Source organism: Melanerpes formicivorus, unplaced genomic scaffold (assembly GCF_026170545.1).
Source record: "Melanerpes formicivorus ecotype bairdi unplaced genomic scaffold, bMelFor1.0.p_v2 SCAF_37, whole genome shotgun sequence".
NCBI lineage: Eukaryota > Metazoa > Chordata > Aves > Piciformes > Picidae > Melanerpes > Melanerpes formicivorus.
In genome coordinates, this window is record NW_027142389.1 from 4,444,430 (window position 1) to 4,559,757 (window position 115,328).

At 45.4% G+C, this 115,328-nt stretch overlaps 2 protein-coding genes and 1 long non-coding RNA gene across 8 annotated transcripts; 2 read left to right on the forward strand and 1 right to left on the reverse strand.

Moving 5' to 3' along the window:
- The first annotated feature begins 7,312 nt into the window (after positions 1-7,312).
- On the forward strand, positions 7,313-9,536 carry POU3F4 (POU class 3 homeobox 4). Its single transcript, XM_068157649.1, has one exon. The coding sequence runs from the start codon at positions 7,373-7,375 to the stop codon at positions 8,477-8,479; it is 1,107 nt and encodes a 368-aa protein (XP_068013750.1). The 5' UTR covers positions 7,313-7,372; the 3' UTR covers positions 8,480-9,536.
- Positions 9,537-34,030: 24,494 nt separating this feature from the next.
- RPS6KA6 (ribosomal protein S6 kinase A6) lies at positions 34,031-91,979 on the reverse strand. Of its 6 annotated transcripts, XR_010989629.1 has the most exons (24): positions 91,701-91,979; positions 81,969-82,028; positions 77,905-78,021; positions 73,966-74,047; positions 73,062-73,142; positions 72,461-72,540; positions 68,257-68,363; positions 67,933-67,970; positions 66,217-66,359; positions 65,409-65,479; positions 63,674-63,762; positions 63,200-63,264; positions 61,182-61,284; positions 60,412-60,536; positions 59,985-60,110; positions 58,753-58,842; positions 57,922-58,080; positions 56,788-56,949; positions 56,318-56,394; positions 54,757-54,874; positions 53,403-53,543; positions 42,043-46,280; positions 39,442-39,556; positions 34,031-34,098 (listed from the first exon to the last, which is right to left on the reverse strand). XR_010989629.1 is itself a non-coding variant. In XM_068157650.1 (22 exons), the coding sequence occupies exons 1-22, from the start codon at positions 91,779-91,781 to the stop codon at positions 52,208-52,210; spliced, it is 2,241 nt and encodes a 746-aa protein (XP_068013751.1). In that variant the 5' UTR covers positions 91,782-91,979; the 3' UTR covers positions 47,114-52,207. The 6 variants fall into 6 exon arrangements, 5 of the variants coding, with proteins under 5 accessions (XP_068013751.1, XP_068013754.1, XP_068013753.1 ...); XM_068157650.1 differs by lacking the exons at positions 34,031-34,098; positions 39,442-39,556; positions 42,043-46,280 and adding an exon at positions 47,114-52,333; XM_068157653.1 differs by lacking the exons at positions 34,031-34,098; positions 39,442-39,556; positions 42,043-46,280; positions 91,701-91,979 and adding exons at positions 47,114-52,333; positions 87,935-88,234.
- Positions 91,980-92,104: 125 nt separating this feature from the next.
- On the forward strand, positions 92,105-109,870 carry LOC137450767 (uncharacterized). Its single transcript, XR_010989630.1, has 3 exons — positions 92,105-92,237; positions 92,450-93,010; positions 105,959-109,870. It is a non-coding gene; the product is annotated as an uncharacterized lncRNA (long non-coding RNA).
- Positions 109,871-115,328: the final 5,458 nt, after the last annotated feature.

The following is a 115,328-nucleotide window of genomic DNA, read 5'->3' on the forward strand; positions in this document are numbered from 1 at the left end:
TCTCTACATCCCACCAAAACAAAGTATTTTTACCCAATTTATCCTTTCCAAGCATCATCTTTCGCTGTGACGTAAGGGAAACACGCAGCTGTATGACAGCCTGATGCAGAGGCATACACCTGCGTGAGGCTGTCCCTCCTTTGTGGAGGTAATTCGCAGTGTCACTGGATTATCCTCTCGGGTGTTGGTTACCTACAGCTAAACAAAAGCTTCGAGGTGAAGGTGATGACTCCGTGCCGGAGCGGGGACCACCCTGATCTCCCCCGAAACGGGCGTGGGAAGTGCCTGTGATAGCGTCATGGGCGTGGGGTGGCCCAGGAAGAGCCACGCCTGGGAGGGAGAGGGGCTCTTAATGAAATCACAACATCCAACCGGTTTCCTATTAAATCCTGCTAATTTCCTAGGTGAAGACTGTGAAGTGAATGTGAGGAAGCATTAAAAGGGAATTGAATTTGCATTCCTTATGCTACAGGCACATGTTTACATGACCTTTAAAACAGAATTAAAGCTGTATCATCAGCAGCTGTAGGCAATTCACATTACTAAGGCAATCAAATCAGAAGGCTAAACTAACTATAAAACATAAATTAAACTGATAGAGAATCATCCTAATTCACTAGGTTTACTTGCAATTTACTTATCCACTACTAGTAATTTCTAAACAGTTTGGAGAAGAAGCAAATAGGAAACACTTGAAGGTAGCACTTGGAAAAGGTGTTGTCCGAAGACCAGAGCTGCCTTTCCCAGGAGTTCTTCATTAGCGAATGGAGTAACAGCCTGGGCACGCTCTCCCCTAGGCGTTCCCCGAGCTTCAATAAGGGCCTACAAACTGGTACCTGCAACCCATATATCACTAAACCCCCGAATTTACTGAGTTAGCTCAAGCCCCTCGGAGTGCCTTTGCTCTCAGGGGCACCCTCCTGAAAGCCGTTTATACTCTAAAATATGAAATATCTCCATGCCAAATAGATCTCGCGGTACAAGGCTCCCTTCCTCCCCCATCCCCAAAAGGGACACTTTACAATGTCTGAAGCACGGTAAAAAAAAACCAAAATCGATACCGCCGGTGATTTCATTGAAAGTTTGTGGTGCGCGTTTCCCCGGCCCTGCTCCAGGGCGGAGCGGGGCCGGCACCGGGCAGCCCCTGCCCCGTTGCCCTGGCAAGGCCCGGCCTCAGCCTCCGAGCACCCCCCGGCTTTGATTTACTCCTATTTATTTCTTGCAGCCCAGAGGCTGCCTCTCCCCCTTTGATGGCGAATCTCCCTGTGCGCTTCCATTTATCCTGGGGACTGCTCTGATTTATTGCCTGCCCGCCTCCCGATGAACTTCTCCCCCGGGAATCCCCCGGGAAGGCAGAGGGGAAGGTGCGGGGAAGGGCTAGTGCAACCTCCAGCAGTTTTAACCAAGCTTCTCCTGGGGAGAAAAAGTGCCAGGAGATGCGAAGGAACCTCGTACGCTGGGCAAGAAGAGGCTGGAAAGGGCTCAGCCCCAGCAGCTTCTGGGAGTACTGTTGCGAGGAATCACAACAGTGAAGCCGAGACAGATGGAAGTGCAGAGCGGCGACAACTATTGGGGGGTCCCCCGCTCCAGCATCCCCTGGCCTCCCGGGGTGGCCCGGGACCGGGCAGCGCCGCACTTCTGTGGCCCCCGGAGCCTGTCCCGGCTCGGTGGAGGCGAGGTGCGGGAAGCATCACCAGCCTGCGAGGCTCGGGCTTCCCGGAGAAGGTCCATGGCAAAGCCTTTGTCTGCTGTACTGACCCTGCACCCAGCCAGGCGCAAGTTCCTCCACCCACGGCCAGCAAAGGGGCTGGCGCGAAGCATCACCTGCGTGGGCATGGTCCCGTGTGACCAAGAGAAACCTCAAATGCCTTATGTCCCTTCACACTTTCTTGCACCGCCCAAACGCGATTCAGGGAGGAAACAGCTTTTAGCAACGCAGCCTGGCCTGAAAGTTGATGTTTTTACCACAGCTTTGATTGGCGCGACCTGAATGAAATGGGGAGTAAACTTTCCACCACGCTGTAAATATTCCGTCTCTGAGGAAACCAAGAATTAGCAGTAACATTCATAAAATTAAATCTAGGAATGACGAGGCTCCTAGAAATGCAGATGTTTAGATCCTTCTGCAGGATCAGGAGCATCGCTGGGTGCTTTGCACTCTGGATGTTACAGCTGGAAAAACGTATAGTGTAAAAAAAACCCAAAGGACAAAACCCCTCAACCATCAAAAAACAACAACAACAAAACTGAAATTGTTCAGTAGGCAAGCAAACAACAATGCAGGTATTTGTCATCCAAGGAATAGAGCTATTTGTCTTCAATGTCTCATTAGCCCACAAAGGTTAAACAGCCACTTAGTGCGCTTCCCAATCCTACCCACTTTCCTTTAAATACGTCTGAGCAGAGATCTGTCCGTTCAGGAATGGGATTTGAATTGTTTCTAAAACTCCGAGGCAGGATGGCCTCTGATTTGGGAAGGCAGCCGGAGCCCGTCCCCTCCCTCGCTCCACCGGCCCTGTTTGCTGGGAGATTCTGGGAGGAGTGGGTGAGCATCCTTCGCAACACAAATTAAAAATAAATAAAAAAAAAAAAACAGCGGGATTTCGGTGCGGGATGGAACAAACGCATTCTTGTCATCACCGTTTGAATGGCACGGTGAGTAAAGTGCCTACGTAGAAGGGAAGTGATCCGCGTTGTTCCGCAGCTCCGTTAACTCCTAACGTGACCTTAGGAGCAAGAGACCGCCCGGGCAAGGGAGCAGCTGCCGCGGGGACCCGGCGCCCAGCCCCGGTTCCCACTCACCACCCCCATTTATCCATTAAGCACAACAAAACCCGGCGTTTCATTACGTGGATTTAACAAACCGCTCCCACGGTAAAACTGCGCACTTTGGAGAGACTTCCCGGAATTTTTTTTTTAATTATTAATTTTATTACTTTTTTTTTTTAACTCTCAACTGCAAATCACCCAAATGTTCGAGGCAAAACCTGCTAGAAACCAACCCAGCTGAAAAACAGCAGTGACCTGAACAGGACGTGCTAGTGCACAAATGAACGACATTTTTTTTTCCCCCTCAGCGAGTACATTTTTCAAACATTAACAACGTGGGGGAAAAAAATAGTAATAATAATAGTAATAATAATAGGCGATTCGAGTAGAGGAGTCTCCCCAAACGCTTTGGAAACCGCAGCAGTTAGAATACAAATGTCATTTACCTTGTGATTTTCTCTGCCCAGGACTGGCTTTATTGTCCCTGCCTAGCCTTTCTCCGGGCGCAGGACCAGCCCAGCCGCAGCAACGCTCCCTCCGTGCCGGGCTTATTACTAACGGGCTGGTGCTCGGAGAGATTTGGGGGATGGGGGGGTAGGGAGGGGAGTTGCATTCAATTCATTCTTACATTAGGACTATTTGAATTTGCAATCTGTCAGTCCAGCTCCTGGCTGTGGCTGTGAGATGGCAGCGTGGCTGTGGCTCTCCCTCCTCTCTCCCTGCACAGCATTTACTCACGTTCAAGAGCAGCCAACAGAGACCAAGGCGGAGGGGGGGAGAGGGGGGGGAAGAGAAGGAACTAATTGAGCTTGTGTCGGTATTGGCTAATTTCTGCTAATACTCTGTAAATTCCTTTTCCTCCTAACCTTCCCCCCATGCAGGTTAGGCTTTCACAAAGCATCTCCGGCGATCCAGGAGCTGGTTTCCCAGCCCTGCTCACTGAGCTGCTGGGTGCCTGAGCTTCAGCCTTAGTCCCAGCCCCTGGATGTACACAATGAAAACCTTAACTCCTGGCTTCAGAAACGGTTCAATTGCCCTTTCCCAACCCCCACCCCCGTTCTGATTGACTCTGGTTTTAAATTTGCACTTGTTCCCACCAAGCGCAATCTAACTCGTCCTGTCTCCAAAGTGAACTTGTGTTGAAGGTGAAGTTTTCAATATAGAGGTCATGACACCGAGCCACAGCTTACCGCTCCGAGCTTCATGCTGTATTAAACACAATCAAAACGAACCCCTTTTAGACCTTCTCTCTCCTTTTTTTTATTTCTTCCCCCCCCCCCCCCCTTTTCCCCTCCCGCAGATGAACAATGAAGAAAAAAAATCTCCAAAATACAATAAAATCATCTCTGCCACCATAATAAACCCGTTCCTCCCGCGCTAGGCTCTCTCTCCCCGAGGTCCCTACCTATAGAGGCGCCTATAGAGCCTCTTAGAAACACAAACACACACGCAGACACGCACCCCGCGTTTTAGTTGTAGCTCTTAAAGGGGAATCTGTGGGTTTGGAGCCGGGGAGAACCAGCCCTGCCCCGCCGGAGATGCGCCCGCCGCTCCCCGCCTGGGTACCGCCGCCGCTCCCGCTGCCCACTGAGGGGAAGGGACGAACGATCCACGCACCCGGGTTACCCCCAGAAACTGGGGGTCCCGCCGGGCCAGTGGGACTCGACACAATTACAGCTCCTCCACTTCAAAGCGGGTTTTTTTCTCTATAGCGACTTCTAGCTGCCCCAAGACGGTAGGCTGCCTTCGGCTATTGTGCGATCTTTTTCATGCCAAAGATTTAGCAGGGGAGAAAAAGAAAAAGAAAAGAAAAGAGAAAAAAAAAAAAAGAAAAAGAAAAAAGAAAAAAGAAAAAGAAAGAAAGAAAAAAGAAAAGAAAAGGGGGGGGGGGGGTAAGAAAAAAAAATATATTAAAGCGAGTTATTTGCTGGTGAAAACGTGGGTGTCTCCCCCAGTGTGGACGCAGCCAGAGCCAGAGGGCTGGAGCGCATCGTCCAAACCCCAAAACTTTGGGTTTTTTAAACTTTAAGGGGTTTCAGTCTATGAAAAATAAGTTACAAATTCTTGCAACAGTAGCTTTGCATGTACTTATTTTTCTCCCATGTCCAGACGGGGTCGTCTATTGAATAAGGCTCTTTTATTCTGCATGGGGCAGGGGATTTGTGGCCATGGTCCCCCTTTTATTCCTCTCTCTATGGAAACCCAGATCATGGGGAGAAATATGCGAGGCTGAATAAAGAAAAGCAGCAGAAAGGACCGCTTGAGAGCGGCATCTGTTACACTTGGGAAGTTAGACTGACAGGAAAGAGCTAAAGAAACCCTCTCCAGCAGATTAGTTAGAACAGCAAGAAGATTTAACTATATGCAGATAAAAACACTTTAAAATACAGCAATACTCTCCTCTAGGCGAGCGGAGGGTCTGCTCCGCCAGGCGCGGAGTGCCGCGGAGCCGGGCTTTGCTTTAGATACATTTACAACAAATATTAAAATGGGACGTTCGGGGGTTTTATTTCCCTGCTTGAGACTCTGCCTTAATTAAACGGCGGCTCCGAACATCTATTTTCACGGGCAATGGGATTTGAAAAATCGTTTCGGAAGTTAAAGTGCAAATTAATTTTAAATAATTTAGTTACGTTTTTATACAGCGCGGCTTTTTATTATTTTTTTTCTCCCCTTCCGCGGGCTCCGGTGATATTTATTTCGAGAAGCTCGTGAAGGCAGAGAGAGGGGAGGAAAAAAAAAGAGAAAAGAAAGGGGAAAAAAAAAGAAAAAGAAAAAGAGGGGGCAAACATCCTGCTGATATAACTCGGTCCCTGCCCTCCACGCCTTCCCCCGGGCCCGGCCACGGGGCTACTGCCGCCCCTCCGTCAGCAACCCCCGCTGCCAACACCGGGGCTCTCCCGGAGAGGTTCTCCATGCCCTGACCCCCCCTTCCTCGCCTGTCGCGCATACCCACCTCCCCCACTACCCTCAAACTTTATTTTTTTAGTTATTTTCCAAGTTGCCCCACAACCCCACCCATTCCGGCGGCGGCAGCAGGCGCGGAGCGGGCGCGGATGCGCAGAGCAGCGAGGACCTACAGCATTCCCGATATATCGCGATTTAGCCCCCAGCCACGCACCCGCTCTGCTCTACAAGGGCCAGCCGTGCCTTTGCCCCCTCTCGCAGGCTGCGAGAAATTATTGTGATGATTCTGATTATAATGAGGACGGTGCCCGGCTATAAAGGAATCAGAGGAGCGCTCACCTTATTTATATCTATTTTCTCATTTTCTTGAATTTTCTTCAGATCTGTCTTCTCAGAGAAACTAATGCCTTAATGACTTTCTGGTAGCTGCAAGCCTTCTTTTATTTCTGCTAAATATATGAAAATGTATGCAAATTTAAATCAAGCTTAACCTAGGAGCTCTTGCAATATATTTAATGGAATTTCAAACCAATAAGGGAACTCTGATGCAGTCTTCTGTAAGTGCAAATATAATTACGCAGCTAGGTTACCTCCAAAATTATGCAGGGAAAGGTCATTTTTTAACTCGGGAGCAGTTCGGAGGTACAAGGGGCTTGGCTCTCCCCGCCGCCACCGCCGAGGGGCCCCGCTGCTGCCCCGCCGGGGATCCGCGGGTGCGGGGCTCTGCCCGCCGGGCCCCAGCGAGCCGGGGGGCACGGAGCTCCCCATGACACCACGACCCCCCCCCGATGAGGCCTGAGGACCTCACGCACCTTTTCCCCCTGGATTATTCCTTTTCCCCCTTGACTTTGTCTTTTTCCCCTGGACTTGTCCTTTCTCCCGTTTTATTTCCTCCCTGCAGACCGCACTCCCTACACGCACCGGCTGCGCACCGCGCCCATGCGTTTCGTATCGCAAACTTTGAGGAGGCACCACCGGGATTTACCGACGGGGAGGCCATAAAACGCTCTGGGGTTTTTTTTTATTATTATTATTATTATGTGGGGCTGTTCATAGTTTCGCTGTTCAGCGAGTGCCGTGGGAGCGCACGGCCCGCCGCTGGCGGGGACTGTGCGGGTCGGGGCAGCAGCAGCAGAGCAGTGGTATCCAAGCAGAGTGGACCCTGCACACAGGGCAGCGGCGGAGACCGGCCAGACTAACGGCCCAGGAACGGCGAGGGCCGCGGGGGCGCGCCGGAGGCCGGGCCAGGCTGCGCCGGGGTGGTCCCTCCGGGCTGCCGCCGGGGCGCCGCCGTTTAACCTCTGCCGCACAGTTCCCCCGGCGCTAATCGCTCCCCATTTAAGCCGTGCCCCGCGTCCTCCCCTCCCTCCTCGCCCGGCGCGGAGAGCGGCGCGGAAGGAGTTAAGCGGCGGGGCCGCGTCGCGCCCGGCCCCCGGTGCCGGCGGAGTGATTCACTTCCTGCCTCGGGCCCGCGCGGCGCCCCGGCACTAGCCGCCCCGCCCCTCACGGCCGCGGCCCGGCCTCCTTCTTCCTTCTATTGGTCCGCGCGGCTCAGCCCTGCCGGCGACGAGCTCCCATTGGGCTGTGCGGCTGCCAGTCGGCGTTCGGCTGCTGCCCGGGCCGCCGTGCCGGTGGATGTCAAAGGCTGAAGCGGCGGCGTCGCCACAGTATAACTCGTGGGGGCTGCGCGGCGGCCATGGCCACAGCCGCCTCCAACCCCTACAGCCTTCTCGGCTCCGGCTCGCTCGCCCATGCGGACGGCGCGGGCATGCAGCAGGGGAGCCCCTTCCGCAACCCGCAGAAGCTGCTGCAGAGCGAGTACCTGCAGGGCGTCCCCGGCAATGGGCACCCGCTGGGGCACCACTGGGTGACCAGCCTGAGCGACGGCGGGCCCTGGCCCTCGGCACTGGCCGGTGGCCCGCTGGAGCAACCCGACGTCAAGCCGGGCCGTGAGGACCTGCAGCTGGGCGCCATCATCCACCACCGCTCGCCCCACGTCTCCCACCACTCGCCCCACGCCAACCACCCCAGCGCCTGGGGGGCCAGCCCGGCCCACAGCGCCTCGCTGGCTCCCCCCGCCGCCGCCGCCACTGGGCAGCCCCTCAACGTCTACTCTCAGGCGGGTTTCGCGGTGGGCGGCATGTTGGAGCACGGCGGGCTGACCCCACCACCCTCCGCCGCCGCCGCGCAAGGCTTGCACCCAGGGCTGCGGGGCGAAGGCGGTGGGGAGCACGGCGAGCTGGGCGGGCACCACTGCCAGGACCACTCGGATGAGGAGACGCCGACCTCGGACGAGCTGGAGCAGTTCGCCAAGCAGTTCAAGCAGCGGCGCATCAAGCTGGGCTTCACCCAGGCCGACGTAGGCTTGGCCCTGGGGACCCTCTATGGCAACGTCTTCTCGCAGACCACCATCTGCCGCTTCGAGGCCCTGCAGCTCAGCTTCAAGAACATGTGCAAGCTGAAGCCCCTGCTGAACAAGTGGCTGGAGGAGGCCGACTCTTCCACCGGCAGCCCCACCAGCATCGATAAGATCGCGGCGCAGGGGAGGAAGAGGAAGAAGCGGACCTCCATCGAGGTGAGTGTCAAGGGCGTGCTGGAAACGCACTTTCTCAAGTGTCCCAAGCCGGCCGCCCAGGAGATCTCCTCGCTGGCAGACAGCCTGCAGCTGGAGAAGGAGGTGGTGCGGGTCTGGTTCTGCAACCGGCGGCAGAAGGAGAAGCGAATGACCCCGCCGGGCGAGCAGCCGCAACACGAGGTGTATTCCCACGGCGTGAAAACGGACACGGCCTGCCACGACCTCTGACCGGGGGCTGCGGGGCAGGCAGGACTGCGGGCGGCGCGGATTCTCCGCCGGGGCTTTAAGTTATGCGTTCCGAGAGGCGGGAGACGTGGAGCGAGGGCTCCCCGCTCCCTGCCTGGGCAATATTTTTTTTCTCTCTCCGACCTTTTCCGCTGATCAGTACACGGTGTTTACTCGCAGACAAGGTTTGTTTTCGGTCTCCGCTAGGACGAAGGAAAAAAAAAAATAAACAAATTGGGGGGAAAAAAAGAAAGAAAGAAAGAAAACCCACGGGAAAAAAACAAAACAAAACAAAAACAAAACCACGACAGAAAAGGAAAGACAGATGTGTGCCTATGAATAACCTTCCAGCGCCTTGGTTATATCAGCTGTATTTCAGGTGAATCTGTTTTACAATAGACTAGTTTTGCATTTTTAAAAACTTATATAGCGTTTTTAAATGTCTGAGGTGTTTTACTACAAACTGTACACAATATTTGTGACCTAATTTGTATCGAATTGATCAGGCAAAACCGTTTCTCCCTTCCCCACGCACCGGCAATGTCAGCCAGCGGGGACGGGGCAGGGCGGCCGCGGCCCTTCCTCCTGCCCCCTCCTCCCCGCCCCCTCCTAGGAGATGGGGGTCCCTTCCGTGCCCGCGGAGCCCTGCGCACCCGGCTGCTTCATGCAGGGTTGTGAAGAACAGGTTTATTTGTTGCAGCTTTTCCTCTTCCAGAACTTCCCAACGTTGTAGAATGGTCGGGTTACAATCCTGACCTCCCCACTCTTCTCCCAAGGCAAAAAAAAAACAAAACCAACCAAAACAAAACCCAACCCAGAAATCAATAAAACCAATTATTTCTAAGGTATTTATCTGAAATTAAGCATCACAAACAAAAACGGTGGCTTCGGCCAGTGTTTTTTTCTTTCCGAAGATGAGTTGGGCTTTTTGATCAGCGCCAGACTGAGAGGTCTGTAGTAAAACACCTTTATACTTCTGCGCTTTGGCTTCGGAAATCAGTTTCTCTGTATTTTGTTTCGATAGTGAAGAGGAATGAGGTGTCTCATGAATTTCGGGGAGGGGGGGGGGGCGGGCGGGGGGAGGAGGGAAGGGAACAGAAAATGCCTGCATTTGGTTCATGCTGAGCTTATTTCCGCGTCACAGGGAGATGCTGGATTTGTTGAAGAGCTTATATATATATATATATATATACACGTATATACATACACGCTTATATATATATATATAAAATCAACAAAACCAAAACAAATAGGGAGAAAAACAAACAAAGGGAAAGTCACTAAAATGCTAGAACCATAACCATTTTTGCGGCACAGGGAAGTGCTGAGCTGTGACCACCCGTCTGTGGATGTGTGGTACCCAAGGATGGGGTGTGCGGTGCTCACGCACCCCTTCACCGAGGGCAGTTGGTGTGGGTGCACGGCCAAGTTCACTCGCTGCCCCCGCGGCCGGGCTGGCTCGGGGCCGCCGGGCAGGGCCGGGCCGGGCCGGGCCGGGCACCCCCGCACCCAGGGACCTCGGCTCGGGGCCGGGCTGGGCGCTCTCCTCACCCAGGGGCCCTCCCCGGTCCTGCTCCGCGGCTCCCCGCGAAGCCCCTTTCCCCCGCCTCGGCGTTCAGATTTTTTCCTTTCGACATTTATATTTTTCAAGTATTTTTCAGTAAGCGCTACGGAAAAAACAAACAAACAAAAAAAAAAGACAAAAAAAGGACAAAAAAAGACAAAAAAAAAAGATAAAAAATAATAAACTCGACACTGAGGACCTGCCTATTTCTGCCAACTTTATAACTGTACAGTTTTGTATATTAAACGTTTTTTGGAAGTTATTAATTTAAAGAAAGATCATTTAGTTTATTCATTTAGTAACTGATGTATAATAAACGCTATTTTCATTAAAGGTTGCTTTTTTCAACTATTTTATCCAAAATTGCCTATTGCAGTTGCCAACAATTATTTATTTTCAATAAATTCCGCATTATGTTTAAAAAAAAAAAAAAAAGAAAGAAAGAAAAAAAAGAGAGAAAAAAAAACGTTTTAGAAAGAGGAAAAAAAAACAAACCACAAACCACCTTAAAAGGGTGTTGGAAAAATAATAGTAACGAAATACGAATGGCTGTAACGTTTGGTTGTCGAGCAGTTTTAGTCAAGGGGTTTATATCGACGCAATATTTTATTGTTGTAAAAGGAAAACAAATTTTAAAACGTTTAAATAAACATTTTTACAAAAAAAAGAAAAAATAAGAAGGGAAAAAAATTAGAAGGAGGAAAAAAGAAAAAAAAAGGTTAAAAACAATCCCGTTGCGTTGTCTCTGCGCTGGCCGAGGAGGGGGTGCGGGCAGCGGGGGCTCTACGGTGAGGGGGCGGCGGGGACCGCCTGGGCCTCGCCCCCCTCCTCGCTTCGCCGCACCGAGCTCCCCCTTCCCGGGAAAGGCTGGTACCCTTCTGGGGGGGCTGGGTTGCACCTGCCGCGAAAGAGGCACTCTTGGGGTGGCAAAGGGGGGTTGCGGCGTGTTCGGGGGTGACGGGGCCGTAGGAGCGGGCAGGACGCTCTTGGCGTGTGTATAGAGTATAGCTAAACATTGCTGGGTGCGCGCACATCTGTCTGTATATAGAGATATATAATGTCAGCGGGTGGAGGCTGCGGGCAGCACCAGCGCTGCCTCCTCGCCTCGCCCCCGGCGCTCCGCGGCTCTGCGCACCCGCGCTGCAGTCGCCTCCCTCCCACCCGCCGATGCTATCGGCGTCCCCGCAGCCGATGGGGACCCGGCTGACTGTTCCCCCCACCTCCTCTCCCCCAGCAGCGAAAATCGGGACACGAAGGAAGTTTCTTTTGTTCTGTCCTTTCCTCCGCCCTCCCCGTCCCCGGGCCACTGGTACTGAGAGCAGAGGTGGGACCGTGGGGGCCGGGCCACGGCTCTTGCGCCCCGACCCCCCGCCCCCCCACCCCCTCGTCGTCCTGGGCAGCCCCTTGCTCCCCCTGGGCGGGAAGTGGCGTGTTCGGGAGGAACAATAACAGTTAATCACACCTAATGGGGTGAAACGGGGAAGCTCTAGCCCCAGCAGCCGGCGAAGGGAGGAGGATGGATGCTGGGGGGAAAGCAGGAAAGCAGCAAACTTCACCGCATCACCGGCGAAATGGCCTTTGGTGTTTCGTTTGGGTTTGGTTTTTCTGTTGTTGTTGTTGTTTTTTAAATTTCCTTTCTTCTGAAACTGAACCTTGGAGAAATCAATAACCAACCCTTCTGCAAATACTTTAGGGAGGGGGAAATTACCTTTTGGAGACCTAAGAAGCCACCAGAGTGAGGAGCCAGCTCTTGGCAGTAGCAGGAGCACGAGTGGACAGGCATCTTCCCACAGTGGTTCCAGCAACCACACCAGCCTGTTAGTGAGAGGGATGTGGGGTGTTAAGAGCAGGAGATGCTTTGTTTCCTCATCATAAATCTGATTTATTTCTTTGTAAGTCTTTGCAAGCTGCAGCACAGTGCAGCCGTGGGGACAACTGGCCTGTGCTGGCAGCAGGACCTCTGCCTGCAAGTGTTTCAGAAAGGATTACAGCAGGAGAAGGAAACAGAGCCCCCAAAATTGCATTTCTCAGCCAACTTTGTAAACAAATGTGTACCAAGCAGTGTGGGTACCAAACCAGGAGTAAACAGCTGTGGTTTGTAAACAGCCCCAACTAAGGACATGGAGGAAAAGCTTCACATTAAAATATCTCTTGTGTGGTCGTGGTGGTTCTTAACATTCGGAGTCCTGAGAGGTAAAGCTCTTAAGCTAGCCCTGGTTTGGAGGATGGACAGAAGGTATTTCACTGAAACGAGCCTGGTTGAGAGCCCTTTGGCTGTTCTGTAAATACAGCTACAGCAAGGGCTGGGTTATTTTAAAGCAAATTATGGTAAGAGACAAAAGAGATGCAATGAAAGATGAGATCGTGTAAGTTTATAAACAGATGTACTTCAAAGATTTCTTGAAAGCTGAAAAAAAAACCCAGAGAAGGAGAATTTAAAGAAAAGAAAATCTCTGTTTGTTCCTGCCCATGTATTTCAGCATTCCTGAGAGCAAAAGGAAACTCTTTTGTGCCACCTAATGTTAAGCACAGATCACTGTTGTCTTCTTTGCTGCCCATCACGCATCATGTGTGTGGGGAGGCCTTCAGGTGCTGAGCACAGTTGGGTGGAGTGGGTTGGCTGGGGATGCTAAGCCTCCAAAAGTGCCACCAAACCAAGGGCAGGAAGAGAAACTTCAGCTTGACAGCCATGGATCAGGTTACCTTCTGCGTTTAGGGAATTATTTTTAAAAGAACTCACGAGGGGGTGGAAAGCAGCACGGGGTATAATCATAAGAACAAGAGACTCCAAATTTGGCCTTTGTTATAATAAAGTAACTCCAGAAGAAGCATATCCAAGCTTTATATAAGCTGCCCACCACCAAGCATCCATCTCATCAGCCTCTGCAAACCTCTGGGCTTACCAGCAGCTTCTCCCTACACTCTCCATTGAGGTCTGAAGGGGCCTTGCCTCTGCTGGCTTTGCACACGCGTCTCCTAGTATGCAGAATTTATGGTGTGCACTTAGCAGCCATATCAGCTACTGGAAAATCTTAATTTAGTAGTGAAATATCTCATGACTCCTTGAAAGAAAGGATTGGGAGAAAGCATTTCTCTGGTGACACTGAGTTACACCACTGGCGAGTTTAATGGAGAACGTTAAATACTTTGAACAATTTTTGAGGCTACTTCTGAATCTCCTTTGATTTTTATGTTCTATGTTGTTCTCCTCTTTACAGAGGGCCAGGACCGAAGGAGGGGCTTCACTTGAAAGCAGAAATAACCACAAGTAAGCAAAGATGCTGCCTCATTTCAGAGTGGTCTTTATAGATCACTCAGAATATGGACCAGTCAGTCCAAACCCAGACTACAAGTGACCAAGACCTTTTAAAATGCCTCAAAATCAAGTATTTTTGGATTTTCTTTCTTTGTTTTTAGGCAGCAGTTCCACAGGTTTGGGCAGAGCCGAGTAGATCCCCTACTGGGCCTGCATCGATGGTTTAGCAACAGACTTGTTAGAAGTAGCTAGTGACTGGACTCCAGGATCTAAAGGTCTTTTCCAGACCAAGTGATACTATGATTCTGTGATGTAGCAACAGCATCACTGATTCTTAAGGTAGATCCATGTGACTGAAGTGTTAAGTCCTTTCCACAGGAGCCAGGGGACATGCAGGGCTTGGGGTGAAGCCCTTCAGCCAAGGGTGTGATCCAAAAACCCAACTACAATTCATCATTTTCCTTACCAGAGCAGTTTCTGCTTCCTCCAGCGAGCTCCTCCATGCAAGTGATATTATTCGTTTCCCCGTATCAGCTCATTCAAGGCTCCATCCTAGAAGAAATCCACAAAGAAGGTTTTAGGCAGGTGCCCAGCCCCGCTGAGCATCCCCAGAAGTACTCACAGAGATCAGGGCCAATGTTTGTACTCGCTTTCCCCTTTTCCTAGCATCCTGTAACCAACAGACTGGAAAGGCTCCACAGCAATTACATATCTCGGATATGTGATAGCTGCAGTTAAGATCTTTACGACTGATTGCAGGATAAAATTTACTTCAAATGTGCAAGAGCCCATTTTTAAACCCCAGTCTTTCAGCTGCTTTCCATTATACATATTCTGAGGAATCAAAAGCAATTAGAGCATACGAGGACTAAATGGTAAATAATTTCCAAATCAAAACCTTTATTAAAGCAATAAGCATCTATTTTTGTTAACACTGGAAGATACAGAAAGGGCCAAACCAAACAACTTTTGTTTGAAGGCACTGCAAAGAAAGGCAGACTTCTAAGCTGAGGAAATCTCACCCCAAGTGGATTTTTGGTTAAGTTTTTCCGATTTGGTAGGCAAGAGGATGCTGGTCACCGTTTGGTGCGGTGGTGATGGTGAACGGTGCCGTGGTTTGCACAGGCTTGTGACAGGATTCGCGCTGGGAGCTGTGACCGGCTGATTCCCAGCGAGCTCCTGGATATTTGTAGGATCATGTCCTTAATTAGAGTGGTAAACCAGTATTGAATCTTGGGAGGGGGTAGAAAGAGGAGAGTGAGGAAGAGCTGTCATTAGTCAGAGCCTGTCAATAAGCAGTTGCAAAGCTCATGGTAAATATAATTTCTGCTGGCTCTGGTCTTGCAGTGCCGTCGATGGCTGGGTCCTGGCTCGACAGCTCTGGGCAGCTCCTGGTCCGTGTTCTGCCAGCGCAGAGCAGCTCTGGAACAACACCAAGGGCTGTTCTGCTGCAAAAAATGTGTTTCAAAAATGTGAATATTTCAAGCAGTGGCTGTGAGAAGCTGGGCAGCAGCCTTTCTCACCCCTGGTACCATTAAGGAACCAAAAATGCTGCTCCATTATTCTGCCAATGGATTTTATTTCAGTTTTCAAAAGATGCCAGTCCTTGATTTCTGCACTTCAAGTACAAATAATATTTACCCAGCCTAGAAACGCCATTTCTGAACCAAAGTTGTTTTCCTTGTTGGCCAAAGCATGAAGCTTTGTTTTGCATATTTATCTTCAGACTTCAGGAAGGGAAAATGAAGTAAAATAAAATAACCCACAGATTTTACTCACCAGAAAGTGGCTTGGGAGGGGGGGGAATGGTGAGGTCTGAACTCCTCCTGCCATGTCAGCTGGAGTGCAAATGGAGGTAACACGAGCTGCTCCCCATCCAGGGCTTGTACTTCTGTCTAGATTATGGGATTAATCTCTCTTACATCTATCTACAGCCAGGAATTTGTGATCCAGTTAAAGCAGCTTGAAAGGCGCCCAGCAGGTGCTGGGGGTCTGACTCTGCAGCACAAATTCTGTGCAGTTACTGGGGAAAAGCAGGGGCTGACCTTGCATGGAGCTTTCCAAGGCTCCAGACTGGAGAGGTGGGAAAGGGGAAAAAAAAAATCAAAGTCCTGCCAGAAAAGACTTGCAGACAAGGAAAGTTAGCCCCAGCCATTTTTCTTTTCTAGATCCTGAAAATGGAGCTGCTAATGCATAAACACAACACTGTCACACATGAGGTGGTGACACTTTGCTGCTCTTGCTTCATGCACACTGCATGCACACAGTGGATCTCTTAGACCTAATTCAGTGCTGGAATTCTGAGTTTGCAGGAACTGTCCTGTAAATGCCACAGGGAATTACTAAACCTACAGAAAGATCATAGCTTTGCAGATGTTTAGACTAATCAGTTAAAAGTTTGTTACCTTTGATAGAGATTCTCCATGAAGAAAACAGCAGTGGGAATTCTGCCCACCTAAAGCTTTTGCAGGGCCGAATCCTTCTGCTCAAACCTGCTTTTGAGCAAATCTCTCTGTAGGTGATGCCACAGAAACCAAACAGGATTGCAGGAATGACATGGCAGCTCATAAACACAAAACTCTGCCCTGCTTAGCCAAAATTTGTCATAACTGCAGCAGAGAGAGGATGCAGCACACCCAACATTATACAGCCATGATAACATTTTAATGGGAAGAGTAATAACATAGGTTTTGCTATCTTATGTTCTTCATAGTGTAGTAAAGCTGTAGTACAGCCTAAGAAAAGCTGCCTTTGTAACAAGATCTGTATAGAAATGAACACATGGTAACGTGGCTGGCAAGGGTTTTCTCAGAAAAAACATGCAGTTGCAGGGTAAGACACTTGTAACAGGATTAGATCGCAACTCTGAAGCTGAAATTCTAAGGCTTTTCAGGATGGTGTACAAGAAAATGCCAAACTAGTATTTTTGAGCTTTCATTTCTCCATGGTGGAGAACCTTCAGGACTAAGCATCATTTGGGCTTGGTGCAGCTGGACCTGGGAAAACTGTGACCCCTATTCTGCTGCAGCTGCCCCAGGACAACACACTGGCTCAGTTCCTGAGTTCCCCTCCCTGCAGCCTGCATTCTCCTGCATTTAACTCCATGGAGCTGGTCCCTGGGGTCACAGCACTTCACTCCGGAAGTGATACTGGCTCTCAACCCTCTGCCCCTTCCAAGGTAAGCCATAGCCATTCTAGCATCCTGTGATTCTATGGAGGCTGGGACAAGCTGGGAGATGTGGCAAGAGGAAGGCAGACACCCAGCGTGGCCGTCGGAGGGTTAAAAGGGGTGAGTTCAATGGGTGCTTGTTTCCATCCCCATTACAACAGCTGTCTTCAGAAGAGATTTATGTCATGCCATTTCTTCCTCTTGCCCCAACCTACGCCACAAAAATGCCGTCTCAGGCTTGTAACGCCTCATATATTCCAAGGGAGATGATAGTAAACTCTGCTGGGCTGACCTTTCAGGGACTTCTGCTGTTTGATTCACTCGCCGCAGCCATCCCTCGTGTTCGCAGCGGTAACCCGTGGGGAGGCAGTGCAGCAGGGGCCAATCCAGCTACAGCATATTGAAAAGGTTAAAGTCTGTGTTTATGAGTCTATTAAATGTTTATAGTCTTTCACAGGCTATACCAGGCATTAAAATTATGATATCTCATTCTCATAACAAACACTGTAACGAGAACAGAAAATGGCAAAGCACAGCTCTGTTCTGAAGGCAGCCTTTGTAAGGAGAGTACAAAACCAGCACAGTATCAATTCACTCCTTTGAAACAGTCAAAAAGGAAGAGATGATGCCATGAACTTAGACCACACCTAGCACAGTGAGAGATAACCCAAACAGAAAGTTCCAGCACCCAGCAGGTACCAGTCTTTGTTATTCCTAAGTGATGCTACATGGGAATTGATGCAGCGTGACTTATTTATTAGCTTTCCAGTCCCACATCCCAGAGTCTCGGTCCAGGCAATGCAATAGGCACCAGTTGTACTGTCCCAGCAGCTTAGACCTCACCAATGTTCCTCAAGTACCAGAAGGGAGAAATTTAAAGAGAAATTTGGAGTTTATGCTACTTACAGTGATGGGGAATCACCGTGAGGGGCAACACAGGAGAAAGTAATGGAGAACAAAGTGACTCTGAATTCCAACAAATGGAGATATCAAACCATGAACGGGCAGACAGGCATACATAAACACAGGGAGGATCAAAGGACCCAGCCTAAGTGCAAGCAGTGAGTTCACAACTGGGAAGGCCTTGGAGGATGCCCAGCCAGGGCTCACAGTGGCTCAAAGGTCTCCCTAGAAGTGGGAAAGCCGCAGGCTTCAGCTGAATGCACCTCACAAATTACCAGGTCTTGGTGGCCAGGGAATAGCCAGAAACCTTAGCACAGACAGAAAGAAATTCTTTCTGCTCTGTTAGTGGGGTCTACCTGTCAACATTTCTCTCAGCAGAAGAAAGGCAAGAAGGGCTACTGAGAAACACCAGTGGGTATTAGAGAATCAGGATTGTTTGGGTTGGATCATTAAGACCAGCTGCTACCTTACCACTGCCAGGTCACCTCTAAACCATGTCCTTCAGCACCACATTTGCCATTAATGCAGAGTCCCTCAAACCAGTGAAAGCCACAAACCTTGTGGCTGCTGGGGATGCTGTGGACAGCCCATTCTTCCCCCAAAAGTCTGCAGGGTGGTATGATCAGCTATGAACACAGAGACCACCTTCCCCAGTACCCCACATGTACCCATGATGCCTTTAACACCACTACTCATTTGGGGAACTATCCTCATTGGGCACACAAAGCTGACTACAAAATGACTCCATTCTGATGACCCTGCTACTACCAACTTGTATTTTCAAACAACTGCAAGACACACTGGCTTTGCCTGGAAGCCCCTAGTGTTTGCAGGGTTGATGTTGCATCAAGAGATAAGACGACTGGGGATCATCTCATCATAGAATCATAGAATAGTTTGGGTTGGAAGGGGACCTCCCCAAAGTTCATCTATTCCAACCCCCTCTGCAGTCAGCAGGGACATCCTCATCTAGATCAGGTTGCCCAGAGCCTTGTCAAGCCTCACCTTGAATACCTCCAGGGATGGAGCCCCAACCACCTCCCTGGGCAACCTGTTCCAGTATTCCACCACCCTCATGGTAAAGAACCTGTTCCTAACATCCAATCTAAATCTTCTGTTCTCTAGTTTGAAGCCATTGCTCCTCATCCTACCACTGCAGGCCTTTGCTGGGACCAGGAAAGTTGGTGGAAACTGAGTAAAAACAGATCAGCTGCAGGCTTTCTCAAAGGAAAAAAACAATTGGCTAATAAGTTCCAAGAAAACAACTTTAGAATGGGCCCCAAAAGGAGAATCAGCAGAATTCCACCACTGTATTATTGCTACATTTACACACAAGTTCTCCTGGCTCTATCTGTTGGCTGTAAGTGCTGAAGATACCCAGTCCAGAAAGTAAATCCTCCCCAGCAAACAGCAGCTTTGTGCTCTCACAAGCTCCTCCAAGGCTGAACTTGAAGCAACTTCTGTTTAAACAGAGCTGTGAAAATAAAACATGCAAAATCAGTGAATGGTTTCTATCCCCCCACCCCCTCTTACTACTTCCTCAAACAAATTACCTGAGAAAATGATGCTGGTTTTTCATTTTAAAATCATTTCTGACCTGATAGCTGGTAATGAAAATAATAGGTCATTAAAATGGCAGTTATTACAAGTGCATGAAAAGTAAAAGCCAGGCTTCAGACCTAATGATGTCATTGGTATTTATTTTACTTTCTGCTATATCACTAACGTGCTTTTTTTATTTGTTTTGTAATGGAGTATTAAAAATCTATCTACATAACATATTACATGTTTGCAAAGGATTAAAAACCTAGCATAGGCACCAAACCAGGATTAGCAGCACTTAAATAGGGATACACGATCCAGCTCCTGCACGGTACCCAGGAGGGACTGAGATACCTCGACAGGAGGCACTGGGCTGTTGGGTGAGGAAAGGCACTCAGCAAAGCTGCCCGTTGCAAAGCTCACATCCTGAATGCTTTATGAGAAACCAGACACTGGCAGCCCCACAAGGGCTCACAGCCACTTAAACCTGGCCACAGGAACCCAACGTCCTTTCTCTGCCCATGGCTGTCATTTACCCCAGGGCTGGGTGTCCCCAGGGCAGTTCTGTATGTGGCACCCCAGCCCTGCAATGGCAAGTCCCCTTTGTCCTCCCAGGCAGACAAGTTCCTTCTGCTCTGCAAAATCAAGGAAGGAGGAAGAGGGGAATGAGAGACATGGAAATAGAAGATCCCAAAATGACCACCAGGAGATGGGAGGATTTCAGCCTGCCCTGAGTCCAGCTGGGTGGGCTTCTGTGCAGATCACTCTGTGGGAGGAAAACAAAATAAATGGGAAAACCTTAACTGGGGCTTGTGCTGAAGTGTGGTGAGATGCTCTGCTGCAGGTGGCAGTGCTGGATTTAGACAACAACTTTGAGGGGCTGTAACTGATCTGCAGGCTGGTCCTGAGCTTCTGTGAGGCTAATGCCGGTCTTTGGGCTCCAGCACCACCCATGTGTACTGTGTGAGTACTTTGAGGAGTAATTTGTATTACATATACTGGTAGAGGCTAGAAGGGACCTCCAGAGATCATTATGTCCAAGCCCCCTGCCAAAGCAGGATCCCCTAGGGCAGGTCACACAGGAGCACATCCAGGTGGGTTTTGAAGATCTCTGGAGAAGGAGACTCCACAATCTCTCTGGGCAGCCTGCTCCAGGGCTCTATCACCCTCACAGTAGAAAAGTTTTTTCTCATGCTGAGGTGGAACTTCTTGTGATTGAGTTTACACCCATTGCCCCTCGTCCTACCATAAACCCAGCCTTTGCAAATCCAATTCATTCTAAAAAATAAAATCAAATCCCAAAGTAGAATGGTTTTGCCCCCAAATCCCCATCACACCTTCCCACATCCGAGGCAGAAAGCTTGGTCTTAATTCTGGACCACAAATATTTTTCTCAGTATTTTTTTTTTGGATGGGGAGGATCTCTCTGAGCTCTTCTCCAGAGGCATGGAGAAATGCAGCCTGACCACTGATTTTTGCCATCCTGCTTGAACATGGAAACATTCATGTGATGTATTCCCATGGCAAATCAGTAGACATAATGGCAGGACTCAAGGCGTGAAGAGCATCCAGCGAGGCACTGAAGGTGTAGGGTTGTTGAGCTGAGCTTATGACCGGACAAAAATTGTACTTCCCTAACTGCCTAAGTTCTGTGTGATGTATGTGAGCCATGCATTGTGCAAACAGCTGATGTTCCAGCAGTGAGAGGGCCCATGTGGATGGCTGATCAAATACAGGAGGTTCAGCGCTCTGCTGGTGAAGGCGCAGCCTCCCCCTCGCTCTGGCTGCTGATCTATTGATTTTGAACCACCCCAATTCCCCCTGCATCCAGATGCAGAAGAGATGAAGCAACTGGGAAATCAGCGAAGCAGCAAGCTGAGCAGTACAAATTGGTAAAACTTATTTAATACTGGGAAGCTGATGTAGTCACCCCCTGGTAATACTGTCAATTAAGTGTACAGAATTAATATTAATTATCAGCAATGGATTGTTTGTAAGGGTAACAATGAAGGAAGAAAACAAGAAGAAACACAGTGCACTTGTGATGCAAGAAAAAATGTTGGCTGTCCCTGAATATTTCCTCTGAAATCTGCTTTGGGTCCATTAAGAAGGACATTCATAAATATATTTTCTTAGTATTTGAGTTGCAAATCAGCCCAGACAGCTGAGGAGGTGCCACGCAGCATATGTACACACTGAAACTCTGCCTGGGCCAAGAATTTGTTGGGTTCTTTTTTTAAAGCACACCAGAAAACCCCTCACACTGATGCTCAGCAAGGGCAGCTATCATTGGGAAAGAGGAAACCAGCAGCTCTGGGAAATATTTTCACATGAGAAGCACACAGAGTATCCCTCCTGTGCTGATGCCTATCGACAGGTTGCAATCACTTTCTCCTCATGTAGGGGAGAGAAAAAAATAGATAAAAGCCTGAAGGAAATGGTAAACCTATTCTGTAAGCAAAGAAATCTTAATCTCTGCTGTAGGATTTGTAGTTAGTTTTAACTAATGATATTTGCCCATTTCTGGATTAGAAGTGCACTTCATTCTGCACCTACAAGGAAGATATGCCAGCAGAAAAAGCTGCTGGAAAAAGAAAGGCACAAACTGGGGGGTGGGAGGCGCTGAGCTTCCTGAGCCCAAGAAAGGATGAGCTGGTGGCAAACTCTGGCTTCATCTGCTTCTCCTCTGATCTACTTTTTCTTCCATTCCAGTAGTTACTCCCATTTGCTAGCTCTGTGTCTAAAATATGCCAGTAAAGGTGAGCTCCTGGAAAGCAGCTCTGCAGAGAAGGACCTGGGAGTGCTGGTGGATAAGTTCACCATGAGCCAGCAACATGCTCTTGTGGCCACGAAGGCCAGTAGTCTGGAGTGCATTAAGAAGAGTGTGGCCAGCAGGTTGGTGAAAGCTCTCCTCTCTCTCTGCTCTGTCCTAGCATGGCCATATCTGGAGTTCTGATTCTAGTTCTGGGCTCCCCAATTCATGAGAGACAAGATATTACTGGAAAGAATCTGGTAGATGATGAGGGAATGGAGCATCTCTCTGATGAGGAAACACTGAAACACCTTGGGCTGTTCAGCCTGGAGAGGAGCAAACTGAGGGGATCTTCTCAATGCTCATCCACATCTAAAGAACAAGGATCAAGAGAGTAGGACCAAACTCTTCACAGTGGTGCCCAGCAGCAAGACAAGGGGCAATGGGCACAAACCAGCACCCAGGATGTTCCACCTAAACATAGGGAAAATTCTTCTTTTCTGTGAAAGTGCTGGAACCCTGGAACAGGCTGCCCAGAGAGGCTGTAAAGTTTCCTTCTCTGGACAGATTCCAGTTCTGCCTGGATGAGATCCTAGACAACCTGATGTGAGCAACCCTACTTTAGCAGGGGGGTTGGACTAGATGATCTCCAGAGGTCCCTTCCAATCCCCACCATTTTGGGAGTCTGATTATTTGTTGTGTCACACTGAGACTTGATCAAAATAAATCTTTAGAGAAATATTTTCCTCTAGGACTGCCTTCCTCCACCTCCAAAAGCTTTCAAAACACTCCCACCTGACAGATGGTGCCAGTCTAGTCAAGTCCAAAGGCACGGTAACTGTTCATCACCAATCATATTGGGGGGGTTAAACTTATTTATATGAGCAGAAATTAAACTTTCCCTACTTGGGATCATTTTCCAGTGTTTATTTACCTAAATAGAAGGTGGCAGTAGTTCATGTGTTAGTATTTGGTAGAGGAATTCTAGCTAAGATGTAAGGGTTTCCCTAGGCTGGGCTCTAGGGCAGCCCAGGACATAGGAGGCACATAGGAGGGAACAGCAGTGAGGACAGCACTGGAACAAGGGATGCAAGGGGCTGGCCTCCCCAGCTGGCTGAGTTTTCAAATCTATGTGCAATAAGCAAGATTTCCCCCGTGGTGTTTGCCACCAGGTAGGAGAAACTGAAAGGCTTAATTCTCTGTGGAGAGGGAGGGGAGTCTCTGCTGGAACAGCTGAGTCCCTGAGCATAGGCAGCCTTTGGAAGTCAGGGAACAAAGCAGCTCATGACTCTAAACCAAACCCAGCCCTGGGTTCAAAGCACCTATTTAGGAACATCAGATAGTTAATGCTCAATTCCTAATTGCAGAATCTATACTCAGAGCAAGGAAAACTAAGGTGCAAATGTTGGCAGAGCTCACTTCATACCAAACATCTACGTTTGCTTTCCCCACAGAAGCCATGCGGAGATGGGACTGGACTGTGCAGCATGTCCAAGGAAGCCATATCCTTTGGCCAGCTCTGACTGATGCCACAAGAGCTTTTGGCACCACAGCTGATGCAGAGCTCAGGAACACATGGAGGAGGTGAGCAAAAAGCCATTGCCTACCATCAAAATCGAGTTTGTACAAACAGGTGGGCACTGTCTCGAAGGACCTGCGCACTAACCAGAGAGCTGATGAACTTCAGAACCCTTTGCTATCATAAGCTGTATTAATCCCTCTGTAGGGCCATGTATAAAATGATGGATCAGTTATGCTGCTGGAGGGGCATAGATATCAGTTATAAAGACAATCAGGGTTACTTCCCTGCAATTATTTTTTAATAGAAACATGAATCTCAGTTAGAGCCAGATTTATGCTCGCCCTCACCTAACCCAGTGCCAGGATCTTTTGTCTCAAATTATTTAGGAAGCAGAGAATTCTCTCCTGCATGGGACATTTCTTCTTGAAATGTGCAATAAGTAGCAAAAAAAGAGCAAGACCTTGAGGGGTTAAAGCTTTTGGCATCCTCAATGCATATCACAGACTTAGTAGAGCCATGAATTTACACTTCATAGTTGGCACACGGTTGCCATGTCTGTCCTGTCTCCCCACCCCATCTTGCAGCATCACGAGGTTCCCACCTGCTTCTGCTCTAATTAGAAATGATTTCCAGGTTAAGCTTGTCAAAATGTGCACCAGCACATGCATGTGGGGTGTGGGAAAGGCCATGACCTGCCAGCCACGGGGCTTTGGTCAGGCAGCCTGAGCCCAGTGAGGTGGAGCAGGGACCCTAAGCCTGCTCCCAGCATCCTTCCAGCTTCTTCTGCAGTCACAAAGGTTGTGTTTAGCAACAACAACAAAATAATCTGACTCACTCTCGCCATAAACATCAAAAAGGCAAGTGAGTATTAAAATTGAAGCTGCTAAGAAGAAGGAGAGTTTTAATTTGGACAGGAAATATAAGAGATAAACTGTTGAGGATACAGCTTCCTCCAAATGGATGTATGTGCCACTTCACACTGAACAGGCTTCAGGAACCAGCCAGTTTGCACATTAAAAGCAGCTTCAGACCTTTGAAATTTATGGGAGACTGAGAAAAAACAAATCTGACTAATACAAGTCCTTTGACATTAATTTCAAGTTATTTCTTTCTTAAATGAGCTGAGTGCAACTCTGTTTCTAATCCCAAGCCTTCTGCATCCCACATCCCTGCTCAAGGCAGGGAGGCAAGACAACCTTCAGCTGGTGTGAACCGATGGAGCTGGCATGTAAAGGAACTGGGAGCATTTATGCTTGGTAAAGGTCTGCTCTGGAGTCACACTCAGGATTCTATGAATCCCTCCTTCTCTTTCAGGAGAAGGGCTGTCTGAACGTCACTCACACTGCCCTTTATTTTCATCCATTAGACAAAAAAAATGAATGATCACATTTATGCCACAGACAGAAAGCAGACCCCACAGGCTATATGTTGTGAAAAGAACTCTTTCTGCCGAGCAAGATAATGCTTGAAAAGGTGAATGAAAAGATTTCAGCAAAGAGGAAAATGTCCCTGTAGGACCCTTTCCTAATTCTGAGCTCTCCGCTAACGTCAGCCTCGCTAATCCACACCTAGCTGTGAGTTCAAATGAGAAATTCATTAACTTTGTGTCCCTTTAATTTATTAGGTGTAGCAACACTCCTCATCAGGGGAAGGGCTGAAAGGAGGGGACAATCAGGGCGCTTTTCTCCTTTCAGCAGATCTCCAGGCTCACAAAGGGAGAGGACCAGTTTGGGAGAAATTACGCTCGCCTAATTAGGAGAGCTGCTGTTTGCTCTCACAGGCGCGCCGACCGAAAGAGAAACGTGAAACCTGCCATCAAAGACCTGAAATGGCCATGGCTAAAACCATGCCAGGACCAGACAGCGGCAGAGGCACCTCAGTGACCATTTCATCCTACAGTGGTACATGAAAAGGGAAGGCGTGAGGAACGAGCATAACCAAAGTCTTTTATACAGTGAATTAAAAGTGAGATCTGGACTGCCTACGCTGCAGCAGGGCTCGATGCTGCTTTGTATCCACTGCTAGGTACCTCTCAGACTTGTGCTATGGCACGTGGTAGAGCTTTTCCCAGCCAACTACCTAGAAAAGCTGAGTTTGGAACCAAGAGGAGGAAACATGAAGGATTTTTTTTCTCCGAAGGCTGTCTGACTCCAGGAGCTCAGAGACTCCATCACAACCCCTTTCTGCTCAGCTGAACCTGGGGATAACAAACCCCTCGCTGCTTGCTCATCAGGCTGATAAAAGGATCCAGTTTTATTCACAGTAACACAATATTTTGTCCTTACATGACCCTACATGTCCTTTCCCTCCCTCTTTGGAAAGGAATAAATAATTATCCTTATTTTCTGCCAGGAAACACAGATAGCAAGTGGGGTGAGATGGCCTGCAGCCAGGGCAGAGCCAGCAGCAGAGCTCTGTCTCCAGCCTGCCAGTCCCAGGACCTATTAACGTTAATGCTTAATTAGTGTTTACATTTTCCAGGCAAAATGTAAACACGTATCTGCAGCAGCCAATACCAGCTGTGACGGAAGGGTGATGATATCCAAGAGCAATTTCCTTTCCTTTCAAAGGGGCATCTCCAGTAGGTAGGACCATAAAGCAGCATCTGAATCCTGACACCTCACATTGTGCATTTCTAAAGCACAGCAGCAGGGTCCTACCACCAGTTATGAGACAAGAGCAGCCACTGCCTAGAGTGACTAAAAGGGCTAAGTGAAGTGGTAGGAAAACAATAATAGAAATAAACACGTTTTTTAAAGCCCACCAGACCCCCCTAGCCCTTTAAGGATGCTGCAGCAGTCATATATGATCTCACTCATGGCAATCCAAGCTGTTTTGATAGCCATATAGGCAGACTCTTTGAAGCAGCAAATTATTGATACCAAAATTAATTGTTCTGTGGAACAGCAGAAAACTCTGAACAGCTGTAAAAAAAATGTTCACAATGAAATCTGAGCCTAGTGGAGGTTAATCTGGGTTCAAATTTCTATACAGATAATAAAATGAAGTGCAGCTGAGCCATAAGTTCAACTTGCTTCTCATGCCCATGTCTTGCTTGCAGGAAAAGTACAGGTGCTCTGGCTGTTGGCCCTTCTCCCCCCTAAACTGATGCTCTGTTTACCCAAACACATAGCACATCCCTCTGTCTCCAGCAGTACCTGCCTGAGGCTGGCTGGCCAAGCATCTTCTTCCATGTGGTCCAAGTTCTCCCACTCCAGGGATCACATAGACAAACAGCCAGAGAAGAAAGTCACACAGCTGAGGATTTTCTCCTGTGATTACTGAAAAAAATCTGCAAATATTCTGTGTCACTGATAGCTCCAAAACCTCTGCCACGGGAGTGTTAGGATAGCAATGGATCGTGGGGCCATGGGGAATGGATACGGTAGGGGGAAAAGAGCTTATGTCTATTTATCACCAAGTGCTTTTTCAACTAATGGAAGTCAGGGAAGTGCTACATCACCTCCTGTACACCCCAAAAGTCAAAGACAAAGCAATTTGGTCTCCTTCTCCCCAGGACACTGATGCAAGGAAGCCTGCAAGGGTCTGTAGAAGGTGAGCAAGTTTCTTGAGCAGCAGAGCTGAAGCAGAACAATTTTTCTGGAGGAGGGGCACACCATCACTTCTTTCTTACTAGCCACATGCCATGCTGAAAATCAAATGTAAATGTTGATTTTGCAGCCATAAGCTGAATCCCTCTGGGGGGTGGAAAACAGAAATTCAGAACAGTCAGAGCTGCTGCTGCTGCAAAAAATCCCCCAAAACATTAACTACACACAAAAGACCACCAGTGCTTACATCCAACATCTACAGAAGGACAGGGGAGATGTAGAAGGTTCTAATGCACTTACAGGAGGCAGACAAAAAAAGACGTGCATGATATGGAATCATCTCTGAGGCTGAAGACAACTATCCCAGTGCTACCTAAATGCTCCACAAACTAAAGCAGTAAGAAACCTTCTGGTTACCTGGCAAGAGCAAGTTGTCTTCCAGGCTCAGGTGAGCAGCACAGGGAAAGAGCTGGCAAGACAGTACAAGCTGTATTAAGTATGAGTAGTAAATAACATAGCAATACCTTTATTCTGTCTTACCTTATGGTGTTCAAATCTGGGTGCTGTGACAGGGAACCATCTGAAAGGAAAGACACCTGGGAATACAGAGATTGTCACCATGGCTCAGATGTAGTGACTTGTCCTATCATCCATATATATGTTCCTCATGCAATTGTGAACATGTTCATGACCTCTGAGTCCCCAGAGCAGCCTGTGATCCTCAAAAGCAGGACAGGGGAGAGAATGAGGGTCCTAGGCTGTCCTCCAGCAAGTGAGGTCAGTGCTGTCACAGACATGTGTGGGTACAGGCTGTGGTTCTCAGTAAAGCATAAATCACAGGAATTGCCATGCAAATATACTGTGTGTGATTGTTTGCAGCAGCAGCTTTACTCTGCTTGAAAAGCTTAAATTGGAATACAGGTTTGTGATCACCCTCTGCACAAAGATGGCTTCAGCACAGACAGGGCTCTGATCATCACCAGGTTAACCACAAGTCATAGAATCATAGAATCAAAAAGGTTGGAAAAGACCTCAAAGTCATCAAGTCCAACCTGTCACCCAAGACCTCCTGACTACTAAACCATGGCACCAAGTGCCACATCCAATCCCCTCTTGAACACCTCCAGGGACGGTGACTCCACCACCTCCCTGGGCAGCACATTCCAATGGCTAACAACTCTCTCTGGGAAGAACTTTCTCCTCCCCTCGAGCCTAAACTTCCTCTAGCACAGCTTGAGACTGTGTTCTCTTGTCACACAGAGAATGTTGCAAAGAGTGCCTTGGTGAAGTGCAAAAAAAGCTAACAAGCTGGGAGAGCAAAACAACAGACAAATGTTGTCACCTTGCACTGGTGAGGACAGCTTCTGAAAACACATCTAACTGGAATGATGGTTTCTGGAGGCTCTCTGCTGCTTGCAGATACAGAATTAACCACGTTGGAAAAGACCTTTGAGATCACTGAGTCCAACCTATCTCTCAACACCATTAATCAACTAAGCCATGGCACTAAGTGCCGCATCCAGTCTCTTTTTAAACACCTCCAGTGATGGTGACTCCACCACCTCCCTGGGCAGCACATTCCAATGGCCAATCTCTCTGGGAAGAACTTCTTCCTAACATCCATCCTAAACCTCCCTTGGCACAGCTTGAGACTGTGTCCTCTTGTTCTGTTGGTGGTTGCTTGAGAGGAGAGACCAACCCCCACCAGGCTACAGCCTCCCTTCAGGTAATTGTAGATGGCAAGAAGGTCTCCCCTGAGCCTCCTCTTCTCCAGGCTAAGCAACCCCAGCTCCCTCAACTGCTCACCAGAGGTTTGTGGGTGTGATGCTACTTTTGCCTCAAGAGTTTTGCTCTCCTGCCTGACTTTCTCAAATGTAATTTATTTTGTAGCATCCCACAGCCCTGAAAGTAGGCAGTGAGTGAATTTCACAAGGCAGGTCTCACCTAGAGAAGTTGCAGACCACACTGCTTGCAGATGGCACCCACAGAAGCAGCTCAGTAACTCGAGTATTGTCGCTCTTAATCCTTTGGAAACAACAGCTTCAAGTCACAGCAGGGTGGAATGATGTGAAGCATTTATTTGCATGCCACATCAGGCTAGAAAGGTAGATTCTGAGTATTGGAGGGCAGAAAGGTTGAAAATGAGTTATTATGAAGCCTAACTTTGCAAAGGCTTAGCTAGAGACCTTTGATGTTTCTGAAGAGCAGCATCTGAGCTCATTTTAGCAATAAAGTAGTTAGCTCAATGATATCTTCATTTCTTGAAGACAGTTGTTCAGTCTCTTTTCTATACTGTATGTTCCACATTAAGTCATTATCTATGCTGTTCACTCCATTAATTCTGCTAGTTTTATTAGCAAAGTTCTGCTGCCTGGTCCTGTAGCAGTGACAAGCATTTCTAAAAGCTAATCTGACAGATAATGACTCCATTAAGTGTTGAATACTAATTGGTTTACATCAGGGGCCTGAAATTAATTGATGTAAATAAATTAGCACCTGAGCATGCATCACCCCAGCTTTGGATTTTCCTAAATACCAATGATTTTTAAAGCTTGTATCCTCAGCAAAATGCAATGGAATATAAACAGACAGGATGAGTAATTAAAATGTGGCAACAAAATAAGACTATCAAGATGAGCTTAACAAAGATTGTTTACCTATTGATGGAAAGGGTAGTGCCTGCCTGTACAGGCTGTTTACACTGCTCTGACTTGCACAAAAGATACTTTCCTGACAGCTTCCCCCAAAGATATAATTATCATTACTATTAATAGCAGTGAAGTTGACCCCCACACCATCACCACAATTTAGTAAAGTTGTGTGATAAGCAGGGAGTGGCTGCTGTTAATCACAACAAACACCTGCCCCCTCCCCCTTAAGAGTCAAGCCTTCTATTACTAACTCAAGGAATTAATAACAGTTACTCTCTGTTAAAGGGATAAAATCTCATTGTAGTGGAGATTTGTCATTGGAATGACACAAATAATGACTAACTTATAAAGCCTGGGAGAGTGAGAGCATGCTTGTGCAGTTTGGGCATGTCAAGAGCAGTCAGTAGGTTAGCAGGCACCACCAAATACACTCTGTTCTTATATACAGATTTACTACTCTCACCTGTATGAGGAAAATAAAATCTAATATAAAGTAATAAACCCCCACCATGGGCAGGGGCACCTTCCACTAGACCAGGTTGCACAAAGCTCTGTCCAACCTGGGCTTGAATATTTCCCGGGATGGCACATCCACAGCCCCCCAGGGAAACCTGTTCCAGTGTCTCCCCACTCTCATAGAGGCAAATCTTCTCCTTATACCTAATCTAAATCTATCCTCTTTCAGTCTAAAGCTATCACCCCTTGTCCTATCTCTACACACCCCTGTAAAAAGTCCTTTCATGTAGGCTCCTTTCAAATAATGGAAGGCTGTTATAAAGTATAATATAACACAGAGTTCCATGGTAAACGTGGAAGATGCTTTTAGGGGTGCATGGAGAGCCAGGGCCCTTGTCTCCCCTCCTGGCAGAAACCTGCACCTTGCGACCTCTAGCACTGATGTTGAAGCAAAAACTCAGTGCCTGCATGCTTGAACTGCTCCTCCACAAGAGCTGTTTCATCTTTCCTGCTGTGCTCCTTCCATGCTCCTCTTTGATCTAGTGCCAAAGTGCCAAGTCATCACAAACAAGCGGCCGGAGCTCCGCGCTGCGGCCATAAATAACAACACAAAGTGTTCCTCATCTCACCCCTCTCTCCTTTTGGGGCTGGGATCTCAAGGGATGGTTCATCCCACAGTCCAGAAGAGTTGTAACTCCTGGACAGCGCATTTGTTACCACTTCAACTCTGATTTCAAGTTTAGCAGCAGTTTTCCAGCCCTCAAACCACCTCTGATTTATTTCAATTAGCCCGGATCCCATTCCTGCATGGAGAAACCTCTGCCCAGTCTCTGAGCCCAGGACCTCTCCTACACTAATGAACCATTTCTGGTAGTTACATCGTCAAGACATCATGAACTGAGGATTTCACTGAGGCTGGCATCACCCACAGAGCTGCTGACAAACAAAAGCCTCCCATACTTTCCTCGGGCTCTATCAAAGCTCAGCTGTGAGAAACAGCCAGAAAAAGTCACCTGGGAAGTAGCTGCAATAGAACCAGCCATTTCTCAACTTTAACTCCTCAAGAGATGCCTCATTTCAGAGCTATTAGCCATTTTTAGAAATAAAGGTAAAAGATGGAAGTATTAATAACTGAGAAGAGATACAGGAATAAATAACCCCTTTGCCACTTAGAGTAATGCAGCTAAAATACAGCTCCGAGTGATTAGGCAGCTTTTAAACGCTGCCTCAAGCTAAATAAGATCAGAAGCAGTTAGTAACATCATGTTTCTTGACACGAGCCTTCACCTAAGAGTGGTGAAAAGATGTGACAAGCATTACCTCACGGACAACAGTAGACAACTTCCATCACCATTCAGGTCCTGGGCCCAAAGAAGCTGGCACCACTTCAATGGCCAGCAGGCTTTTCTTCCCCTTATAACAAAGCAGCAGAGCCTCTCGACCCTGCAGCAGTATCCTCAAGGTGGGAAGAAGGCTGCTGCTGGAGGGAGGTTTAGTTGTGGTCCATCCTCTTCTCCATCTTCAGCTCACTTTTACAGCAGCTTCTTTCTAAACTCATCACTGCAATGATTTTGGCTCAGCCACCACCAGTACAACACTGAGCCATAGGAAGTTCCATGTAAATATGAGGAAAAAAAAGGTCACTGTGAGGGTGACAGAAGACCAGAACAGGCTGCCCAGGGTGGTTGTGGAGTCTCCTTCTCTGAAGATATTCAAGATCCACCTGGATGCATTCCTGTGTGATCTGGTACAGGTGATCCTGCTGTGGCGGGGGGGGAGGGGGTGGGACTGGATGATCTTTCGAGGTCCCTTCCAGCCCCTGAAATTCTGTGAACACTGCAAACTCATCAGGAGTTGAGGAGTGGAAATTAATTACAGGAATAAAACTTCCCTGAGCTTCTCTTCTTGTCAGTGTTTAAGTATAATGGGTATTTATTAGTCAGTGTAATGGACAACAGAGCTGAAAGGGTGCAGTTTTCTGGTCCTCACCATACATATGCTTAATGAGAATTCAAAAGACATAATGAATTAGGATTCCCCTGTTGGGCACTGAGTATTTCTTCATTAAATTCTAATGAACTGGGAAGAGTATCAGGTTTGCTCATGCAGTGTATTTTCCCCCTTTTTTTCATGGTTCTGTTTAGATGCCTTCAGACAATCCTCCTCATCCTTAAAGAAGTGCTGAAAAAGAATTGTTTGTTACAAACAGGAGGAATATAAACATGTAAAGACAGAAAAGTCAGCAGCACAAATTACTTGAAATAGTAGCCAAAGAGTTTTGCTGTACCATAGACTCCACAGCACCCAAACTAGCCAGTTGTTCCTCTCCCCAGAAATAACAGGATGAGATGAAATCTCATTTAGCAATAAGGTTATAGCAAATGATAATGTGAGCTTTAGAAAAGAAAAGGGAAACTCCAGAAAACAGAGCCAGCAGCCCCTCCCCATCCCTGGATGAGAGGGGTTGAGGCAAATTCACCCAAATTACTCATCAGAACCAACAGCAAGTGTGCAATACTGCCAAAGAAACCACAGGACAAACATCCATCTCATTGAGTAATTATTTCAAGTGCAACCGTGATGCCCCCCGAGTAGTGTCCTGGAACAGAAGTGGCTGTGCTGTGCATACCTGCCCTAGGCAGCCCCACTTAAAGAACCGCCAGGAATGATGGGGTATCAATGGGGTATCTCTTTGTTTTGGGGCTCTTCTAAAGGACATCAAGCAGCAGAGAGGAAAAGGAGCTCCTTTGGGTCTGGGAATTGGTACTCCCAGAGCTCAGGTTACTGTAAGTAATCTTTTCTATTACAAAAAGAGTAAGTAAGCATTAAAAAATATATATAAATATATATATATATAATATATATATATGTGTGTGCTGGCACTAAGTATTTTTGGAAGGGCAGTAAGAGGGTGAGAGGGTTTGAAAGGCAGCATGAAATAGACCCAAGACTTCTCCACACTTCCTCCAGAGCTATGGCAGGGCAGGAATTCATTTGCAAGCCCTTTGTGGTCACTCCCTCTGCGCTTCAGGCCAAGCCACCGCCTCACCGGTTTCCCCTCACAAACACCACAGAGCTGCCCCAGCCACGCTCCTCCCTGCTGGCAGCCATCCAAAGGCCAGGAGGCCACCTCGCCGGGGACCAGGCCACTTCCCGGCCTGGAAGCACTGCCCACGCAGACCAAGGCACCCCAGCCTGTCCCCTTCATGCCTCCCACATGGAAATCCAGGGGATTATAACACTTCATCTTCTTGCTGGCTGTTGGCAAGACAAGCAAAGCAATTAGGCTGTTATGGCAATTTTATGGTGCTTATAAAATTCATTAGTGGCCTATTAATTACATTTTGTCATTAATATTATTATTATTATTATTATCTTTTCTTCTAATTTGTTCTCTGCTCAGGGTCTGCTTGCTGGCCCTCCCTTTTTTTGTTTTCCTTCCTGCTCTTGCTTTGCCTTTCTTTGCTTCCTGAGATAGACACAGCCCAGCTTTGCTCTTCAGCCATGTGGAGGTCTTGGAGGGGGGGAGCTGGGTTTCCCAGCTCAGTTTTGCTGTTCAGAATGAGCCCAGAGCAGCAAAGAGATGCTCCAATGGGGCCCTGAGATGGCTGAAGGAGCAGAGCTGGTCTGGAGAGCAGGCACAGCCTAGGCAGGACTTCCCAGGGGAAGCCTTCCCACAAATTGGTGATTTTGGTCAAGGGACAAGTTCTCTTTTTTTCAGGGACTTGTGATGCCTCGAGCTTTCTTAAACAGAGGATGCAGCCAAAGCCTGGGGATGTGGGACCTTCCTGAAGAGGTGATTTCTTGAAGATCTTGTCCCTCAGAGGCAGGGCAGCAGAGCACTTGCTCTTTCTGGGCACAATCCAGGGGCTTTTGGTTTTTTGTTTGCTTGCCTGTTTTTTAGCTCCATGTTAGGAATAATCTCCAAGAGACAGCTTCATAATATTTTACATGAATTTAAGACCAAACTGTATTTTATTTGTACACTTGCCAGGATTTTGAAGTCTCCCTCCCAGGCTCCTGTCTTCTTTTAAAACGTCTCCGGAGACTCCTTTGATGCTCCTAGCATGAGAGATCCCACCACCCCACAACGAAGAGACTGTCTGAGTTGGAAACTTTCCCAGAACAAGTTTGCTGGTTAAAGGGCTGTATCTGTGATGAAATATAGCTTAGTCTACAGGGTCTTACCTTCAGTGCTCTCAAGCTGTTGTCTCAGGCGATGTGAAGCAGCGCCGCAGTTGACATGTTCCTCTCTCCTGCAAGAGACACCAAAAGGCTTTGTTATTGTCAATAAAATTCCTGCTGGGGCTCAGTGTAGCTTTGCCTGTTTTGTCCTGGATTTTCACTGAGTTTTACAGCCCCATATTTATTTAAGGCCAGCCATGGGCATATCCTGCATGAATATGAACCAAACACCTGGCGATGCACTGCACGGATCTGGGACATCTCCTGTCATTTGGGTCCTGCCCAGCACCAGACAGGAGAGGACACAGACTCCAAGGCAAGCAGCACCATCACACCTATGCTGTGGATAAAATACTTGAGCATGGAGTTGCACCAGGACTTCTCCTCCACCACACTGTACTACCAATGAGAACAATGCTGCCTTCTTGGAGCTCAGGATCACCGTTGTGCCTGGACCAGGGTGAACGCCCAAACCCTTACAGGCTCCTGTGCTCCCCACCCAGCAGCAGCCACACCACAGCGTGAGAGACAGAGCCTATCCTCATCTCTACAAGCAGTTCGAGGTGGAGCTCTCTGTGAGCCACCAGCCACGGCAGGAGCAGGCAGTGGGGCACATCAGCAGTGCTGGGGCGCACAGTGTGGAGACGCAGAGCGCGGAGGGGCGCCGGCAGTGCTGGGCGGCGCTGGCGATGCTGGGGGGCGCTGGCGGCGGCGGGACTCAGCAGCCCAGCGCAGCGCCGGTGGAGCATTGCCATCTACAGCACTGCGAGCGGCACTGCACGGCGGCGGGCAGCAGATCGCTCCCTCCACGCCGTGATTGACTCCATTCCCGGCCAAAGGTAGCAAAACAACCGTTCTAAATCTGTTTAGGGCAGGCGTGGGGATGGCACACACAAACTCTGAGTCAGGTCGTCAGCTGGGAGTTGGACTAGATGACCTTCAAAAGTCCATTCCAGCCCAAACCATTCCGTGATTCAGCTGCACCTAACATCACAGGATCACAGAACCGCTAGATGACCTCCAAAGGTCATCCAGTCCAACCCCCCTGCAGTAAGCAGGGACATCCTTAACGAGATCAGCTTGCCCAGAGCCCTGTACATCCTCACCTTGAATATCCCCAGGGATGGGGCCCCAACCACCTATCTGTGGTTGAGTTTTGAGCTTTGTAATTCACTAGAAAATTTTCAACCACCTTGCAAGTTCAGCGTACTTCTTTGGAGATAAATAATCAGATGTGTTTGAACTCTTCAGGCAGGCCTCTTGCTACCACACAGGGCTATAAATTCAGACCTCAGCCCTGCTTTCTGAGGTTTGCTGCTTGCTGCAGTGAGGTGCAGAGCAGCACAGAAACCTGCTGGGGTCTTGCCCAGGCTGCAGAAACCTCTAGACTAACTTTCCTGCAAGCCCTTATCACCAAACAAAGCCAAATATCAGTTGTTTTGGGAAGTGTATTCACAGGATCTGAGGTGCCAAACGTCACCTGTGCTGCAGCCATCACATCACTGGACCTGATGAACCCAGAGTGGCTTCATATTGTGGTAGGGAAAAAGCAGAAATTCACACATCAAAACACAGCAGCTGGCACAATCATGTTGAAATTGTACTATAATCCAATATTTTTGCTGATAACCTCTGATCAATGACTGCTATACCTCACCTGAAGGGTGAGCAAAGGGACCAGGAGGCTCTGAAAGCTTTAAAGCACCTCAGTGCTGCTGCTGAACAGCAAAATCCTCCTTTTGAATGAAGTCATTCTGACAGTGCATTGTTAACCTGAAAAATCATTTGTCTTTGCAAGTGATGACCTTTCTTTTCTATTAAAGGCTTTATTGTTTCCAACTTTCTTTCTTCAAGATTAAAGCCTTGTTGTACTTAAATCATACAGAAAACCTGTGCAAAGGTTATTGCCTTCACATTTGGCTCTCTTAGGTGACTAATAACATTTCTACCTCCTGCTCACACACACATTAGGACTTTACTTACATTACCTGAGACATAAAATTGTAGGAGCCTAAAGGGTTCTGCTAGCTTTCCCCTGTGCTGGTGCTGTCAGTCAGCAGCCAAGCACCCCAGGAAGTTTAGTGATGGAATGTCTGGTGGCAGCCCCGGTGCCGCCACCCCATAACCTGCACCAGGGACCCATCCAAGCCAGGCTTACTTCGACTTATCCAGTCACAATCATCCTCATCCTTCATTTTGCAGTGCTGAATTGCACCAGAGGCAGTAATACAATAAGCCTTCACTGTTAGAGCAGAAAAATTAAATTTGCCATTATTATGCCTTCACACAAATCCTCATGGAAGAGTTAGCTCCTATTTGCATTAAGCAACTGTATTTCTCATTGCATTGGTTAATACCAGTGTCTTTAGAGGTCATCAAACCCAACAGTTAAAAAAATTAATCTGAGAATTTACAGCAGTTAAATACAGCTAAATAATTAATGATGAGGAAATTGAACTTCCCATTGAGATTGGATTAGGAGCCAATGTGGGACACCAGTGCTGTAGAGCATGTCTCCCTGGGGAACCTCCCAGCAAAAATCAGCCTCTTTATTGCTTTCCATATCACTAATAAAATATGAAAGCAGAGAATACAATAATATTTTCATATCATATTAATGACCTTCAGAATGCAATCAGACTAGCAGCTCTCACTGAGCAATTTGCTAACATAATACAAAACTGTTAAGATGATATGAAGGTCACTAAGACAGTCTGAAAATTAGTGTTAACTACAGCAAATAACCAGGGCCTTTCAGCAACAAGAACAATTAACTTGTAACTTCATTTGTGCAGCCCCTACCTGATAGGCACGTCAGGCACATGGCTGAGGAATCACACAGAGTTGTTCATCTCAGAGGACTTCATTTCTACATACTTTGTGCTCTCTTTAGCCTTGGTGGTTGAAAAATGGGGTAGGAAGAGGCACCTCAACCTGGGCATTTGCTCACTTGGTGTTTGGGGTAAAGACAAAGTGAAAGAGGAGAAGCAAGTACAACAGCTGAGACAATAGTTTAAAAGACACAACAGACAAAAAGGGAAAGGGAAAGATCAGAGAATGGTGGGGGTTGGAAGTGACCTCTGGAGATCCTCCAGTCCAACCCCCCTGCTAATGCAGGGTCACCCACAGCAGCCTGCCCAAGACCACGTCCAGGTGGCTTGAACTTCATGAGATTCACCTCTGCCCAACTCTTCAGCCTGCCCAGGTCTCACAGAACAGCACCAGAGCATGAGGAGGTGTCAGCCACTCCTCCCAGTTTGTATCCTCAGCAAAGTGGCCAAGGGTACACAATGTCCCTTCATGCAGATCATTGTTGAAGATGCTGAACAAGACAGGACCCAAGACTGACCCCTGGGCAACACCATGAGCTAGGGGCCTCCGACTAGACTCTGCACTGCTGATCACAGCCCTCAGAGCTCTGTCCTTCAGTCAGCTCTCAACCTGCTTCACTGTCCACTTGTCTAACTCATGCTTGCTAAGCTTACCTATGAGGACGTTACAGAAGTCAGTGTCAAAAGCCCTGCTGAAGTCAAGGTAGACAGCATCCACTGCTCTCATTGAAGAAGGAATATGAAGAAGGGCAAAAAGTACCTTCAGAGCTAGCTAGAAAACCCATCAAGCTGGGAAGCAGGCTGACACATTGGAGTTTTGTCCAATTACCCATATCAGCAGAACAAAGTGAGGATCTGATTGAAATCCATAAAGAACTCTGTGGAATCTCTCCTGAACAGCAGGAACAGGGCAGGCCACGGCTTTGTTTCCACAAACAGAGCTTTTACACAGGACCTGTAGTATTCTGAGTAGCAAATACAGGGGAGAAAAGCACGTGGGAAGTCATTCTTCAGTTGCAGTGTGCACGAGGGGTATCTCCTCCTGGAGACTCATTTTACTGCCTGAGTCAAAGCCCCTTTATATGTATTTTATACAGGAATTGATTGGTATTTAATTAACCTACACTTTATACCATAGTCAATCTTTAATTAAATGCATCCTTAAGCATAGAATTTAGAGCGTTTCCAGAACGACTTTAAGTGCAGAGAGTGGTTTTATGTGTCCCTCATAAACAAGAAACATGGAATGAAGTAAATAGCTGCTCGAAAGAAGGAATCTCCTCATCTGAACACAAAATTGTTTGTAGGGAGCCATCCACATGCAGAAGGAGGCAGTCAAACACGTCCCATTGGAACAGGGATTTATGGAGGGTGAACCTAAGGCAGTAGCAAGGCTTTGAAGAAAGGAGACCTTTTAGCTCCCATGAGCTCTTTGAAGCCTCAAAGCCTTTGAAAAACAAACTCCAGAAACAAGTTAAAAAAGGAAAAGGTATTACAACAAACTTCCTCATGTAAACTGCAGTGATTAATATTAATATCTTAAGAAGCTAAATACTGTTTAACTAAGAACACCCTAGCAGTGGAAAGAACACCTTCATTATTTCATGATTTGCCACACAAGCCTCTTTCTTGCATCTGCCTTCTCGGCAGAATTCTGAGCCTTCTTAAACAAAAATGCTGAGCGTGACAAAGTCAACTTCTTTTCCATTGCCTTGTAATCCTCACCCTCCCCTGTTTACCTTAACTTTACTCCTTTCATACATGCAAGCACCACAGTGCTAAAACAGTAAAAAAGAGATAATTTCTTCAGTAAACCTGTGCCTCAATCACATCAAGCCACACTGCAGCAAACCCAAAACTCTCTCCTGCCTAAAACAACCTTCCTGAGTGGGTGTCTGTCTCTGCTCACGTTATAGAATCAGAGAATTGTCAGGGTTGGAAGGGACCTCAAGGATCATCCAGTTCCAACCTCCCTGCCATGGGCAGGGACACCTCACACTAGATCAGGTTGCCCAGAGCCACATCCAGCCTGGCCTTAAAAACCTCCAGGGATAAGGCTTCTACCACACCCCTGGGCATCCTGTGCCAGTGTCTCACCTCTCTCATGGTGAAGAATTTCTTCCTAACATCCAATCTGAAACTACCCATTTCTACCTTTTTCCATTCCCCCAGTCCTATCACTCCCTGACACCCTAGGAAGTCTGTCCCCAACTTTCTTGTAGACCCCCTGCAGATACTGGAAGGCCACAATAAGGTCTCCTCAGAACCTTCTCTTCTGCAGACTGAATAGCCCCAACTCTCACAATCCTCATGGGGAAGAATTTCTTCCTAATATCCAATCTGAATCTACCCACTTCTAGTTGGTTTTTTCCATTCCCCCTAGTCCTATCACTACCTGACACCCTAAAAAGTCCTCAGTCTCTGGAAAAGTTCTGTCTCTACAAGACCCTCCGTGATTTGCTTTGTTTTCAGGATATTTGGGATGAAGTTATTACATTTCCAGATATTTCCCCAGAGGCTTTTTCTTGCATAGCTGACACTGAAGCAGTGATAATGCTTTGGCTGGGCCAGCTGATTGCTCACCTTGTTTCTTTGCACCAGGGTAGGTCTGCAAATTAGATCTCTCTTCTCCCAAGTTTTCCTGGATGAGTGGTTTCATTAACACGAAACAGAAATCGATTCAAGCATCCAGAAGGCTCTGAATTAAAAATAAAAATTAAAAAAAAATCATTTTAAAGCAAAAAGAATTTCAGAATTTTCAGTGTCCTGTGGGGGAAATCCTAGTTTAGAAAAAAAAAATGAGGGGAAAAAATGCAGCAGGCTAAAGAAACTTGCTCAGAAATGCAAAGTTTCACTGTTAGACACACAGATTTTCCAGCTTTTTTCCCCCCCTGATGATGCTTTTTAATCCTTTTCTCCTCTAAGACATAAGGAAATGTTCTGTGATGCTTCATTTCAAAGTTCCATTCTGGGCTCATCAGTACCAAAAACTGCATTTGGCTTTCTGTCTTTGCACTCTAATGCTTCTCTCCTCTCTACAGCCCCCTCTTCTCCCAAGTAACAAGTGATGGGGCAAGAGGAAACAGCCTCAAGTCATGCCAGGGAAGGTTTAGGTTGGGCATGAGGGACAACTTCTTCCCCAAAAGGGTTGTCAAGTCCTCAAAAAAGCTGCCTAAGACAGTGGTGGAGTCACCATCCCTGAGGAGATTTAAAAGCCATGCAGGTGGGGTGCTGAGGGACATGGTTTAGTGGTGACCTGGTGGTGCTGAGTCAGTGGTTGGAGCTGATGATCTTAAAGGTCTCTTCCAACTAAAAAGATTGTGTGATGCTCACACCTTTGGAAAACAGTTAATGTGGACTCCTTTGACAGACCTCCTGCCTTGCTGAGCAGCTACATTTCTGGTTCTCAAAGGGTTTGCATCTTCTGCTGAGGGGGAACAGTGGCTGTAAGTTGTAAAAGCACCCCCTGTTAAGAGGTAGCTCCTTGGAGGTGAGATGCTGGGATAGACAATACCCATATGTGCATCACTGCATACTCAAGCAAGGAAAACTGGGGAGGAATTTGTGTTTTATTGACCCAATCGACAAGCAGGACCTTCCTCTAACAAGATCTGCAAGCAAAGACTTTTGCTGAATCGTCTGCAAAGTGTCACTGGCAGCAAATCATCCTATTCTTAGCCCCATATAATTTGTAAGGACATTTGAAGGCATGTGCTGGGGCATAAATCATTTCCAGTACACAATTGATTCATGTGAAATTTGAGTTAGTTCACTCTGAACTCCAAACAATTACCGCTGCAGTGATTGAGTAAAATGTCTCTTCCCTTGGGAAAAAAGCATCTAAATCAGGCTCAGTTCCAAGCCACAACAATTCATGATAGGTATTCTCACCCCAACCTGCAGGGAGCTGTGCACATAAATCCCCACATCGAGATGAGGCTCTCATCATTTTAAGCATTGCACAAGCCCCTGATTCAAACTTTAAATTAAAAGCTCACCTGAACCAGGCAAAGCTTTTCATTCTCACAGTTATTGTTTTCACTTAAAAAACCAACACAACCACAGCATCCCCAAACTCATTAAAATAGTCAAGAAAATAGGGGCTGACAAAATCATGCAGCCTTGATGCTGTATTGCTCCAGGAAAAGTTTAGTTATACCAGTTTGAAAGGTGGTAAGCTGCTGGTGCTCCAGCTGGCTGTGGGTCAGTCAGACTACATCCTTTTCTCTGTCATCACCTTATCTGAAGGACATGGCAAATGGGTTGGGGACTCAGAAAAGAAAATAGCACCAGAAAAACGGTCACACAAGGCCAGAATGATGGAGGGGTGGGGGTTGGAAGGACCTCCAGAGCTGTCTCATCCAGTCTCCCTACTAGAGCAGGCTCCTCTGGAGCAGGCTGACTGGGATTGCAATGCCCAGGTGGGAAGGTGACTCCACAACTGCTCTCTGGGCAGCCTGCTCCAGTGCTCCATCACACTCATAGTAAAGGAAGTGTTCCCTCATGTTCAGATGGAACATGTTTGCCAGTTTCATTTTTACCCTGACTGACTTCAGAAGCTCAAAAAAAAAGAAGTTCATCATTCAAATATGTCTAGAAAGAAGCATCACAAGCACAGTGTTCCAGGGGCCAGCAGGAAGCTTGCTTGGACTGAGTCAAAACAAAGTACAGGCAGAGTCATCCCTGAGGTATGAGATATCCTATAGCACAGCTTTCTCAATGGCATCTCAAGGAAAGGATGCAGAGGGAGCTCTGTTCATTGAAATCAAGACAGTGAGAGTTATCTTTGTGTTGTAGGAAATGCTTTGCCAAATGCTAGCAGGCTCAGGAGCAGCCCAGATCCAGCCAAACACTGGGAACTCTCTCAGGGAACTACTTCAGAGCAAGTGCTGCTAACTAAACCCAACCTGACCACTCTCAGTCCCAAATGATCCCCTGGGACAAGGCGACCTGCAAAAAGCAGAAGCAGATCAGGCAGCAAATACTGGTACAAGTCACCCAAAATGCACCTGAGTTAGAGGTCATGCATTTTAGTGGTGCAGTTGGGCATCCAATACCTCATAACTCACTCCCTCAACTTCTCTTAGTGCTTCTCTGTGTTGTCACAGTTATCTTCCCTGCATCTGTGAACAACCAGTCCCATTCAACTCAGATCAGTCTTCAAATCATGGCTCTTTTACCCACCCTGCATCAGCTGCCCATCCAGACGTCTCCTCCAGAAGGAATTCCTTTTCCTGCCTTTTGGGAAACAAAAGGATGCTTAGGGTCCCTTTTGAACTCTGCTGTTCAGTCTCACCACTGGCATCATTTGAGTCACTCTCTCTGCAACAGTGCTGAGCTGGGGCCAGATGCAGGGGATGCAGGAAATAATACTCTTGAAGCAGGAGGGTTTAGCCCCACACAGCACCGGGAGCCGGTGCCTCCCCACCCCAGCTGTGCCACAGCAAAGGCAAAACCATTTGTCATTTAGGATGCTAATCAAAACTCCAATTGATCCACTTTGCATTTTCTTTCTCTTTACTTTCCAACAATTTAGGGCAATTTTTTTTCATTACACACAAAGGCCCTTCCACTTTTCAGAGAATTAATCACTTTTGGCATTTATTAGCGATTCCTTTCTGTTTAAAACCTGGTTCATAATTCATTAAAAGCACCTCAAAAAAAGAAAAAATTAAATTCTTAACAGCCCTAGGCCCAAAATATATTTAAGTAAGAAAATTAAGCACAGTAATAAATAGCAAGGAATTGTGAAATATTAATTCAGCCTGTAGCATTCCAAGTGTTTATTTGCACTAATTAATTTGAAACCGACTTTGCATTGCCTTTGTCTGCAGTTTGCTGGGAACTTGCAGCTACGTTACTAATTTCCTCAAATTTGCCCTCCTGGTGGCATATTCCATCACTGACAGCCCCTGCCAGTGCCTTCAAATTAATTCTTTCAGCTGTGTTTGAGTTTGCTCATTTTCCAGGAGGCACAGGAAAATTAGCAAGGCCGCTACAGGATACGTTCCCGGTCTGGCAAGGGGGGAATTGCTCACTGCAGCTGATTATTAATGCTGGGTCCGTTTGCTCTTCCCCCATCCCACCTCACAGCCTGAGCAGCGTGATGAAAGCTCTCATTTGAAGTGATAATGTATTTGGTGTCAGAAGTAAATGCCCATGCCCCACACAGAGGCAGCCTCAGATATAAATAAGTATAAATTAAGATATAAGGTGATCGAAGTCTCAAGCAGTGAGTTCTGACACTTCTTCCCTCCCTCCCCATAAACATAGTGCAGCCCTTAGAGGACACAGTGATGTCCTTTCAGCCCTCACCCTTCAGCAAAGCAGATAAAGTGCTTTTCTAACTTGGTATGCTGAGCTCTTAAATAATTTCTACTCCTAAACTGTTGTCTTTCTGGCAGGATTTAATAAGAGCTTTTCTATTGTAGAATTTACTTGAGGTGCTTACCCCTGGAGTATCATCAAATAGAATCATGGAGTGGTTTGGGGTGGAAGGGATCTTTAAAGGAGATCTAGTTTTACCAGGGGCAGGGATATCTTCCACTAGATCAGGTTGTTCAGAGCCTTGTCCAACCTGACTTTGACATTGCAATAAATGCCCTAATGAGAATAGTACACCAGCTCTCAGTTGTATATGCAATCATACAGGTGTCTAAGTCACTTTTGCTAAAGAAGGGTTCAACAGCTTGGAAAAAAATCACTGGAAATACTGATCTTCTCTCTATCTTGATCTCAAAACATCTCTACTATATCAAAAGTCTGTACTTGGTGGATTTTGAGGTTTTTCCTCTAGATCAGTAGTTGCCTCTTGCTACTGTTTCCAGACAAGAAGCTTCTGTACTTGGCTGCACTCATTTCTGTGGTAAATGATGAAGCATTAGGAAAAATGAGTTCCATATCCAGGTATTGCCAACACTCTTCTACACAAGGTGTGCACCTCGGGTCCTGTACCTTCCTCATGCTGCTCGTGGGCTCTGCTGCCATCCCAGCCCCACCACACTTCATTCTTCTGCTCCTCATTTCTCAACATTGCTAATATGCAATAAACCTTGCTGGGGGGACTGATGGCCTGTGTGTTCTGGAGATGCTCCTGAGCTGGTCCCTGCATGGTGTCCCAGCTCCATCCAGAGCTCTCCACCACAGGCTGGCTGGTCATGCAGCTGCCCCTGCCAGCTCTTCCTCTCTTCAGCCACGAGCAGCAGCGTTACTCATGAGACAGCAGAGCCAAAAGCTATTTCAGGATGTTTCTGGGATATGAATGCCTTAGCCATCCCACAACCAGGAGAGCATCAGATTAATCTCAACAACAAAATAATCCGTACTGGGTGCAGATGTTGTGACAGGACAAGGGGTGATGGTTTGAAACTAAAAGAGGGAGACGTTTCTGCTGACTGCAGGGCCGTTGACTAGATGACCTCTAAACATCGCTTTCCACCCAAACCATTCCCTGACTCCACGACAAAATCCTTACGGGCAAGTTTCCAGCAGGTCCCCCCCGCCTCACCTGGGCCGTGTGCGCCGCGGGACGCTGCCGCCATCTGGTGGGCGCGGCGGGGAAAGCAGCAGCGGAGGGGACAGCGGCTGCAGCGGGCTGGACCAAACCGTGAGCTGCGGGGACAGCAAACGGCAGTGCTGCAGCCCCGCCGCCACCCCCAGCAGCTCGTCCGTACCAGTGCGAGGCTCCAGCGAGCGAATACCATGTTAGAACACCCTGAGCCCCCTCACAGGCAGACAGAAGCTGAACTTGCCACTCGGGGTGGTGAATGGGGCTGCTCTGTGCGTAAGGGGCTAGAATCAGTACTCATGAGCCATGGAAAAAGTCACATCCTTTGTGCAGCAGTTTCCACACTGTGCTTCACCCTTGCTACTTTCTTACCTGTGAAACTACTAAATTCAAGCAAGAGAACCACAAAATAGTATATTGTCTGTTTCTCACACCACGCTGCAACAATCAACATCCAGTTTAAGCACAAAGACCTCCCAACCTTAAGAATTTCAGTACCCAGCAGGGTGACTACAGAGGTAAAATTGTTGCCAGGAGGAATGTGGGGACCCAGAGTCCCCCATAAACATGAAGCTGTCCAAGCATCGAGTTGCAGCAAGTGCCTGAACCTGGCACTAGTACTGGAGCAGAGGATACCTGTGTGTAGCAGGTCAATGCTGGCAGGTCACAGCCGGAAAACTTAGAAAGGTTGAGGACTTGATGATCCTTGAGGTCTTTTCCAACCCTATTGATTCTATGATTCTCTGAGTATCAGGGAGTGTGTGGGAGAAATAGCATGGTAGAGCAAAAGGCAGCAGAGATTCCTCAAGAAGCAGAGGACCCCCTCCCCACCTACCACCAGGGAGCAGGAGACACCAGGCAGAGGAGAATCCCTACACAGCCTCCCTCACCTTCTTAGCTGCCTTTACAGAACAGGTGTGGGGCTCAGGAACTGGAGAGTAAGGCTAATGAAGGAATTAGATGAAAGTCCATCCAGAGGGGTACCTGGGGTGACTCAGCCAGCCCCACTGCTTGTGTTAACAAAAAAGGAGAGTGAGTGATTCCCTTCTGAGGGGAACAGAGGGCCCTATACGCTGATCAGATCCATCCCACAGGGAAGGCAGCTGCCTCCCTGGGGCCTGGGTCAGAGATGTTACTGGGAAACTCCCCAGGCTGGTAGGACCCTCTGGTTATTACCCATTACTGGTCATACAGGCTGGAACTGAGGAGCTTGAGTACAGAATTGCAAAAGCAATTAGAAAGGACTTCAAGGCAGTGGGACAACTGCTTGAAAGAGTAGGAGCACAGGTGGTGTTTTCTTCAACCCCTTCAGTGGCAGGGAAGATTGAGCTGAACACTGAAAGGCATAAGAAAGCACAACTGATTAACATGTGGCCCAAAGAAATTTTGTGCCACAAAGGAGATTTTGACACTGTGACACTGGGCCTGCTGGGGACAAAGAGCTCAGCTGCCTCAAAAGAGAAGGATTCTCTCACCTGAGTTGGCAAGGGCTTTACACGAGGTTAGGAAGGAGTAGGGCAGTGAATAGCTTCAGAAGGGAGAGGCAGGGTGCACTAATTCAGGCCAACTGGCCTCACAAGGAAGGAAAGGGAGTAATGGGGGAGGAGGAACAGGGCTATCCCCCTCCCCAGGAGCGGGAAGCAAGCTGGATTGTAAATTCTATGCCCTGGTGACACTGTGCTCACTGTGACAGGAAAGGGGGGCGCTGGGATTTACAGAACTTGCAATATATTCTGGAGTTTGTAAAGGTTTGTGTGTCTTCCCCCGTTCCCAGGCTGGGGTTCGGCCCCTTCTGGTCCAGTTCCGGTTTGCACACAGCCGCCTCCATCCTTCGTGGTTCCAGTTGCTAGAGATGCTGCTACCTTTCCTCCTGGATTTTCTGTTGGTTGTTTCCCCTTGCTGTAGTCTGGTATCCCTGCAATAGAGCAGTAAATTGTCCTTATCTCAACTGACCTTTTGGCTTGGGTGGCTCCTGTCCTCCTTGCCCACCCAAAGGGGAGTAGAGAAGGAGAAAATGCCTCTGTTGTAACTGGACTGCTGGGACTCAGCTGACAGCTGAGTTAAAACCAAGACACCAGTGCTGCAGGTCACTGGTTTTACCCTCACCACTAATCCAAAAGCACCTCTCTTTTCAAAGGATCAGATCTCTGCGGGAAAATTCTTCCTTCTTAGTATCTGAAGTCAAATCTGGATACCTGAAAGCCAGACAGAGCTGGATCATCACACCCTGAAGTAATACATCAATCCTATCAGTGAATGGATGTTTTATTCCATGTGTGGCATGAAACACTGGACTGGGAGGATAAATCTGCAGACAGCTTGTGATGCAGGGGAGATTTTGGGAAGTTTCCCCTACGATGCAAAAGTGCACAGCACATTTAATTTAGGACTAAAAAGCCAATGAGCAAACATGGCAATTTAACAAAGAGGAGGAGGTGGAGAACTTCCAGATCAGGAACGATGGAATTTGGTCAACTATAAAATATTATGAATTTGCAACTTCTTCTTTTTATTATTCTGGTACTCCAGGAACTGGCAGCTATTTAAAACTGTACCTTTATCATTATTCTCTCTCTCTCTCACACACACACAAAAAGAGAGTTTAACAAAAATAAATACAATCTCCAGGTTGTCTTTGGCATGTGGTCATTCAAGGCAATAGTATCTTTTAGCAGCACAGTGCAAAGAAACACAACATACCATACAATGCACTACCAGATTCAGCCTTACAAGGAGGAGAGGACGTAGTACAATGCAAACTTTAATGTCAATATATACAGAGCTTTAAAGAAAACATTTTTTTTGTTGTTGTTTGTTTCTTTGTTGGTTTTTCTTTTAAAATTAAATGAAATAAATACAGTATGATACAAAAAAAAAAAATCCACAATATGCTTAAGAGAAAGAAATGACAGTTACAATATCTGGGAACGGGGACCTTGTGGTATACTTTCACCTTTGAAGTACCTCAGAGCATGGAATTCATTGCACAGAGTTTTCAACTAATGCCCTTTCGTAGGTCGAGATTTACAGCCGGTCACGTGCCAGAAGAGGTTTAGCTCTACCCAGAGTATCAGTGCAAGATGCCAAAGTGCTTGGGATATTAGGACAACACAATTACTGCCTGTAAGCCTAATGCAAACCACACAGAATAGGAACACTCTGTCCTGCAAAGGAGATCCACCTCCAGCATCTTTTCAGTCCTCACATTAAAGCCCCGAGATAGGGTTTAATGTTATTCAAACTCACTGTTGGTAAGAAGCTATGGCCCAAATCTTCATTATTAAAAGAGAGTATCAACTAAATATCTTTTAAAGCTTTCAAAGAAAGGTTGGTTTTGTCACATAGGAAAAAATCTCAAGAAAATCTGATTATTTGGGGGGGATATTTAATCACTTAAGTTATTATAATACTCCAGTCAGCTTTAGCTATACACAAAGGGCGGGGGGAGAGGGTTAAAATTGGTATTCATTCTTCTATTCCCAAAGGAAAACCTCAGTTGAACAACATATAAAAAAGACTGAAGGAGGGACAAACAACATTCAGAACATACTTAAAGGCAGAAGAACATTACAGGATGAACAACAGCATAGGCAGGTTACCAACAGGTCTCAACACATCCCCAAGAAAGTTTCTGATTAAGCTTTCACGATAAGGGTTTGGGTTTGTTTTTTTTAACCACACAGAACTTCCCTAGGATTGCATCAGGACTCTTATTATCATGGCTTCAGAAGCCTTCTGAAAACTTTGAGGAAGAAAAACCTGCCCCTCCTTTCCTTCCCACAAATATCTGCACCCTCTTCATTCTGAACAGGACTGAAAAACTTAAGTGCTACAGTAGTACATCAGCCCCTGTGTCCGCACTGATGGCTGAGCCTAATCTCATTGACACAAGTCAGACAATTACTATGGCATTGCGTAATTCACTTCATTCCTACAAGCTAGCTCAACTTTTTAATTCAACATTTGAGAGCAGAGAGCCAAGTACAGGATGCAACAATGCAGTTAAGTGTACTGCAAGTAACTTCCCATTGCTGAAGTCTGCTAGAGGTAATTTTAACTCTTGGACAATGAAGATTAGCTTTGCAAAGTGAATTAAAACATGGAAGACAGAATTCAAGCTCAACATGACTGACTTGGGTGAGGTCTTGGATGCCCTTCTGGATGCAAGGAGAACATTTAACCATACTACAACACAGGCCTCAAGTGTACAGTACACTAAGACCACCTACACCTTTGGCTCTTTATGTGGTCAAAGACAACTTACTAGTTTTAAGCATAATGGGGAAAAACACACAACATCTTAACAGTGGCACAGAGACTACACAAGCCAGCACAAAGTGGCTTAAATCTGCCCACAGCAATGCTCAGGTATCAACACCCTTTGTTATGCTGATATCAAATGCCAATGCACAGGGTTTGGATATATAACAGGAATACAATCAAGTTCCTCACTTTTGATAACAAGGATAACTGAAGAGAGAACCTGCAATATTCAAGGGGTGAAAGAACAGCCAAACATGTCCTAAGCCTGTTCCAGCTGTAGCTGATGTCTGTGGGAACCTACTCTTCTTAGTAAGAACAAATCAGGCTTTATGTGCAACTGAGAACTAGGCACTTCTTTATAACTGCCATTACCAAACAGCACAGTAGAAGATATTTTGCTGGTAGCAACAGAGCCATAGTCAAAATATTCAATCACTTAAGATATTAGCTCTCTGGGAATTGCTCTAAATGCAGAGTCCAGGTGTCTATTTCTGTGTAACTCTAAGACCCTAAAAATTTCACTCTTTTCTTTCAAAAGAGTAAATCAGTAAGATCCTAACTAGTTTGAAGGCTTGAACTGTGCAGATGATCAAGTGAAACAGTTTACACTAACCTTCCACTCCAGCCAAAAGCAGGTTCAAGTTAAGTCTTCTCCCATGTCAAACATGAAACTGATTACTCAGGAGCAGACTATGCTACTTTTACCTAACTGCTTAACTGAACAAAACCTCAGTTCGAAAAACAAAGGATGAGAAGTGTGCAAGAAATGCCAAGAAGTGTCACAAAGATGATGTTTAATGTTGTAAGGAGCAAACTGCAAGAGAACTCTTTTGTATCCCTGCACATCCACAAGGTTTCAGTGTGATATGCTGAAGTATTCCTAACAGGTGAACTTCCCCCCAGTTAGGGCTTGGCCTAGGAGGGTACAGTGACCTGTCAGATGCAAGAAGGGGTCTGCCCACATGTTCTCCTCCTTCACAGACAGGTTTGTCACCTTGCAGTCACCAAAATGTGGCTTTTACCCCAGAAGCAGCACTTGCACTGAAGGCTAGGACTGACACAAAACCAGCAGGGGTAACTTGATAGAGTATGTTTTAAATTCTTTGCTAGGAATCAGAACATCCATCTCGTTCCTGTACTTCTCTTACCACCTTTGTGTTGCACGCCAAGACAAACTTAAGTACCTTCAGCTGCTCACAACTGCTTTTGTGCAAAATGCTTTTAAGGTGCTTGTAATGTGGTGCTTCTAAGCAAGCTAAAAAACACACTACCAGTATCAACACTGTTAAATGATTCATGAATCAAACCATTAAAGACCAACTCTTGCCTCATGGGAAAGCTGAAGACAATTCAAGTTTGCCATTTCAGTTCTGTTCCCTCTATCCCCTACAGTTTTTACCACTACCTTTCAAACTCACAGCATACCTTGACCTTGGCTAAGGGAGCTTTATTTCCACCACCTCAGCTTTATTTCTCTTAAGAGTGAATTCAAATTCTTCTGGCAGTCATTTGTGACTTTACAACAACAACTATGCTGACAGACCCTAGACAAGAGGTTTACAGGCATTCTGGCTGGCAAAGGTCTTCAGTACTGAAAAGAAGGATGAATCACTTGCATAAGGGGCAGATTTTGTACTCAACAAGAAGCTTTCCAGGAAGCAGTTGTGTTCTTTGATAAGCTTTCACACATTTCAAACAGGCACCTCAAAACTAGGCACAAATGGCCCCTAAAGCTTCCAACATCTACCAAACACTCAAGAAATTTAGTATGGGCTATGTTCTGCATGACACAAATAGCACACCTATGCTTGCTAGAGCCATTAAATCTCAAATCTACATATATTCATACCTAACTATTTGGCCAGATAATTTCCATCTTCCCCACCACAACAAAAGAAAGCAGCTTATCTAACAGTACTTCCAATGCCACCAAGCATTTCACAGGTATAAGCCAGCACCCTCTGCCTTTTAAGATGAGTTACTACCACTATTCTTACTGGTTGGGCCAGAATTCTCCTGAAAGATTTTTTCCTCCTGTCTCAAAACGCTGAGTTGTGCCATCACAGGTGTCTTCTAACTGGCTAGCAAAAGGAAATTCAGTGACAGCAAATCAATCTGAACTACACATGCTTTTTGGTCGCTGGAATTCTCTAAACTTCAGTCTGTCACTAATTCATTTATCTGCAGATCATCCTGTTATGAGAGTACAGTTGCACAGCAGTGCTTTTGAACATAATTTAAAGATTATCATCTTTGAACACATTACTTCCCAGTCTATGAGCAGGTAGCACTGGTTTGGAGTCAGAAAATCCCCAGATAATTCTGGCCCTGAAATTAACTTCTCCCCAGCACAGCATTTACAAACAGCTTAAGTCCTAACACCAAGACAGGGAGGGTGAGCAAGTGCTGCCAATAGGTTCTTGTCAGTCACTTGTCCATACCTGTGAAATTCCCTGGTCAGAATTCCCTTATCTGGGCACTCTGCAAGTCTTATTTATTTTCCCAAGCTACTCCTACAGTTAGGCAAATAGAATGCTGCAGTTATGTTCTGTAATGTTTGTACATGCGGCCAGAGATTCCGATCCAAGCGACGCTCTCTGAAAGTCAAATAAATAGGAAGCAAAATCCATGTGCCAAGTTTGTTAGAACAAAGTGTCAGTTTGTCTTACATGCCAAACAAAACTTAACAGTGGGGATATTCAGTGGAAATGCCTGTCAAGGCAACAGTAACATAACTGATGGGTAGACAATATAAGTAAAAGAAGATTGGATTGCATGATGTTGTTCAAGTGGTACCAATACTGAGAACCTTCGTTCTGACAGTTTATACACACAGCTCAGTGTGGGACACAAGACCACTTGTGTAACAACGAGGAATACTCATTTCCCTGAAACAGGCCGTTTGTTAACCAGTTTGGACTCTCTTTTTGGGTCACAAGTGATCAAATTCAGGTGATGGGTCACATACAGAGTCTTACACATCCCTTTTGTTCGTATTTTCACCACCTTGCCAGCTACTGGCGCCGTGCAAACACAGACCTCCCAAATGAAGTCTGATGCATTTAAACACTGGCACAATGTATCAGTCAGCTTTTCATAATAGCAATAAACAAGTTAAATGAATTAAGTTGGATTCATTAAGTGCCCAATTACAAAGTTAAGAGCTTGACTTTCCCAACAGGGTCTGAGGGTGTGAAAAAGAGAACTCATACTGACACTTCACGTACAACTTGGTCATTGGCAACGGTCCCCTAAACCTTTTTTTTTTGAATGAACCCAGTAAAACTATACAGAACATGAAAGAATATTTGCAACAGATCTCTTAAAGGACAGTGTAGAGAAATTCCTTATGGTGTACCTGATGCTTAAATTAATTGAACAGATACGGCCTGTAAAACAACACAGCATGAACCTGTGGATTTTTTCTTTTCTTCTTCTCTGTTTTAAAAAAAGGACTTTTACAGAATTCAAGTAGTGTAGCAGGAAACCATAGATGCCTTTTTGATCACAAGTCAGGCAAAATAGAGCCACTTATTGGATTTTCCCCTTGCTTCTGTTTGCTAAGGTGTCCCAGTGGATCTACAAGTCTGTTGATGTTAGCTTTTTCATGCTCCGTCGCTGAGCTAAACTTGAGGCTGCAACAGGCTCTAACACTGGTTGAAATGTCTTGTGATTCAGTGCTGAATATGTAGCAGCCATGGCTCCCTAGAGGACAAAGAAATACACAGCAGGCTGTAAAGGTCACTTTTATCTGAAAATAAAGACATTTAATATTAAACTGTTAATTAACTCTAGAACAGGACTTACTGCAGGTCATAGAATCATAGGATGGTTTGGAAAGGACCTTAAAGACCATTTAGTTCCTTCCCTCCTGCCATGGGCAGGGACACCTCCTGCTGGACCAGGTTGCTCAAAGGCCCATCCAACCTGGCTTTAAACACACCCAGGGTTGAAGCCTCCACAACTTCTCTGGACAACCTGTTCCAATAGCTACCAATGCCCATTCTCTGGTTTGCTTTGAAGAAACCCACACCATTTATTGATGAATCCTTCAGGTTTCCAGGCACAGGTATCTGGTGTTGCTTTCTTTTTTGTCTACTTCTTTTATGTACATTACATAGAGGAATAATCTTTTCCTGCAGGTCAGAACTATTGCCTTCCAAGCAATGCTAGCATCAATTCATCAAATGCAGCCCCTTCAAGTGGCTATTCAGGTCCTGACTTATGAAGACAACACAATTAGGACCGGCTGTCACAGGTCTTGGTTTGGAATCCAGCAGAACTAATGAAGTCAATTTACCAGCCAGCTGCATGCAGTAGAATATTTGTGTCACAAGTCAGAAACACAAATACAGAGCAATGATAAAAATATTGGTGAAAAAGTGTAGTGTAGTTTATTAATTTACATTGGGAAAACACAACAGCAGTCAGAGAAATAAATTCCAAGAGATTTATAGAATGGAAACAAATTCCAAGAGATTTCCTGAGTAAGAATGCTGGGAGACTTGTGGCAGTCTCCATCCCTGATAGCTTTATCAGGTTTCTTTATGGACAAAGCTGTCTTAATCTTTGGAAAAAAAAAACACTGAGAAAAAAATCTCTTTAAATACTGGTTAAAAAAATTAATTTACCAATAATCTGCTTCCTGATGTACCTTAAAGCTGTGTGTGCTAGGGAAAAGAGGTTTCTTTGCTGGAGGAAAAAAAGGTTCTGCCTACAGGTCTTTAAGGTGACCCAGTTCCACAAGCAACATCCAGGCTTCAGGTTGTCTTACCTTTACTAGATGTGGTGCATCTTGCCTGTTTAGTTGATAATGAGGCAGCTGGTCCCTGCAGGCTATCCACGAATGCTTTAGCACTTGCTCTGCTGTATACCGCTGATGTGGGTCTACATGAAGCATATGTGATAACAAGTCCTGAATAAAAACCACACATTTTTCAGTTAAAATCATCTTACAGAGTCTTTAAAGCAAAGTACCCTATGTGGTAGGGATTAATACAATGCAAACACACACACAGAAGTATCAAGAGATAAATTGGATCGTTCTGTGCCTTGACACCACAGAAGCCTGAGAACAATGTGTTGTACTATTTAATCAGTTTAACAGAGCAAGCCTTTATTGTAAAGAAACCTACTGTTGTTTATGTTCCATATTTCAGTTTATTGTTAACATAATCTGCAAAAGACTAGCAATCCTATTACAATTTTGCAGGCAGACTTCATAGAAGGAAGCTATTTGCAAGCATCTCTCATTCATGCTACACGTTTGGAGTCTGCTGAATACACATTGCCAGTGAATTCACACACTGCAATGAACTATCCAAGAGTTCTTTCCTTTAAGGAGCTATATAAAAGTAAAGCAAATAGAAGTGGATACTTGGTTTTGCCTGTTTAGAACCATGAGCAATAAACTGCTAATTGCAGTGTTGGTCAAAAGAAGAGCTGGGCAGGAAGGGCACAGAACAGGGACAGGAATATCTTGAAAGTAAACAAAATATGAGCAAGCTGACAGAATGTTCCTTTGTTTTAGGTACAAAATGTTAAGCATTCTCAGATACACAGAAGTGAATTACTTGTGCTAAGACAGCTCATCAACCAACAAGGGCTCTCATTCACTCCTACTGAAATGAACAAACAGTGCAGCTCCAAAGCTGCAAGCTTCATGAAAGATACCTACAGAGCAGACCAAACACCAAACCCAGAGAACACAGAGCAGCTAAGAGGAGATTCATAGTCGTAGAATGGTTTAGGTTGGAAAGGACCTAAAAGATCATCAAATTCCAACCCCCCTCATGCAGGGAAGGACATCATCCACGAGACCAGATTGCTCAAGGCCTCATCCCACCTGGTCTTGAACATCTCCAGGAAGGGGGCATCCCCGACCTCCCTAGGCAACCTGTTCCAGTGTCTCACCACCCTCACTGAAAGAATTTCTGCCTAATCTCCACTCAGATCTCACAGCTAGCCCTGTCTTGAGCAGAAGGTTGGACTAGATGCCCTTCATTGCAATAAAGCTCACAGGTCATAACAGCAAAACTACTGTATTTGACTTGTCTACTTCATGGAGTTCAGGAACTGTTATTTTGAATTCTACAAACATGTAAGAACAAACCAAAACACATTCACACCTTTGCTGCATCTGAAACAGTGTCCCAGTTGCCTCCACTCAAGGAGAACTTTCCACTGCCTATTCGTACCAGGATCTCCTCTGGAGTATCATTAGGACCATTGGCAAATGGAGTATAGCTGTTGAAAGAAAAAAATACAACCAAAGCACTTTGGTATAGCAAGAAGCTGAAAGAAATTACAATGATTCACATGATTTTACTGAGTAGATATCCCACTGCTGACAGAAACACACTACATATACATTAGCATTTCACCTTCCAAATGATGCTATTTTCTCTGTAATTGTGGCTAACCAAGTGGAAGAAAGAAGACATCTTTTTAATCTGAATTTCTGAAGTTATTATTTTAATTATGTATTCTAATCAGTGCAGACTTTCAAATGAAACAGAGATGACTGACAAACAAATTCTGCTAGATTACCAGAGCATGGAGAGTAATCCCAATCTGGAACAGCACCCTAAGAAAAGAGCCCAATAAAGCTGAAGTAACACAGTGTCTAGGGCATGGGCATTTCATTAGAGAATGAGCACAGTGTGGAACAGCCTGTCATCTAAGTAAAAGTTCAAGACAGTTCTCATGGTAGCTTGTTACTCAAGTGAGTTTGGGAAGCTTAAACCACAAAGTCATTGGTTTTGGAGGTTTTTAACACCCTTCAGATTTCAAATAAGCTTGCCAACAATAATTACGCTTTGTGCATTCTACCTTAGTACTTTGAAAGCTCAGCAGAGAAGATTAACCAGCATCATCAACAGAGGTTTATGAACTCTCCCAGCCAGTTAGTTCAAGCCTCTCAGCTAACAGGCTTCAGAGGAACAAAATGGAAACCCAGGAATTAATGCTGGACCAGTCCTTCCCCGCACTTCTGTCCTGCCATATCTTTTGTTCAATCACTCTCAAGTGTGTTTGTGGAGTATACAACCCAGTATCTGCACATCTGCACTGAAATTATACAGCAACCTGAGTTTTGATGACAAACTGTGGTGGTGTAATTTTACATTAGCTTCTACACACTTTATCAGGTGGCACAATTTCCATTAGATAGCATTCACCCATTAGGAAAAGAATCTGGTATTTCTGTCAGAGCAAAAGACAAAATCTTTCATCACTTAGCCACCAAGTACCTCACAGTGCTTAAGAGAAGTTTAGAGGTTTAGAAGACTTAAGGGGTTACAAGTTAGTGTGTTCTACAGAAGGGCTGAGAGTCAGGCCTGTGGAAGGAGAGACACAAAGGTGGATTACAAGAGTACTAGAAAAGGAAGGACAAGAGGCAGAAGAAGAAAACCACCACATACTTCCACAGAATAAATTATCTCCTGAAACCTGGAGAGTGTCTTTGGCATCCTTCAGGGATGTGCTAGAGGAGAGAAGCCTCAAACCTACCTGTAAGATAAGCCTAGTTTATGCCTGCATTTACTTAACAGCTTCCTGTTCCACTTTGGTGCCTTTGCCATTCTGCATTCACACACTGAGGCAATCTTTTGCCATTTTAATGGCAGCATAGACTCCTGCAGCCTGCTGGGATTTTTAGGTAAACAAAAAAAGCTAAGAAATGTTTCTCACCCTGCCAGCATTGTGTAAAGAAGAACACCCAAGCTCCATATGTCACAAGCAGCATCATATCCCTGTCTCATGAGAACCTATAAAACAAAGTGTGTTAATGACTTCTCATGTACTAAAAAGCACCCCAAAGCAATAGCACTACACAGCCTAAGGAGGGGTAAGTCAATCCCAAGACAATTTCAGAGGTGTGATTGTCTTTTAATGTAAAGGTCACTACCAACATTTCTCTGCCCCGCAGCAGCATCGCTTTAAGATTCTCAACAGGCTTACATCTTATTTTTGAGATTGGATTCTGCTATTTTTAAAGCAAGTTTATGATAAACATATGCAACAGTGTTTATAAAGTAGGTATGGTTATAATTAAGGAAAACTAGGAGAGTTTTTCTGTTTGTCTTTTTTTAAGCACTGCAAGAAAGTTTAAGTACTTAATGCATCCAAACCAGCAGAGAGAAACCAGCAGCTTAAGATACCTCTGGTGCCACAAAGTTTGCAGTGTAGCACGGAGTTAGAAGCAGTCCATTTTCTCCTCTAAGTTGTTTTGCAAATCCAAAATCACAAATCCTTATGGAATCAGCATTATTTGAATCATCTGTATATAAAATATTACTAGGCTTAAGGTCTCGATGCACTACCTTTAAAAAGAGGAAAGTTAAAATCTGTTAGAAGTTGTTTGCCTGTCATTTGCACTTCATAAAAGCTATTCTCTAGATTCACATTCTACACTATGGCATTTCCAAGCAACAAAAACTCTGGCTCAGGTAATGTCATATAAAAAGCCTGATGCTTCATAATCACAGAATGGCTCTGGGTGGAAAACACCACAGAGATCATCTACTCCAACCTCCCAGCCACAGGCAGGGACACCTCTCAACAAGACTCAGCTGCTCAAGGCCTTCAATGCCCCCAGGAAGGAGGTATCCACAACCTCCCTGGGCAGCCTATTCTAGACTGTCACCACCCTCATACTGAAGTACTTCTTCCTCAGCTGCAGTCTAACCCTGCTCTCCCTCAGCTTCAAACTATTCCCCCTTGTCCTGTCTCTCTCGAGACCCTGATGAAAAGTCCCTCTCCAACTTTCCTGTAGGAGCCCTTCAGCTATTGAAGGCAGCTCAGGACTCACTCAAGTCTTTTCTTCTCCAGGCTGAAGAACCCCAGTTCCCTCAGCCTATCCTTATAGCAGAGGTATATCAGCCCTTGGACCATCTTTGTGGCCCTCCTCTGGACTCTCCAACAGCTCTGTGTCTTTCTTATCCTGGGGACACCAGAACTGGTGTCAATATTCAAGGTGGGGGTTCTCACAAGTGCAGAGTAAAGTGGAAGAACCATCTCTCTTGACCTGTCAGCCACACTCCTTAATACAGTTGAAACTAACAACCATTTGCTAACAAGCATCTGCTGTTCCATAACCTGCAGTAGAGTCAACAGTGCTTGCCAGGACAACAGGATGGGTTCCTTTTACCTTCCATTTACCTTTCTCATAAAATACCCTGAATCCTCCTCCCTTCTGCCATAAATACAAGCCAAGCCAAGCCCCTAAGCCAAGGTGTTTGTTAATTGCCAGCAGTGTGAAGGCAGCTATGCCATGGAAACAAGCTTGCACTCACTCCTTGGCAATGCAGGTAGTCCACAGTCTTAGTTATGGTGTACAACACAGCGCTGGCCTCTCGCTCCGAGAAGAACTTCTGCCTGAGAATTCGGTCGAGCAGCTCCCCTCCTTTCATCAGCTCAGTGACAAGGTAGATGAATCTACCATCATCATACACCTGACAAGAAGTTCAGCCAGTGTAAATGCATATAAATACACACATTCAAAGAAAAAAAAAAAGCTTGGCTGTAATTATACATCCTGGAGACCAAAATTACAGACGGGAGTGCTCACCTACTCACACACCAACAGAAAGCACAAACAGCAGCTGGGGACAAATTTCATTCTGCAATTCAGGAGCCTCAAAGCTGTATAAAGACAGCTTATGTGTCATTCTGGGAGATGCTGAGGTAATGGATTGTAATTCATGACTTGGAATGAAATTTTTCAGTCTAGGAACTTCAGTTGTAAGAGGAGAGCAGATTACCACTATCTATTCCTCTTCCTCTCCACAGAGAATTTTAAACTGCTGGCACTCTGCATATACAGGCCAACAGACAACTGCTTTTTTGAGAGCCAGATTACTAACACATTACTCACTCATTTGAAATAAGTGAAAAGAAGTTATTTTTGAGCTTTACATCCTTTCCCACTTCAAGCTCACTAAACAGCAGTAAGAGAAATTAAGCATTTCAAAATCAGACCCTGTCCTCGTATTAACTCTAGGTACTGCTCTCCTAACACACTTCACTATGCAAAAGAAATCTGAATAATTCCAATCAAGTCCTTGCCTCTGTATTTATCTATTGACTACTGTGCACTAAGAGGTAGCAGAGAAAGAGGTACATACATCCTTTAAAGTGATGATGTTTGGATGCTGTCCATAACGCATGAGAATCTCTATCTCTTCAGAGGGATCCCTCTTGCTTTTATCAATTATCTGCAAAATACAGCAACAGGGAAAACAATTTGGCTTAACAAAATCTATTCAACAAAGCAGCTTTTTCTGTATTTACATTCTGACTTCAACAACAGAATAAAAACATTTCTAGAGTTCACTGCTTCTTTCTAGTCATGAATAATTCATCTCCCAGCTTCACATCCTACTGTTTATTCATTTCTTGCTCTCTCCTTGCTACCAGTTAGAACCATATTATTATTGCAGTCTGTTCTGCTCCAACGGACAAGGGAAGGCAATGCACTACTTGAAGCAGTACTGGGGAGCCTATTTCAGTGTTTGGGAATCCTTGCAGTGAAGGAGTTTCTTCTAATTTTCAATCTAAACCTCCCCTTGTGCAACTTCAGGCCATTTCCTCTCATTCCATCATTTGTTAATAAAGAGGAGAAACCAACGCCCACCTTGCTACAACTTCCTTTCAGGGAGCTGTAGAGAGCAATGAGGTCTCTGCTGAGCCTCCTTTACTCCAGGCTGAACCACCTCAGCTCCTTCAGCCTCTCCTCATAAGAGCTGTTCTCCAGACCCTTAACCAGATTTGCTGCTCTTCTCTGGACAAGCTCAATGTCTTTCCTGTAGCGAGGGGCCCAAAACTGAACCCAGTACTGAAGATGTGGCCTCACCAGTGCCAAGTACAGGGGGACAATCTCTTCCCTGGTCCTGTTGGTAACACTGCTACAAATACAGACCAGAATGCTGTTTGCCTTCTTGGCCACCTGGGCATATACTGGCTTGTATTCAACCAGTTGTTGATCAACAGTCCTGAGTCTCTCCAGCCACTCTGCCCCAAGCCTTTAGCATTCACGGAATTGTTGTGAACCAAGCGCAGGACTTGGGACTTGGCCTTGTTGAATTTCATGCAACCAGCCTTGGCCCATAGATCCAGCCTGTTTAGGTCCCTCTGTAGATCCTCCCTACCCTCAAGAAGATGAACACTCCCTCCCAACTTAGTGTCATCTGCAAACTTACTGAGGGTGCACTGAACCCCCTCATCACTGATAAAGAAATTAAACAGAACATAGAAGCCAATATAGGATTCCCAGGACAAAACCACAACAATTATGCACCTAAAATTTAGAAATTGACTACACAATTTCAGAACTGCCAGTGAAATTTATTCCCAGTACCTTTACAGCAAACTCCATGTTTGTAGCTATGTGTATACATCTCTTGCAAACAGAGTAGGAACCAACCCCAATATCTTCCTTCAGCTCGTACACATCAGTAAACTGTGCGCTGCTTCCATGAAGTTGCTGTAAAAAAACCAAACACATACAAGCTGTCATCTAGAGCAACAAGACACTTGCTGTCATATTACCGCTTCCAACTTGCTCATCCCTCTTCTCTTTTCAATTCCGCCTCCAGAAGAGCAGCAACTTGGCTGTTTAAAATTGAAAACCCACCCCATGGAAGCATTTTAATAATGCACAGTTGAGAGCAGGCTCCCCAGCCACAGAAGAAGGTTGGACTCGATCTTTGAGGTCTCTTCCAACCTTGGTGATACTAAGAACAGACTGCAGCATTAAGAGTCTCCCCAAGAAAATAGCATGTTACCTGTACTATCGGCAGGATGTTGGTGAGTGGTGATATTTTGTGATCTTCCGCAGTAGTAGTTGCAACAAAACTAAATCCTTTGAAGAGCTGATGTGCATTTGCACTGGGTGGGACTCCTGGAGAATCTAGAGGCACACACATTTGATTAGCATGGCTAAATTCCAGCAAGGCCTCTTTTCTTAACATTTAGGAGAGATATATTTGAAGAAGTATTTTGAGAGATGGGAAGGAAATAAGGGCAACGCTGATGAGTAAGACTTCTAGTCAGTTTCAAGGTCCAGCTTGACAGGGCCATCTGGTTGAAACTATAATCTTACCCTGAAAGTTTGGACTAGATGATCCTTGAGGTCCCTTCCAACCTGGTATTCTAGTAGTCTGCCTTATTTCAATAACACACTTTACAAAGCAAAGTGTTCTAGGTTTTATCTAACACTGCAAACACTGCAGGAGCTAATGTATGGATACATGATTTCAGGAAGAAATCAGCACTAATCAGTGCTGAAAGCAAATTTACTTTCAGTATTCAATACCTTCCCCCTAAAACCACTCTATGTTTGACTTCAAACTGCAACTAGAAACCATAACTCAGCTGTTAATATTGCCCTTTCTCTCCCCTCTATTTACTCCTTGAAAGTACTGACAAAAGTTGGACCCCTTCCTTTCAATTTCCTCACTGTTTTTTTCCTCCTCTTAATAAGCTTCTTATAACATCAATTTGACCCCTCTTGTCCCACAGTCCCCACCAATTATTTATAAGCATGCACAATTACCTTTTGGTGTTTTTGCTGTGAATTCTGGATCGAAACAGAAGGTATCTTCTGGCTTTCCAGAAGCAGGTTTAAATGGGGGTTGAATTTCTCTTCTGAACAGTTTCTGAAGTATAAGGACAAAGCAATAACATTAATACTGAAGGAAGCTTCCATGGCTGCTGTAATTTTGCCAAGCTAAAGGGAAAGCAACTCAAATGTTTTTGTATTAAGAGCTTTCTGGAAGAGTGAATAATATAGAGCAAGTAGAAATCCACAAATATATGCAGAAAACCTGAGTTATTTTCATGTACCTTTTACTTGAGATGTTATGGAAAATGTTACCAAACAAGTCAAACAGCACACAGCTCTTTTTCCCTTCTTCTGAATCTGTCTCGTCTAACAGATCTGATCTACACCAGCAGGCTGCTCCTTACCACTGGCTTATCTCTGGCTTACTCAGAAGAGCACAGAAAAGCCATAGCACATCTTACCTTCTATCACCTCAGATCTGGTTCAGCACTGATTTGCCAGAACTCTGACAAACCCACTCCAAAGGGAAGCTATGGAATGCAGTCTTTTACCTATCTATTCTGGGTCACAGACAAAGGCCTCTCACAAGTGGCAGGCGTGGCCCTCTTGGCAAGGAACAGCCAGTTCCCAAAACTCTATTCCAGGCTTTTCCTAGTCTACTAAAATAAGTCAGGGGGAAGGAAGGGAAAGCAGAACAACAGCTCCTCCTTACTCAACTTGCTTTAGAAAAAAATACATTGCCCAAGTGACCTCACATCAGCCATAAATCCCTTTTAGACTCAAGGAAGATAAAAATTGGTGTCAAATGGCGTCAAAGCCTGAAGAAGCAAAGTTTGGAAAATGTTTTCTTGGCACTTTTCTCATCTTTTCAGACCTAGTTTTGCAAGTTCATTTCATTTAATCTTCCTGTACAAGGACATGAAATGTATTTCAATGAGAAGAAAAATAAGACAACCAACCAAGGAAGAGGGACTTGAATTCATCTCAAAGAAATGGGATAAAATAAGTGGTCATCAACACCGCTGTAAGAAAGAAATACAGGGCACTGCCTCATATTAAAGAAAGAAGGAAGAGTTAGAAGTGCAGAAGTTCCACACTTCCTTGCTGGTATGTATTTCAACATCAGTCCCTTGAAGCAGATAATCAAGCCCTAAAAACACAAAGTGTACTCAAAATGGTTTTTCTGTTACTGAAAACACCACTTGCTAAATCAGGCTTCTGCAGTAGATGCTGCATAAATGCAGCTAGAAAAACACCTTCTCAGAAGTAAATGCAAGAGGCAGAAGGATAATAACAGGCTTTAAAAACATAGGCACAGAACTGGCCAGCACTGCAGGCAGTTCTGTCAGCAGAGCAACATCTTAATCATTCTGCCTACCCTTTGGTAGGCATTACAGCAAAGGAGTGTTTTCAGAGTGGATTTATTTGATATAGAGCAGCGTGGGTTTGAGAAACACAACTCAGAGATCAGAGAACCACAGAGGAAAAGGATGAAGGTGCTTGTTAAAAATTGAAGCAAACAAGCAATCATGAACTTGTACAGACTTCTGATCATCTCTGAGCACCAGAGTCAATACTTCAGCTGTGAATGGACTATGATTAATAAAATAGGAGTGTGCTGGGGCTAACTAGAAAGAAGTCCAAGAGAATTACTGTCTCGGTGAGTATGTGTGCTCTGCACGGAAGCACTAGATGGCTATTTACTGAAGAGTAATATTCCTGCACAGGGAACACCAGCATCTTCTTCCAGCCACAAATGTTCTAACATACAATTTCAGCTTTAGAATGTTGAAGCTCTTAATTATTTAAGAAGTAAATGAACAATTTATAATTAATACTCTCCATACCATAAATACAGCTCCAGATGCCAAATAAGTTCATAGTAGGAGCCAGAATGTAAGTCAGCAGTACTGCAATGTTTATTGTGCCCTATTTGGATGCAAATACATATGCTGCAACAAAAAAAGATATTACAGCCAGCTTTATCATTCTGATTGTTTTGTACTTACATTCCAGTCAACAGTAGAAAAGAAAGGATGTCTCTTGATTTCTTCAACTCCATCTGAACCAGCTCCTGAACAAAGAAAATACTTCATTAAAACACACATTGGGTAAGCTCTTTGAAGATTGCACTACAAATTGGTTTGTGTCTAAAAGATGTGTACAGAGGTGGCTATTTGGGGGAACTGTAAATACAGAAAACATTCCAAGGATGTAAATACTCAAGTACAAGTCATCAAAAGTGTACAAAAAGGCAGAGTCAGTATTCTTTACTCTGATATTGTCAAAGCTTTGGCTTACTGCTGAGTCTCCATGAAAGTAATCAGGCGTTAGCCAAAGCCAGGAAGTAGTGATCCAAGCTAGCAAAAAATAGTACCTAAACCCAAATCTTACTGACCATCCAAAGCCTGACAGTGTCTAGCAACTACTTCAAATAGTAACCCAACCACTTTTATATCAAAGATCCAAACAGACGAACCAACCTAATCTGTTTGATGGGTTCCTTTTAAACAACATCCTCAGGAGACTTTGTGCTTCAGGGCTGAGGAACTGAGGCATTCCAAGTTTTGCTCTGAAGGAAAACAGAACAAGCAAGTGAAAACTGTATCTTAGTACAAATTGTCTACAGAGATTTTACTGCTCAGTTTGATGCATCAAGCATTTATTTCAAAGTCTTAAGTACACATTTAACTCAGCAGCTTTAATGTTTTCTATTATATGAGTAATTTTAAAGAGAAAAAAACCCACAACACAAAACCCCCAAACAGAAAACACAGCAGACCAAAAATCCCAAACCCCACCCAAGCCCCCAAGCCCCCCAAAAATTAGCTCCATACCAATATAAAGTTAAGTAGTTCTTGGAAATACTAAGTGTTTTCAAAGGTATTCTCATGTCACCAGGAACTTAACACCAAAATATATCTTCCAGAATCAATGCCAGAAGAGACTCACCATCCCCAGATTACTTGCCCCTGAAGTAAAAGCCAATATTCTCCTTGAAGCAAGAGCCCCAAGGAGCAGCTCATTAAGCCATCAGACAAAACTTTACTGACTTTACCAAGCTGGTTTATGAAAAAAATCACACTAAGGCAAGAAGTTCTTCTGCAGAACTGCTGCATCACTTAGATGTCCAAGTGAGAGCAGTGATCTGACCCACCTGCTTTCACAGGGAGTATCACTATTAGCTGTAGTGGTGGTAAGTTCAAACTCATCCCCTTCCCTATCACCCCCTCAAACTGCCCAAGGCCCTGCATGTGGCCTAAAGGGAACTCTTTGTTACTAAGCACACACAAAGATGGGAACATGTTTGCCCAACAGCTTCATTTACTAATCACCAGTTTGCCCAGTTTGTCTTGTTAGGCAGCTTCTGTTGTAACTGAGGTTACTTCACATTAAAAATGTGAGCACATCAGTACACTCTCCATACATATGTACACAAAGCAACACCTGAGGAGCTGTTGCTTACAAAATAAGGTATGCTGGAACAGTAGCAGCACATAACCACCAGTGGTAAATAATGTTGCTCTAATTTACTGTACTGGTGTTATCTTTATTACACACCTACAATTTCAACCCTACCATTCAAATTCCTGTCCTTAGCACTCCTGTCCCAGACATTTAAATTCTGTCTCCATAGGAGAGGCTGGAGCACTTCTCCTTATAGAGACACAGTAGGAGAGTTGGGGTTATTCAGTCTGGGGAAGAAAAGGCTCCAAGGAGACCATCTTGCGGCCATCCAGCATCCGAAGGGGGCTACCAGAAAGCTGGTGGGGGAATTTTTTAGGATGTCAGGTAGTGATAGGACTAGGAGGAATGGAACAAAAGTGGAAGTGGGTAGATTCAGATCGGATGTCAGGGAGAAGTTCTTTGCCATGAGGGTGGTGGGACACTGAACAGGTTGCCCAGGGAGGTAGTAGAAGCCCCATCCCTGGAAGTTTTCGGCCAGGCTGGATATCATTCTGAGTAACCTGATCTAGCATGAGGTGTCCCTGTCCATGGCAGGGGGGTTGGAACTGGACAATCTTTGAGGTACCTTCCAACCCTGACAGTTCTGTGATTCTCATTAGCAGCATTTGCAAGGTCTGTGAGCTTAACCCTGTTGGGTTTTTGGTCCCTGTCCTAGCTTAATGCTCTTCATGCACAAGGAGTTATAAGCAGCTGTTAAAACACATTTAAAACGACATTTTCTGACTCCAAAAAGCAAGAAGCCATACTTACTTCAGTATCATATTCATAGTTTCATTTCGATCTTTACCTTGAAATGGTAGTGTACCAGTAAGCATTTCAAACTGAAAAGAACAAATGTTAATCTAAATCAACACTTCTTCCTCCAGATGCTCAAAGTGTTAAGTTCTGTACTCTTCCCTAGCACTACATTAGGCACACTGGCTTTAGCTTGCAAAAGATTAGCAAAAACACTCAGAACTCTAAAACTGAGCTTTTGCTGCCAGTTTACACAATTGTAACAGTGGCAAGGAGAATGTAATGCTGGTGCAGGAGCATTTACATCCAGAAGTTACTGTAGAGTAGTAAAGTCCTCATAAGCAAGTTTTAGATGTTGCCATACTCTGAAAACAGTACTTGTAATGTCAATATGCATATTTCAGCCTGATGCTCTAACACATCAGAGCCTATGTGGCCCCATTTCTCCACTCCCCTCCAGCATGCATTCAACAGGCTCTCTCTTACAGAAATGCCATTTATCAAGTCTTCAGAGGGGTTTTAAACTAACAAATAACATACAAAACACACAAACTAAGCTTTCACACTGACTACAACTGTTCTGAAGCACTAATGGACTACACATGGTTGGTATTTCTTCTGACACAGCTAAGCAGGTAAAAGAAATACATTTTATTCTAATTAGTTGCTATTTCAGCAGCAATACAGTTACTGAATTCTCTCTCCCCCAACCCAAGCATTCCTTATTATTAGATCTGATTCTAACGACATGATTTCACATTCACTTAGACATATGCAGAGTATCTGTGACCTTAAGCAAGGTAAGCAAGGAAGCATACAGTACCATGAGAACACCAAAGGACCACCAGTCAGCACTCTGGTTGTGCCCTCGCCTGTTTACTACTTCAGGTGCCATGTACTCTACAGTACCACAGAAAGAATAGGCCTTCTTCTCTTGATCTACTGATTCTTTGCTGAGTCCAAAGTCTACAACAACAGCATTACAAGAATATAGCCAGTAAAGAACTTCAGAACAACACAATATTGCATATGGTATTTCAAAATCAAAGTGTTGACAGGTTTCTGTTTGCTTTCAGGAATGTTATGTCACTGCCCTAGCTGCTGAGGAATTGAGGAGCCACAGCAATCTGGAGATTTACCCCATACAATCAAAACCATTCTGGAAGTCACATTAAATTGATGATTAGCTATCAATATTACTACTCAATATTTGAAATACTGCATGTTTTGAGCCTTTAAAAGCTGTCATTGTCTGCTTTATTCACAAAACAAATTGGATAGAATTAAAAGGTGTTTCAAAGAGAATGCAGTCTGCATGGTGTAGTGTTACAGAATGATGAATAAATAAAATCAAGACTAAAAATATTGTTGTTACATAAGACAATATGGTTCTGCAACCTGACTCAAGCTCAGTCAAAAAGAGTCATAACTGTATCTGTTCTCTTTTTTCCTAGTTGGAACCAGGATACAGAAGCCTTGGTATTAGCTCAACTCTCAAGACAAGGCTCTGAATAAGGAAATGATTGCTAGTCAATCCCTTGAATTATTCTTTCCAATTTCAGAAGGAACCAAGAATTTCAGGATTGAGTTTAAAGATATCCTACAGAATCTAAGTGATGTATTTTCTAAGAACGATTTCCATCATTAGTCCATCGAGTCTGAGAGTTTACAACTTCATTTTCCCTTTGATTTATAGATATTGCTGTTGGATTCCAAGTACAGAATGAAATTTATAATACAAACCCATCACCTTAACTGTAATTAAAGCTTTCAGAAAGTCATAGGAATTGGCTTTCCAAGCAGTCAGTCTTTTGTATATACCATTACCTAGAATAGGGGGAATTTAATTTGCCTTATAGAACATTTTTCTGCAATCTCATATGCATTTAAAAGTGGTAATGCAAAAACTCAGAGGAAGGAATATTTCAGCAGTCTGACTGTACACTAAAATCTTTTTGAAAACTAAAAGCACCTCTACTCCCTTTAAGAGTCTCACAGTCAGCAATTTCAGTCTGGGTCTATAACCTCTTGGATCTCCAGGTAAAAGGCATTTCACATTACATGGCTTGCTTTCTAACCCAAAGAGTTATTAGTTTTAGGGACTACCATACCCCTACCTGAACTAAAGCTCCTGTAAAAAGAACCCACACCTTCCATGTCAGGTTTTGTATTTTCAACTATGTTTCTTCAACTGCAGTAATTAGGATCTGCTAACACTGCAACTTGATCTAATAAGCATCAGCCAACATTAAAACTAACTTCAGAGGAGCCTGCATGGGCATTAGGGTGTGGTAAGACATCAGATCCAGCTTGAGATTATCTACAAAACTTCAGTAAAAGCTTTTAATACTCTCTAAAGAATCATCATACAGGGAAGGGATACAGATGTATTTTAAAAGTCTATCCAATAACAAATTTCTAAGCAGCCAAACCGTGACTGACAGGTAGCTCAGCTGTCACTATATGTATCTTAGGCTTAAAACTCCAAGTTAACACAGAAAGAAGTTGAGAAAGTGCTCTACTAGTAAGTGTTACCTACCTGTTAACTTGATATGTCCTGCTTCATCAAGCAAAATGCTGAAAATTAAAATTCACATTCACCAATACACATAAAGAGGAATGCTTACATATAACATTTAACACAAAAGGCAACAATTTTGACCCCAAACTTCTGTCATTAACTTTAACAGTTAATATTATGTTATTTAAATCAAAATGTAAAAGTAATAATAATAATAATGTTTAAATCCACATTTATATAGGCTTAAAAAATTACTTTTAATTCTTTTACATCATTCTAGTGGAAAATGCCAAAGTAACAAACAAAATACATGTAAGAGTGGTAAAATACATTTTACTTTACTTTTCTGGCTTCAGGTCCCTGTATACAATTCCCAAGCTGTGAAGGTGATCCAAAGCAAGGGCCAGTTCTGCGAGGTAGAATTTCACATCTTCCTCTGTAAACATAACCTAATAAGAACTGTATAGATTTACCTTCTGATCTTGTCTTCAGTTTTTAAAGCTGCAATCTACAACAAATAGTCCTTTTTCTGCTTACAGTGCAAAATACATTTTAGAAGCATCTCATGAACTCATCACTCACTCAGCTAGCAGCAGTGATATATTAATACATGCTAATCATCAAGCATATAAAAGAACTACCTCCAACACTTAAACAGAAACATCAGCAGATACTGCAGAGCATCAGCTAGCTTCTATAAGGCAATAAATTTAATTGCTAAATTTGGTGTTATTAACCACCAGCACTCCTTCTGCCACAATCCTGTAGTGAATGATTTCCACTGCATCATAAAATTGAGTGTATGACTGCTGTATTGGGGGACTGTCTCTGTGAATTCACATGAACAAGATTTAGAGGGGAAAAAAAAGGACATAATTTAGAAAGAGATAAGCAAAACAAAACACTCTGGTGAAAGTAACACAATGTGAACATCTGTAGTGGGACTTGAGGAACCTGCTCTCCTCCTCTTAGGGAAAGAAGCTTGAAGAACCTTAGTGAGATAATGAAAAACTGACTGATTTCAGTTGATGATGGGAACTTAGAGCTGCCTTCTAGTACCTGAAGGGATCTTGCAGGGAGGCTGCAGAGGGACTTTTCACAAGAGTATCTAGAGATAGGGCAAGGGATATTGGTCTGAAGCTGAGGGAGAGTAGGTTTAGACTGGCTCTTAGGAAGTTCTTCAGTATGAGGGTGGTGAGACGCTGGAATTGGTTGCCCAGGGAGGCTGCAGATGCCTCCTTCCTGAAGATATTTAAGGCCAGGCTGGATGGGGCCTTGAGCAGCTGAGTCTAGTTGAGAGGTGTCCCTGTCTGCAGTGAGGAGATTGGAGCAGATATCTCTCAGGTCCCTTCCAGCCTGAGCCATTCTGTGATTCTGTATTGCATATAGAACATTTGAGAGATATTTCTGTCCTAAGTATTCCACAAGTTGTTTCTGTTTCACACAGAAATATTGTAGCTGCTTTGGCTCTTGCCATGTCCTACAAATTACTGGAGGAATCAGTTCTCTTTAAATGGCTGGAACCGAGTTTGAGGTTTAAGTGAACTATTCCCTTCTCTCTTGAAAACACCAGGCACAAAAGCAGTTGTCTCAGCTGCACAGTAGACACAGCTAACAAAAATTAAGGTAACTGAGCTTACTGCTTTAGTGGCACACTGATCTGTGCTTTGAATTGCACATACGCAATCTGTCCTACTGCCAGCAGAACTATCCCTAATTTCCATAATGATAGGTATGAGCACTGTATGAACAATAAAGCTGTTACACTACCCAAAGTTTCACCTTGATTTAAGAGCACTGTTAATACTATTTTGCAGCTATATCCAAAAGCACAAGAGGAAACCTTGGGTATCATTGCTCCTTGAAGTGGCCAAAATGCAAATCTCAGAACACAATGATGCTAATCTAAAGCCTCCCAATAATAATTTCATTGAAAACTGCTCACTGTGTCAAATTGGTGATGCAAGCCAACTTCATTAAATGTTACCAATGAAAACTTCATCATACACTCATTGTACTGCCACAGCCACAATTCTCATACCCACATTACAATTTAAATCACCATCACAGAACATTAGGGGTTGGAAGGGAACTCCAAAGATCATCCAGTCCAACCCCATAGCCAGAGCAAGATCACCTAGGGCAGGTCACACAGGAATGCATCTAGGCAGGGTTTTGAATGTCTCCAGAGAAGGAGACTCCACAGCCTCTCTGGGCAGCCTGCTCCAGGGCTCTGTCACTCTTACAGTGAAAAAGCCTTTCCTTATTTTCATGTGGGACCTCCTCTGCTCCAGCTTGCACCCACTGCCCCTTGTCCCATCATTGAAGATCACTGAGCAGAGCCTGGCTTTGTCCCCCTGGCACTGCCCTGCACATCTTTGTAAACACTAATGAGGTCACCCCTCAGGCTCCTCTGCTCCAAGCTAAAGAGTCCCAGCTCCCTCAGCCTGTCCTCAGCAGGGCGATGTTCCACTGCCTTCAGCATCTTTGTGGCTCTGTGCTGGACTCTCTCAAGAAGTTCACAGAGGTCATTCCGGAACCGAGGGAAGCAGAACTGGCCACGATATTCCAGATGCAGCCTCACCAAGGCAAAGTGTTTTAAGTAACTTTAGACCAAATGAATTCTAAATCATTCTTTCACAACAAGTATGAAAAACCATGGGAATTCACCCTCATGAGCATCTTCCACTGTTTGTCCTTTACCATCCCTTAGCTGAGAATTGCGTGCTCGGTCATTGCAGCTGTGTCAGTGCAAGAACAACTGTTCTTGCTACACCAGAATTTCCTCTGTAATTAAATATTCTACAACAAAGCAGAGATTGACCTCTTTCCTACCTACTGTGCCTATAACCTTCTGCAAGTCAGTCACTTTAAGCTTTTAACCTCCATTTTAGCCTCAAGGTTAATTAATTTTGAGCTCAGTTCTTAGACACTGTTCTACCTAGGTCAGCTTTTTATGAAGGAGAAAACCAAAAAACCCTTTAAATCCTTCCTTCTCTTTTGCCTGTTCCTATACTCAAACTTTAGTTTTACAAAAAGTGTGTGAGGGGGAAAAAAACACCCTCTAGCTCCTGGCCTTACATACTGGTGACATAACCTCCTCCATCCTCAGGATTTCAGGTAGTGATAGGACTAGGGGGAATGGAATGAAGCTGGAGGTGGGGAGATTCAGGCTAGATGTGAGGAGGAGGCTCTTCACCATGAGAGTGGTGAAACCCTGGAATGTGTTGTCCAGGGAGGTGGTCGAGGCCCCGTCCCTGGGGGTGTTTAAGAGCAGGCTGGATGAGGCTCTGTCCAGCCTGATGTAGTGTGGGGTGTCCCTGCCCATGGCAGGGGGGTTGGAACTAGATGATCCTTGTGGTCCCTTCCAACCCTGAATGAAACTATGAAACTATCTCAGGAAAAACTCCTTTCTCGTTTAAGGAAGGGATTTTTCCCATGCATTAGCAACAGAAATGAATGTACACTGGTGGATACACTGAAAAGCTCTCTTACTGTTAAGTAGTTAAGAAATCACCATTAAACATTTAGACAGTTATGAAATGTTTGCAGAAAGAAAAGTCTTATGTGTTGATAGTACTTAAGGTAACAAACAGTAAGTATTTGATAACAAAACAAATGCCAAAGAACAACAGGCTGCATCCTATTCCCTCCTCTGAAGCTCTCTCTCTCCAGAAAAGAAAGAGATAAAAACTACACAAAAATGCAAGTTCCAGCTGCATGGCAACACTAGGTGAAGAGAAGTGGTCTCAAAAATGCTCAGTGTTCACACTTTGTGAGATTAACCATCAGGATTTGGATTACAGCATTATGCAATTTTACAGTGCAGCAGAAATCTCTAACAGAGAGGGGCTTCCAGGAGCACCTAGGCTGGCTGTGAGCATGAGAAACTCACATCCTCTGTCTTTATTGCTAAACCTTCGTTTACTGCAGTTCGGTTTCCAAGCAACAAAACATTTTTAGACAAAAGAACTGTACTTTGCAGATACCAAATTAAAACTTAGGTTACTAATCGATACACACTCGTGTTTCTTAGTTACAGAGCATATTCTAGTGTAAGAGGGAATGGAAGAGAAGGAAGAATGTAAGGGGAGCCCAACGAGGTTATTAAAAACTTCACCATGACAGGAAATATGGGGGAGAAACAGAGGAGACCTGATTGCTTTCTACAACTGCCTGAGGGGAGGTTGGAGAGAGAAGGGGTCCAGCCTCTTCTCCTTAGTGGCAAGTACTGGTAGAAGAGGAAATGTCTGCAAGCACCAGGGGAGACTTAAGATGGATATTAGGGAATATTCCTTCAGTGAAAAGGTTCTCAAACACTGGAATGGCCTGCCCAGGGCAGTTGTGGAGCCACCATCCCTAGAGGTGTTCAAGCAGCATGTGGACCTGGTGCTTAGGGACATGGCTTAGTGCTGGGTCAAAGCTTGGACTACACAATGTTGGAGGTCTCTTCCAACCAGGTATGTTCTGTTGTATAGCAGACAATCCCTATACTGTCAAAGTCCTCCTGTCTAACACCAAGTGAGATAAAATTGTAGGTACTTACCTCTTTGGATAATCGCGTGAATACATCTCCTCCCCTGAGAAAATCCAGTATTAAATACAGCTTCCCTTCAGTCTGAAAGGCTTCAAGAAAAACCACGAGAAGAAGAATAAAACAAACCCCATCAATAGTTATGTGACAGAAACGATCTACAAAACAGATCTGAATGCTTTTACAACTTGGCTATTTCAGTGAAAGGGAATACTTTTGTTATGGAACTGAACTAATTCAGCAGCACATGAGGTCTGATTGCTTGCTGCTTCTCAGAGGAGAATCTTAGTCACAAGAGATCATTAAAATACTTTCATTTCTTCTTTGTCAACCCGGGAAACAGCAAGGATGTGAATTACTGTGTTATGGTTTTCCTCAATGAAAAGCAAGGAGAACAAAACCAAGACACCAAGACACCAACACACATCTCTTGAAATTTCAAGAGGGCTTAAAGGAAAACTTTCTATATGTGTATTTAAATTCATTTTTTTTAGCATTATAAAGTTGCTAGAATCTAATTAGGACACTAAGATGAACACTACACAGCTAAGAAGGAACATGATCAGCTATGCCTCTAAGTAATGGAAGAATCAGTAGGAAAAGTGATACCAACCATAGTGCAGTTTGACGATAAAGGGATGATTTACTTCTACTAATATATCTCTCTCCATTTTTGTGCGAACCCTATCCCGAACTGAGGGGGGAAAAAGACAAAAGAGACTGCTGTAAAACATATTTTGCAGATATGGAGCTGAAGTCAGCATATGGAAAGGTTTCTGCCTGAAGAAGTACTTATCCTTGTTACTTTATTTGCTTTGAACTTTTAAGTCTCCCACAAAACACATGGTCCTTTATTTTGGCTCCTACCTGCCCCAGCTTCCTGACTGCCCTCATTTTCTTCCCCAGTACTTTGTGACAACTTATTATTTTCAATTAAAAAACCAAAGTCTCACATCTACATTTCCAGGCAGCTAACTTCAACCTCTCAATTAACTATCTGTACTGAAAATGTATTCTCTGTCTTTTAAGATTACTTTCTCTTTTTCAGCTAGGAACAGTTGCTATTTACACATAGTGGAGCTTCATCCATTAGTGTTTTCTGAAGGCCAACATAGTAAATTAGCTTGCTATGGCACCTATAGAAAGAGGGAATGGCTTAATTTTAACCACAGTAGAGCTCTAACTTAAGAGACACAAAAGGAAAATTGCTTTCAAAATTAATTTGTGTTAACGTAAATGAGAAGACTGAAGAGAATTAAACAATCACTTTGAAAGAGCACTTTTTAACCACATAATTAAAGCCATCTGGCCAGGTTTAAAATAACCCTTAAACATGAACTTACAAGTTTAGTCTAGAAAAAATAGCTACTGTCATAGGAAGAGTTACAAACTCACTGGAAAACACTTAAGATGTGAAAGAAAAGCTTTTTACAAAGAAGTATTTACAAGTCATATTGAAGGGATTCAGCTACACTGAAAGCCATTTTCTTAAGTGTCAACTCCAAAGTTCCACCTACCTTTTAAAGAAGCTTTTTTCAACACTTTCATTGCATAAAGTTGCCCAGCATCAGGACCAATTATTTTCCGCACGAGGAAGACCTGGTAAGACAAACCCCACTTTGAAAAGGGCCGTTGAAAACATGATGTGAACACTAAACCAGCCTGACTAAAAACCCTTACTAAGGATTTGCCTCTTTCAGCTTCATTAATGCACACAAGGAGACAGCTTGCCCCTAGTCCCATCCCATCCCTTGTTAAGTCTGAGGAATGAAAAGATGCCAAATATCCAAAGTCTTTTTGCATTAGCAAGCTGAGTGATCAACATGCAACTAACACAAAGCATTTGCCAACCTCCTATTCATTTCAGACAGCTTTCAGTGTTTTCCTATGTACATACCCTCAGAGAAAGGGCAAAATTGCATTCCCTTCATCAGATTAGAGGTTGAAGCACCACCAAGCCCTCTGAAGTGTCCAGAATGGTCATACTTTCCTACAACAAGCTGTTTAAATAAGCACTTATCAAATAAGTGCTTCCAGAAGTGTGGTTTTTTATAGTACTTTTCTCAGAGAATCACAATTGTACCTGGTCTGCCACCTCCTAAGATTTTTGAGGTTAAAGATCCAAGTCTCAAATATGTAACAGAGTCTCTTAATGAATTCTGCAAGAGTGGTGAGAAGAAGGCAAGGAAACCTCAGCATTTAAGATCAAAACACCCTTTCCCTCTGGAACAGCAACTCCAACAGGTTTTTCTGGTCTCCTCTTTCCAGAGGGGTTTTAAAGATAGGTGCTATATAACTCCACACTATGAAAAGCATAATGGTACATAAAATAATGCAGTACAAATAGATGTACCTCTGCTGCACTAGATCTTTACATTTCTTTGCCATCTGCTCCTGTTTCCAAGTTGTCACTCTTACAACAGCAAAGGGCCACAAAGATGATCCAAGGACTGGAATACCTCTCCTATAAGAGTAGGCTGAGGGACCTGGGGCTGTTCAACCTGGAAAAAGACTCTGCAGGGACCTTAGAGCTGCCTTCCAACGCCTGAAGGGATCTCCCAGGAAGGCTGTAGAGGAACTTTTCTTAAGGGTGTCTAGAGACAGGACAATGGGGAAAGGTTTTAAGATGAGAGACAGTAGGTTTAGACTGGGTCTTAGGAAGAAGTTCTTCAGTACAAGGGTGGTGAGACGCTGGAAGAGGCTGTGCTAGGAGGTTGTGGATGCCTCCTCCCCTGGGGGTGTTCAAGGCTAGGTTGGATGAGGCCTTGAGCAGCTGAGTCTAGTTGAGAGGTGCCCCTGCCCCTGGTGGGAAGGTTGGAATTGATGATCTCAAAGGTCCAACCTGAGCCATTCTATGGTTCTCTAATTATTAGTTATGAGGAGTGATTCATGTTTTCATGAACACTAGGTTTACTTACATACTTTGCTAGAAAGTATTTTTTTAAATGAAATGTCCAATTTTCCACTACACAATCAGAAAGTCATACACAGTCACTGACTTGTACAAGGATGGAAGAAGGGTTGTTTTTTTCACTCTAAGCTCTGGTTAGATGCAAAATGCCATCATGTGCCAAGGTTATCAGGCTTTTTGTTTGACCTTTTGCCCAATGATTGGATTTACAGCACTGCTCTTATGATGTTGCTCTAATAGTAAAGGAAGTCATTCAACCACCAGCAAATAATACAACACATGTAGATTAAGGCACTCCCAATTCTAAGTAAAATATGAACAGGCAAGTGCAAATAATTTAGTGCTTAATAACCTGCTCCTTGTGAGAATGTAAGGCATTTATGTACAAGGACCAAAACAGCTCTACTGAAAACTACTCAAGTACCATCTATTCAATTTGCAGACAGCCTCCACAACCCTGCATCTTGCAGAGATGCAGTGGTTAGCTGTTCATTTGTAGAGCTGAAGTCAAGATGAGTACATTGTGACAGGTGTTTCTTTTAAGGGATTCAAAACATCTTCAGCAGAAGGTTACCAAAGGCTGAAGAGAGGAATCTAGTAAAAGAACTGATGTTTAAGCCTTTATTTTTGTGAAACACTAAATCCTACATGGAGGCTGAAAACACAGGTAGAAGATTGGACTGTAGCATTGTGCCAGGCTAGAGCAAATAAAACTTGTGTTTGCTAAACCCAAAGAGAAATCCCTGGGAAGTATCAACTGGAGAGAGAAAACAAACACCATGCAGGCAACAGCCATTGATCTTCATCATTTGTTTTCTTTTTGGTAGGAAGTGAAAGGAACTGAATGAAAGGAGCCCAGCTCAGAAATGCAACAGTTACCATTCAGTTCTCAAAGCTGGCTCCTGAACCAAGGCCTGCCAGGTTTCACAAGCTTCAAGACAGACATCTCACCAAGCTGGTAGGATTCTGAGCAAGAACATTCCTTAGGCTGTCAGAAGTCTGAACTCTGTGAAGTGAGAATCTGTCTGAGTCAGAGCTAAGATGTTCATACTAGATAGCTTAAGACATCTCAAGTCAGGAGTAATAAACACAAGAAGCATTTTAGGCTCTGAAGATGAATAGTGTTATGAGGAAAGCAGCAACCAATATTTGCAGATAAAGAAATGTTTAAGCTGTAAAACACTAAGAAATACTTCAAAATCTGTTTTTCAACCTATCACTTATTCACAGAAGGCCTTCCTAGTCTCGTTTTTTTCCCCTTCTCATGTGAGTCCATGCAGAGGTTTGTTCCTGCCATAAGACAGAGAAAACCAGAGAAGAACAGGAAAATGCAGGCATACAAAGCTGATTTGCAACACATGAAAGCAGACAAAGAACTTGATTAAAGAGTCTGGTTCTGAAAAATAGAGCAGTTTCTTAGACATCAAGATCAGTACTTCAGCTGATGTGTTTCAAGCTAGTGCCTGAGAGATTTGGTCTTTCATTTCTGCAATGTACCACCAAGTGGCACATTACAAAAAGCAGTTAATTGTAACAAGAATTAAAACCTGCCTTATTTCTTCTATCTGCTACTTGAATAGTTGTTCTCTTCATGTCTTTGCCCAGCAAAAGAAAAAACCTGAACTACATGTCCCAGGTTACTTGATCATCACTTTGGTTCGAGTTTCAAACTACCACAATCATTCTTCTAAATCTTCATCAATGAGGATTCTGTATGCAAGTCAAACGTTCATAAGCTGTCAAGTACCATCATTAAAAGCCAAATCATCATCTCCACCGCAAGTGTTTCTCACAGAATCATGCTGGTACCTCCCAAGCATCAATCTAAGCTACAGAAAATGCAAAGCACCATATATGGAACAGAGATGTTGATTCTGGATCTTCACCAGTTGCTGCAAAGAAGCCTTGAGGTAGTTGAAAAACACTATTTGATTTCCAATGGCTAAGGCATGGGGCAAAGAGAGCTTAACACCAGAGCTGTTGCATAAAATCCATCCCTAACTCTAGAGCCCCCATTAGTAAAATCCCTTCTCTTGGAGACAGTGTTCACACTGAGGTGCAGAAGCCAGTCCAGATGAAGCACAAGTGTGGCCCCTCTGTTCAGTTAAAGCAGACTATAGCTTTGCAAGGCCAATCTCCTCAAATCTGCCACTGCCTGATCCTTCTGTCTCTGAGATGATTTGATGTCCTGCTATGACTAGTGATACTCTGGCACCAGAGCAAGATTGGAAAAGGATGAAATTTGTCAGTATATTCTCAAACACTCCCTGCAACTCTGCTATGGCACTGCTATAGGAAGGTCTATGGGAAAAGTAGTTAGAAATCCTATCACAATAAAAGCAAAACCATACACATCCCTCCCCACACAGCTGCAAGGGAGGATGGACAACTTCCTTCAAAACAGGTCAAGTTCCAAATGAATACCTATCCACCTGTCCTCAGATTTCTTAGGTTTATACCTAACCTTTTAATGCTGTAGAAATAGGAAGTAAGACAAAGCAGGTTCAAAATAGGCATCACATGCAAAGCAAGTTTGTCATCTTACCTTTCCAAATGATCCTTGCCCAAGAACCTTAAGTAGTTCAAACTGTGCTGGATCTGCTTTCTCACATCCTTCTTTCACATGGTGTGTAATAGGAATCTCTTTCACACTTCCTTCATCCTATTATTTCAAGGCAAACAAAATACAGCAGTGAACAGGCATGAATTCTTCAGCTCACTACAAGTGCTTGCTTTAGGGGTTTTTTTAATAAACTACTTGAAATTCTAGCAAAGCATAGGGGAAAAAAAAAAGGTTCTTTAAATGAAGGGTTTTCCCATCCATCCTTTATCTAAAATGTCTAAACTGAGGAAAAATTCTCACAGAAAGCTCATTTCCTTTTGTCATAAATATTAAGACTACTGCAAAGATGGCTTTTCTTCCATGAAAGGAATAAATGTAGAGGTTTTTTTAAACCCAGATGATCCTGTGGTGCTCCACCCCTGTTTTGGTGACCTTTCATTTTATTTTCCCCTTTCCTGACACAGCCTTAATAAAAATTGAATTGAATTTCATCATTTTAGGTAACTACTGCTTTTCACAGCAGCAAATAATAAATATGGTCATCCACTTCTAGCTAGAGGGACATGCATCATTTGAAGAGCATAAATAAAGTGTGAGTCATCCTAAGAACTCTGAGGGCTGCTGTATCCAACCAAAGAAACAGAATAAAATGGGGTGCAGAGCCCATGAGAGACTACCCTGGGCAGAGAGCACCTTCAGAAAGCTGAGGGCAGTTCTATGGCAAATAAAAGGCTCAGTGCTCTGTTGACTTTTTTGAGCTACTCTCACCTTTAGCAAAGCAGGGCACAGCAGCTACAATTGTGAAAAGACAAACATTCATGATGAAAACCAATCAGATGATGCATTGCAGCTTTTATGGTGTAAGAGAAGTTCCTCTGAGCCAAAACAAGTGAGATGTCAAAATAAGCACTCCTGAAACTACAAAGTACGTGCTGAAGCCTAGGCAGCACCTGAGCTTGCACGTACAACAGGAGCAGCACCCTTTGGCCCTGATTTCTTGCACACTGCAAATACAACCCAATCACAACTGAACATCCCATGTGATTTGATGGCCCTAAGGTACCCAAATGATTATTGTCTGTTCTCCTATACACTTCTTTAGCTCTATCTTGAAAGCTTCTCTTGGTAGAGACCAGAAAAGCATCCTACCAACTTGTGGTGCATTGTTGTCCCTCAGTGACAAGTACACACACCACCAAAAAGAGACCTGACCACAGGATGAAATGTTTTAGAAAAGAACATCATTCTGTACCTAGGGTGACTATAAAGTCCTCCTGATGAAGCCCATGCATTAAAACTTAAAATCAACTTTATCATACAGTATAGAATGGAATTCTCTAGGTGGGTTTAGACAGAAATTCAGGGGAGAAATCCAATCATCTAAATGCATATGTACTTACTGCATAATTAAGAGGGGGTAATCATCACACTGCAATACCTATGCCTTAAACACTTTGCCTGTCCAGAAGGAGAAATAAAGCTACAAACCCAGTATATTCACAAACTGCAGTTCAGCTACCACTGCATGATTCTGGATTACCATGACCAGCTGGGCTGCCCAGTTCAAGGAAACTACTGGAGAGAGTCCAAGTGAGACTACAGAGATGAAGGGATTAGAGCATGTCTGAGGAGGAAAGGCTGAGGGACCTGGGGCTCTTTATAACCTAGAGAGGACTGAAAGAGGATCTTATCAATCCTCATCAATATCTAAAGGCTGGAGTGCAAAAGGATAAATCCAGACTTTTCTGAGCGGTGCCCGCTGATAGGACAAGAGGCAATGGGCACAAACTAAATATTGGAAGCTCCACATAAACGTAAGGAAGAATAACTTCCCTGCTTGGGTGCCAGAGACTGGAGCAGGCTTCCCAGAGAAGTTGTGGAGTCTCCTCCTTGGGAGAGATTCCACACCCACTTGGGCATTGTGATCCTGGGCAAAGCTGCTGTGGGTGACCCTGCTTTAGCAGGGGGGTCAGACTAGATGACAGCCAAAGGTCCCTTTCAACCCCTACCATTCTCTAAGTCCTTTCTCCTCCTCTCCTTTCATACCCAGTATCACAGTAAAGGACTGTTCTGCCTGTTTCCCATGCAAAGGTAGCTATTAACACAAGACACTGCTGGATAACAAACTTAACTCTTTAATTCACACCCTAAGCTCTTTCCCTCTTTGCTAACGAGACTCAGCTGACACTAATGACAGAGGGTACACAGCTCAGCTTTGTTTCATCCATCCACCTCCCTGACTGTGCAGACACACACTCTTAGGAAAGATGCACCTGCACCTATCTTTTCAATATCTTTATTTCTTTTTTAAACACATGCCTGGGATTTAAGGCAGGTAAGAACACCAGCATCTCAAGTCATCCCACGACAGATGAAAGCAGCAAGTCATGTAAGTTACACAGCAAGTCATCTACTTAGACACCAAGTTGTACAACAGACTTAATGGCTGCTTCTTTGTATGAAATATGTAAATATCCTAGTTAGAAGCCTTTTTACTTCACCACCCTAATTTGTATTCCTTAACACTGTGAACCTTTGCATAAGAAAAGATCTGCAAGAGTTCACCTGCTCTTCTGTTTATCACCCACAGTCATTAGCCTGTGACATCACACGTGGTTGCTGCGGAGACTGACAAGAGTGTTTCTAAATGTGAACTGAGGGGAAAAAAATGTTTTCCATACAAATAAAGAATAAGTTGAGATGTAGGAAATGAGTTAATTTTTATGAAGTGTTTTACCTTCACAAAAGATGGCTATGTAATTTCACCCACTTAACTATCATTAAAGTACTAAAAATTGGCATGACTTAAATATAAAAAGACCTCTGCATGATCAACAAGAAATGAGCAGAGAGAGCTGAGCATATATATCTCCCAATTTTATTTTAACTTCCAGCTTGGCCTCCATGAACTGCAAATTTGGTTATCTGATTTTGTGCTCTGCTGCTTGAGCAGCAAATTTATCTCAGGGCTCAGCTAGCAGCTCCCAGTGAGTGGCCTTGCACAAGAGGTAACTCTTCCCAGCAGGTTCACCAGAAGACAAGGCACTGAAAGAAAGGCTGCAATAAGTTATGGCTTTGTGCCATCCTCCTTCGTTACAGCTTGACTGGCATGCAGCTCCAAGCACCTAACAAACAAGCTCAACAACACCCTTCTGGTTCAAGTGCAGTGAAAGACACAGACAACCCACTGCTCATCTTTCTTTGCTTCATGTAAGGCGACTGACACTGATAGTTCATTTATTTGCTCCACACCAGGGAATTTCCAAGCACCACATGCTTCTACCTCCAAGAGTTTATTCTCCAAATCATTTACTTGATTTTTTACTGCAATACAAAGCAGTGGTTAGAGCTGGCAAGATCTGTTTGACACCTTCTTCCATGATCCTGCTCAAAAAATGACTGCATGGAAAAACGGTGGCAAGATTTCCATGCAAAAATCAGGCATCTCACCACACACAGCATTAGCCTGAAGTTTAGTTCAAGGTTTAGCCAGAACACTTGATTTTTAGAATCTCCTAACTATCTCCATCACCATGACACTGGACAAAAAGCCATCTCAGTAGGGTTTATCTGGGGTATTTCTACATTAAATAGATATAGAATCAAATTAATATACTGGTGCAAAGATTAATTCTGCTGTGAACCAGCAGGATTTAGGTACCTTCTAGATGAATATACAACTACAGTAAAACACAAAGGAAGAACAGGTGACAGTGTAAAAGAGCAACATTAATCACTGTGTATAGAAGGTTTGGGATTGAACTGAGTGTTTTCTGAGGCTGAGGGATTCATAACTGGTCTCTCCATCACACACACAGCACTTCATCAGCACACTCCAAACCAAGAGACTCACAAGCCCTGCCCAGGTACTAATTTTCAACATAATCTCTGAGACTCAATTTCTGAGACTTTGAGGCTCTTCAGATCTGGTCAAACAAAATGCTAGGTTCAAAAGTTATTAAAGAGCAGGGAATGCATAAATGCTTGCTTCAAGAGGAAATCATGCTAATGAGTGTCTAAATGGAACAGCCATCAAATATACTCACGTGGTAGGAATATGGTTCACCTTCTTCCATAGGCTCATCTGCCATTTTAAGGCCATTTAGCTGGAGAGGTGAAGAGGAATGCAGAAGAGAAAGAAGAGAAACAAACCAAAACCAGCATTAAGACCTTGCAATTTCAAATCAGTAAAGTTCATCATCTGACCAATTTACATTTCAGAGCAGACAAATGAAAGCTGGTATCCTTGTTGCTCCAATTTAGAACTAGTTTCAAACAACTACTACTACTTAGTAGTTATATTTAGCATCTCCCTTATGTATCATTTAGCATATCCCTGTGTAACTGCTGTTCCACAGCACTAGTTAATTGGGATTAATTTAAAATTCCTTCTTTAAAAGCTAAGGATACCATCCATACACGATGACACTGAAGACTGCCACTATGCACAAAATTGATGGTGTGGATGCTTTCCAGAAACCTAAAATCCACATTTTTAAGGAGAAAAGACTCAAAGAAGTGATTTTAAGTCTTTTGGGGGCAAGAGGAGGCAGAACAGAGAACACAGCACAGAATTCCTATGCACCAAAATAAATTACTTATTTCCTTAAACTCCAGATTCCTCTAAAACTGTGCTTGCATCAAAAGCTATTTAAATACCCAGCAAACAGAATAGTCCAACTTTAATGAGGTCCTTCATAAACTGGAGATCTGTATGTCAAAATATTTGTGAATCAGTTTAAAAAATGACACCTTTAAGAGGCAGGAGAATATGATATGCCTCTGGAGAAAAACAAATAAATGATATTGCTCTTCAATTAGCACAATACTTGTGGCAGTTGCCTACTCCTTCCAACAACAGTAAAAGTAAAGCAGCAGGTTCAGTCACAGTGAAAGAGAAGTCTGAAAGTTATTCAGTTTAAGCTCTCCCTAACAGAATTCAATCCTGCTTAAAAAAAATGAAGCTGTCAACAAAATACAGAAATATAAAGGACATGCTCTGTTTCAACACAGAAATCACTGATTAGAAAGTGGGAATACTTGACAAACTGAGTGAAATAAACTGCATTTTTCTAACCGCAAATTTATTTACACCTTAACTGTGCAGCACCACTATCTTCAAGTGGCATAGAGCTCACACAAGATACTAACTAGAAAATCATAAAATGGTCTGGGTTGGAAGGGAGCTTAAATATCATCCAGTTGCAACCCTACCACCATGGTCAGGGACACCTCCTGCTAGATCAGGTTGCTCAAACACCCATCCAATTTGGCTTTGAAAACTTCCAGGATTGGAGCCTCCACAACCTCCAACCAAGTTTAGATACTTTCTTCTTGTACTTCTGAAGCCATCTAAAACTCCTCCCTAAGACACTGCAATACACTATGACTACAGTACCTGAACTGGTGAAATGCAGGCCCACAGAGAATCTTGGAATGCCACATAAACCATGGCCCTGTTTAAAAACAAGCCCCAAAACTGGACAAACAGGTAGGGCTGAAGTGACAGCTTCATACCACCACGATTGCATCACCTAAGCAAACCCTCAACCACTTCCACTGCTTCGTCAAGGACTCTCAAGTTTAAGTAAAGCTTTCAAGAGCTGAGTCCTAAATGACTGATTCTGATAAAATGTAATCTCCAAGTTTTGTATTATTTGCACTTATTTTTGGACCATATCCTCACTGGAAAAAAAAAAGCAAGAGAAAAGGCACAAGGCTTTGGCTACTTTCACCCTTCCCTAAGTTTCTATCTATTTTAGCCACACTTTACACAGAGTCTCCATGTTCACTATAATCTGCCAGTTTAACCAAGCACTGGCATGTTCAACACATCTTCATTATGCATACTTATTATAGAATGGTTGAGGTTGGAAGGGACCTCCAAAGATCATCCAGTCCAACTGCTCCACTAGATCAGGTGGCTCAGTCGAGCCTGATCTTGAGTATCTCCAAGGATGGGGTCTCAACTACTTCCTGGGCAACCTGTTCTGGTGTTCCACTGCTGCTGTGGGGGAGAACTTGTTCCTAACATCCAATCCAAATCTGCTCTTCTCTTATTTCAAATCATTGCCCCTTATCCTATCACTGCAGACCTCTGTAAACAGTCCCTCTCTAGCCTTCTTGTAGCCCTCTTCAGGTAGTGGAAGGCTGCTGACAGGTGTTCCCAGAGCCTTCTCTTCTCCAGGCTGAACAACCCCAGCTCCCTCAAACTGTCCTCACAGGAGAAGTGCTCCAGCCCCATGATCATCTTTGAGACCCTCCTCTGGACCCACTCCATTAGGTCCATGTCCTGCCTGTGCTGCCACCCTAATTCTCAGGGTCAGGAATCACTAACCCACTACACCCTGGACTCAGAAACCTCACATACATTACATAAACCAAAGCTACCAACTTACTTGCTGCATAACACTTCTGCATAATTTCCCCCCCCCTCCCCCCAAGTAGATACTGGGAGGGATGAGACACCCACTAGATTTGTTGTTGTATGAATTAATTGAACACATGAAGAAACACCACCACAATTTGGACCAGATATGAACTCCAACCTCATTTTAGATGACTCACTCCCATGTGGTTTGACACTATCACTAGATTGTGTTCAAGAGTGTATCAATAAGAGACACACCAAAGATCTCCAAAACAACTCATTTGAACCTAGTAATAGAGTGGGGTTTTACTGCAGGGGCTCAGAAATCCAGTACGATTCTTCACTCATGTACTTGAATTTGAAGTGCATTTGGTATATATTTTACCTTGATTTTCTTTAAATATGGTCAACAATTTCCAAGGGTTTTTTACTTCATGTTAAGTTCTGAAACCAGTACCGCCAGCCAGAAGTGGTGTAGATACCTTACTGTTTTCAGTGTAACTCCAGGCAGCCAGACACAGAAAGCCGTCACTGCTAGAATGGGAGTTTGAACCAAACCCCAGCATTTTATTCAGTCTGAGCATGCCATGTAGGCATACATTCAGCTTTCTGGCAGATCAAATACAGTAAGCTATTGGATTTTAATGGCAGGTAATCAAATGTCATCTTAATTAACAATTTCCTACCGTACACTTTTCCTCTTCATTGCTGCTCATGGCTTTTCTTTCCTGTCCAGTCTCTCTAACTACACAGGTTGGGATGCCTGCCAACTGTTAGCCCAAAGAATTTTATAGTCAAGTGCATGAATCTACTTTTATTGCCTGATATACACATCACATTTCTGTCTTATTTGTGACTCCTGGTCATTGCCCATTAAAAGCACCACCAAAAAAGCCCACAAACAAAACACACCAAAAAAAACCCCAAGCAAACAATAAACAACCCAAAGCAACAAGTAGTAAACTGTTGGATTGTGACCCAAAGTGTAGCAGAGTGTTAGTTATTCAGTTGAATTCAATGACAAAAAGTCAAACCACTGCTGTTTTGTACAGTTACTTACACTGGTCAAGTGTCAGTAACCAGAATTTTCCACTGCTGCCTGGTTTAGGCAAGTAAACAACAAAAGGTACCAAGCAATATTTAATTCCCACTTCTGTGGAAGCCCAATACAAAATTTTTCTGCATCCAAGTGGGACCCTTTGTAGTGACTTAATCATGAATATTTATACACAAACATATATAGAGCAGAACTACTTTAACCTCTAAGTCATTGCTTGCTACGTATCTGTGATTTCTAATCTGTTATTATTGAGAATTAAAAAGCAGATAGCTATGAACAAAGCAGGTGAAAGGAATCCAGGATCATTATTCTGAAGGAAATTCTTTCCTCCTTGCATCACTTTGCTATTCAGTACTGCTGAAGTCCTACAACTAACTGAGCATTTTAAATATTAACTTCCCTTGAAACACAAACTAAACTTAGGCAAACACTGTCAATACTTTCCAAATACAGATTTTGAAGAGATGAGAACAAAGTTAAGGTCAGACAACCTGGCAGGTAAGAAACTTACATCTGCAGAAGTGCAGGCTAAGAGACCAAATCCTCCGCTGCCAAACTGCCTGTGAGGTAACACACAGCAACCTGCCTTCTGATTTAAATAGCTGCCATGGATCCCATGACTGGCTGGGACTACAGTCTATTACCTTGGGAGAATATCCAAAGGGCTTCTGTGGGCTGGTAAAAGGCTTAACTACTATTGCACTCATTTTTTTCCTCTGATAATTACAGCAGAACAGAAGGCTCTCATAATTACAGCAGAACAGAAGGATCCAAATATTACCAAAGCCTGTAACCATCTTCCTCCCATATTAAAGAGGTTTTAACTGTTTACATGGTAAAATTGCTATGGTTTTGGGGGGTCAATAGGTTTTGGCCAAAAGAAGCTAGACAAACAGTCAGCAAAAATACCCAACTACAAGAAGAAACAGCAAAAGATGTAAAGTGAGTTCATTCTGCCCTGTTTTTACTCTTCACTTCAGCAATCAAACAGAAGCAAAGATTTGAGAGGAAATAGAAGTGAGTGTGCTGTAATCATATTATTAGATGTAGAAAGCACTGTTCAAAACATACAGACCTAGCCTGGCCACAAACAGGTAACAGTCTACATAAGGACTGCATCCTCTGCAGTTAGTTCCTCCCTCACTGTGTTTAATTTGCTGAGTTACTGCAGCCACAGTCACCAGACTTGCACCTCTCAATTCTTGCAGATGAACACAAGGCTAACCAGGTTGCTTCCCCACATACAAAAGTGTTACTTCAAATGCTCATGCCAAAATGTTAGTAGAAGCTTACATTAGAACCTCCAATTATTTGGGAAAAAAATATAAATAAAACATCCCATTGAGACATCATTTGTTCCTCATTTATTCTGAATTACATTTGCAAGGAGTTTGCATCATTAATTTAATTAGCAACACATTGGCCTACTGAATCTTGCTTCCTAAGATAGGTTTGAGAAACGTGGGTGTTGTGTGCACAGCCACACAGGTGAGGTGAGTTAAAAATGTCTGAAAGTCCCTGTGAACACAACTGCAGCTTAAAGGCTGCACCTATTCTTGTAAAACACTCACACCTCTCCTCCACGCAGCACCCTTCCTGGTTTGCTTTTTCTAATGGTAGAGATTATCACATGCTGCTGCCCAAGATGAATTCAGTGCTCTTTACCGTCTGGACTTGCATGCTTGTGGCAAGGAACAGTTTCTCCCAGTGCAGCAGCCAACCTCATGAAGTGGAAGACACAGCAGTGTCATTAGGGTTACCCGACAATCAACCAAAGCAGAGTCCCACCCTGCCACAATGTGACCTGAGGAAGGATGTCCTGCCAGCAGCAGCATCCACATGAGACTCTGCAAGTTTGTGCTGTGTTCACCCTACTGCCTTCACAAACCCTGTGCTAGACTCAGACTCTGAGCTCCTCTCACAAAAGGAAGAGGCCAGGTAACACAAACTCTTTAAAGACACCAAGAGGAAGATAAAGCCATCTACCTTAAAAAAAAACACACACACACACACCCCAAACCCAAACAGCAAAACCAGAAAACCCTAACTCTAAGCCATAATCAGGTACCAGGGAAAGTTGTAAAGTTCTTTTCCTGTGGCAAATGTAACACCCATTCAGACAAGATAAACACTCAGCAGCACATAATTACCAATTTTAAAAGAACATTTTGATCCCTGCCATTATCAGAGGCCCAAGGAGAACTCCATGTTGTGTCTCAGACTGGTTACAGCTATGATAAGTCATGAAGCTGACCACAAGCGCAAGGATTGCTGAGCTAGTAAAGAACCTGAGATCTTTACACTGCTGCCTGCCTGGGAGAAGGCTGACTGTAATCAAACAGCATGAAGCAGATACTCTGGAAATAATTTCCAACGGCAGATTACAGAATGTTGGAAACAAACTGTAAAATTTAAACCTGATGAAGACAACACAGTTCAAATCATACCATTCTTCTTCTAGAGCAACCAAAGCCTCCCCAAAGCTATCCTGCAGAAACCCAGGTGAGGTGCCTCCAACAGCCCTCCTGCTCCTTCCTCTTAGAGACCCAGAACAGCATAGCAGATTGCCAGAATTATCTTACCCAAACAGAGCTCTTTGCTGTATTGTAGCACTTTGCAGTGCATAAAGACACTCACTGTTTTCTATTTAAGAGTATTAACGTGCTTCCTAACCACCCTCCTGCCCCCTCAAAGACAGCTTGTCCTCACAAGTCTCCATAAAAACTGCACTCTGTTGCAAGGGCTGAGGGCACTTGAGTCAAGTTACAGGCAATACTATTACTTTCTTTTCCTAACATGACACCACCTAACTGGAGATCTTCACAGATGCACAGAACTAGGTAGCTGAGTCATCCACGCCACTGCCAGTAATTACTCACGAAGGAGTTACGCAACTCCCAACACTGACAAAACTCAGTGGCCTTTGACAGACCAGACTCAGAACATGCCCAAGAGGATGGACTGAAAGCACTGGCGAAACCCAAAGATGTGTTTATTCAACTTGGCATGGGCAACCCAGCATGTACCACGGCAGCAAAGCTCAACTGGGGAGTATGCCTGGTGGAGGACAGCAACTTTTGGAGCAGCTGAGTTTTCTAGCAGAATACTTCAGTTTCCAGTCACTTTGTTATTCCAGCCTTGTCTTCCTGGTCACCATCAGCCAATTAAGCAACTGGCTTCTGAAGTATTTCTTTCCAAGATTCTCGGTGTGAGGTTGCATTTATGCAATTCACAATATCCATGTAATTGCAAACAGCATGCACTTAAAGTCAATTACACTTACCTGTTAAATGCAAGTCTACTTCTGTTTAATAGGCACAAAAGCCCAAGATAACTTTATTCTGCTTAATTCCAGGTATTTTTGCACTTCACTCAGCCTGGCCAATAAAATTCCAGCATTTACTGTTTGCTCTGTATACTGCAATCATATTCTAATAACCTACAACAGCTGATTATACTCAACATCTTTTGTTGTGCTTTTTTTACCATGAAAATCCTTGCTAATCCTCTGTTTAGGAGGAAAAAAGTTCACTCCTTATTTGATGCTTAAACTGCATGACACTGACCCTTCCTACACAGGCTTAAGGAACTCCCACAGTCATAGAACTGTTTCACAGGTGACACTGTCACAGGAATATGAGAACAGCCAGGAACAGCACAACGTATGATCCAAAATGCAATCCTTAGCACCTCAAAGATGTGAAAAAAGGGCAAACCAATTCAGTCTTAAGTTTATTCCAGAAGCTCATGTTGGTCTTATGCCTTGAAGCACGAAAATGTGTTTCCTACCTTCAAGATCTGTTTTAACTTCAAGTCAACATGAGCCTTACTTGACTGGGAAACACTTATTTTCTAATAATGTAATCATAAATTTAGTCAAGCAGCAGATTCTTGAGAAGAAACAAATCTTTGTTAAATCCCCAAACCATGTGAATGCACCACTCCAAGAAGAACAAGTACCCCACACCCCTGATATGTACTGAATATAAAGCCCTATGACAACAAGTGTTTGTTAATGTGATTTGGGAAATTCACAAGCAACTTGAAGAAACTGGTCTTGGTATAAATGAAGCCTCAAATGCTGCTAGCCAAATGTAAGAGGGACATAATAAACACAATGCCTCATTTTAATCAGGGCACAACTGCAATGTTTTTTTACACAGACCCTGTTAAGTAACTATTTCATGTACAGGCTTGAGGGAAATACAGTTTAAACAAAGGCTGTTGCAAACAGTTGCATTCAGATGTTACAGCAAGCTAACCATCCACCACATTCTGTTCTGTAGGCTAGATGAGTGTGACTCCAGAATCAGGCTCCTACAGCAGTCTCTCTACTCACCCTATCCCAGAGAAGTACTTGAAGATAACTCAGGCATCACCACCACCACCAGAACTACTTGGTATTGGAGCTAGGGCTGGTTCTTCAGCCACACTCGCTAACTGCCAGTACAATACTTATGGCAAATCTGTAAACAAAAGCAGCTCTGAAGACAACACACTTAAGAGTAGCACCAGCCTCAGCAAAGAGGCATTAGTCCAGCCAAAAACCACTGAGAGAAGAACAATAACCACAAACGTTCACATTTCAACTGCAGCACTGCTGGATTATTTTAGCACTGATGTATCACAAAAGAACACACCAGTGGGGCCAGGAAAGTTCCCAGACCATTAATAAGCTTTGTAACTGAACTAAAACACACTATTTTTTACAAACAGCAAGATTAACAAGTCACCCTTAACACTTCTGCTGACTTTTGAATCCTTACCTGTAGCTTCATTAACGTAATCAGAATTTCTCTAACGCTTAGGAAGAGGGATCAAGTATTATTAGACTATTTTAAAGTGTTGAAGTGTAGCAGCCACGGTGCAGAGATACACATCCAGTCAGAGTACCGGCAAGGGGCACTCTGTAGACATAGCTACAGAAAAGATTAACAGCTAAGGAATTTAAAACCTCACCACTGTATTCCTACTGTTTTGGATAGAAATTCTTATCAGAGAACAAACATTCAACAAGATTCTTTCAAGGATATCCTTTCACTCTTTTCACAACTTTAACCCACGCTTTTTTCTTTTCTCATTTTGTACTCAAAGATGAATTTCCTGCAGAGCTTTTTATGTACAGTAAGAACAGCCAAGTGCATCATGGAAAGCAAGTCTAACCAGTTTTATGAAGCTTTGCTTAGATAACATCTTTTGTGTCTAATACACCTAGGTGGAATCTTTATTTATCATACCTGACAATACCTGATATGCAATCCTGCAGTTCTGATTTGGAAGTGGAAAACTTTTAATGCCTAAGTGTCACATTCTCCTGAGACACATGCACAGCATGACCAATTTGACCATTTACTTGCTTTTAAAAAGCATATGGCACTTGCTTACGGATGTCTGTAGAGCTAAGCAATACCTCAAAGTCTCTCAGAAGTCGTCCCTTGTTCAAGCATCCAAACCTCAGTCATGCACTCGCGGATCTTTCTGTCGATTCCATTCATGATTATTACTGGTTTGTTATTCAGTACAAAAGCAAAGGGACCTCTCCTAGTGACAGCCTACCTGGATGCACACTGAGATTAGTACAGCCACATTTTCAGAAGTTAAAGCAACTTTTCACAGGAGCTATGGGCGTAAAAACGAGCTCGCAGAACCCCTCCAGAGCCGTACGTTATCCGGAAACAGACAAGGGCGACACTAACACGGCTAAGAAGGCGACACAAACCGCACCGGCCTTCAGTGCTCGTTAACAGGCGTTATTCTCAACTGGAACTTAGCTCCCGTAACTCCACACGTGTTGCCGCCGCCGCCTCCCAAGCCGCGGAGCCGCCGTCAAGCTGGGAGGCAGCGGCGCCCACCGCAGCCGTCGAGGGAGGCCTACGGGGACGGGACCGGGCTGAGGGTCGCGCCTGGGGGCCGCAGCCTGCCCAGAATGGGCCAGAGCTAAGGGGAGCTCCAAGCAAGGTCGGTCCCGGCGCGGCTGCTCCGAAGAACAAGGCGTGAGCAGACCAGGTGGCTCGGCGGGGGAGCCCGGCGGCAGCACCGGGAAGGAAGTGGGGGGAGAATTCCGAGGGAGGTGGGGAAGCGGCGCCGCCGAGAGCACCGGGATCCGGCGGGGGAGGGCGGCGGACAGATCGAGGGCAGTGAGGCGAGGTACGGGAAGAGACCCACGTAGCCGGGGAGGGGCGAGGGCTGCTGGGGAGAGAGCAAGGCTGGGGGCGTTGCGGTCCGCCCGCCCTCCGCCCCCGGCCCGGCCGCTCGTAGCGGCGGCGAGGCCCGGGTAGCGGGAGGCAGGTGCCGGTAGGGAGCCGGCCGTGGCGCGGGGAGCCCCGCCCCGCCCGGCCCCACACTGACCTCGCCGCTGCTCACGTACAGCTCCATTTTGTGACAGGGCTCCGGTTCCTCCGCGTCCTCCAGCGGGGCGAACGGCACCATGTCCCGGCTCTCTTCCTAGCCGGGCAGCCGCCGCCAGCTGCTGCGCATTCCCCGGCCCTGAGACCGGCTCAGAGGCGGCGGGCAGCCGCGGCGGGCCCCCTCCTCCTGCCCATGGAGCGCGGCGGCTGAGCTTAGGCTACTGCTGCTGCCGGCCGGCGGGGGCAGCTCCGCTCTGCGTTCCCCCGCGCACACCCCCCAACATGGCGGCCGGCGGGGGCGGGGCCTGCGCGGCATGGGGATGACGTCAGGGCGGGCCGGAGAATCCCCTGCATGGGGAGGGGGGCCGATGACGCGCGGTGACGCGCGGTGCCGTTAACGTTCTCCCGCCGGGCGGCGCCGCGCCGAGGGGCACAGGGGTGGCGGTGAGGAGGGACGGTCTCGGCTGCCGGCCTGCGACATCGGCCGGGCTCCGGTGAGGGCGGCTCTGCCGGGCCGGGGCACTGCCATCCGCCTGAGGTACCGCAGTTGAGAAGCGGGGGCGGGTGGCAGCACCTGGATGTGCCGCCTGAGGCAGAAGGGAAGCCGAGGGAGGGTCTCGGGGAGCGGCACGGCAGCGTTTACAACAACACAAAGGGGTAAAAAGAGCGATCGTCAAAAGTCGGAGAAGAGCCCCTGGCTAAGAGCGTTGTCCCCTTATCCCTCACAGCAACTCCCGCTCCCTACCTTAGGTGCACTGAGCTGCCCTCATGAGCCCGGGCAGGCCCGCGGGCAGCAGCGCTTCCCTACCGAGCGGACCCTTCAGGCAGCCCGGCGGTGGGCAGGCAGGCTCCGCTTCCTGAGGAGGTGACTGAGCGAAAGTAAGAAAACCAAAACAAAACCCACACCCAAAAGCTAAAAGTTCTGTTTTCAGAATTCCTTGGTTGCGGGGTGCAAAGCACAGGCGGCTGGGACGTGGAAAAGCACAGCCTGGCTGCTGCTGGTGAGAGGAGAAGCGTGGAGAGGCTGTGTGCACGTCTGCAGCGGAGCGGAGCCGCCTGCCTCCCCCTGGTTACAAACGCCACGGGCATGGACTCCTTTGTTTCCAAGCATGTGTTCAGAGACAAACGCTACAGTACTCCCAAACCTGAGGCAGTATCAGAAAAGACTATGGCTGAAAAAATAATTCCCCATCATTGTTTGGTTTCAGGAGCTGGAAAACCCTAGATGATGATACCAAAACTACATCTTTTTAAGGATAGAAAAGTGCCTCAGCGATTCCGAGTTTTTATTTGAATGCCCTGCGTGACTTGGTAAGCTCTGCCCTTAAGATAAAGCTAGCAAAGGGAGTCTCAAAGCGGTCTACATTGCCAAATAATTCCAATGAAATTAGCATGACCGAGGGAGCAAGCTGGTACACCCCAGAGCTCAGAACGTGTCCTCCTGCTGGTTTGTTTAAACTCAGAAGTCGTCATACAAACAAGTCTATAGTGTGAGATGTGGTCTTTGATTAAACGAGTGTGAGAACCTGCATCACAAAGCAAACCACCAGCAGTTCCCTGCTGCTGAGCCTGCTGAAGAGAGTTGCCTATTGTGAATGTGGCATTGCAGCAACAACCAGCTGGCATGTCAGCATTTCCATTGCAAACCTATTTTTAAAGGTCTGTAACTCAACCATGGAAGACATGTTTGGGACTGAAATGGGTAGTGTGTACCAGGAACGTTTATCCTCCAGAAAATAAAAAGTGTGAAAGAAAAAGTAGGACCAAACTTACCAGTACTTAATACTGAGAGAGAATTTGCTTTTAAAATGCTAATGTTGAGGTTAGTTCACTTGTAAACATTTCTTTTTTTTTGGTCGGATTGTACATGGAGATTTTAGAGCAAACAAAGTGATAGACAAAGAGACAAGCCCCAGCTTGATGAGCCTTTGGTTCACACACAGCTACTAACTGTGGTGGCTTTGTGCAACTGGTGTGCACCTGCAAGAAGCCAAATGGCCACGTCTTTCCAGTGACATTAAATGTGTATGGACTGGAGCAGTGCTATGAGGCAGATCTCAATGTAAACATAAAGGAAATAGAGTCTCAAGTGACTTTTGTGACTCTGCATGTGTGTTCAGCAAGATCTTGTGCCTAAAACTTGCAGATGCCATTTCCCTGGGTCTGACTTTTCCCAATGCCTCTAACAAGTGTTCTGCATCCCCAAAGTCTGAACAGTGTAATATTTAAGAAGTTGAGAGGAATAATCCAGTTGGGATTGTTATTCATGTCAAAGTCTATAAAAGGGAAATGATGATACATGTAGATATAGTAGTGACTGAGTAAGTAAAAGAACATTCAGAATTTCTTTTAGTCCAGGTCTCTCAACCAAAGGAGCAAAAAGTATTCAATAAAAAGGCAGCAATCTGTTACTGTAATGTAAAACATAGAAAGACACTGCCCCCCAAATTGTGTTTTATAGAGAAATAAACCATCAGAAATAGAATAGGAAATTATTAGTTTAGGAGGACCACAGCCTCATGTCTTGGGTTACAAATGAAGACATAAATGTTATAGGTTTGGGTATTCTTTCCACCTTTTCCTTTTCCTTGCACATCATCTAGCCTGTGCCTATGATGGTGTGGATATCAGATCTCATTTAGTGTGCAGTTTTCAGAAGAGGATATCAGGTCTCACTTGGTGTGCTGAATATTTGTCATATTCCAGTACCTTAGTTGGTTCAGCAGGGTCTGCCCATTACATTCCTCAGCAGGTTGGGGTATGGCCAGCTTGCCACTTTTTCCTCTGTTGCTTGCTTTTGTTAGATGGAGGTTTCAAAGTAACCACTTTCTACATAGTTACTGGCCTCAAAATTAATTCTCTGACATGGCAAAGTTGCTGAGAATGTTCTTTCACCAAGACTAATAAGAGTATAATAATAACAATAACAATAACAATAATAATAATAATAATAATAATAATAATAATAATAATAATAATAACAAGAACAGCTATCATTATTGTTTTTAATGGAATCTGCAGCCAAAATTCAGCCTTGCTCTGTGTCACTTGCTAAACTATTACAATTTATGAGTGCCTGTCTGGTGAGAAGGTGAAGGCAAGGAGGACACAACTTTATTGCCATAAGGAAAGCCCACAAGATGAGAGTGGCTGAGGTTGGAAAGGTCCTGGGGAGGTTGTCTGGTCCAGTATGCCTGCCCAGGCAGGCTCACAGAGAGCACATTGCCCAAGACCATGTCCAGCTGGTGCTTTGAAAACCTCCAAGACCCACCAGCTCTCCAGGCAACCTGCGGCAGTGTCCACTCACCCTCACATTAAACAAGTCTTGCCTGATGCTGCAGAGGAAGCTTCTGCTTGTGTTTCAGTTTGTGCCCATTGGTTCTGTCCCTGAGCACCGCTGTCAATAACCTGGCTCCATCATCTTCCAAGCTGACTGGCACTCCTGGAGCCCTTTGCATCTGCCTCTTGGTAATTTCACTTGGTGGCTGCTCTTTGCTTTGTCTTCCCACACAAGAGCCATCAACCTCTGCTCACTTTGTCAGTCCCAGGATTCTGCATCTCCCTCCTGCTTTCCCCTGTGTCAGTTCTTGGCAAGACAAAAAGGGTAGTTGATTTAATTGTTGCTCATATAATGGGCTAAAGCTCTACCCTCCGACGGGTAATGACACTTGTTAATTATTTTAATTACTCTGAGGGCAGTTCTCCAGGTACAGAGGAGGAGCCCAGCGGCCCACACAGGCACAAACATGGGGCAGAGAAACCAGTGGTTACTCCAAGGGGCAGCGTTGGTGCAGCTGCTCTGTAACAGCACCGGCAGAGAAAGGGGAGCAGGGAAAGCTCAGCCTAGGTTTGCAATTTGCTGTTTGCAGCATGGGAAGATTTACAGAAGGTGGCTTTAGGGGAAGCAAATCCTGCAGGGTTTGCCCTTGTCAAGGCTTGGAGAGACCACTCCGGCTCTGCCTTCCCAAGCTGAGATGATGCTTTCTGTGCAATTTGGAGCAGTGACTTGGTGATGGCCAGCCCCTCTGTGAGGGGAGATGCAGTTGTATGAAGGAAAAATTGAACCAAGTAAAATTCCAGCCCAAATGCAAACCTGAGGCTGATCCTAGGCTTAGTGACAGCCTCCCTCTAACTACAGGTCGTGTGCCTCAGGGAATGGTGGCTCCCTATCTGTAAAACAAACAAACAAAAAAGCTCACTTACAGCTAGAAAGCCAATTTGAGATGGTGCTTCTGGATCAACACGTTAAGAAAGATCCTTGATGGTCCCTATTTCATTCTCACCTTCAAAGCAAAAACACTTTTTTGGGGGCTGTTTTAGAACCACAGGACAAAACTAGCAACAAATCTTGCCACGTTTGCCCAAAAGGAGCTACAGAAATGCCTCAGCTATATGGAAAACACAACTAATTTATGTCTGCTGATCACATTGCTCTGAGAGGGAGTGCTGAAACCTGCAGACAGGCCCAGTGAATGGAGAGCCTGCTAAATCCACTTGTCTTTATTGAAACTTTTTTCACTTTTTCTTTTAGTTCTTTGTCATTTCAAAATGTATTTTGAACTCCAGTGTCCTCCAGTTATTTTTTCCCCCCATACTGAGTGAATGCTGCAAACCAGGCAGCCTGGCACATCTCAGCTGTTCTATATCATCAAACAAAATGCTGTGTACAGTCCAAGTAAAGATCCACTATCCAATCTCCAACTCTGGCCAAGAAGGAAGACAGAAAACACAAACAGGGTGAGGAGCAGCTGAGAGTTCTTCCCTCTAGTTTGTTTTCAGCCTCCAGCAGCTCAGGTTTCATGAGCCAGGCAAGGGTGGCATCTTGCACCAGATACTCCTGATAGATACTTCTCCCAACAGTTTGTTCAAGTCTTCTTCAATATCTGAATTTTCACAACAAGTTCCACAACTAAAGCTTATTACAAATGCATCTCACTCTGAGCTTACTGCTGCCTAGTTTCATCTAGTGTTCCCTAGCCTTACATTGCCAGGGAGGGTGGATTAGTCACCCTCTCCACAGCTTTTGTGATTTTATGCATCATATATAACCCACAGCCACTGTCCTACCAGGCTCTGCTCTGTTTCCCAGGCTGAAGATTCCTGATCTTCAGTCACTCGTAAGTGAAGGGTGGGGAGACTGCAGTTTCTCTGTACACATTTTCACTAGTGATTTGGAAGTAAATAAAAAAGCAGCTACCAATAATGTGCACAAATTACAAAGAGAAAGTAATGAGCAGTCATTAGCTATCGAAGTCCTTGGGGAAATGACGAGCAGCTCCCAGGAAATTACAGCCCTGCCACCAGGACTGGATGCACCGCAGACAACAAGTGAGGAGGGAGTTTGTTTTACAGCCATGAGCAGCACTGTAGGGATGGATACTCAGGCTTTGAGTACAATTTTGGAGTCTGTGCTCGGAAAAGCCCAGCAGAGGACCACAGAAATACTCCAGCCTCTACAGAACGACTTACAGTGAAAACCCCAAAGGCCCAGCTGTGACAAACCTGCTTCTGAATGCTCATCAACAAAGACATTTCTTTGGCGATTCCAAAGACTACCAAAGGAAACTCGAGCAACTCTTATTTCTCCTCTAAACTGCTAAGCTTAGCTGAGCCAAATGCAGGTCAGAAAGAGTGATTAAATCCTGAAAGAAGTGGCTGCAGCAGTGTGCATATACCAACAGATGGTAAATCTACCACAAGCAATTGGTCCTTTTTTTTTCCTGAGCTGAACCTCATGTACTTCTGTGTTTTTCCAAAGACCTGTGGTGGTGTATTTCTCCAGACCTGAAGCTGAAACCAAGGCCAACAATTTCAGCATTGAATTCACAGCAAATTTTGCATCAGAGCACAGAGCAAACCATCCTGATGTCCCAATATGCAAATATATCAACAATGATGAATGCTTAAGGAACTAATTGCATCCAGAATCATCATGATCTCGATCTGCAGGGAAGTTTTTGTGACAGCAGAGGGTGTTACTTCTGGAAGGAAATAGAGCCAAAGATGTTGCTAGTTCCTAACTTTAGCTAGGAGCCCACATACCATGCCTCAAAACAGCACCCTAATCATCTCAGGTGAAAATTCTTCCCATTTGGGAAGATTATAATTAACTTCCTGCTGAGCCATGGCTAGAAAAATGTCTCAACCTGGCAGATTAAACAAGGACTCGGTACCCGTCAGGAGTCACTGCAGTAGCTGTTTGTGTCTTGCAGCATGAAAGCTCCAGATTTCAAATAATATATTTAGAAATTGTTTTCTCCTTGTTGTGGAACAAAAGGACTTGACTGGATGAGTAATAGAGACATTACTGGCAACAGAGAGTAGGTCGCTGAATGCCACTTCACTAATATTAGTTTAGGCCTCCAGTTAATTGCTGTAGAATCCCCACTCCCGGAGGAAAGCTCCCAACCCACGGCTGCTCTTGCAGCTTCTGGGGTCAGCAGCAATTGATTGCTGTTCCTCGTCCACTATCCTCAAGGTTATTTTCCAGCTGTCTTGACTTTGCCTCTGTTCCAATTGGGGCACAACTTGACTCATCAGTTCTTTATTTGGAATGCACATCACATTTCTTCACTTCATCAGTTCTCCTCCCAGTGAGGTCACTTCTTTGTGGCCATTCAATACTTTCCGCAAGCGCCTGCTCCTCGCTTTAGCTCATTTTCGTACCGTCCTGGGCAGAGAGTCTCATTTAAGGCAACCTGATCTAGGTGAACCTATTCTAGCAGGAGGGTTGGACTAGGTGATCTCCAGAAGTCCCTTCCAGCCCCCATCATGCTGGGATTCTGTGACAGCCACCATTCAGCCGAGTGTGCCTTCTGTAGCAGTGTGACTTTGGGTTCAGCGCATGGTAAAAGCTGAGGATGTTCTGCAATACATTTCTGAAGCTCTATCTGAAGACCAACTTCTTTTTCCCATTAAAAATGGTGACAATATTCATAATAATTTCAATGGGAGCATGATCACCCTGTAAGTAATTGCTCTCAGGAATTTAATTTAAACCTCATTTGACTGACATTTCTTGTTTGCAAGATCTCTATTTTAGGAACAATGTCTTGCTAGTGTATCTCTCTTCATCTTAGTCATGACTGATAACAGAATAATCATCTCAACTACTTGCCTTTTCTTTTCCTGCATAATGGCTTTTCTGCATTTTTATATACCAAACATACCAGAATAGAAACAATTAGACAAATAACAGTATTATATGCAGATGAGCAGGTAAGCCATTAGAACTTGCTTGAAACTCTATCCTAGCCTGGGTGTCAGGCTGAGAAGTCTCTAAAGTCACTTAGGGCTTTGTTTAAAGGACTGAAGAAAGGTTCAAGTTTGCCTTTGAAGCATCAAATTCACGTTACCCTCAGCCAGCATTAGACAGGGGTGTTAAACACAGACTCTCTATGTACCTGTCTTCATTTTAAGAGCAGACAGATGCTCTTTAACCCTTCTCAAAGAAGCTAAATTAAACCACACCAGGTTGGAAAGAATTGGGAGTTTAAATGGCAGCATTATTCACAACTACATACAAGAGTACAAATGCATATGAAATACACAAATCCATACTCTGCCTCGGCCACAGTTCTCCACAAACCTCCTCAGGCCAAAGCTTTTCACAACCTCCCTCCAAACCAGGCCTCAGATGACCCCTCCCCACTCCCATACCTCCCTATACCTCCCTACCCAGGCCTGAATGACACGGCTAACAATTCAGCTTGCCAGCAGCACCAGGCCCCTTCCCCACCAAACCCGAGAGAAGGGAGGCCCCATGGGGAAGGTGGCAGGGAGAGGAGAAAGGCAGCTGAACAGCTTGTGCTGTTCCCTTAAAAAGGGGAGATTATTTTGTTATTTCTGGGAATGAAATAACAAAAGATTACACTTTCTGGTCCACCCCTGGACCCAGCAAGCCTCTAGAGGTCTGTACTCTGTGGTTTAAGACATCCAGTTTCTTAAATCCATGGCAGTACCATGACCAACTCGTTCCTTAACGTGCCACTCCACTGGAATTAACCACTCAGCTTTATCAATGCTGTCTGATCACTCAGCACTGCCAGCAAGGTCAAAACCATTTCTCCCAGTCACATTGTGCTTCCCCAGGACAAATCTGAAGCAGCAATTTCAATGATGATTTCTCTCTAAGCAGTACCTTTGATACAGGGCCATGCCACAAACGCTTCGCAGTTCATTGTCTTGTTTCTTTGACTGCTTTAATAAAAGGCAGTGGCCATGGGGCAGCTGGGTGCTGCGTTAAGAAAGGACATCCCTTGTGACTGCTCTTTGTAATATCTTCTCACCTGCTGTAAATCTGTGAGGACAAGTGATTATGAAGAGTTTGCAACAAGTTGACTTTGACCCTGAAGGAGCTGCTCCTCCTTTTAATGATGAGCTGTCGCAGGCATCGATCAGTAGCCATGGCAGAACAGATGAAAGCAGGGGGAAAAAAAAGTGACAGAGGAACAGACTTGTAAATGATAAGGCAAAAATCCAGCCCCCACCATCTGAGAGGCAGATTCTCACCGCCTTTAATGGCAGGTTTTTTTAGTAAATGTTGTGTATTGGCTTGAGTGAGAAATGAGAGCACTCAGCGGAGGAAGCATCTAATAGAATGAGGTCAGACTTTTAAAGGCTGGCTGTTACCCAGCAAAGCAGAGCATCAGCAGACCACTACAGAGTAAACAATAAATAACCCTCTGTTAATGGGAAGAGTGAGGCTGGTAGGGGGGATCTTGAAAACACTCCCAGAGGTCAGCTTCTGCTATAAATTTGCAGCATTTCACCAGTTAGTGATGTTTCACTGAATTTAAGCAAATCAGAGCTGAGCCCTACAGCTGATATGACAAAGCTTTGCAGATTACAGCAGGAAGGAGCTAGATCTAGAGCCTTGCTGCCAGAATGCTACCCAGACAGTCTGCATGGGAAAGAGCAACAGGCAAAGGCAGTATCAAAATGAAATTCTACAGCAAAGACCTGGCAGTGCTGTTCCTCTTCAGAGCTGGGGTGACTTCATACATAGGCCTGCTCCTATGCAGCAGTACAGGTGAAAATGAAATCACTAAACCACTTTGTGCTGCACCCCTGGAAGGTGCTCCAGAGCTGCATTTGCACTTCCTGAACTACAAACATGGCTTAGCTGGTCCTGGCCCCATCACACGGATGGATGGATGGATGGATGGATGGATGGATGGATGGATGGATGGATGGATGGATGGATCGGTGGATGGATGGATGGGTGGATGGATGGATGGATGGATGGGTGGATGCGTGGGTGGATGGATGGATGGATGGATGGATGGATGGGTGGATGCGTGGGTGGATGGATGGATGGGTGGATGGAGGGATGGAGGGAGGGGTGGATGGATGGTGAACACTATAGAGTATAAAACCACCAGTACCTTATGGCTGGAGAGATGAAATGCTACTTGTATGAAATGCTGGGGCTTTTCTTAAGCTTGTAGTTCTGAGCATCTTCCTTCCTCTCATAAAAGGAGGAGGAGGAAGCCCTTGGTATTTTCATGCAGCCAACATGATCTAGCACTGTCTTTGGAAGGACAGCAAAAAAGCACCAGGGCAGGACTCTTCAGAAGAGGAAGATCTCATTTCTTAATGCAAAATGGATATGTATATGTAACTTTTGGAATATGCTCAGAGTGCTATAAGGGGGGAAAAGGAAATAATGCTGGCTTTGTGTGGGAAGGAAGGATATTTAAATCCGAAATGAATGACGTACCTCGGAATTAGAGGAAGCCTTGAAAGAGAGAGTCAGAATTGAAACATTTGAAACGTTCACCTTGAAACACTAACTTGAAAACTTAGAAGTATGGATAAAATGCACATAAACAGAGGCAGATGATAAAGGGCTGAAGTTCAAATCAACTCAAAGGAGTCAGCCTTGGTAAATTTGTGAGCTAAAACTGTCCCTGAGCTCAGCAGTGAGGGCTTTAGGCAGCATGTGGCTGGGCGAGCAGCTTTGCCACTGCAGATTTGGTGCTAAATTCTGTGCTTCAGAGAGCCACAACTGCCTTCCAGTGGTGCTTCTCTAAAGCACATCAGTGCTCAGAACCAGACATTTCAATCAGCACACCCTTTCACATCTCAAATCACCAAACAATGGGTGATTAAGCACAATTATTAAGCTTGCAGCAACAAAAGCAACATATTTCTTCTGTTATGACAAAGTCCTCATTGCTTAATGTGTTTTCTAAGACAGTTAGAAGTATTTTGTTTTTACAGACATTTTACATCCAGCTGTTAATATTGCTGCTTTAGCTGTTTCCACTCAGAGACAATTTTATCTGTGTTAGCAACTACAATGACCCCAGCTCAAATAATGCACCCAGTTCTGCTGACCCCAGCATAAGAAGGACACAGAGCTGCTGGAGAGAGTCCAGAGGAGGCCACAAAGATGATCCAAGGGCTGGAGCAGCTCTGCTGTGAGGATAGCCTGAGGGAGCTGAGGTTGTTCAACCGGGAGAAGAGAAGGCTGTGGGGGGACCTTAGAGCTGCCTGCCAGTCCCTGAAGGAATCCTACAGGAAGGCTGCAGAGGGACTTTTCACAAGGGTGTCTGGAGACAGGGCAAGGGGGAATGGTTTGAAGCTGAGGGAGAGCAGGTTTGGACTGGAGCTGAGGAAGTTCTTTAGTATGAGGGTGCTGAGACTCTGGAACAGGCTGCCCCTGGAGGCTGTGGATGCCTCCTCCCTGGGGGTGATCAAGACCAGGTTGGATGAGATCTTGAGCAGCTGAGTCCAGTTTGGAGGCCTCCCTGGCAAGCAAAGCCATTCTGTGGGTAAAACAATGTGCCCACAGCATTGAGAAACGGCAGGGGTTTGAGCAAGGCTGAGGCTTATCTGGGTGCTGAACCTGCACAAGCCTCCTGCGGTGCCCAAGCCCTGTTACAAAGTTGGGTACCATTTCAGTGAGGTAAACCTGTTGTGTCATTTTTCCATGGAGGTGAGCATTTCTGCCATAAATATTTTCTTCATGAAAGGTTTTTTTTCCTCCCTTAAATGCTGCACTGAGAGCTCCACATTTCCTTCCGCCCCCCCCCGGTGTCATGCTGATGGATCTGCTGAACCCACCGAGAGCTGCAGAAAGCTCAGAGGAAATGAAAATTGTCATCCCTCCTTTGTCTGCTTGTTTGTTTAGCTTCAACCCCGCAGCTCTGCCTTCTCCCAAAGTTGTTTTGAGACTCCAGGAGTGCTTTTTTAATGCTGTTGGCATGTCAAAGTGACACCTACATTTCATTATGCTCTATGCAGTTGGGGGAAAAAAAAGAAAGAAGAGAGCTCCCCTACAAAACACCTTGGCTGCTGAGCACAAGCAAACAGCTCCTCAGCTCCTTGCCCCAGCGCTGCTGCAGGAGCAGGTGATTAATCTGCACGGCTTGGTGGTTCACTTTGAAAAGCAGCTGCCAAAACAACTGCTCATGCACTGCATTTCCACGTTACTCAGATGTTCACACACACCGACCTGTTTTCTATCCACGCACCCCCCGAGGTCCTCAGTCCCCCCTCAAAATGTCTTTGAGCAGGAAGTCATGCTTTGAGCTATGATGGGGGGTCCTTAATCCCCCCAAACAGGAAGTGGTTTGATCAGCCTTTACACAGCCCCAAGGCCACCTTTGTTCTTATCCTCTGTACGTAACAAACATCTTCCTTCTCTTTGATTTTCACAGGAGTGCAGTGCTCCTCAAGTCATGTTTTAATTTCTTCTTGACTCTGTTGAGAATCAATAAGCAGACAGAGTGCTCCAGGACTGGCTGCTTGGAGTCCAGCCTGTCCATCTTTCGGCTGGGATCCATTTCACAGGGAGCTGCCAGAGCCTTTTTGCGTCATCCTTTAGATTTCTGGAGGGATTCAAACTCCTCGGGGAGTGCCAGTCCTACACGTGGGTTATTACAGTCCTGGCACAGCACATTCAGGAATCTCTCAGAAGCAGGATGTGAGAAGGGTCTGCTTCAGCCAGGCTCTGAGCTGGAAATGGTCAGCATTGCTTCCCACCAGCGTGGCACAGTGCCGCTCCACCAGTGCTGGGTGGGCCTGCAAGAGAGACCCTTCGGGGTACGATCTCCTCCTTCTACTACAAACAAGACATACAACTTTGTAAGCCTATAGTTGTGCTTTAAATGACTAACCAGTTGAAGGAGTCACTAAAGCAATGTAAATTAAAGTCATCAGGTCAGCTCTTGGCTAGAGAAAGCTGCAGTGACTCAGTTTGTTTCAGAGCATGACTTGAATCGGTTCGAGATCTTTCCTTGCACTCAGGAATACTTCTGGAAAAAAAGTGCTCATCACTGTAAGAATTTTAGGATGTGAAAAATATGAAGTAACTATTACTAGATAAGGGTAAAAACAGCCTTTAAAACCTTTAGAGCAGGAGATTTTATAACAGCTTATATTTGCATTCCTGCTTATCATTATCATACTGCTTTTAGTAGGAGTCATTATTTTGTGCACAGATTTCAGTTTTTGCATCTAATACAGTCCTAAAACGTTTCAATGAATATCACACAGGATGTAGCTTCTAGTGAGGATATAACCAAACAAAAAAAAACCCCAAGGTTGAGTTTGAATTCTTCCTTCTGGAGGCAGAAATCAGCCGTCACTTCCTCCCACAGATACACCTCCAGGCAGCGGCGTCACCGCGGCCTGCAGCGCGCCGACTGCGCCGGGGCTCTGCCTTCTGAGCCCGGGCCAGCCCCACTCGGGGCACTCACAGCACCACAGAGTGCTAGGGCTTGGAAGGGACCCTCCAAAGCTCATCCAGTCCAACCCCCCTGCAAAGCAGGAGCACTTAGGGTGGGTCACATGGGAATGCATCCAGGCAGGTTTTGAAGGTCTCTAGAGGAGACTCCACAACCTCTCTGGGCAGCCTGCTCCAGGCCTCAGCAGCCTCACAGTAAAGAAGTTTCTTCTCATGTTGAGATGGAATTTCCTGTGGTTCAGGTTATATCCATTGCCCCTTGTCCTGTCACTGGGTATCACTGAAAAGAGACTGGCTCCATCCTCCTGACAGCCACACTTCAGGTATTTGTAGATACTGATAAGGTTCCCTTTCAGCCTTCTCCAGACTGAACAGCCCCAGCTCTCTCAGCCTTTCCTCATGAGAGATGCTGCAGTCCCTTAGCCATCCCCACAGCACTCTGGTGAACACTCTCCAGTAGTTCCCTGTCCCTCCTGAACTGGGGAGCCCAGAACTGGACACAATACTCCATATGTGGTCTAACTGGGGCTGAGTAGAGAGGAAAGAGAACCTCCCTGGACCTGCTGGCCATAGTCTTCTTAATGCACCCAAGTATACCATTGGCCTTCTTGGCCACCAGGGCACATTGCTGTCCCCTGGAGAACTTATTAGCAACAAGGAATTGACTCAGGTGACTTCTCCAGCCCTAGTTCTGATTTGATCAACCACAATAAACCTCCCTACACCCTGGCAAGGAGGCTGTTGTGGTTTGCTGCTGATTCCCTGCCACTCTTCCATTCTTCCCCAGGACCTGAGTGCCTGTCCCTGGCATTGGGTGCATTTGTAGCCCTATCTCACAGGGCTGTCCTTGCACTACAACCTTACCTTTCTCCATGATGGACTTGCACTGACATTTTCTCTGTCAGTTGAATCTGTCTTTGTTACCTGTAGTTCCAGGCTCTTTCAATTCTGTTCCCTTATGGTTCTTCTGTGGTCTTCTGCTGCTACCTACACCCAAGAGATGGATGAAAGGAGAATCAGGGTGATTGTGGATCCTGCTTTCAAATAATCTAAATTGTGGTGGTCACAAACCCAAGGGGACACAAACCCAAGTCTTTGAATGTGTTTTACACCTTGTCTTGGCCTCAAAGCAAGGCAAATCTCTGTGTTGCCTGTTTGGCTCATGCCAGACCTCAGGATTTCAATGAGCATTGCTGTTGCTTCAGAAGCCCAAAGCAGGGAGTTTGGCAGCTCTGCCTTTCTGGGCACTGCCCCTCATTCCTACTCAGTGCTGCACTGCACCTGCAGAACCAGTCCAGGACAGGGTGATCTGTGTTTCCCTATCCACCTTCCAGGGTATCCCCCTCCACTTCCTGCCTGCTTCAGAGCCTTCTCTTCCTCTATGCACCCAAGTTTGCTTTTCATGCATCGAGAAACAGAGTTCACAAAGGTGTGTGTGCAGCTCCAGGGGCTCATAATAGTCAACTAATTTAGCCAATATTTAAACATTTTGTTGTTGCTGTTGGGAAGCCAGAGGGAGCTCATGGCAGTTTCCTCTCTCTTCCTTACAAATTTCCTTTCTACAGGAAGCCAAGTGTTCACCAGCAGCCATCCCTGCATGAAATACAGCAGCAGCAAGGAGGAGGTGATGGTGAGGAATCACAGAAACAGCAAACAGAAGGTGCCTTGCTGGGGTGGAACCAGGCACTGCCCCTGCGCTTGAAGAAAAACCTGCAGTCACTCTTTAATACCTGCATGAGGCCAGGATGTGAGCCAGAGCTGTACTCAAAACCCCAGAGCAGCAAAGCCAAGAGGAACCTCTGTGGCCCTGCTGAGACACTGATTGTGCAGTGACTCAGAGAAGGGCCACACACAAGTCTGGTCACCAGCAGCCTGTCTGGGTGAGGTGCAAGAGCTACACACACTTCCCTGCCCATCCATCCATCCATCCATCCATCCATGTATGTCAGACTCACACACAGGCCTCTGGGTGTATGTATATACACACACACACACACACACACACACACACACACAGAGTATACAGCGACATTTAAATATAATATCCTGCCAGAGTGAGGGGTTTTAAATATCTGAAGGATGTGGTATCTTGGAAACCGATTGCCTCAAGTTGCCCAAATCAATTACAGAGTGAATCAACACAGCTCCGGCGTGGGAGCAGCGAGCAGTCGGCGAGGAGCTGTCTCCATCCCCGGCCCTGGCCCGGCTGGCAGCGCTCCGGGGGAACGGCTCTGCCAGCCCCGGCTGCCCCTCGCTCCTCCCCAGGCAGGACGCCTCAGGTCACGGAGCAAGCACCTACTGTGACTCAGTGAATACCATTGCACCACAGAATGGCTTAGGTTGGAAGGGACCTCAGAGATCATCTGTTCCAACCCCTTTCCCCTGCACCTCCCAACTAGACTTGGTTGCCCAAGGCCTCATCCAGTATGGCCTCAAACACCCCCAGTACCCACAGCGAGGAGGCATCCACAATCTCCCTGGGCAGCCTACTCCAGACTCTCACCACCCTCATACTAACTTCTTCCTCAGCTCCAGTCTAACCCTGCTCTGCCTCAGCTTCAAACCATTCCCCCTTGTCCTGTCTCTAGACATCCTCAGGAAAAGTCTTCTGAAGCCTTCCTGTAGGATCCCTTCAGGTATTGGAAGGCAGATCTGAGGTGCCCCTGGAGTCTTCTCTTCTCCAGGCTGAACACCCCCAGCCTATCCTCATAGCAGAGGTGTTCCAGCCTTTGGATCATCTCTGTGGTCTTCTCTGGACTCACTCCAACAGTTCTGTGTCCTTCTTTTGCTGGAGACACCAGAACTGGAGGCAATATTTGAGGTCATCTGAGATGGTTTCTTGAGCTGAAAGTTGTTTTAAGGGGAAACAGATAATTGAAACATAATCTGCAGGGGTGGTACGACCCTTCATTACAAATGTGTGCACAGCATTGAGGGGATTTATTAGCTGAGTGTTCACAAGGGTTGTTTTCTCACTGGTTTTCCCTACATATTGTGCAGACAACAAGCAACAAATACTCTCTAACTCCTCATGTCTGTGCATCCCACTTGTTGATGAGGAAACAGATCACAGCAGGTGTTGAGTGAGCTCACAACCCACTGATGGCAGCAAGAAATGACACTTTCAGCCAAGACTTGGGCTTTTACAAGAAGAAATTGTAGACCATGAAGGTGATAGAACACTGGAGCAGGTTGCCCAGGGAGGTAGTTGAGGCCCATCCCTGGAGACATTCAAGGTCAGGCTCGACAGGGCTTTGAGCAACCTGCTCTAGTGGAGGATGTCCCTGCCGACTGCAGAGGGGGTTGGACTGGATGACCTTAGGAGGTGCCTTCCAACACAAACCATTCTCTGACTCTATAAATGAATCTCAGCAAACCATGTCTTTCTGAAGTGTGGTCATAGAGCATCCAAAGATGTATCCATCCTGTGAGCTCAACAGAGAAGCAAAAGGCACCCTCAGAGGGGCTCTGCCCCACAAAGGGTTAAAGCAAGGACCCTGTGTAAGGGCCTGGGTCAGCCAGGGAGAGCATTGCCTGAGCTCACCCAGGTTTGGTGGTCTGGGTTCAAACCCTGCTGCTTGGCAGCCCAGATTCCATGTGAGGAGCCACTAACCTGCTCCCCAAGCAAGAGCTGAACACGTTCATTGGGTTTGTTCCTCAGGGAGCAGCTTTGCTGCTTTGGCCAGCTCTGTAAAAATGCTGAAATTTTAAATAATGGTCCAAAAATGGGCTTATGTAGCTAGGAGAGTGTGGGCTGCTGAGAGAAGAGATTGCTGAGCTAAATATTTGGCAGAATTAAGAAAGCCAGGAAAGACATGTGGGCATAAAGAAATAATTCACTCTTCCATTTCTTGCAGAAATCATGAGATCTGTTTATAGCTGGGATCACAGGGAGCCCTTCACTTACTATTATTGGGAAGAAGGTCAGAGGGATGTTGCTTGCAATGGGTTTGCAGCTATTGCAGAGGGAGAAGTCTGGGCAGGCTTTTAAGCACAGGCTCATAAACCTGCAGGCTTCATACCTGTAAGGCACAGTGCTCTGCTGTGCACCGTGCTGGACAGCGAGGATCTGCTCCCTGCTGCGGTTCCTGCTCTCCCACTACAGGCTCCAGCCAGCTCTGATCAGGGTGCACTTGCTGGCTCTCTGCTTTTAATTCTCCTTAAATCCCCTCTGTATCTAAGTGCTTGTGGGATTTTTGTTCTGCCCCTCTCCTTTAATCTCTGTCTCCTCTCTCCAGCTTCCTCATCTCTCACACTTCATTCCCCATCTCCTTTCTTTCCCATGTTCAGTCTGTATTCCCTGCCCTTTTAAAGCCCTCACTACCTTTTTCCCTGCAGGCCTTGCTCTCATCTGCTCTGTCCTCCCCAGGAGTGAGCCATGGGAGCAGCCACTGCTTCAGGCATGAGGCTGGCAGCCCATCTGCACCTTGGGCTACCTGGAAACGCTACACTGGCCAGAGGCAAAAGAGGTGATCTCCCAGCAGCAGCACTTGTTAAATCAGAAGGGGCAAGAAGCAGCTGTTACCCAGCCATAGCTGTGCTTTTCTGAAGCAAGTGGGCACCTGGGAAGGTGAGACAAGTCAACCAGAGATTTAGCCACCACCACCTGCTCTCTTCTAGGCTGCTCTGTAAGTCTCAAAGCAGCAAGAAAGCTTTTAAACAGGGCTTCAGCTGTTCAGAACAAAATCTAGCTTTAGGAGAAAAGCTAATTATAGAATTGTGGAATCCAGGCTGTCTTGGGTGGGAAGAGACATACAAAGGTCGTCTAGTCCAACCCCCCCTGCAGAGGACATCTTCAACTACAGCAGGTTGCTCAAAGCCTCATCCAGCCTGACCTGGAATGGTTCCAAGGAGGGGACACCTACCACCTCCCTGGGTGGCCTGCACCAGTGTCCCACCACTCTCAGCATTAAAGTTTTTCCTCCATCTAGTCTAAATCTCCCTTTTTCAGTCTGAAGCTATCACCCTTGTCCTGCCACAACAGGCCCAGATGAAGTCTGTCCCCATCTTTCTTACAGGCCCCCCCGAAAGAGTGCAATAAGGTCTCCTCAGAGCCTTCTCTTCTTCAGGCTGAAAACATGCTCTGATTTGAAATGAAGAAGCTCTTTTGGGAGAGAGCTCTCCTCGAGCTCCCCTTCCCCATCTTCCCTCTGGAGGTCTGCACACCTCTCCCTGTGAGCCCTGTCCCTCACCTGAGCAGAGAGGCACAGCCCTGGCAGATGCTCCGACCGCAGATCCCTACTGCAGGGACTTCTGTTTGTGGTATTGAAGGACAGAGAATAGCTCTGCCCTGATACTGCTCCCTGCCTTGGCTTGATGAAAACCATCTACAGCTGGTGAGGGTATGCAAAGCCTGGCTGCTGCAGGGACAGGGGTGTGAAGACACTGAGACACCAAGCAAACAGCAAATGCATATTCTCTGCATGGTGTGTGCAGCATGTGGGAGGGGTTTGCTGGGCAATTGTTTAATTACGTGATATGGGAGAAAGAAAGAACCAGCAGGGTGGGGAGAAAGATGTCCAGAAGGTGATTTGATTGTCAGGGACATGACAGGTGAAATCCAGCACATCCCCCCAGCAAACAGGTGAAGTTGATGTCTGAGATGAGCTCCTCCCTTCCCCCAGCAAGGCTGGTTCCCCCTGGGAGCAGGCGGATGATCCAGCTGCTCTCATGCCCAAATCGTAACACTGCAGCCTTGGTTTTAAGGCCTTCCAGATCAAAAGAGAGGACTGCTTCAAGGAAGTGTCACTATGTGTCCCTTTCCTCATCTAGTTCCAACCCCCTGCCATGGGCAGAGACACCTCCCACCAGCCCAGGTTGCTCAAGGCCTCATCCAGCCTGGCCTTGAACACCTCCAGGGAGGGGGCACCCACAGCCTCCCTGGGCAATCTGTTCCAGTGTCTCCCCACCCTCACTGTCAAGAATTTCTTTCTAATTTCCAGTCTAAATCTGTCCTCCTCAAGCTTCAATCCATTCCCTCTTGTCCTATCACTGCAAGCCCTTGTCAAAAGTTCCCTCCTGGCTTTCTTGTAGCCTCCTCCTTCAGGTACTGCGAGGCCACTTTAAGGGCTCCCCGGAGCCTTCTCCAGGCTGGCCAGCCCCAGCTCTCCCAGCCTGTCTCTGTAGGGAAAGTTTATCAACTAGATGATGGTTTCGGTGCCTTCCAACCCAAACCATTCTCTGCAGCCGTCAGTTCAGAAGTTGGGGGTGGTCTCAGCCCCCAGTTTTGGAGGGATTTGCTTGACTTCAGGGCCATGAGAATGTTTTTAAGGCTCAGGTTCATTCGTACCTGCAGCTCAGAGGAGCCAGGTAAGCTCCGCTGCGCCCGCGGGAGCGCAGGGATGTGGCGACACTGCCACCTGGCAGCCCGTGCGCACAAGAGCAGGCTGGGGGAGCAGGCTGAGCAAACCCCTGCTTGGCCAGCCCTGTCTCCCGCACTCCGCCGGGAGCTCTCCTGGCCGTGCCCCTGGGCTGTGTCCAAAACCCTTTTACAGGGGACTTCTCGCAGCTCAGTTTTCTTTTTAGTCTGGGGAAGAGAAGACTGAGAGAGGATTTGATAAATGTTTGTAAATGTATCTGAGGGCTGGGGGTCAGGAGGGAGGGGCCAGGCTCTGCCCAGTTGCACCCCGGGATAGGACAAGGGGCAATGGATATGTACTACAGCACAGGAGGTTCCACCTCAACATGGGAAGGAACTTCTTCACTGAGGGTCACGGAGTGCTGGAGCAGGCTGCCCAGAGAGGCTGTGGAGTCTCCTCCTCTGGAGACTTTCCAGCCCCATCTGCATACATCCCTGTGTGACCTGCACTGGATTCTATGGTCCTGCTCTGGCAGGGGGGTTGGGCTCGAAGATCTCTGAAGGTCCTTTCCAACCCCTAACATCCTGTGGTCTTTAAATTCTTTCCTTTAGCCTGGTACCACACTGTAAGCTCTCCAGGACAGCTGTGGCACCATTTCCACCTACATCTGCCCCAAAAGCCAACAGCAATCAGCACTGAGAGCGTTTGTCACATTTGCAGCAGCACATGAAACCACTCGCTTGGGTTGCAGATGGACTCAGAGGCCACAGCACTTAACTCTGGAGATTTTCATGGTACAATGTGCTAAGAAACAGCATCGTGGTAAGCAGCAGCATGGAGAGCTCACATTTGGCTTTGAAATTAAACTTGAAACCCCACAACACAAACTCCAAGGCATTCATGGTTCACCTGGAGCAGCCTGAGCTGCTGTCAGTGCTGTGAGTTGCTTCCATTAGACACAAGTTTGGGTTGTGGAAAGGGATTTCAGAAGTGTTTGTGGGACAGAGGGTGGAAGTTCTGTATCGGGCTCTGAAAAGCCTCTCTTCATTCAAGGCATCCCCATCTCCTGCTGGCAAATAGCCCTGCTCATGGCCCCACTCACAGACACCCCAGAGCTGCTTACCAGCCCTGCCCAGCTCTCTCCTGACCAACAAAATCTCCACAGGAACCACAGGAGGGCCTCCAAGGTCGCTCCACAGCTACAGTGGAGGTTATGGTGATTAGGGGAGTTCCTCAAGGCTCTCTACCAGGACCAGTGCTGTTTACTATCTTCATCAGTGACACAGACAGCAAGATTGAGGCACTCTCAGCAAGTCTGCAGATGATACCAAGCTGAGTGGTGCAGCTGGTAAGACTGAAGGACAGGATGGCATCCCAAAGGACTTGGACAGGCTGCAGAGGTGGGGCAAGGAGAATCTCACAAGGTTCAATAAGGCAAAGTGCAAGATCTTGCACTTAAACTGGGGCAACCCTCACTATCAATCCAGGCTGGGGGATGATGAGATTGAGAGCAGTCCTGCAGAAAAGGATCTGGGGGTGCTGGTGGGTGAGAAGCTGGGCATGGCATCCTGACCTGTATCAAAAGCAGTGTGGCCAGCAGATTGAGAGGTGATTCTGTCCCTCTGCTCTGGTGAGATTTCACCTAGAGTGCTGTGTCCAGCTCTGGGATCCCCAATGCAAGAGAGACATGGACCTGCTGGAGAGGGTCCAGAGGAGGCCACAAATATCTACTGTCTCTTCACTTCTACCCAGAGGACTGGAAAATTGTTTTGCTTCAGAAATTTCTCTTGCCCAGTAACAAACTGAAGGAGGAGGGAAACAGGTGGTGAACTGCACTGAGCCCTGCCAGCCCCTGGAGACGTTGAAGAGGGTAGAATTTTTACAAGGCAGTAAGAAATACAGAAACAGAGACCTTGCTCTAGGAAAAGAGTTAATTAACCTTTATTTCGTTTCTCCATAGTCCCAAACTTGACAGGCGTAGAAAAATATCCTTGAGTCTAGTAGACAAATTTACCAACGCTAAATAGCCCTTAGCTCTGACCATCTGGGCCACTCTAGATACATTTGTACAGGCATTAAACTGCAGGTTGTTGGGTTTGTTTTCCAGGGAAGGATTTTGCTAAACAATAAACTACAGAGGAAAAACCTGATCTAGGCAAAGCATGCATATGGAGGCCTCTGCCCAAAGGTTAAAACCCAAATAAAGCAAAAAAACAACCTCAAGAAGTGTCTGGAGGAGGGGAGGATTTGGGAATAATTTGAGGAGGAAACAATTAAAAGCTGAGTGAAAGCAAATCCTGGAAGCTATCCGTGGAGAAGTCCAAGTATCTATGGCACAACTCTGCACAAAGGAAATTAAGGCCAAGACCAACATCTTGTATAAAAATAGCTGAGCAGACTTCTAAAGAAGGAAATCAGCATCTCTCGTGGTGACTCTGCTTAGACCAGATTATAAACACCTTTATATACACAGAGGAAAAATAATCAATACAAATGCATGGAACAGTTCACCAGGCATCCAGCTTTCCACCCAACCCACGTTCAGGGATCCTGGAGTGCAGTTGGAGGTACTTCACTTTGGGATTTGCAGTAGTTCCTTTGCCACACAGATTGATACAAACACTAGCAACGCCACAGAAACGTTGGTGTCCACAGGGAAGTTCAGTAACACACTCAGGTGACACAGCTTAACCTGCTGGCAAGTGTCAAGCCCCTCGATGATCCGGTGGTTGGTGGGCTAAGGAAAACGTCCCAGGTACACATTGGTAGTTCAGCCCCTCAGAGTATTTGTAAACCAAGCTGCTATCTTCAGTGACACTAAAGCAGACATTAGCATGGCAGCATTCATCATCTCTCCAGCCAGCCAGCAGTTGGTTTGTTCACCAAGGTCACTCAGCAATGCCCTTGCTGTGGGCATCTCGACTCATTTCCAAGCCTAAAGGTTGCTACTTTTGCAAGGAGTTAAAACAATCACCAACACCTGAGTGGATCCATTTGACTACAGTTCAAAACCATGTCATCAACAGCTAGCAAAGCATAACAATGAGAGCAAGTCAAGTCTGGTTCAGAAGAATTCCACAGCTGTGTTAAGTGAAAAGCCCTTGGCAGATGCTAATATGCTCGAGGTCAGTGTGCATGTTCTGAAGATGCAGAGGTGTAAGCAGGAATAGCAGTGGTCTGGTTTGCACTGGAGAGCACAAAGCTTCCCCAACACCACTCAGTGCATTTGCCAAGGACTTTCTGGACTCTTTCACAACACTTGGAGGTAAAACAGAGGCTCTTCTCTTCCAAGGTGTGGCTGTTGTTTAGTTTGTCATTTTCTTGACTAAAACCCCAGGATCTCCATTTCTGCTGCCCCCCTGAAATCCCTCCTTGTGTTTCCCTCCCCCAGCCCCAGGCTGAAGAGGCTGATGTGTTCTATCCCCTACCCCAGGTATTTCAGAGAGATGCAATGGGGGAAATCCTGGGGACTCTTAATGAAACTTGACTCCAAACCAAGGTCTGCCTTCACATTTGAGCCTTAGCTTGCTACTCATTTTCATTTAACACTTGCTTAAAAGCAAATCAGAATGGTTTCTACAAGGTCTGTATACATAGTGATGCAAAACCAAACCCAACCAATAGCTGAAAAAAGCCAACCCTATGAGATGCATTCAGGAGCTGTGGCATTGCAGAGCCTGTAAAATCCTCTTTCCTTTTCATCCATTGACTCTTCTCTCTGATAAATGGATCTATGATGTAGTGGGAAATGTCACATCATCTAGTACCAGATAAAGGACAGTATCATTCCTTCTGCTGTACTCACAGGAGCACAGCTAGCCTCTGGACATCATCCTTCAGCCTCAACAGAAACCTTTACTACCATTAATATCTGCTCCTCTTTCCTACCTAATACCACACCTTAGAATCACAGAATCATACAATGCACTGGGGTAGAAGAGACCTTTAAAGGTCATCTAGGCCAAACCCCCTCCCTGCAGCAAGCAGGGACATCCCCAACCAGATCAGGTTGCTCAGAGCCCCATCAAGCTTGTCCTTGAGCGCCTCCAGGGATGGGGCCTTGACTACTTCCCTGTGCAACCTGTTCCATGTGTCTCTATCATTTCCTTCCTTGTCCCCAGATTAATACATAAAACCAGCACTAAACCAAAATAAACCCAAAATGCAAGAGAATGTCTCCCACTCAACTGACAAACAAGCACAGCAGTGAGAGAGGCATGTTGGAAATAATTTATTGGCTAGAAAACTTTGAAGAGAGGAAAAAGAAGTTTCAGTTCACATTTTGTGTGTTGTAAAGGTGGTGTCCCATCTCAGAGGTAGTGTGTGTAACATGTAATACAGAAGTGGAGAAGAATTATTGACTTCAGTTCAATGATACAGTAAAACGTGCAGCAGAACCAAAGCTCTGCCCTGAAAGCACTCTCCTGCCAGGCCCATGCTCAAGCATCTCTTGTCTTGGAGAGCAGTGCTCCTTGGATTACAACCAACCACCACCACGAGCCCAAGCTTCTGCCCTGTCTGTGTCTGTCATCTTCTGACCAAAATCTCAGCTGCTGCCTCTCAGAGACAAGCAAGCTCTCTCCAGTCAGAATGAAACCCTTTTCTGCCCTGGAGAACACACATTTTGCAGTCTACT

What these genes read in the sequence shown, in the direction of transcription:
- POU3F4 (XM_068157649.1), top strand. Translation starts at nt 7,373, where the DNA reads ATGGCCACAGCCGCCTCCAACCCCTACAGCCTTCTCGGCTCCGGCTCG.
- RPS6KA6 (XM_068157650.1), bottom strand. Translation starts at nt 91,781, where the DNA reads ATGGTGCCGTTCGCCCCGCTGGAGGACGCGGAGGAACCGGAGCCCTGT. An exon ending in TGTACGTGAGCAGCGGCGAG is followed by an intron (nt 82,029 to 91,700) that starts GTCAGTGTGGGG and finishes TCACCTCTCCAG; the next exon opens with CTAAATGGCCTTAAAATGGC. An exon ending in TTTCTACTGTTGACTGGAAT is followed by an intron (nt 61,285 to 63,199) that starts GTAAGTACAAAA and finishes CTTATACTTCAG; the next exon opens with AAACTGTTCAGAAGAGAAAT.